This window comes from Talpa europaea (assembly GCF_964194135.1).
Source record: "Talpa europaea genome assembly, chromosome: 9".
Taxonomy (NCBI): Eukaryota; Metazoa; Chordata; class Mammalia; order Eulipotyphla; family Talpidae; genus Talpa; species Talpa europaea.
The window spans coordinates 30,017,708-30,161,550 of record NC_140076.1 but is presented as its reverse complement, the minus strand read 5'-3'; the positions used below and the strand labels follow the sequence as shown (position 1 = coordinate 30,161,550).

Genomic DNA, 143,843 nt, shown 5'->3' with positions numbered 1-143,843 from the left:
GTGTCTGCTATACCTGGGCACAGGAAGGTGAGGGAGGAATGAGTAACTTGTCTTTACAAACCTATGGTTGAGATGTATGGTAGAGAGAGTGAATCAATTGTGCCTTCTAGAATGTAGTAACATGCCTGTGTGTGATTATTTTCTGGGTGGATAAATGGATGAGTGGATGGAGGCATTTTCTCCATTGAATGAATAATTTCTACCTACAAATTCAGGGGTTAATAGAGTTTGGGGAGCTTGAATGCAGAGGGAATTAATATACAGGGAAGATCAACATGGAGCAGTTTCTGGTAAGTGATAGAACCCTCAGAAGAAATGTATCTAGAGCTGAGTCCACTGAGCTAGACTAAACAGGCCATCAACACTGGAACTGTTGACTGAGTTGCCCCAACCTGGTGCTGCCACTTGGAATCGCTGCCAAAAATGGGAGCTGAAAGAGCAACTCATTTGAAGTTCTGAAGAAAAATAGTTTGAGGGCAGGATCAGAATGAGGAGAACCCAAAGGGCCAGTGGCCTGATGCTTGGACTCAAAGGATCTCAGCTTTATACATTTTGCAAAATTGTGAGCTGACTTGTCCACTCTGATATTGCATGCAAGCTGAATTCTCTTTTACTAATTAGTGCATTTGGCCAGGGACAAGGAAAACAAAGTGTGCAATTTTATGCAGATTTTACTTTTAAGCATCTTTATTTTTCCTTATAGTTGAAATCTTGAAAGTGAGGTCAGTTTCTAGAAAGTATATCTTCTTCATCCTGATTATAAGCATGATACATCTGAAAAATTTCAGAATTTGGAAAATAGGAAAAGGCCTAAAGAAAATAACTCAGTGCTGCTAAGAGATAATTAACTTTTCATGTATTTTTCATACGTTTTTAACAAAATTGAGGTAATTACATATTTATAGTTGTAGATATTTCCTCCCACTGAGCTCTTCAGCTGGAATGTGTTACGTATAATTGCCATGTACAGTTCTCCATCTCATTGAATATTCTTTGAAAACCTTCATTTTTGTTGATTACATAATAGTCTGTCTTTCATATAAAAACCTAATATATTTATTCACTACCCTCCTAGTGGACATTCTGGTCATTTCCCATTTTTTGTTATTATAATTCTGTTCCTGGTGTGAACAGAATTGTGCAAAATATTCCATGTGCATTAGGCCCTTTGCACATCCCTCTAAAATTAGGAGGTCAGCACTGTGTGGATTTTCTTCTTACAGATTAGGAAGATGAGGACCCATGAGGAGTAAAATGATTTGTCGTAGTTCAGGTTACGCAGAAACAGGCCCAGAGATAAGGACTCACGTGCAAGGAATTTACTTCAGAAGCGATGGCAAGAAAAAATTGGGAAAATGAGACTAGAAAGAAAGGACAGCTATAGCTATTGAAATGGTTGAGAATAAGGAATTTTCCATTGTGAATAATGAACTTAATCCTTCGGGAGAAACTGGGAATCCATGTACTTGGATCATTCCATACAGTGAGGAGGAAGCTGGTATTTCTCACAACTCCACACCTTCAATCAGTCTTTGTTGAGGCTGCTCCCAAGGAGCCTTCTAGTTTCCCATCACTCTGGGCTGCTGCGGGGAGGGCAAGGGGAAGGGGAAGAGGGAACAAGGGCTCTGGCAGTCACATAAATGCAGGTGTTGGCAGTCAGAAATTGGGCAACCTCTCCTGCAGGGATGAGGGCACTGAGCAGGTAAGGCCGGTCATATCTGGTAGCTGCCAGATTTGATCACCAATGTGCCTACCCCAAGAATCTATGCCTTTAAGGACCTGACTTTGCAGAGAAATGAAGCCTCTCTGTGAACTTGAGCAAGTCACTTTACCTCTTTAAGCTACAGAATCTGTTGCTGGTAGAGCTATCTGCCAACATGACCTGAGCTGACCCCCCGGATGAGGCCGGCGCTGCTGCAGCACTACTGACCATTCCCATCGGGCAGACGGTGTTTTCCTGACAATAGCTAATTAAAAGAAATTAGTAGGAGAGGGGCTGGTTCCCTGGCTATCAGATGAGTAGTTTTCTAGTTTAATTACATAGCATGCAATGTACACATGGCTCCCTGAATTATAGTGTGCAGGTCTTTGGTGAACTTTGGAGTGTTCCATTTTTCTGGCCAGAGGGAAACAAATACACAATTGCTCATCTCTATGCACTATGGTCTCATCCATGGTCTCATCTCTATGCACCAACAATCTCCAGGCTTGGATTCTCCCAGGAGGGAGCTTAATTGCTCCGTAATCTTCAAACTCAAGGGCTCCTGAATGCTAAGCTCCTGACGAGCTGTATTAAGGTAAAAATGACAAAGATGCCAGTTGACATATTTATTAAATATGCGGCTCCTACAGGAGCCATCATGGGCTGCTTGTGCCAAGGAGGTTCACACTTAAGGAGAAGGTCAAGACAAACTAGAGAATTGAACCCAGGCTGACTTCAGAATCCATGTTTATTCTGTAAGACCACCTACGTGTGCTTTGCTGTGGAAGATGTCTTACAGTGGGACCACCCACAAGAAGGCAAGTATGAATCATTTGCCCAGAGCAATTCCTAAGGACAATACCAAGATTTTCACACCCTGCCCCACCCAATTCAGCCCTGCCTATTCATTTATCTAGACATTTTTGGTAACATGGAGCATGATTTAATATTTCAAAAGTTTGGGTTTGTAAAATTAGCATGCTTGCTTATTTCTAGGCAGAATGGCTACGATGGAAACAGCTCTCACCAGGTGAGTTGTGGTGCTAATGTCTCCACCATCTGTTACTGCTAATTCTAGGGGATTAGAACACCGAGAAGATAGTGCTGTGGCCTGCATGTTAGAGTTGAGGAGTTGGAGACAGGAGCAGTGACAGGCCCAGGGCCACATCACCTTTATTGGCAGAGCAAAGATACAAGCTCACTTTAGTGGATTCAAAGCCAAGCACTTTGACACAGAACATGACCTCCAGCAGCCCAGATGTTCACCAGACTCTAAATGCACCTGTAAACTCCATACATTGGGCCAGCAATTCCAGATCCTTGTCTCTACCCTAACACCATCCCAGAAATCAGGGTTCATATAGTCAGCAGATTATTAGATATTTCAGACTTAAACAAAATTTATGGTTTTCACATATTTTTCATCCCTACCCCAAATTTCCCCCTCATTCAGTCTTTCTAGCCCATATAAAAGGCAATACCATCTGGTTGGTAAAGGCCCCAAATTTTGTTGTTATTCTTGATATTTCCCTTTTGATCCTACATATCTAATCCATCAGTAAATTTACAAAATGGATAGAGTAACAACTGTATGGTGGTAGATTAAAAACCAGACATTTTGTAGTGATCACAAGGTAGTATGGATGTGGAAGTACGAAGCTGTACACCTGAAATTCAGACAATGTCATAAACCAAGTTACTGCAATAGAAAAAGGAAGACACTTGCACATCTTAGCTTGACACTCATGACTGCTAGGTTTGGCCCCTAATCACCTCTTAAACTTCTCATCTCACCACTCCCCTTGTCCTCTGTGCCCAGCCACACTGCCCTTCTTCCTGTTTCGCAACGATGTCCGATTTGGGATTTTTATCCTCGCTATTCCCTCCCCTGGTTGCTACTCCTCAGAAAGCCTTACTCTGAACACCTAGCAGCAACTAACTGTGGTTACTGGCTCAACTCCAGCCCTTCAGACCTACTTACTGTGATGTCACAAATGCAGGAGACCAGTGTGATGTTCCATGGTCTATCCAAACAATCGCGATCCCTCCAGAATAGACTATAATAGAGAGTGGGAGCCTGAAGATTGTAGCTCTGGGGCAAGTCTGAGTAGGTACTGCTGTCCTAAGAATAAATTTGCTTTTGATTTTTTTCTGTGATGGGGATTAAAAAGGATGCATTTACCAGATCAGTAGCTCATACCAGGCAGAAGTTATCTTAATGCGTAAAAGCATCACAGTAAATGTATCCTGTTAACATATCACTATGAGAGCAGGATGCATTCCCAAGTAGGCACTGTCAGCTCGGGGTGGTGCATATCCAGGTAAATAATCCTTTTACCATCAAAGTAGGTCCTTTAAAAAGAATCAACAAAATTTATAAATCTCTGGTTAGACTCATCTAAAAAAATGAAAAGGCTAGAACACACAAATTGATATAGTAAGTGAACAGGGGGATATGTGTACAGATCCTAGAAATAATGTAGGTTAAGAAAGAAATATTAAGAACCACTTGATACCAGTTCTTTTGATAACTTCAATGAAATAAAAAAAAACATTTATGAAACAAACTGCTGAAACTTTCTCGAGAAAAAAAATGGATCACTCAAATAGTTGTGTATGTATTAAAGGAGCTGAATTTATGGTTTAAAATCTTGCTAGGTTAGTCTTGGGATATTAGAAATCTTCTGTCTTTTAAGATGTGTTACATAATATATATGATAATATACACACATTATAAACATGATTTAAAAGGACTTGCCTCTAAAATATTGATTAGAAGATCTATGGATGGGCATTGACAAAGTTCAACAACTGGTGAATTTGCATCTAGGATGATTCGTTTTGTTCACTACTGAATTCCTAGTCCCTTGAACGGTTTTACTTGAAGTAGATGTTGGCAAACATTTGTTAAATGAATGATTGAGTGAATGTTTTCAGATAAGTTTTGTTGTCTTGATAAGAACCATCTGTGCCTCATTTTCCAGAACATTTTATGTAAAAGGCTAGGGGAGCTCTTAGGTTCCCCAGAAAACTTGTGGGGTCTTTAGATTTGCAGACATAGCTGAAAGTTCAGTCTGCTGGTCACTAGGTATCTGCAGTAGCCAGAAGGAACTATTCCCAGATAAGCCATGCTGTCCCTCATACCCATGTCCTGAATATTAAATAACCCTTTTTCTTTGCCTCTGGTTACTTGTGCAAACTTGATCATTGGATTACAAAATAAATCTTTACAGCAGGGATTATCAGACCCATTTAACAGATGAGGGTCACAGTAAACATGTTTTTTCCTTTCCATCGATTTCACTTCTCTTTATTTACGTAGCAACCAGGATGAAGGATGAGATTTATTCTCACTTTCGACTCCAGAGGTCGGTCTTGATAAGTCTAGATAAGGTGCTGATAGGGGGTTGTCAAACTTTCTAGAGAGACCCAGTTACTAAATATTTTAGGTTTTATCAACCATAAGATCTCTGTCCCAACTACTCAGCTCTGTCAATGTAGCATGAAAATAGACAATCATATACAAATGAATGTGACTGGGCTCCAAAACAGCTTTGTTTACTTTTTGTAAATAAAAATAAATGGTGGGGGATGGAGGGGGGAGTTGTTTCACAGTTTGCTGACATTTAGCCTAGAGCAGTGTTTCTCAGCCAGGCTCCTTATCAGAACCATAGAACAACACAGAAAATAATTTAAATGATTATATTAAATTTTCCACAGGCATGACAAGGACCTAGCACAGTGGTTCTTAAGGTGTGGGCCTCAGCCCTGGAAACTTGATGGAAATGTGAAGTCTTAGGATTCATTCCTAAATCACAAACTGTGGGAGTGGGGCTCAGTAGTTTGCATTTTAACAATCCTCCAGGTGATTCTGACATACCCTCAAGTTTGAGGACTATTGCCCTGGATTGAGTCTAGAATAATGAAGAAAAATTCTTCCCATTTACCACAGTGTAAATTCAAGGGTATAGCTAATCAGTAAATGGAATTTCCCTAATCACAGGGATGGATTTAGGAATGATCCAATTTAGGGAAATCTTTCAAAATATGTAACAGCTAGAGTACCAGCCAGTGAGAACTGGTGCCAGCCATACCAGAGCAGGGTTCTGAAGGCCCCCCTCTTCCCAGGCATTAATCCTTTCCTGATGAGTCACAATGTTCTCTGCAGGGTCCTGGGGAGCAGCCAGAGGGACTATTGGGGGAAAATTATGTCCTGAAAAAAATCTACCCACTGATGTTTTAGGAGCTCCACTCCACCTCCATGCCAGAGATCTCAGGTGCCAAGGATTACAACTCCCATCATGCCACGAATCTGCCTTGACACTTGACTTCTTGAAGGGAGGATTGCTGGGAGATAAGGGTGGAGTTAAGCATTCATGCTTGGTATAAAAAAGAACATGTGGGCTTGCAGGGTCTCTTGATTTTCCCTGCCTTCAGCATATACCTGGGGTCCCAGCTCAGACAGCATTACTGGTAGGATGTATTAACCGATTAATCTTTCTCTCTCTGTGCTTCCCCCTCTTTTCATTTCCCTTGTAAATAAACCTTTTATTAACCTTTCTCTATGTGTCTGCCCTTTGGGTCTTCGAAGTTTTTTTAAAGCACACAGGTGAGGACTCAGATCCAGGCCACCATCGCATTCCCTTTGGAGTTTCCCTGTAACAGCTTGAGTTTGAGTGGGGACCACCTGCATGGAAGAGTTTCACTATTTTAATAACCTGAAACATTATATGGCACAAAGGGAACGTGGACACCAGGGCTAACAAGAAGCAGGTTTAATGCACTGGTGCTGACTCAGCAGATTCGTATCCCAAGGCTGAGTCCCCTTTATAGAAAGTCAGAGGCTTATATACACTTTCAGTTTCTACAAGGTTCCAGGTGGGTTTGCATTGGCCGCTGTACATGGTCAGATAGAACGTGGCTACTTACTGAGAGGTAAGTCGTATAGCTGCATATCAAGGGGGAGTAAAGGGTCAGTAAAGAGTCACAGTCATGGGACCCCCCAGGTCATCTTGCTCATGGATGGCGGTATATGATCTAAGATTCATATCAGGGACTAAGTTGCATACTAGGAACTGAGGAAACAGTGGATACTAAGATGCCCTGGCTGCTTATCTCAGGTCACCATGCTCCAGTACAACTGCTCAGTGCCCATCAGCTGCAAAGCTGCCAAGTTCAACTGGCACAAATCTCAAAATTTGCCTTCACTGGTTGTAGAAACAACATCCCCTTGTACAAGAATATTGACCTAAACATGAAGCCAACATGGGTGGAACTCTCAGGAAGAATCAGAGAAAAGGAGCGGCGTCCGAAGGAGCCGCTCTACAACTCTTCCTACTTCTAGATGCGCCATTTACCTGACCCAGTTGGAGTTGAATTTTCTAACTTTTGCATCTAAAAGCATTATCTGAAACAATGAAAAAAGAGGCGAGAGTTATTACAGGGAAAACATATTTCTGAGCTCCTGAGGGAACTGTTGTTCTCCCTGCTTCTGGAAGATCTGGGTAGTGCAGAGCCTCCCTTCCTCCTCAGCCTGGTGGAGAACCGCTCAGGTACCCTTCACCCCAGCTGCGTGTTGGGCCGGCTGCAAGGCTTGTTTATTAGTGAAATGCATCTGATCAGAGCGCCCGCCTGACAAGTTCATTACATATCAATTTAATTAGCTGATTTACATTTAATTTACATTTCAATTAATGTCTTTAGCAACCAAATGCCGCCTTAATAGGGTAATTGCCTGTTAGGCAATATGTAAAAGAATAAATAGTCGCATTCTGAGGAAGAATTCCTATTTTCAATTTTTTATTACCATAAATAACTGAAATAATTATTGCTCTTAAGGGCCACGTCCTCGTTTCCTTCTGGGCCTAATTATAAAGACTTAGTACCTCATTAAGCAAAATGGTTTTGGAGTCACAGAAAAACATTACTTGAATCGTGACTCATTAGTTTCGACAAAATAGGAGAAAACTGTGGTAGCAGGCACATTTGGGGTGCTGGGGGACTTGATACAGGCGAGCCTTATCCTCCCTGAGCCAAAACATCATGAAGGCGGATGTCTCTGCTCCCATGTCCTGCAAAGCCTGTTGGGATATTGGGCTGGGGCTGCTCCAATAGCCTCTTTTAAGTGATACTGAGGATGAGGAATTCTTTACCTCTTGAGGCAGACATTAGAGAGCTCTGGATTTTCAAAATTATTTCCTATATGAAGTTAAAATCTGCTCCTCTCTTTGAAGCCATTGTAGTGGGCACTTTGACAGGGGGTAATTTTAATATCTCCATAATAGTGTAATAAAGACTGGGGTAGCACTGAACAGGCAGGAATAGAAATGAGTTGGGAACTGTGGAAAGGAGGCAAATGGTCTGGAAAATGGGGCGATGGAGACTGTATTTTGACACATGGGTGAGAGTTAGGGGAGGGGAAGGGTCAGAGGCTTGGGTCTTGAGACCGGCTCCTTCCTTGAAAGGTAACTGAGTGGTTAAGTTGAAAGAGCAGATACTAAGAATGGAAATCTTTCAGAACAAAAGTAGGGGGTTCCTTTTGGCTAGGGTTGTCTTTCCTCAAAGAACTTCGGGCATCATTACTCTCATCCTTTTCACTCTGTGGGACTGTCTCCAACAGTGCCACCTCGTGGGAGTGAGGCACAATAGCAGGAGCGGAACACAGGCCCTGGTTGATCCGTTCTCTGCCAAAGTCTGACAGACCCTTTTGGATTTCACTTTTAGATAATCAGAGGGATGAAAGGAAGCTTTGGGAAAGAAACACTGAACTTCCAGAAAATAACTCATTTAGGGACGAAGGAACAGAAAAACTTGATTAGTTAGGAAAACTGGTAACCACGTTTGCACTACTTTTGGAGATGTTCGTTCTGCTTATAGGACTCTTCTCTTTCTCCCACTCAGAACCCATGTCAGCCCTCCAGAAATTAAATAATAGGAATTAGGTCCCTTATTCCACCTTTGCTCACTCCTGAATTACCGTTCACAGATAAATAACTCCAACCCTCTCAACCACTTTTTTTTCCACGGACACCTTAGCCACTCAGATTTATTGATAACCTTTTTAAAGCCAACACCAAAACCTGAAGGCTGACTCCAGAATCAGTCAATACAAGGCAGGTGAAGGAGACAATCAGAATGGAAGAAGCCCACCCTCATCAGCCCGGGGTTTCTAGAACTACTCTCATTCTTCCTCGTATTTATTGGAAAAAGTCTGAGCAATGAGTCTTAGCCCAAACAGATCCAATGCTCCATTTTCATAGCAAATATTTTGTGACACTTTCTTTCCTATATGAAATACACAGAAAATATAACTTGCCTGCATGTACAACTTTTACAATATGTATTATTCTGTGATATAAAGGAAAAATAAAAGAGAAGAAACATACAATGGAATATTTATTTTTACATGTAAATGCTCTGGCCTAACTACATAAAAAGGTGTAATGAAGTAGCATCGGCTTTTGTCTCTTTATAAAATTACCTGAGTGTGAGAACTGCAAATGCAGACAGATTCAGTCAAGTATGTTGAATTGGTGGTCCGAATACTGCCACTAGCTGAGAGGGCTTTTCAAAACTCTTGCATGACTCTTCGTAGAGTTCTGGACAAAACATCACCTTCTCTTTATTTAAAAGGTGCTTGCATTATTCTTGGGAAAAACTGCTCTGTCTTGAAATGACGCAAAAAGACCTTGACTCTGTATGTGAAATGAAGTTAGGCTGTAAATTCAGCAATTTACAAGTGAGTTTTTCCCTATGAGAATATGTGAAGGAAGAGGATTTGGGGACGCTGGAAGTCTTCGATGTGTATGTGTAGGACTGCCTGGCGTTTCTGAATATTTGCCACCACATGTCAGAGCACCCCGTTATTGATGTGACATCCATTTTGAAAGAGCCGCCTACTCCTGACAGCTGAGAGTGATAGCATCCTCCAGGAGAACCACACTTACCTGCAGTCTTGCAGGTTCATGCTTCAGTTGCCCTTCCTTCTGACCCCAGTTCTCTTTTCAACACAGATTTTTGCCCCAAGCCCTAATCCCTGCCCTACTCCTATCAGTGGCCAGTGTTCTAGGACTATAAGACTGGTCCAGCTCCTACATTCTCAGCTGTTCTTCACTGGCCAGAGTATTCAGGGCTCCAGAGACAATCATCAGACCCTGAAGATCCTGCAGATGACTTTCCCTTGGTTGTTGCCTTCTCTATGGGCCATGAAAGAGTCCTGTAGTCAACCCTGGGAACTGTCACCTCCCATGTCAGTCACCCACCTTATAAGCTCCTATTCAATATGTCTCTGCTCACTGGCTGGACTTTGAATGGCCAGCACCTGTAAGGCTGCCTTCTCCAGCTGCTGGAGCCCACTCCACCCACACAGTGGGGTGGAGGGCTGGATTACTGCTCAACCAAGGGCCGATGGGAATAGATGGATAAAGAACTCAGATTAGCTACCACTTGAATGGGGTAACTCGGGGGTATGTACATCACACTGGCTCATACTGGGGCTAAGCACCAGATGCCCACAGTGGAAACGTGCTTGAAAAGACACCCTTTATTGTCCTCTTTCCTTCTCTGATGAGTGTTTCTGGGATCACTGCCTCAGTAAACTACCTGTACTCAAATAATTGAGAGTTCTGGGGGAACCCAAACTAAGACAGCCCTCCTAGGGAGAGGTAGCAAAGGGGACTTGAACCTGATGGCTGAGTCCAGATTCTTGGTCCTTGAATCCTCAGGTAAATTGGATCTCACAGGATACCCTCAGTCAGGACCTGTAGGTTTTCAAGGAACTAAAGGGGGAGGCTTATGACATCTACCTTAGAGTTCTTGTAGCATTGTTTGCTGCCATCCAATCATCTTGCAGTTTGGTTGTGGATAACAAGTCCCATGCCTGTCAACGATGAACATAAGAAAGGACTTCTACCTTCAGTAAACTGTAGACATAGTTTTTTTCCCAGCAGGTTGCAGGTCCCCTGAAGTCTAACTGAGGGGATTGTTTTCTTAAGTGGAAAAGGGTCCCTTCAACAACCCTTGATCTAGGGAGAACAGAGAATGGGCAAGTGAAGAAATAGTTAAAGAGTAACACCAATGACAGCAGAAGGCCAGGTCTCTACTTTCACCCTGGTAGTAGCACCAGCTGACAAAGCCAACCACAAAGAGTGACTGTTGCACCGATGGCTGGATGGCTTCAGGGGTTCCTGAGGACACCCTATCTGCCCAACCCTAGGGAGAAGGGAGATCTGGTTCGACTATAAAGTCCCAGTGGATTTTCTGCCTCCAAGGACTGTGGTAATAATTGCTCTTTCACCCACAGGGCTGGGGCGCTCTCTGATGGAACTAGCCCCACATTTTATCTTAGTCAGGGGATTCCAAAGCTACCCTGTAGCTTCCAGCTAAACAAGGAATTTTTTTCCTCTTTACAGCTTATTGGTAAACAATTAGTTTTATGGGGCAAATACTGCCAGCTGCCCAGCAGTGGTCAGTGTCCAGTTCCATTTGAGGCTCACATGATGGTAACCTCAGGCTTAAAGCAGGTCTTCATGCCCTTTAAATGTTGCCACTCAAAGAGGCACCCAGGGAGACTTGGTCACTGGCACACTCCCTGCCACTGAAGTGAGGACACAGCCCTTTGTGTGGCTAGAACAGCCAGGGGTGGGAGGAGGGGAACATGGGCAGCTCATCCAGGAGGTCAGAAGCCCCAGGGAATAAGCAAAACTAGTTTGCCCCTGGCTGAGGTCAGCCTGGGGTCATGATATCGCTCCAACCATCAATGTGATCGGGTGTCTCCTCCTTTGGCATTGCTGTTGTTCCCGCTCACTCAGCTTCTTCCTTTCTCTCCCTTTCACCTTTGTTCATCCACTGCGTACCCACCATGTGATGGGCCAACAGATCTAGTGTACAGGTCCAAAAACTGCAGGCTCCTGACTTGCAATAGCCCTTCCCCAGAAATGTGTTTACCTGACCATGCTTTTATGAATGGAATAGGAAGGAGCATTTAATGATAGTCTTCTAAGACCTTTCTTTGCTTCTTTCCACTTTCATTTCCCTTCCATCTCACCTGTCTTCACAGATGGTAGCAATGAAGTAGCGATGGGCATCTTGTGGATCCAGCTAACGTGAAGTTGAATTGAAATTTGGGCTTAGTAGGCTATGTTTAGGTGATTCTCTGTCACTTCCCATGTCAAATTCATTGATTTCAGGCCATCCCCAGTGTAAGAACAGTCTCCAGGAACACTGATTGCCCATGGCACTGACTTGCCCGGTGTTCTCACCCAAATGTGCTGGACCTTTACAATGAGACACTGGCTAGTTGTTGTCAACTCAGAATGCAAGACAGCACTGCACAAGACAAAGCAAAATGCCTGAATTCCTATAGCAACTAAGACAAGACATTTGATAGGGGTTTCCAAAACAAGTCTGCAAAATTTATAAAACATGACCTGTAAAATAAAGAAAAGAAACTTTTGAATTTTGGAAACTCAAAACCCAAATGTGGTCAATCATGCAAGAAGAAAGACTGTTATCTTTCTGCACTCCGAAAAATAAAATTAACTCACAAAAATTGATGTCATGAAAAGGCAATTGAAGAGAAAATATAGGAAATACAATAAAAAATATTAGAGTTGTAAATCAGACAATAAAGATGTACTGTGATTCTTCTGGACTTGGCTGTCTCCACTGTGACTACCATCTAAAGCCCTCCTTTGCTTCTCTGCTTATCTCTACTGCTTTATTTGCATCCGTCTACTAACTGAAACACGTACAGTGAGGGTCGCCAAGGGCCAATTTCTGCATCTATTAAGCGCTTTCAGTATTTATCTTACCAAACACATAAAAGCATGGGGGCACAGATGGTCATCACCCCGTCTTTAAATTTTTTTCCTCTGTTGGCTTCCATGACACTCAGATCTGCCCATGTTGGTCCTCTATATTCTGCAGCAAGGTGATGTCTGTGAAAGGAAGCTTTTTAAATTCCATGTCCTCAAAGCCCTAAAGTCACCCCACCCCACTGTCCTAATACTATGTTCAGGTTATAATGTTGCAGCACAAAAAGTTGGGGTGGAACAAGATATATACTAATTTAGGTATTTTTAACTGTTATTTCTCTAAGTAAGAGCTAGTTAAATCAATGAAAGAAAAGCTTCTTACTTTATTTTTTAAAACTCCCCAGAACTTTGAGAAAGTGTTGGGAATTCACCCTTGTTCTGAAGACTAGAAGCTGAATATGGTCTTCAGTGCAGGGGTCAGATTACGTGTCTTATTCAGAAAATGGGAAGAGTGCCAGCTCCTCTCCTCTCTTTTTTCCTTCAAAGGGATTTGAAAGCACCCAAAGGCCTTAGTAGGCACATGCACTTGAGGAAAGATACCCAGGGAAGAATACCCAGGATCGCAGGGGTGGGAGAGCAATCATTTGATAGCAATCTGGTCTTATGTTTTTTTGTCCACTGTCTCAGTTAATAGGGCTGATTTATTTTTAAGGACTGTATTAGAATTTAATTTTGTCAAAACTTGCAAGTGGCTTCTGCAGGACTGGAAGGGGCTGTTCACCACTGATGTGCTGAGAAACATCCCCACAGACACGGCAGAGGAGGGATTTCCTGACAACACAAGTCCTCTGTGGCCACTGTTTGCGTGTTTTTAAACATGTAATTTCTCCGGCAAAATGAATTTTGGCCTGGTTTAAGAAATGCAAAGTCAGAAGCTTGTTTAACTTACAACCCACCTGTAGATTTTGGCTAAATCAAGTCTGTATACATTTCTTATTGCCACTGTCACAGTTATCACACATTCAGTGGCTTAAAACAGCACACGTTTATTATTGTGTGGTTCTGGAGGTCAGAAGTCTGAAATGAGTCCTACAGGGCCAAAATCAAAGTGATGGCAGCACTGCTTCCTTCTGGAGTCACTAGGGAAGATTGTTACTTCCTGTTCCTGTTTCTGAAGGCTGCCCTCTCATCACCTTTACCTGCTCTGCTCCTGTGATCACATCCTCCTCTTTCTGATTCTGCCTCCTCCTGGTTTGCTGGTGACTGCAGCCCTCAAACAGAGTAAACTACCCTGTCTCTTCTTGATCCCATTAAAAAGTCCTTCTAGGCACAGCAAGTAACACTCAGAGATTCTGCAGATGAGAGTGTAGACATCTTTAGGAGACCAGTATGCAGTTTGCCACAAATTCTCAGTGTTCTAGGTGCTCACAGTATGGTGGTTTTGGACAAAAGTAAATGCTATCTGTATCAGAAGCACCTGCCTCTCCTAATAACTACTGTTAAAACTCCATACACAAGAGGACCCTTCCTCATTCAGAGCTTTTCTAGGGTGGATGTGGCTACCAGTGGATGCGATGTCACTCAGGTCCCTTTTACTGCCCAAGTCTTTACATTTCTTGAAATGGAGACAGCAGGGCTCTCAGGAGGCCATCCTCCAGTTTATTGGAAATAATTGGAAATAATGGCAATTCCAGAAGACACAGCTGGTAACTAGGACTCGGAATTTTAGTGTGTCCTCTCATTCCCACCTGGGACTTTTCAAAAACAAACTGGTCTATTACGTAGCTACATTCCCTCGGCTATTATAGAGGAAACTGGAAATAATCCCTCATGGGCTTAAGACTTTCTAAAACCCCTGTCAGAGGAATGACTATTATTGACCGAAAGAAACTAGCTCATCTTGCACAAGGAGACAAGATTAATAAAACAAAGCATTCTTTGGGGTGTGCAATATTATAGTTGCATAATATATTTTAAACTACAACACATTTTTCCAAGGGGCATAAGAAAAGTGTCATAGAGAGTGATTCCTGTTTTATCTTTTTATTCCCAACTTCAGAAAGAATTTTAAGTCTTGTTTCTCTTAAACTTTCCACACTACTATCAGTGGTTAATAAGCTCACAGTCTACTGTTAATGTTTAGAAGTTGCCCTATTTAAAAATATACAGAATCAGCCTGAGAGTCTATTTAAATGACAGAAATGAGCTTTCAGAAACACAAATTTCTATTCAAATGTAGGGTAATAATTACATATAAACAGCTATTCTATTATAATGATGTAAGTACTGTAGTCATCATGATTATTTGGTTGTGGTGCATCTTTAATCAGTATGCTTGCTATTGATAGAGGTGGCATTTTATAGCAGAGAGAGAGCATCCTTAGAATAGGGCAGACTTAGCTTTATATTCCTGCAGCTACGATCTGTGTATTTGAGCAAGTTAATTTACTCTGAGCTTATTTCTTCATTTGTCATCTAAGGATACAAATCCTTACCTTGTAGAGATGTGTGAGGTACATAATTATGTATATGAAATGCTTCATACAATGCCTAGTATATAAGGACCACGACTGAATGGCTACTATGACTGTTATTACTGTTAATAGTCTTATAACTAATGAAGCTACTGACTTTGTTGGAAATCAATTCTTTTATGGAGACTGAACATGAATGAAAGATAATTGAGGTCTTTAAAAATGCCTCTGACCTGACCATTTGGCCAAGGAATCTGAGCTACCATCCTCACTTTCTAAATGCAAAGTAGACGATATAAAAGGGAAAAGAAGTTCTAATTTATTCCTTCAAAGTAGTCATGAAATGAGGTAGGATTTCTGGGAAAGATTAAGAGCTTACATTTTTATTGGACATATTTCCCATAAAATTTCATAGAGGATAAAGGAGAGGAAGTGCAGAAGCAGTACTATTTCTGTTTTATATGCTACCTGCGATGATCAATCTTCCTGAGTTATCGTTAATTATAGTGGTGCCATTCACAATGCTGCTTTCCAGGCCTGGCAGAATTTTCACCAAAAATCCTCTACCTGGTGCTTAGAAATGGGCAGCTGAATTTTTGTTGTATGATTCTGAAACTTGAAGACAGAGGGAACACCTTCAAACTAGTAGCTCTACGTGAATGTTTATGTCCATTCCAAATTCATATGTTGAAATCTTAGTCCCCAGTGTGGGTAAGGACTTTGAGAGGTAATTGTGTCTCACATATAATGTTTTCTATATTGAGGTTGGAACCTCATAAATGGAATTAGTTCTCTTACATAAGAGATCCCAAAGATCTCACTCACTCTCTGCCAGGTGAGATACAAGAACATAGCTGTTTGCCCACTGTAAGAAGTTTCTCACAATAGCCCTATCAGGCTGGCACTCAGATTCTCAACTTCTGGTCTCCAGAATGGTGAAAATCAATTTCTCTACAAACTACCAGTCTCTGGTGTTCAGTTGTAGCAGCCCAGACTGACTTAGATAGGAGCTGTGCAGAGAGAACCCAGGAACTTATAAGGGGTTTCCCCCTAAGTGTAAAGCTGAGGGAAGAGGGGTTAAGTCTCAGCACTATGAAGCTATCAGCAGCCACTGCAGCACAAGTTCAATCCCCAGCCAGGGAGCTACCCACATGGTGCAGCAGACCTCTCCTGTCTTGCCCGCTGCTCCCCTCAGCAGTGTATTTCAGTGAATCTGAATGTTCTGCTCCCCACTCTTTTTCTGGTGAATCTTCTCAACCTTCCCCCGCCCCACCACACCTCTGGCCTACACCCCAACTCTTATATGCATAAATAAATAAAATCTTAAGAAAAATAAGACTTTACAGCCATTATCACAACTGTGTTCAAAGAAGGCGTCAAGGGAAATATGGCCCTGATGACAGAACAAATAGGGGATCTCAGCAGACAGACAGAAAGTAAAAGAACTGAATAATACATTAACTGAAATGAACAAGTCACTGGACGGGCTTAAAAGCAGATTGAGGAAGACAAAGTTTGAAGTTAGATCAATAGAAATTACGCAATCTGAAAACTGAGGAAAAAAAAGATTGGAAAAAAAAAGAACATTAGGATCTGTGGTCAAGACCAATGTTCTAACATATACTCTTATAAGGCTGCATACGCTAGATTCCTAAACTGGAAAACAAAACATAACAAAACAAAACAAAAAGAAAATTATTGGTCTGGTTCTCTTACCAATACAGATGCCAAAACTTGAAATATTAGTGAACATAATACAATAGCATATTCACAAAATAACATGGATGCTGTTTAACACCTATTTAGTTTTGTATGAATTGACATGGAACTAAGCATATAAAGCAGAAAAATTATTATCATGGGCACAAGCCTATCTATCAACCTTTAACAATTACATGACGAATTTGTTTTTTTCCATACCCTCACCCAATTTCCATTACAGAAACTCCTACCTCCACTGGAGTTTTTGAAGTAAATTCCAGATATCTATTTCATGTGTGCATGAATTTTTAAAAGATCAGCGATTAAAAAAAAAAAAGAATGGACCTTGGTACCAATATCATACCTGAAAAAATTAACAAAAATTCTTTAATATATGTCTAATCAGCATTCCAATTTCCCGTATTGTGTCATAAGCCCTTTATGTTAACTTATGTCTCTGTTAATATATAGGGTGTCCCTTTTTTTCTTTTTCTATTTATTTATTTGTATCTTTTTCTTTGTAATTTATTTTGTAATTTATTGTCTTCATTTTGATGTTTGCATTCCTATGGTTTTGTTTAACAAGTAGTTACTTTCACTATTGTATTTCCTTTACATTGATGATATATTTGGATGTTGGTCATGTTCAAGTTTGACCTCTTGCCATGAAAAGTGTATTGTATACTTGTGATTGCATCATCTTAGAAAGGACACAATTTTCTCTCTCTGTGATGTTGTTTGATTGATCAATGTGCTTCAATGTTGCAGACTGACTTGCTCCTTTTAAAAGTCCTGAGCAGCTTTTCATTAATGGCTTTAGCAGTCATGAATATTTTAATTCTTTATTCCTTTTCATTTGTAGTTGGGGATTTTCTATAAAGAAATCTCATCTACTCTTTGGTTACCTTGAGGTATAGTTCAAACAAGAAATTCAGGATGAATGCTTGATTCTATTTATCATTTTTCAGAAGGAGTTCATTTTGAAATCATCCAAAGCTGACCAAAGTTCTTCCCCCAACTCATTGATTTTTAACCTAATGAGTATTACTGTATTACTGTAGTATAATTATTATCCTTTTTGGTGCTTGTGGTAGACAGAGTGATGATCTCCCAGAGAGGTCCATATCCTCTTTACCTCTAGAATCTGAAAATATATTATCTTATGTGTCAAAAGGAGAATTAAGACAGAAGAAATTATGGATGCGTGTAGGGAAATTTTTATGGATAGGTTGATCTGACAAATGCTTTGATCTCTTATGGACTGGAATAGTTTCTCTATTTGCTCCGTTGTTATTATTGACATTTTTTTCTCACAGAGATATTAAGCACTGTATGGATTTCTATGGTTCCTATAATAGTCTATCACAAACTTGGAAGCACAAAACAATAGAAATTTATTATTTTACATTTCTGCAAGTTAAAAGTTTGTCATAGGTCTCATTGGATTAAAGCCAAGAGATCAACTGTTTCCTTTCCAGGGGAGATTCTGATCTCTTGATTTTGATCTTAAAAAAAAAAAAAATTCCTGCATGTGACTCATGTAATGATAAATGTCCTTGAAGAAGTAACAGAAAGTAAGAAAGACTTGACTTGCCAACACTGGCTTTGAGGACTAGGGAAGGGGACCAGGAGCTGAGGAATGCTGGTGGTCTCTGAAAGCTAGAAAGGGCAAGTCTCCCCTGAAAAGGAATCTAGCTGATCCCTTGGTTTTAATCCAGTGAGACCTGTAACAGACTTCTGACTTGTAGAAATGTAAGATAATAAATTTCTATTGTTTTATGTGTCCAAGCTTATGGTAGATTATTATGGGAACAATAGAAATCCACAGTGCTTATTCATGTCTGTGAGAAAAAAATACCAATAATAACAATGGGGCAAACAGAGAAACTATTCCAACCCATAAGAGTTCAACAGATTTGTTAGCTCAATCTGTCCATAAAAAATTTCTCTGTATTTGCAGAAACAAATTAGTAAATGTAACAAAAAGTATAAAATCATTCTCCATAGTATAGAGGAAAAAAAAACATAAGTGAGTATCTGGAAATTAAGTAGGACCTTTATGCAGAAAATGTGAAAACTCTAGCAAAGGAAATAGAAGAAAGATGATCTGATAATGGAGAAACATTTTATGTTCTTGGATTGGAGGATGTAATATTCCAAAGATGTCAATCCCCCCAAATTAATCTATAAATTTAATGTATCACCATAAAAATCCCTGTTGGACTATTTGATAAACTTGATAAACTAACTTTAAAATAAAAAGAGGCAATAAAAATCACAAATAGCTAAATCAATCTTATAAAAAAAGAAAGATTTGCCAAGCAGGATATTAAGAAGTCATAGTAATAAAACAGTGTGATACTGTTTCAAGACTAGACAAACAGAACATTGGCACAGAATAGAAAGCTTAAAGACAGAAAGTTAGGTAGTAAATATGTGATATCATAGGGGCACAAATTGATGAGGGAAAGTATAGAATGTTCAGGAGATAATGGGAAATCTAGCTCACTCTCTAGAGGGAAAAAAAAATGAAACAACTGAATATTTATCTAACATCGAATTCGATGTTACAAAATTTGATGTACAAAATTCGAATCTTTATGGATGAAGCATCAAAATGTGAAGATAAATCCATAACATTGATAGAAGAAAATATAGGAAACAGTTCTGTCACCTAGGAATGTGGAAATTTTTTTAAATGTCAGAAACACAAACACAAAATACAAAGCAAAACTGATTAACTGACATCAACGTTAGTTATTTCTATGAACTGAAGGACACCATAGACAACGTTTGTAAACAGATGAAAAAGTGAGAAGATATTTGCAATGTCCAACACTGACAGGAAGTTACTATCCAGACTACACAAGGATTCCCATAAGAAAACAAAAAACCCCAAAGGAAAAATGGGCAAAGAATATAAGCATACAATTTATAGTTAATGAATTAGAAAATCTTAAGATAGGCTCAGTTTTATCATTAACTTGAGAAATTTAATAGTGAGATGGTGCTTTATTTGTTATAATAGGAAAAATAAGGAAGCTTGATAGTGCCAAGGTAGGAAAATCAGGGGGCATAGAAATCCCCAATCACTGGTGGTAGAAGGGCAGCTTAGTGTGGCATCCCAGACTGCAATTTGAAATAATTTGATCCAAGTAAGAAGACTTATATTCCATGATGTAACATTTCTTCTGCCATCATACACTGTAAGGAAAATTAGAAGATGGAAGAACAAACTGGGGAAGTGCATATAATTGACAAAGAATTATATGACAAACTCTATAGAGCAAATCTAATAGAAAATGGACAAGAGAACTAGTTCACAAAGAGAAAATGGAAAAATGAATATAACCACAAAATATGCTCAATCTCAATAACAATATGAGATGCAAAATTAATCCACATTGAGACATAGATTATACACACACAAACACACAAACACTAAAAGTACAAACAATGTCAAATGTTGGTGATGATGTGGAAAAAAAATAAGGCTCCACACATTCCTGGTGGGAACATGAATTGGTACGACTATTTTGGAAAATGGTGTGTTATTAGCAACTAAAATCCCACACGTACAAACCTAATACCCAGTCAGTCTGCTCCTGTTCTAACTAGGAGTCATGTGCTGGAATGTTCATAACATTAACAGCTAAGGTACAAACAGCACATGTGACCATCAACAACAGAAATAAGTAAATCTATATGCATATATCGGGAAATTATCCAACAGCAGGAAATCTTTCAGCTATACAGCATCAACACTGGGTGAATTCCACAATCGCGAGAGAAGTCACAGAGGAATACAAATAATAGTAATTTCATGTACATAATACCAACAACAGGGAAAAAATGAAAAATTTCTTGTTTAGAAATGCACACGTGAATGGCAAAGATATTTAGAAAAACAAGGAAATTATTGTAAGAAAAGTCAGGAGAGTGATTGCTTCCAGGAAAGGCTAACAGTGCTCTGTATCTTAACAGGGGTGTTAGCTACACACACATTCACTTTGTTGTTGTTGTTGTTGTTTAAAATGAACATGTTTTACCTAAATAAGAGACCAGGAAAAAGACTAATCAATACAAAGTAAAAATCAAAATCAACAAGCAACTATAAACCAGAGACAAACGGGGAGGGAAGGACTGGTGTCAAAATAAGGGTGGGGGGTGCAATTGTATGGGGAATATAACCAAAATGAAAATGCATACATTGTGCAAAGATGAAAAAAGATGTAAGAATTATGTAAAATATTTAAATAAAAAATAAAATAAAATGAACATGTTTTATACGCTCTGTACGTGTAATGTTTTTCACACTAAAAATGATTTTTAAAACGGAAATGGGCAATCTTAGATTCTTTTCATCGTCGGTGGTCTATGGCTCAGACCCTTCTCATTTGGATTTATTGTTGTCTTTCATTGACAGTTCGATTTAAGCAAAATACATTTCCTGAAGAGGTGAATTAGGCAGGAACGTTTGAAGGGAGACAGGAGCGCACCTAACAAGAGAGGAACACAGGAGACCAAGAAAAGGGACATGACGATCAGATTCGCACCTCTCTTCTCAGGAAGAAAACTGGAGTTTTCCAGAGCCCCTGGGTTCCAGTCCTGGCCTTCTCTTAGACTCGGGCAAATCTCGTCTTCAGTTCTCAATTTCCTCATCTTGCTTTTGTAAATTGATCAGTGAGATTAAAATGAGAACTATTGTTTTGCTGTACAGAAGCTCTTTAATTTGATGTAGTCCCAGCTGTTTATCTTTGCCTTCACTATCACTGCTTTGGGTGATGTGTCTGTAAAGATGTCTTTGAGGTGCATGTCATGTAGAGTTTCGCCTGTATTTCCTTCTATATATTTCATGGCGTCGGGTCTTATGTCTAGTTCTTTAATCCATTTTGAGTTGGAATTGCATAGGGACTGTAACCAAGATGAAAATGCATACATTGTGCAAAAATTAAAAATGATATAAAAATACATAAAATAAAAAATATTAATATAAAAAACCTGATTTTGTCTTCATAAACTAATAAAATGGACTTAACGAAAAAAAAAGAACTATTAATAACTACTCTAACAATTGGGGATACTGAGGCCTCAGAGGGACACCACTAGCCCAACATACACATCGCCACTGAGGAACTCCGGGATCCTGAGCCCGAGCTGCTGACCGCGCACTGTCGGGTTTTGCAAACAGCTATTCTCTCCTTTGTCTAGCTTTGGAACCCCTACTCTGAGGTCACAGAGCAGCTGCCACGCCCCCACCCTGCCCTTCAGAAGCCCCGCCCCCGACAGCCCCGCCCCGCCCCGCGCTCGCCCAGCCCCACCCACGCCTGAGGCCCCGCCCCTCCTGGCTCTCGCCCAGCCCCACCCGAGGCTTAGGCCCCGCCCCGGCTGAGGCCCCGCCCCTCCTGGCTCTCGCCCAGCCACACCCCCGGCTGAGACCCCGCCCAGCCTTGCTCTCGCCCAGCCACACCCCCGACTGAGGCCCCGCCCCGCCTGGCTCTCGCCCAGCCCCACCCCCGGATGAGGCCCCGCCCCGTCTGCACTCGCCCAGCCCCACCCCCAGCTGAGGCCCCTAGCGCCGCGGCCCCGGCGCGTCCGCCGCCCGGCCCCTCTTCCGGCCACGCCCCTCCTGGCTGCCATGACAACGAGTCCACGCCCCGCGCACAGCTGCTGCTCGGGCGGGACCCTGGCTGGACCGCGGGCCCCGGCCTGGGGGCCACAGCTGCCACCGCTGCCACCACCTCATCTCCTCCCCGTCCCCGCCCCACCCCGCGTCTCCTCGCCTCGCTCGGGCCCGCGGCCGGGGTCCCACCCCGCCGCCCCACCCCGCTCGGATGCCGAAGGTGAAGGCGCTGCAATGCGCCCTGGCGCTGGAGATCCGCTCTGTGAGTACCGGCCGCGCCCACCTCCCGTCGCCTGGGTGTCAGCGAGCCCCTGGAATTTACCAGCGGCCGCTTCCTTTGTCCTTCTCGGAGAATCCTGAGACCCCTCAAAACTTTCTTCACCCGCCGAATCCTCTCTGGGGAGCCCTGACCTTGTCTTCCCCCACCTCAAAATATGAAGGGGGTCCTGCTCCAGCCGCGCGGACAGCTGACCCCGCCTCAGCCCGCGCATCCTCCAGACTTCCAGTTTGGATTCCTTGAAATCATTAACAAATCACTTGAGAGATCCTCTCCCGGCTCCTAACTTTCCAGTGAGAGGGGGGTGGGGAGAGTGGGCTTTTCTGGAAGTTCCTCTCTCTGCTCTTAGAGTTATTACTGGCCCATCTTCTTTCTAGTTTGGGGGGATTGTGGGAGGCCATTTCCGACCAAATAAATCACTGCTGATGACGCCTTCAGACAAATGCCCAAACTTTTGATTAGTTGAAGGCGTCTTTACTCTGTCTTCAGTGTAGACTTCCACGCCCCATAACCGAAATGGGCCATCACCCCACACCACACCCTGCCATCCCCCGCAGGGCCAACTCCTCAGAAGTCTCTTCGGACCCCTACAATCCCCCCAAACCCTCCCGACTTTAAGGGGGCTCCCGTGTTCTTCCTGTGACTCCGGGAAGGACACCAGCTTTTGGGGGGAAACTACTCATTCTCTAAACTTGCTGGAGAGGATTTGTAATTCTACCCAGTCACTTCCAGACTTGCTTCAGAGGATCCTCCTGTCCCCCAACCTGCTTTGGCAGAGAGCCCCACAAGTTCTTCCTCAGGTGAAGGGGGTTGGATCCCTCCCTGTTAGGAGATAACTCTTCCCCTCAGTAATCTCAGATGGGGACGCTGGGGGTTTGAACTTCCCTTTCATTCTTTAGAGAACGCCCTCACCTCTTCATATGAAAGCTCCTGCTGTTTCTTCTATAGGAAATCTCCAGAGTTTTATCATACATCCTGTTTAAAAGTTTCTCTGTCAGTCCTTGCCCCCCCCCAAATCCTTTGATTTCTCAATTCAGTTTTGATCTCCCAGCAAAACAAATTCATAGACTCTCTCTCTCCCTCTCCCTCCCTCCCTCCTTACTCTCTCCCTCCTAAAACAGGCAACCCATTCCCTTAGATGCTGCACCAAGAACCCTTTCCACCCCCTTCCTTCCTGCACCTTGTGCTGGCAAGCCTTTTCTCTCCACCTAACCCACCCTGCAGTGTCCCTCCACTTTCCAGGTTGCCCCTCACTTCAGAATGAGGCTGCTGCAGCTTAGAACTTAAACCTCCAGGGAAGTCACAGGACTGTTTTTAGGTCTTTTGTTAGTGTCAAAGAAGGGAAGACTGGCTAAGGCAGAGTGTGAGGCAGTGATGGAGAAGTTTCTGGCACTCTTGGTTTTCCTTTAAACTTGGAGAGATTTTACTGACTGTTGTGTCAGAAACTCTGTAACCCTAGCTTCAGATAGTTTGGCACTTCTTTGTAAAATAAAACTCGTTTACAAAAGAATATGTGAAACTTCCTAAACCTCTGGGTCAGCGGGCTTAGTAAGGTTCCTCCCAAGTTCAGCCTCGATCAACTTTGTTACTGGCTGCTTCTTCCACTTCTGGTAACCAATGGGGGTTCCAGCAGGCTGAGAGCGGCTTACTGACAGGCTGGTTCCCCTTCCCTTCCTTAGCCAACACAGACCTAAGAGGAAGTGCTTCATTTTGTAACTGATTACTGCCTGAAAAGTCAGAGAAAAAAAATGTTTCATTACTATTTCTCCTCTGAGTGTTAACTGCACTGCAGAAAGTGAGTGATTGTATAGTGGAACTTTGTTGGCTAGCAAGGCTTAAGAAATTGTGCAGGTGCAAGTATTATTTAATTTTTTTTTCAATCAACATTTAAGTCACAGACTTTTCCATTTCTAAGAAATCTTAGACATCATTTAATTCCTTTTTACAGGTGCAGCATGGCTAATTATTTGTCTAGGATTGAGCAGCTATTTAGGGGTAGATCTACAACAAGATGCTGAATTTTCTGACCAGCCTTGTTAAATAGCTCCACAAAAGACCATTTGTACCATACAAGTAAAATGAATTTGATTTATTTAAAGTTGGTTGAACAGAAGGATTATGTGATGGTAGATGTTTTCAGCATGTTAATTTCAATTTTTCTTCCAATGTAATTTTTTACATTTACATGGTATAAACGTCAAAGCTACATGTAATGATAAATGCCCTGTCTCTTTACATCAAATTTCCCAAGTACTCAACTACTTTAGGTAACCACCTTTTTTGGTTTCTAATTTATGCTCTATCATTTCCTTTTGTAATACAAACAAACACGCATGCACTATACTACTGCCCCTTATATATGTTACATATATACACATATTTTATTTTCCTTTCTTACACTATAGGTAGCATACTATGTAAACTACTCTGCACTTTACTTTTTTTTTCTTCTTAATATATGCTGGAGATCACTATTTTTTAAATTACAAGTTGACATTTTCCTTTTCTCTTTGACAGTTTCCAAACATACAGAGTATTTGGAAGAATAGCACAATAAATAACTATAGCCCATGTCCTATGTACATTAATTTGATTTATCAGTATATATGCATATGTTTATGCATAAATGTCTGTTGCTGAATGTTTGGAAGTAAATTATTGACTACTGACATGATATTCCATACTAACTACTTCAGCATGCATCTAAAATAAGGACATTATTCTATAACACCACAATACCATTACCACACAAAAAATAGTGATAATTTCTTAATATCTATCATGTTCAAGTTTTCCTAGTTGTACCAAAAAAATTGCTTTTATAGTTATCTTTATTCAAACCAGGAGCCATTCAAGCTTTATTTTATACTTGATTACTAGGCCATTTTAATTTGTTTTAATATAGAACAGGTCTTTTTCTTTCCCACAGCATTTCCTTTTTTAGAAGGATTTAGATAAATTCATATCCTATATAAATATTACTTAGATCAAGTTTTAGAACACTTCCATTACCATAGGAAATTATCTTGTGCCCATTTCAAGGCCATGAAGAAAGAACTACAGTTCTGATTTCTATCACTAAAGATACTTTGCCAGTTCTTGAACTTCATGTTAAATGGAATCCATAGAATGGTTTTTTGTGTGTCTGGCTCTTTTTCTCAGCATCCTTTTCAGGTTCATCCATATTGCTGTGTATATCAGTAATTTGTTCCTTTATACTATGGATTACTTTATCCATTTTTAATTGATGATTATTCATTACTAGTTTTGGTTGTCATGGTTAAAGCTACTATGGACATTCATTCTAGTTAAAATCTTTTTGTGTACATTACCTTTTGAAGAAATTAGGTTTGTTTGTTGCCTAATTATTTTCCATTCATGGTGTCATTTAACTTATTCCCAATTCCTATAAACCTGAAATTAGTTGTTTTATTAGCTCTTGAAACAACTGTGGCACTTCATTCTACTCTTTTTGCCCCCTCCATGTTTATTTTTTGCTGTAGACTTGTATTAGATGTAATCGCATACATTTACAATGGTGATAAAATGAGAGTAAAATCATAGTAAACATGAAGGTTTTGGTGTATAACATTTTGTATTGCTCAACAGAGCCATATGACTTCAGAGAAAATGTAAAGCTGGCAAGAAAGTGTGACTTGCCTCAATGAATCACTGGAGAATGATATGATATAGCAAGTAACTTGTTTTTAAAGGGCAGCAAAAGAATTGTATTTCCCATCACTTGTGCTTTCAACACTTGGAACATAATCTGTGATATGAAAAAGTATTTTTGTTGCCTTTTCTCTCTACCTATTTATTATGTAATAGTTCAATTTTCATCCAAATATTTGGGAAAACAGATGGAAGAAATCAGGGATATGAGAGTAAGGCCCAATGAAACTAACCAATTTGCTTTATCTTTACCTAAAGAGTCGATTTTAATCACCAGTTTTTCTTATCTATACTCACCTCATTATCACACTCAAATTGTTAAATTATTGATTGCATTGGGGCAAACAGGCCTGGGTCCTTTTCAATCACTGCATATCTGAACATTTATGACTCTTTTTTTTTTTTTTTTTCATTTATGACTCTTAACCCCTGTTTCTGTGGAAGGCTGTCCTACTCACAGTTACATTATAATTGATGCTAAATTTCCCTGGAATTATAAACTTTGTAAGATACTTTGAACTTAAGGAAAATAAAATCTGGATAGTGTGGGCCTGTCCTACCACCACCAGTTTAACAAATTCTATACTTTATATGTGTGCTAAATTTTTTAAAATTATTTTTATTTATTTATGCATACAAGAACTGAGGTGTAGTCTAGAGGTGCAGGGCAGGGGTGTGTGAGAGGATATACCAGAGACAGAGTGGGGAGCAGAACAGGCAGATCTATTGAAATACACTGCTGAGGGGAACAGCGGGCAATTCAAGAGAGGTCTTTTCACTTAGGTGTGTAGGTAAATTGCAAATTATTTGTGGTAAAGAAAGGTTTTGGATCTTATTGAATAGGGACCTAGTGTTCTAAAGAAATGGAACTATGGAGTCTTAGGGAACTGTATTTGTTTCCTAGTGCTGCCTTAGCAAGTTATCACATCCTTGGTGTCTTAAAACATTAGAATTTATTGTCACATTTCTGCAGACCAGATCATCAAAATAAAGGTATTGTCGGGGCAACACTCCCTAAGAAGGTTCTAGGGGAGAATGCTTCATTGTTCTTCCAGTTCCTGGAGCCTCCAGTTTCCTTGGATTGTGGCAGTGTAACTCGTCCTCTTAATCCTCAAGTTTTCCTTCCTTTCAACTCCTTTTCCCTCTAGGAATGTTGAGTTGTTTTCTTTTTCTTCTTGTTAAATATATTTTGGATATTCTACTGGTCATGTGCAATGAAAATTTCTAAGCTCTCATAAGTAAAAATTTAGATTTATTCTCTTTGGTCATGATTTATATCACCATGCAGATCAGTAATTAGAACATTATCAGTACCCCACATTGCTCCCTTGGGCTCCATTCTACCAAGCCACTCCACCTACCCCCCTTCTACTCTCTTGAATTCTTTCAAAACACATCGTGAACTTTTGTTCTGTCTGTCTATCTATCTATCTATCTATCTATCTATCTATCTATCTATCTATCTATTTATCTATCTATCTATCTGTCTTCTATGGATCTCATTTCTCTATTGCTCTGGCTACATAGTAGGAACTTTTTTATGTCTAACTTGTGAGACTCACTTTATGTCATTTTGTGAGACAATAGTTCTTTATCCATTCTATTGTTTCCCAGTTTTATTGAGATGTAATTGATATATAACATTGTATAAGTTTAGGGTAGACAGTGTGATGATGTTATACATTTATAAATTGCAAAATAATTACCACTATAGTACTAACTATAGCCTTTATTCTGTCGCATTTCTTTTTTTTGTGGTAAAAACATTTAAGATCTACTCTCTTAGCAACATTTCAGGTATATAATATAGTTGAACTTTAAAACACAGGGGTTAGGGATACCAACCAACCCTGGCACTGTGAAAAATCCAAGTGTTTGACCCCCCCCCCATTTAATTACTAATAGTCTGCTGTCCATTAACACATATTTTATGTGGTATATGTATTTTATGCTGTATTCTTACAAAAAAGTAAGCTAGAGAAATGAAAATGTTATTAAGAAAATTATAAGAGAACATATGTGCTTATTAATACCATCCGTTTCTGTCATCTGTTTACAAGAACATCTGTGGATCTACAGAGTTCAAAACCCATGTTGTTCAGGTTCAACTGTTCACCATGCTGTACAGAAGCTCCCACATTTGTTAATCTTGTAACTTAAAGGTTCTACCTTTTGGCCCACTTCCCCCTCCCCCAACTCCTCATAATCTACGCTGTTTCCGAGAGTTTGGTTTTTTTTTTAGATTCCATATATAAGTGATGTCATGTAACATTTGACTTTCTCTCACTTAATATTATTTAGCACAATGTCTTCAAGGTACATCCAAATTGTCACAAATTGCAGAATTTTTTCTTTCTCATGACTGAATTTTATTACATTATATCTACCTACCTATTCACCATACGAATGTATGTATACATACACGTAAACTCGACCTCTTTCCCTTTTCTTCCACTGACAGGACACATATATTTGTCCATATCTTGGCTGTTGTACTACAGTGAACACAGGAGCATGAATATATCCCTATGAGATCTTTTATTTTAATTATTTGGGATATAGCCAGAAGTGGAATTCCTGGTTCATATGGTAGTTACTTTTTTTAATATTCTGAGAAATCTCAGTTTTTCACAGTGGCTGTACACAGTTTGTACAGGAATGGGCTGTACCTATTCCTCACATCACAGTGCAAAGTTCCCTTTTCTTTTTTATTTTTTAAAGATTTATTTATTTATGTATACAAGAACTGGGGCACAGGCGAGAGGTGTGGGGGTGAGAGGACTCATCAGAGACAGAGTGGGGAACAGAATAGGCAGATCAACTGAAATACACTGTTGAGGGGAGCAGTGGGCAAAATAGAAGAGATCTACTGCACCATGTGGGTAGTTCCCTGGACAGTGGGGGGGAATCGAACTCGTGCTGCAGTGGCTGCGGATAGCTTCATAGGTTGCATTTTAACCCCTTGCACCACCAGGGAGGCCCATTTTCTCCACATCCACATCCTCATGACCCTTGTCACCTCTTTGATGACAGCATTCTGAGATGCTGTCTTTGTGAAATGATGCTCTTTGTGGTTTCGGTTTGCATTTCCCTGATAATTGGCGGTATAGAGCACTTCTTTATGTACCTGTTGATCATTTGTGTGTTTATTTTTTAAAACTACTTAGTTCCTCTGTATTCATTCTATTGTTGATGGACATTTTCATTTTTTCCAATTTAGATATATTACAAATTGCACTCATAAACATTCTTATATAAGATTTTATTGCACATTTTGTATGAAACAACATTATTGAAATCTCTTATTAGATTTAATAGTTATTTGGATTTTCTGTGTTTGCAAATATAGACAGTTTTGCTTTCTGTACAATATTTTTTTCCCTTTCTTTCCTTTTCCTTACTTATGTCCTTGACTAGTATCCCCACCATAATGTTAAATAGTAGGAATACTAGTAAATATACTTGTTTTAATTTCAAAATTACGCTCCTGAAATTTTACCAGTAAGTATTAGATCTTAAGAAATTTATGAAGATGGACTATTTTTGACTTAAAAAAAAAAAAAGCATGGCAGTATCATATGTCCAACCTAACATATTATTGACTATAGGATCTTCATATATTATATTAAGAAGGTTCCTTCTATTCCTAACTTAAAAAATACCCCAAGCATTAAAATATATTAGATGCTTTTTTAAATTTGATGAGATTGTATAATAATGTCCCCATATTCTATGAAATGATCATAGTTGTCTTATCTTGTTCCATTCTTTCCATTTCTATGATAAATCCTTTTTAAAAAGGATATATTTCAGGATTTGATTGGCTAATTTTTATTTAGTATCTTTTACTTGTGTTCGTAGATGAGATTTTAGCTTTGAATCAGATAGTTATTTCATTTAGTTTTAGGGTTTTTATACTTAAAATGTTTATTTTGAAGTATTTCAGAAATACACAAAATTATAAAGAGCAGAATAATGAACATCCATGTACATACCCACCAACTTAAGATAACATCAAGGTGAAGTCTCTTATGTCTTAATAAAATCTCTTCTTTACTTTTATTAATCACTATTGTGAATTTTGTGTTATCATTCCTTTAGATTTCTGAATTTTTTTTTCTCATTTTATTGTATGATCTTTAAGGCCCTTGATTTACTTCCAAGTGCTGCTTAGCTGCCATACCAAAAGGGCTGATAATTTTGGTTTTAAATTATTTGGTTCTATGTATATTATAATTTTATTGGTTTCTGCATTAGCTTATGAATTATTTAGAAGTTTGCTTTAATTTTAAGATATATAAGATTTATGTTTGTATATACTCTCCTCTAATACATATGTACCTACACAAATAATCCATACCATCTTTTATTGTGGTATTTTAATTTAATTGCATGGGGATATTGAAAGAAATCTGTGCAATATTATTTTTGTTAACATTTCCTTTGTATACTAATACTTATCTAATACTGAATGTTTTCTATTTACATGAAAATAATATATAACTTCAGTACGTGTTTTTTACTTCATTTAATTTGGTGTTCTGGCATTATCATAGCACTTGAATTTTATTCTTTTTAATTCATCAATTTTTTGAGATAGACACGCCAACTTTGTTCTGATTAGTGAATGCATGGTATATCTTTTTCTGTCATTTTACTTTTATCTTGAATCTTTAATTTTTAAAAAGTTGATAAGTAATTTACATCTAAATCTAGCCTTTTAAAGAGTACAATTCAGTAACTTTCAGTGTATTCATAAAGTTGTGCAACATTAACCACTAATTGAAGAAAAATTTTATCACCCCATAAATCCTATACTTATTAGCAGTTACTCCTCCAGCCCCTCATTACCAAAAATCTAATTTCTGGATCTGTTGGTTTGCCTATTCTGAACATTTCTATAAATGGAATCATACAATATGTCGCTTTTTGGTTTTTGCTTCTTTCACATAGCATAATGTTTTCAAGGTTCATCTAAGCTGTAGCATGTACTGTTTCTTTATTCTTTTTATGGTCAAATACTATTTCCTTGTTTGGATATACATTTTGCGTATTCATTTATCAGTTTATGAACATTTCAGTAGTATCTACTTTTTGGCTGTTATGAATAATCCTGCTAGACTCTTGTGCACATTTTTGTGTGGATTTGTACTTTCAGTGCTCTTATGTATATATTTAGGAATGCTGGATCTTATGATAACTCTGTTTAATTTTTCTTAGGAACTGTCAAAATTTTTCTCAGTGACTGAACCATTTTGCATATCCATCAGTAATGTATGAGTATTGGAATTTTTGGCATTTTCTCCAGTGGTGGTTTTTGTCTTTCTTTTTTGATTATAGCCATAGTAGTGGTTGTAAAGAGACATTTTTTATATGTGTTTGATTTATATTCCTTAATAACTAATGATGTTAAACATGTTTCAATGTATTTATTATCTGTTTATCTTCTTTGGAGAGATTTCTGTTTTTTCTTCATGTATTTTGGAACTCTGTTAAATGCATGTATGTTTATAGTTAGTCTTCTTGAAATAATGTTATGTGTATATATAATATATAGCATTAAATCTATATATATAGCAAAAAATTGTAATTTCTTTTTGAAATCCACTTTATATCATAATTGAGATAGACATTATGTAGTGTGTATATTTATAGAGAGAGAACCAATTTTTTATTTAATGTTTATTTGTCTCATGATAGTGTAACCATTATAGCTTCTTTGTTTACTACTTTCCCCATTCTTTTATTATCAGTCCATTTGTGTCTTTGAATCTAAAGTGTGGGTTATATTTTAAAATTCATTCTGCTAAGTGCTGCCTTTTAGTTGTAATGTTTAATCAGTTTGCCTTTAATATAATTACAAATAAGGTAGAATTTATCTTTGCTATTTTGCAATTTATTTTTTCTCTCTCTCGTATCTTTTTTGGTTTTTCTATTCCTGCATTAGCTTCTTTTCTGTTCGCTATTTTCTGGTATACCATTGAATTACCCTTTTCCTCTTACTATATTTGAGTTATTTTCTTAGTGGTTGTCCTTGGGTTCACAATTAACATCTTAATTTAAAATGATCTAGTGTAGATTAACATCAATTTGATTTAAATAGTACTCATTACCTTTGGTTCAATTTCATTCCTTTCACTCTATGTACTCTTCCTTATGATATTATTTTCGTACAAATTTCATCTTTATACATATGAGCCCATAACACAATTTATATTTTTGCTTTGTTCAAATTTATTTTTTTAAGCCAATCTTTGCTTTCAGTTCAGTGTAGGGTTTTCCATGTCATTTCTGAACATGTGCACTGTCCTGTACCTCTGTATAGCCTAAATTGCCAAGAATATATCATAGCTTCTCAAAGACACCCCTTCTCACATTATTTCCCCACCCACATGATTCTCCAACATTGCTTTTAAGAGTTTTGATCATCTATTGTTTGCCCCAGTTGTGATCATCACCTCAGGCATTTATGATGTTAAACAATTGTTGATTGTTTTTGACAAATACCTTGGAAGATAGGTTATTTGGCTTGAGTAAGCTTTGATTTTCCTCCAACAATGATAAGTCCTGTGAATGGGGATTTCTAGGTCCTATTGTGTCAATAATGATAATTCTTTGAGGACTGGACTTCTGAGTAACTCTAAATCTGTTCTCTTACAGTCACTGTCAGACTGGTGGTTTTCATGGATACAATAATCGTGATGATTGTAGTGGTTTTGGTTTTCAAGGTTATGCAGATCCTACATAATGGAGACTGGGCATAGAGTATATTAAAATGCCATATCTCTGATTTTGCCAAAATCAACTATTTATCTTGAATAAGTGCTCCTCAGATTGTTGTAAGCCTCTAGTTAATTTTCAGTGTTCTAACATGTTGATATGACAGTTTTTTGTAGTGTTGTCTTGCTTTTATATCAGGGACTGATTTTTTTTGGAGAAGTACATACTCCATCATTCTGAAAGTGTTTTTGTTATAGAGCAACCCCGATATTAAACGGGTTCCTGGCTGTGGGTCCTCACCCGCGCCCTTTAAAGGGACTTATGAATACTCTACTACAGACACACACAAAAGGGTTAATAAAAGGTTTATTTACAAGAGAAAAAGAAATAAGGAAAAGGTACAACTCAGGGAGAAAATAGGGAAATAAAGTCTTTAATGCGTCCTACCCTATCCGACGACCTGGAAACCCAAAGTCACTCTCAGAGCTGGCCGGACACTGCGAGCTGGCCGAGAGCCCAAAAATGGAGAGCCCCCAAAGCCCACGTGTCTGCCTTTTGTATCCACCTGGCTGCTTAACCCCACCCTCAGGTCCCAGCCACCTTCCCTTTGGTGGTGATGGGATTTGGAGTTCCCAGTGTCTTTGGCTTTGACCTGGGGTGGGGGTGGAGTCCACAAAGCCTATATGGAATTTGCTTTGGGACATCCTTTTCTCCCTAACATTTTCTCTATGTGTATCTTTATTTTGAAAGTCAGGGTTTTTTTTTTTGTAGTCAGTATGTTATGTCTTGCTTTGTTTTAATTCAGCCTATTTCTACCTTTTAGTTAGCATGCTTAGAATAGTTACATTCATGTAATTAACCATACGATTGGTTTAAATCAAACCACTTGCTATTTATTTATTTTCTATTTGTCTCATTTGATTTAAGCCCCCCTCCCTTGCTTTCTTTTTGGAAATCTGCTGGGAAATTTCCTTTAATAAATGACAGCATTTGTAGAATTGTGAATGAGAAAAAAATGTCATGCTCTCTTGCATGTATTGGAAAGGGAGTCAGTAGTTTCCAGTGAGCACAATTAGAGTAGTATTATCCAATGGAAATATAATGTAAACCACAAATTTGAGTCAAGAATGTAATTTAAAATTTTCTACTAGTTACATTTAAAAAGTTAAGGCAGATTAAATTAATTTTAGCAGTAAATTTATTTAAGGCAATAATTTCAAAATATTCTTTCAAACATGTCATTCATGTAAAAAATGTTAATGAGATTTTTATATTTTTTGTCACAGGTCTTCAAAATCTTTTTGAGCAAGTCTTCATATTCTTTGGAACCTTGTATTTTACATTTACTACCCATATTATTTTGGGCTAGCCACATCTTTAGGCAAAGGTGCTTAGCAGCTACCAGATTAGATAACATGGATTTAGAGGAATTTGAAGATAGATTTGATTTTAATGAAGCAGAGTAGTAAATGAAGCTGATGGCCATAGTGAAGTTTGCTGAGGACTTTGATTTTAATAATCAATAGGGAATATATGAGGACAGCAGAACATAGAATAAGAGGTAGGTAGAGTCAGAATAACTGGCATAGTTATGTATAAGTGGACATGCAGTTTTAGTCATTTATTCAATGCAATAGTCTGTGTTTAGCTGGCAGATGATAACAGTTTTCAACCTAACAACATTGTGTTAGTTGAATGAATACTCTGTCAGGCATTGTTCTAAATACTTTGTATTTTATTGACCCATTTACTGTGTGAGTTTAGATAAAGCACCTGTTTTTTTGCTGGCTCTGGTATTTTCATATGTAAAAATTCAAAACTGCATTAGATAGTCTCTGGGTCCCTTCTTAATTCTGAATGTCTACGGTTTGGGGACATAGTGCTGAGAATAAATTTCTGTCCTTGGGGAATTTATAATCAAACAAAAGTGATGGGATGTATCCACTTAACTAAATTGCATGGAGCTAAAAATTAGGGCCTTAAAAGAACTGCAAAATGATATGAAACTCTAAAATATGTTTACTTGCATCTAGTATTGGGCACATTCATAATAAATATTTGAATCAGATTGAATTGAATAATAATAGTTGGTAAACAAAAAGAAGTTTTGTGTAGGAGATGGCTACTGATAAAAACATGGGCAGATTCTAGGAGTAAATGAGGAGAGATGGAATAGAATAGTAAGACATAGTAATCCAGATGATGGAAGAAGGTGAGGCAAGAGAGTAATATGTGTTTGCAGAGAACTATAAAATTATACACTGATAATACAATCAGTTGTATGATTAGGGGGTGTTGAGTAGTATTACCATGTGGGTAGTTGGATTCAAATCTTGGACAGCCTTTAATATCCTGTTATGGATATGACTGGTCATTGACAATGAATATGGCAGGAACTGGACAGACTGTTATGTACTTTTATCAACCCCACATTTTATGCCTATTCTTTCTGCCAATCATGAGAATAGCTAATTGCAATTTCATATTTAAAAAACTTCTCATTGATTTAGAAATTTACAATTCATTTGCTCTGGAACTTGGTCACACTGTGTTTGATGAGGGTATCTATGGGCTGCTGTCTAGGGTGATAAAGGTCAGATTTGTACTTTTATCAGGTTTTTTTTTTTTTTGTCCTCTCATATAGTGTTTTATTTCTGCTGAGTCTTAATACTTTGTGATTAAATGATGCTGAATAAGTTTATGTCAGCATTCTGCATGAAGTGGGAGCCTAAGGCTGACTTTAAAAACTATTAGTGTCTGTCCCAGGAGCCAGAGCATAGCGCTTCAAATGTGGCACAAATAACCAAATGGAAAATCATTGATTTCTCAGAGGGATGGAAGATCTAAGGCATTTTATTTAAATCTGTAAACATTAGACTATCTCTCTTCTTTGTTTTTCTGTGCTCGTTTTTATTAGCTTAATGGACCAATGTTTTTATGTAATGTTTGATAAATTATTTTAGTGGTTCAGGGCATTCATATAGTAGTTGCATCTTTTGATCTGATTTCTTTTAGGTAACTTGTCCAGGAGTGGTGCTGAAAGACAAGGAGGACATCTATCTTAGCATCTGTGTGTTTGGCCAATACAAAAAGACACAATGTGTCCCAGCCACCTTTCCACTGGTCTTCAACGCCAGAATGGTGTTTGAAAAGGTGAGTTCAAATATCGGGTCAAATATCAAAAACCAGAAAGTAAAGTGGTTCCAAATTAAAATAATACAGAGCACAATTTATTATTGCTGACTTTGTACTTTGATTTAATTCAAAAGATTTGTAACTTAAATTTGAAAACTTAAAAAAAAAATAAATATGCACTGCATTATGCATTGAATCATTTGCCTCTTTTATTTGTTAGGGATTAGTGCATTCCTAAACTGTTGTAGTAGGTTTTATGTAAGATACAGCACCTCAAATTCTCAATAATCATTTTCATAAAAAGAGAAGAGATATGAATAGATAAAAGTAGGTCATATTTTAGTTCTGACTGTCTTGCCGTTCTTCTTCCTTTCTTTTCCCCTTCCTAAAATTGATTCTTTTGGGTAAATATTGTCAATTATATTTCTCCCTTTTTTATTTCCTTCTCTGCCTCCCACCCACCCTCTCTTCCTACTTCCCTTCCCTCCTGTTCTCCACAAATAATTATCCATTACCTGATCTGTTCCCTTTACTGTTCTAGGCACTGGATAAACAAGGTAATCATCCCTTGGTACTTCCATTGTAATAGAAGTAGATAATAAGTAAATAAATGAATACTATCATTTTAGACAGCTGTAAGTGTTTGAAGAGACTAAAGGGAGGCTCAGCGGACAAGGAAGGACTGAGAGTTTACAAGTCTATTTTATTTTATTTTTTGTTTCCTATGTCTGATTATAGTATAGCTCATTTTTTTTTTTAAATATGGACTTTTTTCTTAACAACAATGTTTTTGGACAGTATATGATTTCTTCCCTTAGGTGTGGTCATGATAATTCTCCCACCACCAAAGCACCCATAGTCCATCACCTGTTTCCTTGTGCTCTTCCCCTCTCCCTTGTGATTTAAAGGGTGTTCAGAGACGGCAGTAACTTTTACACTGAGCCTGAGTTATGAGACTGTGTAAGTTGTAGAGGGAAAAGGCATTATAAGCAGAGGAATAGCCAAGGTAAAGGTGTTTTGTTGGGAATAAGCTCCGTGAGTCGGGGGGACACCCGGAGAAGCCAGTGGGAGCACAGGAACAGTGACTGCGGAGAGTGCATGTGTGTAAAATCTCTGTTGACCTTTAAAGGAGTCAGAAAGGAGGGGACAGTCTTCAGTATTGTCAGAGGTTTCTTTGCTTGGGAAAAGGAATATTTTGGGGATGAGAGGGCGAAAAACAGTGACCACTTTGCTCATCTTTTCCCTTTGGTTATTCTCCACCCTGCTTCTCTCTGCCTCCTCTAGGTGTTCCCTGAAGCAGTAGACCCTGGAGATGTAGTTGCACAGCTTGAATGTAAGTATTTAACTTTCAATTTATGATTCTAAGAAACTTTAGAATTTTATTTTTAAATCTTGAGTAAGATAAAAAGGTTCTAATAGTTTTTTTTTTAATTTTTGTAAAAGTGTCTAATTTTTTGGTAGCTCTAGTTATCACAGCATCATTTGCTGAAAATACTGTCTTTTCCTTCATTGAATTGCCTTCACACCTTTGTTGAAGACTGATAGAAGAATTAGTGTTTATCTCTGGACTATCTTTTGTCCATCTGCATGCCTATCCTTGTGTGAATATAACTGTCTAAATTCCTGTAGCTTTATAGTGAATTTTGAAATCAGGTTGTTTAAGTCTTTAAACTTTCTTTTTTATATTTCCAGGTTCTTTTCATTCCATATAAATCTTAGAAAGCTTGTCAACTTCTAAGAGCTAGCTGGGAATTTGATAAGAAGTGTTGAATAGGAATAGTGTTGCTAGAAATCTGTTAAATAGATAAATTTTGGAGAATTGCATTCATAAGTCATCAAGTTTCTCTTTTTATGTCATTGATTTTCATTTTGATGTTTATTATGCCATTCTTCTTCCTAGTTGGTGCAACAGCCCTTCACCACGGTACATTGGATCCCCTCCATCCTTTGTTTGTACCCCCAAATTCCCTCTGGAAATCTCAGTCCTACAGTGAGAATCCAAGGGTATTCTTGGTTATATTTTGTTTGTTCCTTTCTTTCTTTCCTTCCTTCCTTCCTTCCTTCCTTCCTTCCTTCCTTCCTTCCTTCCTCCCTCCCTCCCTCCCTCCCTCCCTCCCTCCCTCCCTCCTTCCCTCCTTTCTTTCTTTCTTTCTTTCTTTCTTTCTTTCTTTCTTTCTTTCTTTCTTTCTTTCTTTCTTTCCTTCCTTCCTTCCTTCCTTCCTTCCTTCCTTCCTTCCTTCCTTCCTTCCTTCCTTCCTTCCTTCCTTCCTTCCTTCCTTCCTTCCTTCTTTCTTTCTTTCTTTCTTTCTTTCTTTTTGTATCCCACATGTGACATCATACAGTATTTGTCTTTCTCCTTCTGACTTATTTTTACTAAGTATAATCCCCTCCAGCTCCATTCATGTTATTGCAAATGGCAAGATTTCATTTTCTATCTGCTTTTAAGAATCTCCCTTTAACTTCTGCCATTTTAATTTTAAGGTGTCTGTTTGGGTTTGTTTTTTGGAATCCTCTGAGTTTCCTGTATCTTGATATCTGTTTCCTTCTCCAGGTTGGGAAAGATCTTGGCTATCGTTTCTTCAAATAAGATTTCTCTTCCCTTTTCTCCCTCTCTTCTTCTAAAACTCCTGTCAATGATGATATTGTTCCTCTTGATGTTGTCCCGTAAGTTTCTTCAGTTATCTTCAGTTTTAAAATTCTTTTTATTTTTGCTGATTTTTTGGATGTTTTCCACTACCCTACTTTTCGATTCTCTGCTTCATCTGATCCACTGTTGAACCCCTTTATTGTATTTTTATTTTGACTATTGTGTTTTTTAGCTCTATGATTTCAATTTGGAACATTTGTATATTTTCTCTTTGTTGTAGTACTCATTTTATTCATCCATTGTTGTCCTAATTTCAGTGAGCCTCTATTAAGACTGTTGTTTTGAAGTCTTAGGATTGTTTTCCCCGTTATGTCTTGATCCATTAACCAGGGCACATTTCTCTGTCTCCTCCCTTTGTTTGGTACTTCTACATTTATTTCTATATACTATGCTAAACAGTTTTCCTTCCCAGTCCTCACATAGCTGCCTTGTGCTAGAATTAAAGGCATATGCCTGGGGTGGTGGCTTTGTGAGATGCTGGGCTTTGTGTACACACATAAATACACATACAGCATTGGATGAAATTACTTCACCAAGCACACCTTGGTGCTTAGGTGCCAGTATGGGGTGGTGGCCCTAGAACCTGACCTATAGGGTGTGGCCAAGATAGGGAAGAGGAGGTTGGTGCTATAGTGTTAGTGTCCAGGGCACAAACCTCCGTGGGGGCTCTGGCTGTTGGAGGTAAAGGAGGGATCTGAGACTACTGTCAGCTGAGGGGTGATTCCACTGGCAGAGTGTTCCCAGGAACTTCTGGCTTCCACTAACCCCTAAAATACTGTCTATCTCTGATTTCAGCAGGTTCTGCGGGCAGAGCTTTTTTCCCCAGGTGCTTACGTGCCATCACAGCTGGCCTGTGAAGACAAGTTGCAGGCCCATGTTGTATTCTTAGTAGCTGATAGACTACCTAGAAGCACATGTCTTCTTGACTCTTAGCCTAATTCATGGTAGTAAAATTGTAGCAGTTACAGTCTTCACATCTTTCAACCATATTCTTAAGAGTTCTATATTCCAAATTTTCATCAAGTCTTTATATTTATTCTAATCACTGTAGGATGGGGCATGTAATATGATGCTGATTCAGCTCAGATTTGTTTTACTTTTGGTTCAGGCAGTCCATGTACCGGATATCTAAGAACCACATGGATTTTAAATGGAGGGGCAAAGGAGGGCACCAGGTGCTGTGGAGACAGGTGCCGAATGTCCCTTTCGTGAGCTTCCACAGTGCTGAGCCTTTCAAGTTAAACATAGAGTGATAGTAGAAATGTGGTAGAAACAAGTCCCTTTAAATAAAAGATAAAACTGAGTCCAAATAAGTAACAGACTTTATGCCAGTGAAAGTGGAAAATAGTATTTTATAAATTGTACCAAAAAAATTTCTATTTACTCATTCTAGTATATGACTGGAACTGTGAGTCACGTTTATCATTTCCCATTGTGTAATATACAAAACTAATGTATGCCTGTCTGTCTACAACTCAAATTTTATGCATTGAAATATGTTATCTAAAAACAATTTGAGCATGATTCAAATGCTAAAGGACCTTTCCTTTAACTGGATAGTTTGATAAATGGTCAGATTGTTGAGATAATGTACTTAGAACAGTCCTTGGTACAGAGTAAACACTTAAAATGTCCCTTGATTATTATTATTGATGGTGGCATTATTATTACTATTGTTATTATTAGGGAAACTACCAGTTCCATTTCATGCTATATCTGTAATTTTAAGGAAACTCCAGAAGCCCAGAATCACCTAAGACTCTGGGGAAATATATATTTATGATATATAAAGTGATATTAAGTGTCAATGCTATTAGAAGTCCTAATAGGGCAATTTTGCATTCCTAGAGAATGTAGGAAATGGTTTTAATCCTAGAATCTACCAGAATGTAATTAGTTCTGGCTAAAGCTATCCCTTAAGAACCATTTGTAGGCAAGAAAGAGAATGAAAAGTTTTCTAATACATAGACTTCACTATTGGAACTGGATTTTCATTTTTTCTCACTAAAGATTTTACAGATTCCTTTCTACAATCTCTCTTTTCTCTTTCACAGTATATGGCCACAATTATACTGCTTGAAAAACTCTTCTACAGATATATAAAATACGTGTTCCCTCATTTCTTTCTAGTCACTTCTAAAATTTATAAGATGTCTGTTCTTACCAATGTATCTGAAATAGCACCCCTTTTGGTCAATAGCTAAATTGCTATCTACCCAACTATGTTGTGTTACATCTTCTCTACCAGGATATTTTGAAAGTAAAAGGAGTATGCTTTTAATATTTTCACCAAAGACAATGGTTATAAAAGTGTAAAGCCCAGGAAAATGTGGATAGATGAGCTCCTTGGTTTTCTTCTTAACACTGATGTATTACTAATTGTTTCTCTCATTAGAATGACTGTTTCATAACAGCAGAGACTTTTTCTGCTTTGTTCATTGTTCTACCTCTTGTATGTAAGGCAATCTAGGGGCCTCCCTTGTGGCACAGGTGGTTGAGCGCCGCACTGTGAGGCTGTGCGCAGCCTCTGCAGCGTGGTTTCGATCCCCACTGGCCGGCGAGAAACCCACATGGCGAAGCAGACCTCTCCTGTCTCTCCCGCTGCTCCCCTCAGCAGTGTGTTTCGTCAGTGTGCCTGTTCTGTTCCCCACTCTGTCTCTGGTGAATCCTCTCACCCTCCCGCACATCTGGCCTGTACCCTGGTTCTTGTATAAATAAATAAATCTTAAAAAAAAAAAAAGGTAATACCAGGCACATACTATTTATTTTATATCCAGGGACTTAAAGGAAATATCATAAATGTATCACATAAAATAGTAATATTTTATGACTGTTGGAACTAGTCTATGGAGACATACCTGTTGGTAGTGTTATAATCCTCTGATTAGGAAATGTATTTTGGATTTGAAAAATTACAATATAATAACCGTTCTGGTCTCATTCCCTGCAATATTGGATAAAGAGAAAATGTGATCTTTATTTATATTGCAATAGATTACTAGGTGTCCCTTTTGCTTTCTCTTGCCTATAGGGAAAAATACCATTTTCATTAGAGCTCCTGCTTCTCAGCTTCTGGGAATTAGTGCTGACATGGCGTTTGGGGTATTGAAAAATGCTTTCAAGTGAATATTTGAAGGCTGAGAATAAATCCTTCAAAAATCTAGGAATGAGAGTATCCTTGGCCTCAATCCTCAGGAGAACTTGTATGACTCGGATTTATATTTCAAATCCACATGCCAAATAGATTCCAACCAATTCACCTTTGTAGTTAGGGCAAGTAAATAGGCATTTAGAGGAAATTATTGTAGCAATTGTTCTTGCTAGTACTGAGGGTTACTAGCATTCTGGCACTCTCCCTTCAAGTATTTACTGTAGCTTTTGATTTGCTGTATATGTGACTAGGATTTCTGGAGTATTGTAGTACATTTACTTTGTAGCTCACACTGAGAGTACGTGTGAAAATGAGAACTTTTACAGACGAAATAGCAAAATTGTCATTATTTCTGATAAGGCTTAAAGTAATGTAAAATGAGGTTGATTATGCTGTATGTTCCAGTGGATGTTTATATACATTAACTTACTGTTCAGTGTCCAGCTCCATTAGTTCTTTATAAAAATTTTGCCTTTAATAATTAAGGTCTTGTTTACTTAATTTTTTGCCAAAATATACATTTTAAATATGAAGGAATAGAAAGTTGTTTATAGAAAGAAATCGTTTTTCATAGGAATTAACCTATGTTTTTATGATAAAATAGATATTAAACAAACCCAAGTCTTGACTTCTCAGCTATTTCTTTACAACTGGAGAGTTTCAGTAGCAATGTTGACCTGTATTGTTTGTTACTTCATTTTGCATGGCTGTTCTTGATTGAGTTGATGGTTGATTCAGAAGGTATACAGTATGTTGACATAAATTTAACATTTGTTTTTGCTTTAAGTCCTTTGTTTTTGAATTTTGTATTTCCTCTGATCTTTGGTATTTTGGAGACCACTGATACTTTTAGCAAACTTAGTGGAATTAAAAACAAATTGTATTTGAACATGTTTTGTTAACAGATTCATTTATTTGTCTTTAATGCAAATTATTGACAATAATAGTACCTGGAAATACTGTACACCAATGTAATATATTGATGGATATTTTATTGGCTATATTCTGCTTATGTTTGGTCCCTTCCAGAATGACTTTGGTTGGGGCAGGGCCCTTTCCTTTTTACTTAGATTCCTTATAAAAGGGCTGCTTCCTTTCTTGACTTTATTTTTAGCTTTTCACTTTTCTTCATGAAATGATTATTTTGCATTTCATAATACTTTTATTATTCTGAAAGACTTGCTCTCAGGCTATACACATATATACATATATACACGCATATATGCATACATGTGTATAGCTACATATAGACATGCATTCATATTTGCAAATATTGGAGTTTTGTCTTTTTAATTTGTTTCTAACTTATATTGAAACTTTTAATCAGTTTAGAATTGTTTTTATATCAGAGTTAAATATAGTCTACAAAGCTTATTACAAAAACAATAATCCTGTAATTTCCTCTTCCCCGCATTTCCCATTCCCATTGGGACTACTTTTCATTTAAAAAAAAAAAAGTTTTTCTTTGTACTCACCTCCAAATCTCTAACATTCTTATTTTGTACTTAAAACATATTCAGTTTCCAATTTTAGACATTTTCTTTCCTTCCCGGTGGGAAATGAAGATTTTAAATATTTTTTGTATAGTTCCTGCTTGCCTCAACACAAATACATTTTTTCTTTCTCCTCTTAATACAACTCTGTAAAAATTTATAGCTGAATCATGTGAGATACACACACACGTGCACACTATAGTTACCTGTCCTGCAACACTTTTATTTTTGCTTGAATTTATAATTATTTTCTCTCTTTTGCTTAGTTGTATAATGTATTTTAAGTTGTTTTTTGTTTGTTTGTTTTTGCTTAATACTAATTTTCCTTGAGGTATGTAAATCATTTTTTCAATTTTTGGTGTACTTTCACTTATAAATTATTGGTTTTTGTCTAAAGTGTTTTTTATTTCTCTTAAAGCCTAGTAATTTCACTATACTCTATCCTGAAGTTGTATTTTATGACTTGGTATTTGTAAATGCAACTTGTTCCTTTTACTTGTAGTTTCTAATTTTTATTCATTTTGGCAAAACCTTCTGGGTTTATTCTTTATGGAGATTGTCTTAGATATTCTTCATACAATAAACTTTCTGAAGTGCATTAATTTTAATCCCAAGTGTATATTTTCAATGATTATTCACACTTGTATATATCCTTTATATCCTTAACAATCACTCATTAAGATATAGATCATTTCCGGTATTTGAAAGGTTTCTTGTGCCACTACTAGTCAGTATTCCCCTCAAGATAATTACTATTTTGATTTTTATCAGTAGTTTATCTATTCTTGGCTTCAAAGATATTAAACCATACATTATGCATTACTCTGAATATAGCTCCCCCCTCACTCTCCCTTATTTCCAGTTCATCCTTATTTCTATCTTCTTGTCTGTTAGGGACACAATCCAAAGTGTGGAGAACTTAAAGCCCTCCCCTTCTTGACAGACTTTATGGTCATCATGTTTTGCTTTATGTCTGTGTGACTCAAAATCTTAGTTTATCAGCGGTTTTCAGTCTCATCTGCCTTTTCTAGAATTAGCAGTTAGCTTTAGGGAGAAAAAAAAGTCTGGCTCATCTTCCTGGCTTTTCTTCTCTCATATCGTAGCCCAGTAATTCTTTACTGCCTATTAACCTCTCTGTCACATCAAACAGATGGGAAAAAATTAATTTGATTAGATATTCTTAGTCTTCTTAATAGGATGTTTGATCTGTTTTTTTATATGTTGCTATTATCAAAAGCAGAAATCTCCCCATTAATATCACCCTGTCTCACTGAACTCCAGCCCTCTTGCACCCCATGTTCTCTGTTTCATTATTCTAAATTTTCTATTATTCGGTTGATATCACATAATGATTACATTTTTCTATAATTCAGTTTATTTATTTGATAGACACAATCATATTCTTACATGTTCTTTTTTTCATTTCAATTATATATTAATATTACTTTGCCTTTATTTTTAGAACAATAATGGTTCTCAGCAAATGAGTGAAAAGTTGGGAATGTTCTCATATATCCCATGCTCCCACATACACACACATCAGTATCTTTCATTCAACATTCTACATCTGAGTAGTGTATTTGTTACAATCGATGAATCCACATTAACACATTATCAACTAAATTCTAGTTTACTTTAGAGTTCTCTCTTGGTGCTGTATATTCTGTGAGTTCTGACAGCTGTAGAATGTCTTTCACCCACTATTGTAATCTCACACAGAATAATTTCACTGCCATAAAAATCCTCTTTCCACCTTTTATTTCCACATCCTTCATAGTCCTGTAATGTCATCTGAAAAGAGTCATAACCTTTTTCAGGATATCATACAGTAGGAATCATGCAGCATAAAGTCTTCTCAGATTGACTTCTTTTACTTAGTCATTTACATTTGAGGTATCTCAAGGTCTTTGCATGGCTTGATAACTCATTTCTTTATAGCTCTGAATAACATTCCCCTGTATTGATGTATCGTAGTTTATATATCCACTCGCCTATCAAAAGATAGCTTGGTTGTTTCCTAGTTTTAACAATTATTGATAGAACTAATGCACATATGCAGTTTTTTTGTGACATGATTTTTTAGCTTCTTTGAATAAATACTATGAAGAGAGATCACTGATATGACAAGAGTTTATTTAGTTTCATAGGTAACTGCCAAATTGGCTAAATCATTTCATTACATGTTCCTTTTTTCTAGATGAACTTAGAATCATTTCTTAAGGTCTAAGATAAGTTTCTTTGGGTTTTAATTTAATTATATTTTGGGATAATTGGCACTTTTACATTATTCATTCTTCCTATATAGATATGTGACATATATTGATTTATTTTATCTTATGCTTTCTTTCAATCTAAGGTTTTGGGGTGTATGTGTGTATATACTTTTCATCTATTCCTTATATTTATTTATAACTATTATATGTCTTACAGCTTTTGGGAATAAGGACCTTTTCCTTTTCTTTTGTTATGGTTGATATACAAGATAGTGATGGAAAATGCATTTATCTTGAATCCAGTCATTATACTGAATTTTCATATTGAATACAGTAACTTTTTGGTCTATTCCAAATATTTATTTGTAACTTTTTTATTTAGAAAAATGTTATTTATCTGTATGGCACTAGGGCATGATGTCCATAATACTACTGCTTCTTGGAATTTATTGGTGTTTTCACTAAGCATCTAGGATAGGGATCAAATATAAATATGACTTGGCTATTTAAAAAAGTGGATTGTCCCATCTCTTTTCAAGTCCATGATATCCAATATTTGTTTACTTGTTTCATAACTTATGAACAGTTATGCTCAGCTTCTCAACCTCTTAGCAACCTCTATCAGAATTGTCAGATACCCTAAAGGAAAAGTAGTCTCAAAATGCTAGGCTCATTTCTCTGTGTTTCCTTCATACTAATATTCAGACTTGTAATTTTTTTTTTAACCACCTTGTCAGGTCTTGCATGCATTTAAGCAAGTTTTTTACAAGTTGATTTTACCAGGAAGTTTTTTTTTTGGAACTCATTTTATGTTCTATTAGAGTCTGCTATGTTCTATTAGAGTCTTTGTATATCCTGTTACTTTTGGTTGGAAAACTACTTTGCCAGGCCCCAACTCCCAGTTTACACCTATTTATGCTATTGACCATGTCCTAAATAGTGCTTCCTTAGCGGTCTCTGATTCCCTGACTCGATTAGGTCCTGTTATTATACTCTTATAGTACTGTTACAGGGCAGGGAGAGGTGTACCCCAGATCCCCCCCAAACCTGCCTGCTCTAAATGGGTTCTGCCATCCGCCGTATCAACACAAAACATATGAGACTTTAATGGGAAGGAACTTTAATACAATTAGGAAACAATACAGGAAAGGCAAAGAATATAGTTTCTAAATCAAGCACCCAAGATTACCCATCCCCTCGTGGGTAAAACTCCATCCAAATGGGATTGGCCCAGAGCAAGTCCCCAAAGCCTGCCACAAGTCCAAAGCATCTTCCAGTGGGGACCCACAGAAAAGGGTCAGAAACAACCAGACAAGCCCAGAAGGAAAAGAGCAAAATCAAAATCAAGATAAAAGCTGCCATTGTCACCTCCCCACGTGTCTCACCCACATCTGTGTCACCAGTCCACGACCAAAAGACAAGCGCAGTTTCTTCACGTGTCTCTAGGCTCCATGTGCCTCCTACACATCTCCTTCTGGCTCCATCCTGCTTCCTTCCTCAGTCTCCTCTGCAGCTTCTTCCCTCTCTGCTCAGCTCCACCCTCCATTTGGGTGGGGCAGGGAACCTGGAACCTCCCCCTTTCCTGGGGACTACCCTGTTACAGTACTAACTATAATACCTTCATGGCCTCTTTAGTTTGTAATTATATTTTGTTGCTGTGTTTACTTCATATTATGTTTTTCTTCTCAATGCAGTAGAAGGATCTTAAACAAAATGGCCTCAACTGTTTTTTTTTTCTTATTAAACCCTGGTTATGATTTCTTCAGATATTAAATATATTATAGGTATTGGTATTTACCCAAATGAGCTGAAAACTTATGTCCACACAAAACAAAACCCTGTTTATGGATGTTGATGGCAGTTTAATTCAGAATTACCAAAACTTGGAAGCAACCAAGTTATCTTTTAGTAGGTACATAAAATGTGGCATATCCAGCCAATGGAGTACTATTTAAAAAAAAAAAAAAAAAAAAAACAAACCTAGCCCATGAAAACACTTGGAAGGACCTGAAATGCATATTAGTAAGTAAAATAAACTAATCTGAAAAGGCTACAAATATAAGATTCCAACTATGTGTCACTCTGGAAAAGTCAGAACTATGGATACATAAAAGATCAGTGATTGCCAGGTAATTGGAGAATGAAGGGGGGAAAGAGGTGAATAGGCAGAGCACAGAGAATTTTTAGGCAGTGAAATATAATGTATAATATTATAATGATGGATAATATTTTTATACATTTGGCCAAGTCCACAGAATAATTATCATCAAGACTTAACCATGAAGTAAACTATGGACTTTAAATGATTGTGTATCAGTATAGGTTCATCTTTGGTAAAAATGCACCATTCCTGTAAATGATGTGACAATGGGAGAGGCTATGCATGTGGGGTGGGGAGATGGGAGGGTAGGGAATAATGGGAAATTTCTGTATCTCCCTCTCAATTTTGTTGAAAATCTAAAACTTTTCTAAAAAAAGTAAATCTTTAAAAATCAAGAGAAAACCGGAGAGATTAAAGGGTTAATATCTGCTATAGATTAGTAAAGCCATAAGAGATGTACTAACCAAAATATACACATAAACAGTGTATGAAAATATAAACTGATAGTAGTTTACCCAGCAATTACTTTTAGGCATTTAGATACTTATATGGTAAAGTAATTTATATTTGCTTACAATGAACTAATTTAAGGATTTTTTTAAACTTTCAGATGATACAGCATTGTTTGAGTTGATTCAGCTAGTTCCACCAGGTACTGTATAATCTTTTAATAAGGTAATTGACATATGAACCCCCTTCAATGAGGCCCTTTTAAAAAAGTCTTGTCTTTTTCCCTTCTCCCCAAATTAAGAACAATGGTGAGTTTCTAGTATTGGTTCACTATGTATAAAAAATTGTTAGGGGGAAAAGGATGTCCTAAAGCTAATTCCATACAGGCTTTGTGGACTCCACCCCCACTCCAGGCCAAAGCCTAAGACACTGGGAACTCCAAATCCCATCACCACCAAAGGGAAGGTGGCTGGGACCTGAGGGTGGGGTTAAGCAGCCAGGTTGGTATAAAGCCAGACATGTGGGCTTTGGAGGGGTCCCCCATTTTGGCTCTCTGCCAGCTCGCAGCATCCAGCCAGCTCAGAGAGTGCTTTTTGGGTTTCCAGGTTGTCGGATCGGGTAGGATGCATTAAAGACTTTATTTCCCTGTTTTCTCCCTGAGTTGTACATTTTCCTTATTTCCCTTTCCCTTGTAAATAAACCTTTTATTAACCTTTTGTGTGTGCCTGTAGTGGAGTATTAATAAGTCCCTCGTAAGCGCGCGGGTGAGGACCCACAGCCAGGCAACCCGTTCAATATCGGAGCTGCCCTATAACAAAAATATCAATAAAACAAAATAATATATACAGAAAGATGGACATAAATGATATTTGAGCACGTTGTTTTACAATTGAATAAATAATTGAAATCAAAACCAAGTGGAAAATAAGGTGATATCTTGCTAGCATATTTTGTGACATTGATAAAGATTGTCTTTTTTACGTCCTTGTGATTTTTCTAAAACTATGTGCTTTTGTTGGTAGTTGTCTTTGTTTTGTATGCTGCCTCTATTGGGTATGGGGGTGGGGCGAATAAAGCCTTACCCATCAGCAACATCATAAATCCCCAGGATAGGGAGAGTTAAGATATGGAGGATAGTTTAATTTCTGTTATTGATTTCTACGGTGATAGAAGACATCTATTTTAATCAGGCCCTTACTTTATGTGAAAAACAGAGCTATATTTTATGGAAAACTAGTCATCTGAAAGCATTTTAATATTATACCTATATATTAATTCAAGTAACCACAAATTCTAGAAATGTCTATATATTTTTTGCAACATGTAGCCTAATATCTTATAATGGCAGGTGAAAAAGAATAGAAGATAGAAAAAAATTGTAAGATGATAATTAAGGTTTAGATGTGTAATGTCACACCTTGATATGTTATTAAAAGGACAGGTTTTTTTTCTAGAGACTCACAGATAGTCACTAAATTGACATAAATATCCCTTTTATATATTTTTTTATTTTTTTATACCTTTTATAAAAGGAGATGGAATTTGTAATATATATTACATTTTTGGATAAGGAAACATGCTAATCCATTTAATATAATTTTCCTTTTATAGAAATAAAAAAAACAAAACATGGCCCCGAAGCAGGTATTTCAGTAAGGCATCAAGCATAACTGTAGTCTACTTGATGATTTTGTTTCCAAATAGAATATTTTGTTTTAATTTGAATCAGGCTATCTTTCTTGTAGTGGGTGAAACACTGTCTACATATGATGAAAATACACGAGATTTCATGTTCCCGGGTCCAAACCAAATTTCTGGACACCATGATTCAAACCGCCAGGTTACCATGAGGAGGATTTCTGGCCTTCGAGTAAGTGCTTTCTGTTTTCTGAACCAATCTGTCATGCAGGATAATTGCCAGAAACCACCACATAGCTCTCAGTACCTGAAATAAGAACAACTAATTCAATGTTTAATTTGGTTTAAAACTGAAGTGTGGTAGGACAGGGAGAGGGTCAGCCCAAACCCCGCAAACCTGCCTATTCTAAATGGGTTCTGCCATCCACCGCATCAACACAAAACATATGAGACTTTAATAGGAAGGATCTTTAATAAAACTAGGAAACAATACAGGTAAGGCAAAGAGTCTAGTTTCTAAATGAAGTTACCTGTCCCCTCGTGGGTAAAAGTCCATCCAAATGGGATTGGCCCAGAGCAAAGCCCCAAAGCCTGCCACAAGTCTAAAGCATCTTCCAGTGGGGACCCACAGCAAAGGGTCAGAAATAACCAGACAAGCCCGGAAGGAAAAGAGCAAAATCAACATCAAGATAAAAACTGCCATTGTCACCTCCCCATGGGTCTCACCCACATCTGTGTCACCCAGTCCACGACCAAAAAACAAGCGCAGTTTCTTCACGTGTCTCTAGGCTCCATGCGCCTCCTCCAGGTCTCCTGGCTCCATCCTGCTTCCTTCCTTAGTCTCTTCTTCAGCTTCTCCTCTCCCTGCTCAGCTCCACCCTTCCTTGGGTGGGGCAGGGAACCTGGAACCTCCCCCTTTCCTGGGGACCACCCTGTTACATTGTATGAAGTTCTGATGTTAAACTTATTGAAATCTAAAGGAAATAATTAAACAAAACCCCTGTATCTGCCATCTCAAATCAGCAAGTGTCATTTTTGTCTTACATTCTTCATATTTCTCTCCCTCCTCCCCCAGTCTGTTTCTCTCAAAAGAATGGCCCAGATGCCAACCTCCTGTATTTCAAGCTGAAGTTGTAAAAGGATGATACTTTTATTTTGTAGAGGCTGAGTTTTGTTTGCATGTGAAAGGAACAGAAGTAGTTTGTTGTCAGAGGGTAGACTCTGCTGCTTTTAAAACATGTCCCCAAATTTTTTAATGCTCCTTTGCCTAAAATGTATCCTAACTCCTCCATCTTTCAGTGTGGCCTGTACTTAGTGACTAATAAATAGAATGTGGTGGTAGTGACAGTATTAGATTTCCAAGACTGCTTCATCAAAGGGATGTGGCTTCCCCCCTGCTTGTCTCGCTCTTGGATCACTCTCTTTGGGAGAAATGGCTGCTATGTCATGAAGATACTCATGCAGCTCTATGGAGAGGCCATGGATGAGAGCTGAGTCTTCTGGCTAAAAGCTAGAAAATAACAGACGGCTCTAAGACCACAACTGTATGCATAAGCCTTTTCAGTAAGATCATTGATAGGCCTGGTTGAGCCTTCAGATGTCTGCAGCCCAAACGACATCTTGACTGCAATCTCATGCAAGGTTTCAATCTAGAACTCCTAGTTCATCCTCTGCCAGATTCCTGACCTACGGAAACTAGGTGAAATAATAAATGTTTACTGAGCTTTGAACAATAGATTACTAAGTATACTGAACAGCATTAATAAAAGATATGTTTGCAGAAAAAAATAATCATTCAGTTAATTCTTAGACAAATAAGATTTACTTTTTCTGTTTTGTGTGACGTCTGAAACTTGAAAGGTCAAAGGTTGTTCATAGGGGACAAATGTCACACTTCCACTGTATTAGACTGAACCTGCACTACATACAAACAATACATACAAACAATACAAACATCTTCTAATGTTTTGGTGGATTAATAATTTATCTGCTTCCAAATATTTTCTGAAGTCTTTGTTTCTGTTCCTTTGTATTTGACCATTTGCCTTCATTTAATTCAAAACTGTGTTCAAGCTGATCATTGAAATATGTTGCAAGAAATAGAAGCCAGATCCATTCATAGATCTGAATATAAGCTAGATCATGGGGAATGTGTTAAGAATTGTTACAGACTTATTTCCTGTTTTCATGAACTGCATACCTGGGAGCTGTGATTTTTTTTTTTTATTTTGTTTTTTTGTTTGTTTGTTTGTTTAGCATGAGGAGACTATCCAAAGGATTTATTGTAGTTACAATATAATATTGTGACTGATAAGAAATATACTTTTGGTCATTCAGATGACAAAACTATTTTTTTCTACTAGGTATTCAGTCATGATTCCTGGATCATAGTTCCCAAAGCCCTTGGAACTTCTTGAGCAATAGCTCAAAGCAGTGGGAGCCTTTTTTGTTACAGTATTTAATCTCCTGTCCTTAGTTCCTGAAATCACTTGGGAGACATAAAGCCCCTTTCTACCACAATTTGGTTTATGTTAATGAGGTGATTTTTGGACTGCACCTAGGAATGGGGGCTGGTTGTCAGGGGAACCAAACAAGAATAGAAGGTTGGAACTTTCAGCCCTATTCCCTGATTTCTGCAGTTGAATCAGTCACCAGCAACCGATGATTTAATCATTCACATCTATATCCTGAAGCCTCCATAAAAACCCAAAGGACTGGGTTTGGAGAGCTTCCTGGCTGGTGAACCCATGGAAATTTGGGGAGAGAGGCACAAATTTGGAGAGGGCAGGGATCTCTGTGCTCTTCCCCCATGCCTTGCCCTATGCATCTTTTCTTTCTGACTATTCTTGATTTATATTTTTATAATTATCTGATGATTAATAAGTAAAATGCTTCCCTGAGTTCTGCAAGCTAACCTTAGCAAATTAATCCAACCTAAGGAGAAGATTGTCTCTACAAACAAACAACCTGTTGCCAAACAACCAACCTGTTGCCACTTGGGACTTCTGACTGCATCTGAAGTTGGGGGAGGGTAGCTTTATAGGAATGGTTCCTGAAGGGCAGGATCTGATACTATCTCCAGGCAGGCAGACTGAGTTGAAATCTACAACTCAGTATCCCAGGTGCTAGCCAGAGCTTTGCTTTGTGGTGTGGGGAAAGCTCCCTCCCATGTTAAAATTAAGGTCAGAGACATTTTGATGGTTAAATGTGCCTGAATTCTAAAAGTATAAATAACTGAAATCCATTAAGAACTTTTATGTATTTATGACTTGAATATTATATCTTAGTTTAAAAATACTGTAGTAATTTGACTTGAAAATGAAAAAATATTAATTATTCCATAAAATAATATAGTCACTAGCATATGAATCATCTGAAGTTGTTCTTAACTTTTTGCATTACTATGCTGTCTTATCTTTACTAGGAAATTCAAACTAACAAATGAATCAGTTGAGGCTTGACTACTGTCTGTTACCTTGGGTCATATTTTCACTATTAATAATTATATATTTTTTTTAATTGAAGCATCTGATAATTTTCTTTTTCCCCCTCAGGGAATTGCTCCAAAGCTGGAATTTTCTACAACCTCAGTGATTACTGAATGTCTGATAAGTTCAAGGAAATGCCGCACTCAGGTCAAAATCTTTTATTTAAAGTATTTGATGGTTTAATTTATTTCTTCATAGTTATGAATATCAGGCAATCATTATTCTTTTATTTTGGCTGCACCTCTTTTCCCTTTCAATCTTTAGTTTAACTAAAACATCATCATAGACGTGAGAATCTTGGTCCACCTGATAGATGGTGCTGTGATTTTTTTTTTAACTTCATTTTTTTTTTTTATCTCTTTCTTCTTTTAATGCAAAACTGCCAGAAAGATGTTGGGATTAAGAAATCCTACAGAAAATTAGACTGGAGATTTCTATAAATCTTTATAGAAGTTATAGGTTGCTACTAAAGTTTCAAAAGATACTCTTTCTGCAAATGTGACCAAAGGTTCTCAATCTAGGATACTGGTGTGTAGTAGGTGTGGTTTCTTTGTGTCTCTTAATTCCTTAAATTACTTTTGCTCAGCTTGTTGGCCATACTGTTACTATCAGAACAAAAGAAGCTTAGGCACTCCAGTCTAAGTACAATTTGTATTTGTAAAAACTGCCTGTGGTAAACTGAACTCATTGAATCACCAGGTGTCCCTGCTGCCTTCTCTGCAGGTTAGCTAGTAACCTGTAGGCATCACTTGCATTATGACCAGGTAACAATGACCAGCCTGTGATGAAGAGCCAGTAAATATCCCAGAGGGCCAAAGCAGAGCAGGCCTGGACCTATCATGGAAAGAGTGAGGTGCTAATTTACTGCATTAATTCGGTTTAGAGCACATTTGCTGAGGATGGTAACTATGACCCAAGGTAATAAAGATAAACAAAATTATCAAGGGGATCACTTTTATTTTATTTTTATTTTCTATGCCAGAGTTTGGCTGTAATTATTTATTTTCTAAATGCAAGCTGCAGCACAACTGTTAGAATATTAACAATATATGTTTGCCAAAAGCACAGCCTTGTTACAGGCTGGTTTTTGAGATAAGCACTGTGCATATTTGTAAATTGTTAAAAATGCTCTATTGGAACACAAAGTTTTTTTCTCCACAGTGGAGTTTTTTTTTTTTTTTTTTTTTTTTGCCTGAAGTATAGAGATACACAAAAAAGTGTGCATATTCTCAGTGTACAGCTTGGTGGGAGAGCCCTTCCCAGATGTGAAACTGTCACCCCATTCATTTCGCTGGACTTAGGGACTAACACTTCCTGTGTACAGTTTTGGCAAAACTCTTCAATTTCTGTTTTTGACTTTCTATTTCATTGTTTTTCATTTGTTTTTATTGAACAGAGATGTGGAACAGGCTTTGGTAGTCAAACAGTGTTTAAGAATATGATTTAGAGTCAAACAGACCTGGGTTCAAGTTCTACATTGAGAACATATGCCACACGCCTGACACATGACATATAATTAGGAAATCCAGTTGGCTGTTACTAGGTCATTATTATTTTTTAATTAAAATAGCTAGGAGAGATATAGAAACCAATAGTTGCAATGTGTAGCATTATTGGGTAGTCACATAGAGATACTGAATCTGAATGCTAACAGCCAGAATTTTAATCTTATTTGATTTTATTTGAGATGTGATAAATCAATTCACTTTGTTTCCAAGTGATTAGCTATAATTAAAAATTTAATGGCTATAAGGTAGCATTTTCAGTTTCAAATGTAAGAATAAGATAATCACTTTTTAAGGGATAAGTAAGTGAGATTAACTGTAAAATTACTGAAGTTTAGAAATGCTTGTGATGATACTTATTCCTTTTGGCACATTACTTTCAAATTGGATGTTTTGTCAACTATTGAACAGACTGAAAAGATAAAGTGAATTTTAAGTGAATGTCTGGGAAAAAGCCATTTTTCTTATTCCTTTTACCTAATGCAATGTAGAAGTTATTAAATAATTAAAAACTGATAGTAGATTTGTTGATATAAATTTATTAATCTGCTATAAGTGGTCACTTTTGAGGTGAAACAAGCTTTAAAAATGGCATTATGGTTTAAAACAGAATGTTTTGCATAGATGTGTAAGTTGGCTGAGTGATTGTTTTGCTCTGGACTGGCTGGGGTAGGACCGAATGACCCCAGATGGCCCCACTCAGTGTCTGGCAGTTGGCCAGAGTTTTGGTAATTGATGATTTCAGGGGGCATAGTGGCCACAAGATTCGTGATCTAGCAGGTTAATTTCCACTCATTCACATGGTAGCAGGGACGTTTTCAAGAATAAGGGAGGTAAGAACTGTTAAGTCTCTCCTCTTGTCATGTGCTCCTGTCTTGTCAGTCAACAGTGGAAGCCATTTGTGAATAGCATAAAAAGAATCATTTAAAATTTTGTTGGGCAAAATATGACATACTGTGGATTGAGTAGAGTTAGATGGCATGTAGCTATGGTAGCTACAGCACAGTCTATAACTTCCTTTGGTAGTGTTCAGTATTCCAAACTAATGAAGTCAGGAGATGAGATTTATTTCTTTAGATTTGGTATCAACAGAAGTGGGTATGAAGAAACTTTACAGCATTGCTGCAAATGGATGTTTATGGGTTCTTCTGGGTCTGGAAGTAAGAGTTGTTAAAAATTTATAAAGATCTGGGGAAAAGAGATCTAAGCACAGCAGAGGTGAGAAAGGCAAGTAACAGATTCAGTCAGAATGAAAGATATAGGTTGAAGAAAAGATGTTTTGGTAAGCAAGAGATTTTCAAATTTTGAGGTGCAGTGAACCTGCATAATGATGAAATCTAAGTTAAAGTAGGAAAAGATAATTAAATTTGAGAAAATAGAAAGTCTGAGCCCAAGGTCAAGGAAAGATTTCCTTGAACATTTTATTAAACCTCAAAGGCTCTTTCATGTGCTAACATTCCTCCTCTGTGAACCAGTGTGATGTCATAAAGATAGATTAAATTGGACAAAGAAAAATTCTAAATATTTGAAGTCATTGTACAAGATGAGAAAAGATCCAGGAGTATATCAAGAGCTGTAAAGGAAAGAAAGATTATGAAATAATTAAATGTTACTACTCTGTCAGACAGAGTCTTAATTTTCTGTTTATCTACTTTAAAGAAATATTTGCCTCTTCTTTCTGTTTCACGTTTGTGTTTTAATCACTTGAAATTAGTACCCTTGGAATGTGGAGACGAGGCTAAGAATGTAGAGAGGGAGATAGGATTGGTGGTTTTGTTAAAAGGTTAAAATTAGAAAAACATTCAAGGATTCTTAATGGTTTATATTTTCTAATATTAGCAATTTTATAATTCTAGATAAGATGTGAAGTGATACTAATATTTACTTGTAATCCAAATTCTAAGGCAATTATAAGGCAGTCTATTTAAGTAAAATGTTAGCAATACCAAAAAAATTAGATATGTCAATTTTTTAAAGATTTTAGACAGCTAAATAGTTTCATTACGAAGAGTACTGAGTCGTTAAGGCTTATAATGTCTTTTATAAATTTTTATTTCATGAAAGTATGGAACAAAAATTAGGATGTTATAACTTTGCATTATTGAGTTGGCAAAGTTATAGTTTGGAGGAGACCTTAAAAATCCTCATCACCTTGTATAGTCCAAACAATGCACTCCTGTGACAATATGTATGAAATTGTTTTTCAGATTATCACCTTTTGCCTATGTGTGTAATCATAGAAGTGTGAATCAAATGTATTTTAATAGTTTTCTTCCTAAATATTGTATCATCAGCTTACTAGACGTAGTATATTTGTAGCATTACCAAACAAAGCCCTCTTAAATTATGTAGCCAATAATTTTGGGGTAATTATAATTGATAAATCAATGTTTGCATTAAGACTTGGTAGACTAAAAACCATTTCTGACTTTGTTTCTTATATTTTTCAAATTATTATCAAATATTGGACTTTAATTTCCATAAAAAAAACTTCGTCAGACTTGAAAAGTTTTGTGCAGTATGCTTTATTAACTACCAAATCAAGAGTTATCTATGAAAATATGGATTTGAAATCACCCTGGGATTTACACAGATAGGAAAGAATATACTTATTGGCTTTGTTGATAGATTTTATGTATCTTAATTTACTTTTTAAAGTTTTTCTGCCCATGTTTTTATTTTTATGTTTAGGATAAATATATTTACCATACTGCTCCAATTGAAAAGCCACACAGCAGACTGCAAAGCAGAACATCAAGAACTCAAAAGAAAAAATCCAAGTCACCTGAAAGAAATAGATATTGCATAAATGCAAAAAACTACGAACAGCCTACAATTTCTTCAAAATCACACTCTCCATCTCCCTACACAAAAAGACGCATGTGTGAACTATCAGAAGACACCAGGCGGCGCCTGGCCCATTTAAACCTGGGACCATATGAATTCAAAAAGGAAACAGATAAGCCTCCATTTGTGATTAGACATGTATGTATTCTCTTAGACAAGTATGTATTCTCTTAAACATTTTTCACCTGAAATTGACCTAATCTGTTCTTTCACTAAAATACTCTGATATTTTTCAACTTTTAGTTTATGTGAGTAATTGTCTTTCTTCAGCTTTCACTTAGCAATCTAAAATGGAAAATTAACTTAGAATAAAAGAGTATTCTTTTTTTTAGTCTTTAAACTTTATACAGATCAAGCTCCATTATGAATGCTGTGTTAAATCCCCTAAGTACCCATTTCCTTCCTCCTCATACAGTGGACAGCATAATAACTACAAATTAAACTTAGATATAATTGACATTAGTACTAAAATGCAGAGTACAGTTTTTAAGAGGACCAGGTTTTCTTTATGAAAAGGAAGATTCCTTTTCCCCCACCCCTTTTAAAAATTATAGTGGAAATTTCAAGGTTTCCTTTGAAATTATGCCCCTTAGGTAAATATTATATGATGGATTGTTGAAGCAAATCATTATTTGATGGGAATGGGAAGACTTTTGAAAGGGAAGAGAGTTAACTTAAGGGTAGCCTAGTTCTACTCTTTCTGTACAGATACCTGCTTTTGATATGGTTTAAGTTTTGTGCTTCTGTCCAATATGATAACCAAACAGATTGACTGATTTTAAGGGCCTACCTATAATCATAATAGTCAGTGTAGAATTTTTTCAAAATTTCGGTGGTTTCTTGAATTTTTGTGAATAAATTTTATATTATAAGCAAAAGTTTGCAAAATAATATTATTAATAGGCACAATAATACTACATTTTAAGATACAAGTCCCTTTAGAGGCAAAACAACTTTGTATATCAACCAATCTATTTCTGATTTTGATGTCTCTCATTTATTATTCCACACTCTAAAATGTAAATATATCTGGGTCTAAAGCACTTTGAACATACACAATCTGAATGTTTAAATTTTCTTTGCTATATTTTAAAAACTATAGATGTGGGGCTTCCCCGGTGGCGCAGTGGTTTTGAGAGCCGGGTTGCGAAGCTGCCTGCAGCCTCTGCGGCGCCAGTTCGATCCCCGGCTGCTCCCCGGCCACCAGAGTAGGGTCCCACATGGCGCGCAGACCTCTCCTGCTGCCCGCTGCTCCCCTCAGCAGTGTGCTTCGGTCCTTCTGCCTGCTCTGCTCCCCGTTCTGGCTCTGGTGAATTCTCTCACCCTCTGCACTTCTGACTGTACCCAGTGCTTGTACAAATAAATAAATAAATAAATAAAAATAAATCTTAAAAAAAAAAAAACTATAGATGTGCCTTACATAACATCCTAGCCCATCATTTGACTATGCAAATCATTTATTCCTTTAACCTAAATTAATAGATTTTTTAAAATTGTAACAGGAAATTTATAATGTAATAGGTAATTTTAAATGGTAATATTTTATTAAGATTATGTTATTTCTACGTAATCTGTTGATTCTGGTCACTTTTTTGTTTCTGATATTATGGCAATTTCAGAATACCTTTAATTTTATGTCTGCCCACAATTACAAACTCACTGAAAAAGAGAGGATGTACTAAATTTTAATCTGAAGGAGTGGTAACATTTTAACTAGTGTCTATTTACAAATGTAGGTGGGAATTTTAAGGGGGATTAGCTACATAAAATTATTTGGGAAATAATTGCTCTTAGATGTTTATTGTATCTTTTTCACATCACTGATCAAAATAGATTAAAAATGGAATAATTTTCAAATCAATGTTCAAAATACACTGCTTGATATAGTTTGGCATTTTTGTTTAAATGATCCTCCTCTCAGTTTTCTAATGAACTAAAAAATGAATACTTCTACATCTAAAATTTTAAAAATTGCTCAAAATCTGGATTTTCCAATTGTGTTTGTAAACATAGACACCTTTCCCCTTTCCTCCATAACCATTTATGATTTTAAAAGGACTTAACATGTTGGTTACTAACAAAATATTGATTTGATACATACATTTGAAAAGTTTCCACTTCTCAGAAAGACATTCTAGTTTATAGTACATTATATGAAAAGTAATCTTAAAGAAGTAGTAGTGTCAGGACATCAACAAGCATGTTTCCAACTAGTCTGCCCAACTGTCCTAAAGGAGTTAAACACCATTTTTTGTTTCATTTGTACAAAACAGGATTTTTTTAAATATTGGCAATGTATACATATAATACAAGATTTATTATCTCAATCATTTTAAAGTATATAATTCAGTGGCATAAAATACATTCATATTGTACAACTGTAGTTCCAGAACTTCTGCTTCACCCCAAATGCATGTGAATAGATACATTTGTACAGAAGTTTTAGTTTGAATACCTGTTTAAATTCGTAATCGTTAGCTATAAAATTGTTGTACCATATGGCAATTCTGGGTTTAACTTGTTGAACTGCCAAACTGTTTTCCATAGTGGTTGTTCATTTCTTGTTCCCACCAGCAATGCATAAAAGGTCCAATCTATTCACATTTCCACTAACAGTTATTTTTCATTTTGTTTTGTTTTCATTTCATTATTCCATGCCCATTCATGCTGATGGGTATGAAATGGCACCTCATTGTGATTTTGATTTGCAACTTTTTTTTTTAAGATTTATTTATTTATTTATATAAGCCCTGGTATAGTCAGAAGCGTGGGAGGGTGAGAGAATTCACCAGAGCTAGAGCAGGGAACAGAACAGGCAGACTGACGAAATACACTGCTGAGGGGAGCAGTGGGCGTGCCAGGAGAGGTCTGTGCACCATGTGGGTCCCTCCCTGGCGGCCAAGGATTGAACTGGAGCTTTGTAGCCCAGCGCTCAACCGCTGCGCCACCAGGGCAGCAACTTTCTAATGACCTTAATAATGCTGAGCACCCTCTCATGGGCTTGTTAGCCATTTGTTTATCTTCTTTGAAGAGTGTCTATTATAACGAACATAGGGAAGTACTTGACTAAGCTCTGACTTTGGAATATGCTTGAACCTTATAGGCACTATTCTGTTAACCTGATGAAAGTGGTTATATATTATAGTTGATTTTCTAGGGCTGTGAGGCTGAAGGAACACTTAAACTATGTTTTACTTTGGAATCCTTCTTATAGGTTGATCCCCCAAGTCCCAGGGCCGATACTGTATATGGATCTTCTAGCAGAGACTGTGAAAGAGATGGATGGACCAGGATGCATAATGGTGAGCTGTACAAGTTATGTTTCTCATTGCTTTAGTTGCTTTGGCTGCAATCAAGCCTTTAACTTGGCATTCATTAACAAAATCAGAATCTCTGCTGTATTTATTAGTGGATAATATTGGTATAGTGCCACTTTGTACAATTTGTGGGACGACCACATAGGTATTCTCTAAAAATAATACAGGTTGCAACATAGCTAAACAGAGAGGCCGATAAGCCTCTTCCCTATGCACAAGCAGAAATTAACTATTACTCAATGAAAATCGCACCAGCCATTACCTGCTTCATGGAACTGACCCACAGATATTTGCTGTGGTGGTAGAATAGGCAGCAGTGAAAGGCATTGTGGCCTATATGGTGGATATTCCAGTCAGACAAGCTGGGAGTTTGGCACAGCAAAGGGGAAATGCAGACCTTCATGTGCACTGGGGCTTAGGGCCCATTTATTCAGTCATGGAAAGTCAAACTCAGTAGTACAGACATCTAAATCACTTACCCCCTCTCTTTGGGAATTGAGAAGTTTTCAATTTGGAGAAAGATCTGTTGCATACCACAGAGAGAGTGACAAAGAGGCAGGGACCTGGAAACAGGGGCTTGTGCAGGGATCGGTGTCTGATCTGGCCCCAAGGGCAGAAAAGGCAGTACAGGACTCTCTGCCTCACTTTGGCAGTCTCTGAGACTGAGATCTTAAGACTCACACTTCTCCTCCCTCCTCTACCTGCCACTGAGGTAAATGATATAAATGAATGAAACTAAAGTTATGGCACCTCAATAGGAAAAACTAAATTAGACAACACACATGCTTAGAAAGTAAAGAACCTGGGAACACAAGATATGTAAGGAGAAAGAGAAGAATAATTTTCAAGAACAATCTGAGATACAGAATTGGAGCCTCTATCAGACAGATTTTAGAATAGCTATTGTGAAGTAACTCAGTAAGTCTGAGAATCTCAAACCCCAAAAAGCAGCTTCAGGATCACAGAAAAGAAAAAAAGATGTTCAGGAGCAGAAGGAGTACTTTATCAAAGAAATCAAAGCTATATAAAAAACCCAAGGATGCTGAATGAAATGGAGACAAACACAGAAAGTACAGTAAGTAGACTTAAGCTTACAGAGGAAAGAACCATTGAAATAGAAGATAAATTTGTACAAATAATTCAAGTAGAAGAAAGAGAAATAAGATGTAGGAAACGTGATCTCCGCAAAAATATCAGACTCCATTGGAAGAGAAAACAAAAGGATAATCGATATCCCAGAAGGTGAAATATATTTTCTCCTGTAAAACAGGCTTTGGGAAACACCATAGCAAAAAGAGTTCAAGGTTATGTGTTTTGGACATACATTTACACAAGTATTGAATACTTGATCTGCCACTTACTTATAAATTGGGTATTCTTTAACAAATCATTTTAACTATATTGATAATCAGTTTATTAAAGAATAAAATGTTATGTAAATGTTACCATGTAAAATGCCCTAGTACAGGACACATTCTATAAATATCTACTGTCATTATAATATTTATATTTTTGAAAAAATAATGTCCTTTCAGTTTATAAGTTTATAAGGCTAAGTTTTCCATCTTTAGTCTAGTCCTCATGGTTAGAAAAGTTAAGTTCAATATGAAGATGATTTTTAATGAAATAAGTTGATTAGTGTGGTAGAATTAAGGATATTTGAATGTTAACTGTCTTAGACATTGGTCAGGCAGTTCAGCAGACATTCACCAGCAGCCTTTTAGTTAATTTACTACACACTGAGAAAGGCAGAAAACAAATGAGAGTAAAAAGCATAGTCATAACAAGTAATGAACTCTTTCTAAACTGTAGTATGTAATCTTTTTTTTTTTTTTTAATGGTGAAATGTAACATTCTTCTCTGAGACCATGCAGAGTTGTGCTCATTTGTTTTGCTCTTTTAGTACTAACAGGGAAATAGATGTGCTAATCAATAAGCCTTTTATACCCACAATAGGAGATTATGAGAAATTAGAAACAGATGGTATATTCTGTTTCCCCTCTTGGAAGAAATTTATGGACATGGAAAAAAAATAACAACTTTAAGATCAAGAAAATAAAAAATAACTTCAATATAGATGTTTCTTTGGAAGATGTTATTGGAATAGACTTACGTGTCTGATTTCTCTTGGCAATTATTATATACTTGCCAACAGAACTGTTGTAGTTTCTAGTAACTTTTAATTGAAGGTGTCAGTGACTTTTATAGAGATACAGAGACGTTAATAATGTCAAATATTTTGACATAATTTCAAGCTACAGAAAAGTTGAAATAATACAAAGGTCCCATACCCTTTCACCCACAATCTACAAATATTAATATTTGCTTTACCCTCTCCCTCTTTCTATCTCTTTCCCCTCCCTGCCTCCATCTGTTTTTAGTTCTGTGTATAAACTTGTAACAAGAACATTGCTATGAATTAAATTGTGTCCTTCCAGAATGCACGTTAGATACCTAACCCCCAGTATAATGGAGATCGGGCCTTTGGGAGGTCATTATATTTAGATAAAGTTGTTAGAGTAGAACCTTCATGATAGGATTAGTTCCCTGATGAGAAGAGACACCTGAGGGCTTACCTTATCTCTCTGCCATGTGAGCATAGTCAGCAACCAGCGGTATTTAGTCTAGAGTGGGATCTCTTACCAGATCTGGCACCCAAATCTTAAACTTCCAGTCTCTAGAACTATGAGAAATAAATGTCTGTTGTTTAAGCCTTTAAGTCAGTGCTATTTTGTTATGATAGAATTTATCATATGTGATTCAGTTGTCAAAGAAGAAAATTAGCAATGATATTAATAAATTCATAAACCTAAAAAAAATATCACACATAGTGCCTCGCCTTCAATTCCTGTATCTTTTGTTTTGTTTAATTTGGATCACTCTCTTGGCCTGTGTTTGTGTTAAATGACGTTGATAATCTTGAGAGTACAGGCCACTTATTTGGTAAAGTCCCTCAATTTGAGTTTGTTTAGTCTTCCCTCTTGATTGGTATAGTTATTAATTTTCCCCCAGAATACAACAGAAGTGATGTGTTATTCTCAGCATCTTCTCAGAAGATAAGTGATGTTGCTTTGTTGCTGGTGATGTGAATTTGTTCATTTGATTATGACTATGTCTGCTAGTTTCCTATACCCTAAAGGTGCAATTTCTTCTCTTTGCAATTATGGAGAGAGATAGTTTGATACTATGGAATAGATCCTGTTACTCCTCAACTTTAAATCCTTTAGTATACATGAATCATTCTTGCCTGAAACAATTTTATTACTGTGATGTTTACCAAATAGTGATTCAAAAAAAAATCCATTATTTGACTTTCTGCTACAAAGAATTGTCCTTCTCATTTTAATGTCCCTATCCTTTTGGCTACATTTATTTTTTCTTGGCTGGCAGCTGAGCAGTTGTGTTTTGAATTCCCATTAGTTAATTTAAATATATGTGGGAATTTCTTACGATAGTCTCTTAAACATGGTGAATTTTCATTTGTGACTATCTTCAATGGAAATTTTTCTTGGATATTTTTACCACTTATCTTGCCTAATAATTCTTAAATTTTTATAGGATACCATTTTCACTCTCATTGACTGATTTGGTCCTTATAATAATCATGTGAAGATGGATTTAAGTACATTTGATCAAGACAAGTGACAGAGGCCTAGAGAAGTGAAGTGACTTGTTGGCGAACTATAAAATAGCCCTGCTCAGTCTAGAAGCCAGGTCTCCTAGCCATAAATTTCCTTTCTTTCCCACTGCTTTCCTACCTTTCATTTAGGTGTAATTTCCTTTCTTTCTTTTTTTTCAAGATTTATTTTTATTTATTTATGCATACAAGAACTGGAGTATAGGCCAGATGTGCTGGGGGTGAAAGAATTCACCAGAGACAGAGTGGGGAACAGAACAGGCGATTGACTTGCAATACACTACCGAGGGGAGCAGTGGGACAGGAGAGGTCTGCTGCACCATGTGGGTTAGCTCCCTTGCTGGGGATTGAACTCTTGCTGCAGGGGGATTGAACTCTTGCTATTGATAGCTTGATAGCACTAAGACATTAACCCCTGTGCCACCAGGGAGGCCCTAGGTGTGATTTTCTTTTAAACTTTTAAAACATATTTTATCCATCTAGAATTTCTATGATCTATTGCTCTAATTGTAATGTGTGCTGTACTTTTGAAAAAGCTCAGTAAATAGCCCTGCAAGAATTTGGAAGCTTTCTCCAATTATTTGCATATTTTGAAGAGGAAATCAAGAGCACCATTTTTACCCAGAAACCTCAACATTGCAGAGGTAGGGTCTTAGAGATGAGGAAGGGTCTGTTTGACATGAAGAGGGCCCTATGTGTAAATCTACATTCCTATGCTGAACTCCTTGGTCAGTCCCCTTTTTGCCTCTGATGAATAATGCTGCTGTGAACTTTGGCATTGTGGTCTCTGTATAGATACCTGTTTTTATTTCTCTTGAATACCTAGGAGTCAGATTGCTGGTTCATATGACAAACTGAACTTTTTAAAGAAATTTCCAGCTGTTTAGTAATGTGACTGCACCACTTTATCTTCCTACTTGCAGATTATAAGGTTTACAGTTTCTTCTTAACATTTGTTATTGCATTTGCATACAAACATTCTCGAGGGTGTATATCCTGTATCATTGGCACTTTAATTTGCACTCCCCTTATGAAGAATAGTGTTAACTTTTTCTTAGAGTGCTGATCAGTTATTTGTGTATCTTTTTTAGTGATCATTACTCTTAAGGTCACTCATAAGCAGGGTACTTGCGTGCTGTTCACTAAACTTCAAACAAGAAGAGTGAGGGGAAAAGTCAAAGGATTTTGTGATTGAAACTTCAGCAGCCTCAGAAATAAGAAAACTAAGAAAATAAGAAAACTTGCCAGTTACAAGGACTGGCAAAACCACTGACCTGATGCTCCATGAAGATTCACAAGAGAGCAGAGGTCAACCGTGGAATGTTACAGGGGCATTGGGAGAACAGTGAGGTGAGTCCTGATAAAGGACTCAGGGGCAAATTGTCTTTCCAGGTTTGTATAGGTATATATGAAGGTTCGTATAGGTCTATATGGTATGTCATATATCTAATGGATGGAGGGAGCAAGGCGAACACTGGAGCACAATCTTATGTCTTTTTCAAGGGCACTAGTTTCATCATGAGGGTCTTACCCTCATGACCTTATCTAATCCTAGTAGCCTCCCAATATTTCCATCTCCAAATTCTGTCACTTTGGGGATTAGGGCTTTGATATTTGCATGTTGGGAGGAAACAGACATTCAATCCACAACACTTATTTCATGAGGTTATTGAATAATCAAATAATAGCTAGTATTTATATATATATATATATATATAGCTAATATACTATACTTTAATGGTTACTTATGAATTTTAGATTCTATTATACACATGAGCTGAACTAGCTCTTTCTTTTTCTTTATACTTTTCTTAAGTGTGACCCCATCATTAAAGTCAAGCTCAGCTTTCTCCTCTTTTAGGAAGTTTTCCCTGATTGCCTTCAGCCTTGATTTCTCTCTGATAAGATTTTTTAATAACATTAATTGCCTGTACCACTCTGTCTTAACCTGTTCTTTTATGCTGCTGTTGTTCAACTTTTATGACTTAACAGGAATAAATTATAAGCACTTCATGACTATAGGCCATGACTCTTATCTCTTTTATCTCCTGCATTTAGAGATAATTTAGAATCAGTGCCTAACTGTTGGTAAGGGTGATTAAATGTGAACATTGGGAAAACTCAGATCAAAGTAACAACTTAATTTGTAAAAATAAAAGAAAATTGCCAACCTGTCGGAATTAGGGTAAGTTTATAGTGGCTTGTAGAAAAGTCAGAAACAAAACAGTGTTTTTATATAGTGACATTTTTAGTATTACACTAGCTGCCAGAAAGCATTACGTTAATTTTCAAAGTGACATGTTTGGAGAATTAGGCTTAGTGTAGGTCATTGTCATCTTTTTATTCTTTCTGTTTCCTGTGGCTATGCTGCACATTAGACTCTACAGAAGAGGAATCAGATTGGGATTTATTTTTAATTTTGAAAAGCACTTGAATTAAGTTAAATCTTACATTAAATGAAGTTGACCTTTTATGATAGAAATGAATGTTTCCGTTATCCTCTATAATGGCTCAGAATACTTGGAAAATTAACATCTTGTGCCATAAAATAAAATGAATGAATTTATTGAATATAGACTATCCTGGGTCTCTATACATGAAGTCAATTTTTTTTTCTGGACAACATGGTTTGGAAAGGTAAAATGTTGGCATGCTGTTGATGAGAATGCATAAAGAAGAAAGTAGAATTGCAAATTGTTTCTGATTTTTTTAATTGTCAATATAGCAGATTATAATACTTAAAAATTGATTCTTGAAAGTCAATTCCTTTAAGTAATGAGTAAAACCCAAAGTCTGCATCTACAATGTAGTGGGCATTATCTTAGGGACAGATTTAGCATGGCTTAAAATCCATTATGTGACAGATGCTGTTGGTGGGGACTTTCACAAATTGTATAAAGTAATCATCATTATGACTCTCTGAGGTGAGGTAAGCATTTTCTTCTTGAAATGAGGAATGAAACACAAAGTCATTATATAACTTTGCCAAATCAATATATCTGATGAATAGTGGAATCAGAAATTCAACCCAGACTTCTTTGACTTAGAATTCGATTGTAATGATGTTGATGATGGTGTTAATATACTAATCAATATTTATTGCCTTTCATAATATCTGATATAATCTTTAAACAGTGTTATAAAAGAGATACATCAGACAGATGAGGAATCTGAGGCTGAGGAAGGTGAAATAATGTGCCCAAGGCCATGCGGAAAGTACAGGAGCCTGGATGATATGCAGATGTGCCTATCAACACAGTCTCTATGGAACAGCATGCTGACACTGGCCAAAGCTGCTCCTGTTGCCATCACACCCACGTGTTTCCAACATGGACGCTGAGAATAGGGGCACATGTAGTTTGACAATATCTACCAAATTTATACATTAACATTTTATTTGATCAAAAACTAATTTATCAATTAAAATTATCTATTTTATATAGGTGCATTGGCTCATCAACTAAAAATTATTGCAATTTATATGCCAATATCTCCTATTGGAGTGAGAATAGTATTTGTGAAATCACTTAATTACTGATAAACTGATTCAGTTTTGAACTTGTTTATTATCATATCTTCTTATAAAACATTGTTGGAGGATTTTAAGATATTTTTGAAAACTGCAGTATAAATGGTATTCATAGAAACAGAATGATAGCAGATATAAAAGATGAAGCTAAATTTGCTTCTTTTTGTTTGAAGTATTTATGCTTTATTTCTTCTGTTCATTCTTTTACAGATCATTCTCATCATGGCTGCTACCGATCCAAGGATTACAAAGTATGTAGTATGAATTACAAAATGATAATTGTCCTGTCTTTCAGATAGGAACATAAGCACAAATCCTGTTAGTGTGGTCAGAGATTCTCTTATTCCTTCAGTCAAGAAAATGCACAGTTGTCTTATAATAGAATCTCATTATTTTAGCTATTTAGTCAAGGTAGAATAGGCTTTTCATTGATCGTCTTCCTTACAAGTATTTTGTGGATTTTGCTTGTTCATTTGGATTAATTACATATTAACATGCGTGTCTGTGTATACATGTTAGAGAGAGAGAGAGTTAAGAGGAAGGACAGAAACTAGTGATTACTTTCAGTATTTCCTACACTGTAGTATTTCTTATCTTTCATTATATTTATTGATACAATGACGTACAATGATACAATGATACAATGACGTACAATGATACAATGATACAATGACATACAATGATACAATGATACAATGACATACAATTATACAATGATACAATGACATACAATGATACAATGACACTATCTATGTCTTAGGGGTATATGTTCATGCTTTTCAATGCTATCATTCCACACCACTCACCAAAGCCTTAACAATCCTCCATCATAGTCCATTGTGCTGGGCTTTCTTTCAACCAATCCAAAGATGGGCGCTTGAGAACTACCAATCTAGACTGTGGATATAGCACTTATATTGATAAAATTCTCCATTGCATAGTGTCTATATAGGGTTATATCTGGTGCCTACCCACCCTGTATGTGATGTACTGCACATTGATGATTTATATACACACGCAAATGTGCACATACATACACATGTATCAAAAAACATAATGTTCAGTGTCTTCATAGAATCCAGGGAAGTTGCCTTAACTGTTCTAACTAAATGATAAGTCTGTGATTGTGCATTTCCTTCAAATCATACTTGAGAATTTATATTTAGCATTAAAATTTTTTAAAGTTGATTTGCCATTGGTTTATGAAACTATAAGTTTTAGGAGTACAGCATCACACCTTGACAAATGTGTGTACTTCATCACAGCCCCCAATAAAGATCTGTGCCATTTACCACTATCATATTGATCCCTTCCACCCATTCCGCCTCTTCTTCTACCACTCCCTCTCTGGTAACCACCATTTTGTTTTTAGGATTTAGGATTTATTTTTGATGAATTTTATTAGCTTGCCTTATTTCTTTATATTTTACATGATTGAAATCATTTGGTAATTGTCTTTCACTTTCTAACTAATTTGGCTTAGCACAAGCCAACTTTATTTATTTTCATCTTTGTTTAAAGTCTGCCTGTCTTATTAATATGCAGGTTCTAGGATGGCTTGCCTTAATTGCCTTCTTAATCTTGCTTATTGATAATTGCCAGTGTCTAGCAAATTGTCTGATATTCGTATGTAAAATGGCTTTCTAATATACATGTTTATCGTGTGAGTGGGTTATGAAGGGAAAACAAGTAAGCCCAATATGTAAAAATATAGAATGAAGAGAAAGGGATAAAGTTTGTAGGACATTAGTCTTTGTCCTAAGGTAACTATAATCCAGCTACACATGACAGGTGCATTTAAGACAGGTGTATGTATTTGAAATCCTCTTTTCTAAATGAATTCTTTGAAAGAACTGCTCTTTCCCCATCTTCAATTCTCTCCTTCACTCACCTTTAAATTCTTTACTTTTAAGAGAGGGGAGAAAAAGGGAGGGGAAAGGTTATAGATTAGGGCCTCATCTATATGATCTCAATTAACCTTAAATTCATTCTACCATATACAGTCAAATTTGGGGTTGAAGCTTCAACTATGAACTTGGTGTGGAGAATACAAATCAGTCCATAGCAGGAGCTTTTGGACTGAAGTTTGCAAATCCCCAATGCTGTGTGTAATCAGTATGTGAACAAGTGGGTGGGGGTATGGCTAATAATAGAGTGGTTTTGGAAAGAATTATGGAGCCCATTCTGCCTGTGCCTTTACAGAACTCATCCTGTCTAGCTTCAATTTGGCCTTCGGTGCTTCTTCATGGTCATTTTGTTCCCTTGTTGATCCTATAAAATAGTCCAAAATTTCTAAGCTCTGCTTTGCCTCATTTTCTTCCTTTTTTTGTTTGTTTGTTTGTTTTTGTGGGACCCTTGCCGTCAGCCTGGGAACGAACCATTGCTGCAGAGGCTGCGGGCAGCCTCACAGCCCAGCACTCAACTGCTGTGCCACCAGGGGAGGCCCTCACCTCATTTTCTATACATGATTTCACATTCTTCCTTATAAAGGAAAATGTTGGTCTTTTCTTTTGATGTAGTTGTTCTACATTGTATTTGTCTCTACTTCAGTCTTTCTGTTAATCTTCACTTTTTCTTTCCATTTTGCCTTCTTAATAATGTTAATGACTTCTTTGGCATTTCTGATTTCTTTATTATTGGTTCTATCTCTTTGGCCACAAACATAATAAGATGAAATCAACTTATATTTGTATAATAGATTCCAATTTTAAAGTTTTTTTATATAGATTATCTCACTGTATTATATATAATCTTACGAATTAAACAGGATTATTTATCCCCATCTTCAATGACAGAAAACAGATTTTTCAAAGCTCTCTGAAAAAGAACATACCTCTCAGTCTGCCTTCCTATATCTTTATCATCTCCTTTTTCTTCTTTTCACTGTTAGACATTTAACTGAACATTACTTTCACGTCTTTATCACTTACTCCTAAAATATTTGGGAAAGATATATTTTGTGAGAATTTTCAAAACTGAGGAATTCTTATATTTTTTTTAAAATGATAGGAAATCATCTTAGTAGAATGAGAAGCAAAACTGATTTTAGGCAAATTTATAAAATATACATGGAACATATGTTGATTTCTCATAGCTTTACATCATTTTTGGCATCCTCACATATTAGTGTTGCCTCAATATACTGCCCAGATTAGGACTTCATAGGTTTTTCCAGACCTATGAAGGTTAGTGTAATGTCTGATTAATTCTACCATCACTGGCTAACAAGTCATGGTATCTTGTGGAAACTTACATGTTGTTTGAAAGCATGAATGACTATCACATCAAGTTGAGTCCTCTGCTTAGATTTCTCTTGTCTATAATTAGTTCCTTCTACTACTCTTAAACTCACTCTGTTCCCATTATGTTATCACTATCATTCAACTCATGTTTATAGTTTTAACTCTCTATTTTAAGTCACCCGCTTTATAAGAGTGAGCTAGATGTTCTTATACACTCTAGAATTTCAATATCTTAACAGAATAGAAGTTTATTTCTAGTCCAATGGATCTGTGAATTCATGTCTGCTTCTTAAAAGCAGAACTAACCTAACTCCCTTATATTCCATTGACAAGAACTAGTCACATGACTGAGAAGAGGATGATTAGCAAATGGAGAATCTGGTTAGGCAGGTATTTTCCATAATTCTAGCCTATCTCGGAGGGTCATACATTTTAGTGGACAATTAACCATATCTGATGCAGTCTTCCGATTTGGCCACCAAATAGCTCCCTCAAAAAGAACATCTCATCTTCTACAATACAAGGAAGACCACTCAAAGTTCCATGCACAAACTGATATTTAGCTTGAAGATCAGGATGTTGGATGATAGACAGACCAGTCCCTCATATTCAGATGAAATTCCTTATGATCTAGTCACCTGTGAACTAAGACAATTATCTCTCCTCCTTCCCATTCCTGCCCTACCTGAACCCTATTTCTGACATACTTTGTTAGTGCAAAGACAGAATAACCAGAAAAAAAAATATTTGGAAAAGAGAGAAGTAGAGAATACAAGTAGTTTTTAGTTTACAGCAGTGATAAATCCTGCTCAGTAAGCTATGTGAAGACCTGCTACTCTGCTAAGTAGAGGAGTTTCCTTGCTTATACCTTACTCTCCATTACCCCTGACTGTATTCCATGGCATATTTTTTCACATCCATTTATTATGCAGGGGGTCTGGGGGTTTGGCTCTCTTGGAACTGCTAAGTTTTCTAGCCCACTTCATTTATAAGCTTGGGCCCCAAGAGCTGTTTTCATAGTCAGGCTCTTAAAGGCAAGTTTCTTTATTTATTAGGCAATACAAGTCCCTCAAAAATAAAGTAGGCCTCTCTCTCATTCACTTCCAGGCAGTTTAATGAGTCAGTAAATACATATTTTTTTTGAAAGACATAATTCCAAAGTTTAACTGATTTCTTTAGTTCTTATGTCATTTAATGTAGCTTTTTTTGAAGCCATTTAAAGTAGGTTTAGAATGGAAAGGCCCTTTCAGCCAGTTCTTTGTTTTAGGATTTAATTTCCTTGTTTAAAAAGGCTTAATGGACTTTTGTCTGTCTTAACCTTATATCTTTTGGGATCCACAATTAGCTCTTGCTTTCCTTGACCCCGAGGACCCCTTCATTACTAGACTCTTTCTGTACTTTTTTGTTTCTGCTCTTTCCTGAGCTCATCACTTTCTTGAAATCCCTTGCTAACTATAAATAAAGGCCAGCACATACTACCACTACTCTTGTTCTTTCCAGCTTTTTTTTTCTAGAGATATAAGCTTGAAAGTTATGTGGTCTGCTAAGCTATTGCAGAGCACGGTTGCATTAAAAGTTTTGTCACTGTATTACATGTGTCTTAAATTTTCCATCCCAGAATATCTAGTCTCTAGCTTCCTGCTCCCGACCCAGAATCCAATGATATATTTAGATTTCTATTAAGGCCAGTACAGTAAGATACCAGTTTATGAATTGGCTAAGGTAATGCTGTTTGCTATACAGGTAAATCTCCAAACTTTAGAAGGTTAATTAACATAATGGAAATTTAGTTTTTATTCACATAGCAGTTTGGTTTAAGGTATTTTTGATCTGCATACTATTTTCTCTATGTATTGACCTATCTTATAACTTTGCGATCTTTAGATGACTGTAAATGAAGAACACAGAAGGCATATCTGTTTCTTTAAAACATTGGCCCAGAACTGACACATAACCTTCTTGCCTATATGCTTTTGCCAAGAAATAATCACATGGCCACCCCTACATGCAAGGGTGGCTTCTCAGCAGCTGTTCTGCTTTGGGGAAAGAAGATGTGAATTACAGTAAAAGCTGGCAAGCTGGCCATTTCTGTCACAGCCAGAATCCTTTGTCCTTCCTCTCTTCCAACCTCATTTTCTCTTTAAGAAAAATGTGACTGAAACTCTATTATGTTGGAGATAAAAATTTAGGAAAACTAGAAATCATCTTTGCCCTCATGGACATTTCATAATAATGAGGGAGATATTAGCAAAGTCACAAAAATCAATACATACCTGGAATTACGATAAATATGGGGACATGTACTAGGACATTAAATATTAAGAGGATTTGATCTAGTGAAAGAGATTGGAAAAACATCTTGAGGATAAGTGATTGCTCTTATGATCTGAAGGTGAAAAGGTATTTACTCTTGAAAAGGAAGAAATGTGCAAGGGGAAAATGGAAATAGTATTTATAAAGTTTCACTGGCTAGGCAGCTAATATAGCAGTGTCACAAAATGTGAAAGACACGAGTAGATGTATGGTATAAGTTGAGAGTGGAGTGATAGGTAGGGATCAAATCTTTTAGGCACATTAGGAATTTTGGTAATTATCCTAAGGATGCTGGTAAGTAAATTGTTTTATACAGCAAGGTGATGGTGTTAGATTTGTACTTTGAAAACATCACTCCTGGTTGTAGAATGGAAAATAGATTGAATTGGGAAAAGGGTGGATACTCATACACAAGTTAATAGGCCATTGAACAGTCAATTGAGAAATGATAACTTGGACTGGCTGAAATTAATGGAGGTCAGTAGCAGTAGAGATTTTAGATATTTAGGGTTAATGCTGATAGAAATGTAGACTTGACAACTGTAAAAGATATACCATGTTTTTTCAAAGTAAAAACTTCAGTGTCATAAGATGTTCTCCTGCTTAGAAGAATAATTTAAAAATTAATCAGATTTCAATGAAAATATTCCCAGTCTTAATTCCAGAAGGAGGCAAAAGAGTCAGAAACATTTTGAAAGAAGAGCGCACTGAAAGGAGCTTAGCCCTGCAGTGTTAAGTGATGTAGATTTCTTTCACAACTCCAGTGTTTGATTACATCATCTACTGAGATAGGAAATGTGTGGAGCTTGGTTTGAAGTTCATAGAGTTCTGAATTTTGCTGCATATTCTACTTTGTCTTATTTACAATTTAGAGAGTCACTAAAAATGGCTTTTGGTTCAAAAACAGAGCAGAGCTTAAAAATCAGCCATATGATACTGATATTAGGAAGCAGATTTAGCTTTAAGAAGTTATTGAGCTTTTGTTTCTCACCAGTCAGGTGGGGAAGGAAAGCTGACAGAAAGGGCCGGTAGGGAACATGAGATAATGGAGGCACATAGGACAGGGGATATGGAATAGTGGTTTCTTTCAAGCTGAGATGTGAGGGTATCTGAAAGAGACATTGTCTTCAATTTCCACATTTTTTATTTGCTTTGGGCAGCAAATCTTTGAAGAAAACATTTTTTTGCTGGAAGAAGGAATTTTTGTCATGACAGTTAAAAAATGCAGTTTATCGGATTGTGGGATTTTGTTCCTTTTCATTCTAATGCATCTTTCAAGTGAGCAGTTCATATAAAAAATTCTAGAATGGTCAAGAAACGTACTATTTAAAATTATAGTGTGACTGCATGTAAAAAGCTTGAAGCTAACTCAGATGGACCTAAGCTGAAACACACACACAAGAGCCTGGCAAAGTCAGTAGGTTTCTTACATGCCTGTATAGTGGCCCCAACCCACTGGTTCGTGTCTCAAATTGGAGATCTGCAATTCTAGGATGTTAAAAGGTCTGGGAACAATTTCTTTCTGCGAAACTTTTTCTCCCCTGAAAAAAATCTCTGAGGAAAGTTTTATTGAGAAGTCATTCAGGACAAAATTTTTCCTCTAAGGATTCTGGTAGATTCTGGGAATCTAGTCAGCAAAGTTTGTCCTATGACAAAGAAGAAATTTTAGTGTGGAGAATGTAATACCAGGCACTAAGTAGACTTTCAGCAAATGTTAGTTTGATAAATGAATTTCTGGTTCTGATTATACTTAGTGCTTAATTGTCTCTTCCTTAACCTTGAATTCCCAAAAAATATAATAATTTTGTGGTCATTAATATGATTTAATCTACCTACTTATTATGAAAGCAACTTTTTAGGAATTTTGTAAGTATGATACAAACAAGCCGTTATATATCACAGATTTGAAAAGTAAGTAATTTACATAATTGCATTACATTTATGTAGTTTTAATGAATTTAGTTGGAATTTTCTATTTGTAACAGTTCCAGATTGGTTAAAATATCATGTTTTTTTTCTCTTGATACATTTCAACATTTGCAATAAGAGTCCTTTAAAAGACTCTTACAATAAACATAACAATAAAAAAAAAACTTCTTTATGTTGAAATAGCTGGAAATAGGAAATAAATATCATTGCCTTTTATAAATCTACACCTATGCTTTGTGTTTTCACTAATTTTGTCTCATTTACTTTTCATTGCAAACTTGTAAGATTATTTCCCCAGTTTATAGTTGTGCCAGGTCACATATTTAACAAGAATTTGAACCTAGATCTTTGAACTCTTAGTCATTATTCTTGAGGAGTAACCTAATGGAACTCTTCGGTGATGAACCAGAGAGATAATATTCCATTTGGTTTTGGGAAGTGAATTAATAACCTGTAGAAAACTTAGAAGAGTTATGGAAACATTTCTTAAGCTGAATCTTTAGGTTGAAAGTTTGAAATGAATTCGTATCAAAGTCTCACTATACTTCCATCCCTCTATTTACATATAAAATTTTCCAAAACAAATACTTAATCTAAATCCGTGGAGAGAATACATCTAAACTCTGTTTGCATGTACACTTGTTGCATATCTATTTAGTTCTAATTTCCTTCCTCACTGTTTTATCATATTTGGTTTTTTTATGTCTCCCATCTGCTCAGAGGTCTCCTATTTATCGATTGTTGTCTCCTACCTTGTCCAGTATTTTATAAATAGAAGATGCCTATTAGGTACAAATTGGTATTGTCACAACACTTGAGATTCTCTTCAACATCCCCCACTTTGCATCTATGGTGTACTGTTACTTTCCTGTACAGTTAGCCACATCATTGTAATCATTGGTTATCTTTCCATGTTCCTGTTTCCCCATTTCAAATAATGTTTCAACCCCTTTTTAATTTATGGTCTCTATTCCAATCCCACTGAGAACACCACTATTCGGACCATTTGACATCTTTGTCTTCTTATAGCTATTGTCGGTAGGATGTATTTGACAGCATATCACATTTCCAGTTATCTTTGTGATTATGCCCTGTTTCATATGGATTTTGAGTTTAAATTCCTATTCATCTCTAGATTGAATATTAGCTAACTTGCAGAGATTCTCAATGAACAGTCTGATAAAGGAAAAAGTTGTAGTATTTAAAGCATTGCTGAAGTTTGGGGAGAAATTTTAGTAGATAATAGATGAAGTGTTGGGCCTCCCCTGGTGGCGCAGCAGTTGAGCGCTGGGCTACAAAGCTGCCTGCAGCCTCTGTAGCACCAGTTCGATCCCTGGCCCCCCGGTGAGGCACAGACCTCTTCTGCCATAGCCGCTGCTCCCCTCAGCAGTGTGTTTCATCAGTCTGCCTGTTCTGTTCCCCGCTCTGGCTCTGGTAAATTCTCTCACTCTCCCTGCGCTTCTGACTGTACCCAGTGCTTGTATAAATAAATAAATAAATCTTTTATAAATAAATAAATAAAGTGTTGAATTTTTAACAGTTCCAGAATTGTGTCATCATGATTCAATTGACAGTGAAATTAACAAAGATGAAATGATCTATTTCTAAGCCAATTGACTCTTATTTGGATTTAATTTTACAAACAGCATTTCATACCGTTTTTCCTTTCCTATCAGTCTCAATATATACAGTTGTATTTGTTGACCCTGGAATTCTTTGAATTGTCTCTGACATTATAGTTTTACTTTGTTAACAGCTAACAATGAAACAACTGTCAATTCTTTCTTTTACTAAATCTAGATCAAATATTTCTTGATCAGCCATTTGGGATTGTAACTGAATCATTCCAATTACATGCTGTTTGGTTGTGGGACGAAAGTTTGATTTGCTCAGCTGACTTCTGACTCAACATATGTTGTTATAATTCTGGAAAGCAGTGAAAATTGTGGCATTGAAGCAAAAAGCTGTGTTGGACTAGTGTTTTAAAAATAAGTGATTTATGTTTGTTATATAATTTGTACACCTAGACATCCTACAAGATACTTCGAATAAACTATGGAAGTTCTATAAGATACCTAATATAAACCCTATTGTACATATGAGGGAAATGAGTAAAATGAGATAGTTTTCCAAAGGTCAGACTGACCTTAAAGGTCAAACATGTAGTAAGTATTATAGTACTGCTACAACACAAGCTCATAAAGGCTGGGGTTTTGTTGTTATAGTCTCAACACTTATTAAAGCAGTGATTGGAAGTTAAATATTTGTTTAATAAATGCAATTACTTTCTATCATTCTTTCTTGAACTCAACTCCAGACCTTCCTGTCACTCTATCAATCTACTCTTGTTGATGTCGCTGACAAACTTCTTGCTGAAACCCAACGAGCCTTTCTCAATCTCTTCTAACGACTTATCAGCAATATCATCCAGTTAGCTTGCTTTCCTTCCTCAAAATACCTTCTTGAATTGACTTTCAGAACAATGTATCCTCCTGTTTTTCACCTTCTTCCCTTGTCACTCCTCAATTGACTCTTATCTTTTCAACTTCTAAGTAATGTCCCTAAGACTTGGGTTATGTGGCCTTCACTGAGGTCTTCAGTGCTTTTCCGTCTTTACTCTAAGAGATTGTCTTCTTTGTGTGTCCATGCTGACTAAATACCCCTTTGAACACCCCCATCAACACTTCTTGTCTCCTTTCTTGTCTTATTTTCTTCCCATGATATTTAACACCCTTTGATATACTATATATTTTACTTATTCATCTTGGGGTGTGGGGGGGTGTTTAACTATCTCTCCTTACTAGAATGTAATTTTACCACAATATAGGTTCCATGAAGGCAGGAGTCTATTTGTTGATATGGATTTATTCATTTGTCTCCAGAACAAATGATGCAATAAATAAGTATGAGGGCTAGAATATTGTTCTGTTTGGCCTCATAACTAAACTAAGTTATCAATACTTTATGTGTTTTTGTCCTTTGTTTTTTTATATATACCCCTACCTTTATTTAACTCCACTCCTACTCAGAACCCTTTAGACTTGATAGTTTTGTAAATTTTAGGTAAGTAAATAAATGATCCAGATATGTTTAATATTTAATTTTACAGTTTTACAGTGATAATGACTGCTATGTTCTCAAATTTGCCTTCAAATATAGCTATGACATTAACTTTTTTTTTTTACTTTCACAAAAGGGGTGTGTGCTTGTGTATGTAATACTACTATTAAATAATGTTGTTTGTTTTTTAAACAGGTTATGCGGTCATCCCATGGGAGAGACTACGATGACTCTTTTGAAAGGTGTGATGAGTATTTGAGCTCAAGGTCATGTGGCAAGCCCCAACATTCAGCGAGGACCTTACTAGTCCATTCAGCACCCTCAAATATGCCAAAGCATTCTCCAAGCCCTGTGTTAAATCGAGCTTCTCTCAGGGAAAGGTAATGTCTAGTCTCTATTTCTGTACTAATTTTTTGAATAATCATTGTTAGAAGAGAGCAGGCAGTAATTATGCATGTGAAGTGATTATTTGTAAAAGTGTAACTCGATTTTTAAAAGCTTAAATTGTTTTTGTTTAGAATATATTGTATATTACCTCGTGTTAGATATTCTTCTCAGCTCAGTTTTTTAATGAGTTTATTAATTATTCGTAAGTTTGTTAGAGTCACTTTAATCCTAAATAAGCTTAACCCTAATTTAGTTCATGAAACTTGAAAAATAGAGGAGGTGACTGTTTGTCTTTACTAGATTCATAGGAATTTAATATAATAGGCATAGCTTATAAAAATAACACAGGTTATATTTTCTTTTGTGATAATGATGATACTATTTATTATTGGTATAATTTCTGCAAATAATATCCCCTGATCTCCCCAAGAGATTCTAAATCGTGTAAAGATTCCACCTTTCCCTCTAAAAATGCAACTGAAGTCAGACATTTGTTATAATTTAAATGTGAAAGAAGTAATTCCTCTTCGTCTGTTTGTTGTTGTTGAATCCAAATTGGAAATTCCTTGCCTCTCTCATACATAGTAACATAGAAAATAAGAGTTGTCATAAATTAAGGGGGAAAAGCAGAACACTCAAACCTGGATAATTTAAACATTTTATAGAAATTTGAAAACCAAAGAGATATACTGTCAACAAACAGCATAAACTATAACTTTCCAAATGGTATCAAAAAGATAAAGTAGCACACTAAATTACTGGAGCATTTTAGTAAAGCCATCAGACTTAATTAACAAAGTTTAAATTAACTGCAGAGAGTCTGAAAAGTTCATTTCGAAACTGATGACTTGAACAAGAGTGTGTCACTTTGGAGTCTGTATTAAAACTTCCCTGTTGTGAGCACATCAATTAATCTATTCCTTCATTAGCCTGGCGAGCTTTCAAAATGAATATAGGGAGGTGTGCTGGAGACCCTAGTCCTCAGATAAGGAATTTTGATCAATGTTGCTTCTAGTCCATCATGCTTCTAATCATCAAGTTCATGGATATAGATACAGCCATATTAGTGTGGGTGTGTATATATATGTATGTATCTATTGATAGTTCTCTCTATGTGTATATATACATACACATATATATTTGTGCTGAGACAAAGAGACAGAGATAACTATAGGCTTTAAAAGTTTAAGAGGAATTCTTGAAGAGAGGTTTTTCTCCTGAATCTGGTAACATGTATCTTAATATCAGGAAATCTTTTTGATTTCTATGCCTGCTCTGATGTTCAGACTGAGTGGTGCTACTCTCTTTTTCTCTATTTAGAATTAAGCACTTGTGGTTTTGTTGATCAGATTCTTTGCCACACCTGTAGATTTTCAAGATTTTTTTAAACCTGTGTCTCCTTGAATATGTTTACATAAAATCTTTTTTCTTTCTTTTTTTTTAAAGATTTATTTATTTATTTTTGCAAGCACTGGGTACAGTCAGAAGCATGGGAGGGTGAGAGAATTAGCCAGAGCGGAGAACAGAACAGGCAGACAGACGGAGAACACTGCTGAGGGGAGTGGCGGGCGTGGCAGGAGAGGTCTGTCGCACCATGTGGGACCCTCGCCGGCGGCCGGGGATCGAACCAGTGCTGCAGAGGATGCAGGCAGCTTCACAGCCCAGCACTCAACCGCTGTGCCACCAGGGAGGCCCTAAAATCTTATTTTTCTACCTTTTCACATATGTTACAGAACTCTCCAGTTGCCTGTCAGTTATAAAGTAATAATTGTAGTCCTATGTTACTTTACTCTTGTGTACAATTTTGTCCAGCTTTTGAAATCTGTTCTTTCCAAGTTGGTAAATTATTTGTGGAGGCTATATTCAAAAATGTTTCTTAGAGGCTAATAGCTAAAGGCAACTGTCCCTTTTTTGTATTTCAGTGCAGGACATATGTTGGGACAGATCAGTGGTGCTTGTACATTTATTTTAGCATTAGATGTGGACAAGTTCTTTGCAGGAAGCAAATGTATGATCTATATAATAAGCATTACTTCTTTTACCTATGACTTGAGAAGGGGTGAGGTACTTATAAAACAAAAGAATATAATGGCAATTTAGTTTTGAATACACCATAATAATTAAAATTTTAATAGAGTGCTTTTTTACTTTCATTATGGGAGAACGCCTCTACTTTGAGTGTAGTTCTAAAGAAGAATTTAGATTTAGTATATAAAGGAAAATATTTTAAAGCATATCCTAGGAATAGAAACATTTTGCCCTTTTTTGCACACTCCACATCTTTAAATATAAGACATTCTCTAATTTGACTTTTGAGGTCACTGAGCAATATACTTACAGGATGTTTATACAATCTGTTGGAATCAATGAACAGTTTAAACTGGTATAAATGTAGAATTTATGTCCCAGGAAAAATTGCAAGTATGACAATATATAGGTACAGGAGTTTTTATGTAAGGGAATATTCATTAAAATTAAACATTTTTCCTTTAAGATTTCTCTAAAATGCTGACTCCTTAAATATATATATGAGTAAATAGACTTTAAAATTTTGTCAGTGATTCTAAGCAAGTAAATTACTTTGATTTATAATGAAGGTGGTTTTTGCTTTAAGCACATTAAAAAAAACAAACTTCCAATAAAGTTAGCATACCATAAAATGGTTTCAATTTTGACTATAATTGTTACATTTTAGAAGCAGTTTTCTTCTCAAAGTATAAATATTAATATTATGACTTTTAATTTGTATAGGCTGTAGAGAGTTATTACCAAAATCAGACTAGCAAATCTAATTAAGAGGGAGCTGATATTCTTTCTAAGCATGCTTAAACTTTTGATTTTTGAAATGGAGCCAAAGATTGTTAAGCAATCATTTCTTATACCACAGCACAGACTAGTGGATCTTCTTATAGTATCAGTGAAAATCTTCTTGGAGCTGCATATTTGGATCTGAAGTTTTTAAGATATATTACACAAGTAGCAAATAGTAGAGACTGCCAATATATTTGCATAGATGCAATAACACTTCCTTTTACAAATACAGGAGATTAACATTTACGCATAATTGATCATCTGTTATTGATAACGTTCTTTAAAACAGATTATGTAAATTATTTATCCTGCTTAATAGTTTATACTTTGTGTAAACAAGTAAAATTGCAACTGTGAGAACTGGTAGATAATATAGGCAAAGATATAAGCAAATCTATTAGCATTTTAATACTCATTTCTTTTTAAAGAATATTAACAATGCTTCATATAGATGCATTATAATTGGATGGGTCTGGAAATATGTATTATTGTATAAAAAATACAGTAGCTTAGTTATAATAATATTAGTTTTGAGTTTTGAAAGGACTTAAGAAAGAATAGTTGCTTTATTTCTTCTTTCATTTCATTCCAAAATTCAGACTTGTCATGTTTTAGTACAAGTCATGTTTTCTTTCCTATTTCAATATTTCTCTTAAAAATAACTTGTAACACAAAATAGAAAAGTGGTATCTATACTAAGATGTGCCCCCCCCTTTTTTTTTGGAAGAAATAGGGCATAATTGGATTCTAAATGTTTTCATTATTACAAATACTTTGTTTCTCTTTATAATTAGTTTTATTTTTCTATATGCAGAAAGGAATTTCTGCCACATAATTTAAGGAAGTATGATTAAATTACTGGAGAAGAAATAATTTCAAAGATGCTATACATAGACATCATTCTAATATGAATATCTATATGTTTAGAGCTAAGACTTTAGATCTAAATCTAAATATATATTTAGGGATAAAGGGATTATATATGGAAATTATTAAAATCATGAGATATATAAGGATGCTCTCCCAAATGCACATCAAATTTTATTAAATATACTGTGAAGACGTAATACCATAGCTGAGAATGAGTTCTTGAATTTCTATCGGTCTTTCATCCTTGGTCCAAGAAAGTGGATGTTATTTTAATCTTTATATGTTATTACACAGGGACAAAGGGAAAAAAAGATTTTCTGTGTCTGACATTTATTTTTTTAAAGATTTATTTATTTGTGCATACAAGAACTGGGGTACAGGCCAGAGATGCGGGGAGGTGAGAGGATTCACCAGAGACAGAGTGGAGAACAGAACAGGCAGACTGAAATACACTGCTGAGGGGAGCAGCAGGCAAGACAGGAGAGGTCTGCTATGCCATGTGGGTCACCTCCCTGGTGCGGGATCCAACTTGTGCTGCAGTAGTTGTGGATTGCTTCATAGTGCTAAAGTTTAACCTCTTGTGTCACCAGGGAGGCCCCTGTGTCTGCCATTTTAAAAGATTTATTTTTCTCTCCCTCTGGCTACAAGTCACCTTTGTTTTTTATGCCTACAGATTCCATTCTGATTGGTGTTCACCTTCAAACTGCGATGAGATCCATGACCGGGTAAAAAATGTCTTGAAATCACATCAGGCTCATCAAAGACATTTATATGTTAGTTTCTAAATTTCTCTCTTGAAGGCTTTTTGTAATTGGGCAAGACAACCAGCCAAGATGCTTAAAACTTGCAATAGTTAATCACCTGCAAGGAAAAAAAACAGATGGAACCTCTATGTGAAGAAAGTCAGTTGTTTTGCTACAGGCAACATATCTAACTTACTGTTTGACCTGAATCATTATGCAAAATGTTTGACACAGAGCATCTGAACTATAAACAATGTTAGTGATAATTATCTCATAAAGAGTTAAGTAGAGACTTTGTCACAGTTATCTCACAGCCTTCAAAATATGGAAACTCTTCTATGGCCCAATATAAAACAATTTTATTTCTTGCAAATAGATTTTATTCTAAATGGTAGACTGAAGGAGAGGATGAGACATTAGTGTTTTGAAGAAGCTTCCAGCAGATTTTGTGTTATTAAATATTTAAAAGAGGAGTTAAAGAGCAGGTTTATCACATTTAATGTTAGCATTAATGTGAGAATATTTTCTGAGCTAAGGCAAATAAACATAAACATGAGAGACAATGGGGGAATAATTGCAGCCCATTGTTATTTTTGTGTTTGGTTCCTTGTTTCATTCATTAATTAAAAAAACAGTCATTTATCATGAGTGTCATGTAGAGCACCAGGCTTGTCTGGAGGATTTGTAAGGATTATGTGACTTGGACATCAGTTTGTTCAGCCTTAGGTTTCTATGTGCATACTGTTTTTAAATTAAAACTGTCTTCAAATTACAATATACATATAGAAAATGAACAAATCATAAAAAGTAGCTTCATGACTTATAATAAAATCAACAGACTACCTGCCAGATCAAGAAACAAAATAGTATCAGCTCTTTTAGGAGCCCCTTTTGCTTCCTCCCAGCTACTGCCACTCCAAGGTAAACATCCTAACTGCTAATAGAAGATTAGTATTTTGTATTTTGATATTTATATCAATGATGTGTTACAGTACCTTTTCCTTTTTTCTGACATGTTCCACTTTACTTTTACAATTCAGACATTTTTGCTTGTTACATTTGGCAGTAGGTTTTCACTTTTGCTTCAATACTGTATTTCAGTGTATGAAAATACTGCCATTGATGTTTTCATTCCTTTGTTGATGGACATTTGGATTATTTATGGTTTGGGTTATTATAGAGGTGCTAGGAGTAGTTTATTAATATCCTTGGTATCCTTGATACCATTGTGATCACAGAAGACACTTACTATAATTTCAAACATCAAGAATTTTTTGACACTTGTTTTGTGACCTAACATGTGGTCTGTCCATGAGAATGTTTCATGTGAACTTGAGAAGAATGTGTACTCAGCTTTTGGGGGTGGGGGTTGGTGGTCCATGCCTATAAATGTCAATTAAGCCCATCTAGTCTAATTCTCCATTAAAGGTGAGAGTTTCCATGGTGATTTTCTGTGCAGTTGCTCTGCCCATTGATGAAAATGAGGTATTGAAGTCCTCTACTACAATTGTGTTGCTGCCAATATATGTTTTCGATTTTTTTGTGAAAGCAGATATCTTAGAAGTATATATTACCATAAGAGACTACTATAAACAGTTATATGCCCATAAATTGGACAGCCTAGAAGAAATGAACAAATTTTTAGAGCCATACAACCTCCTAAGATTGGAGAAATAGACACCCTTAACAGACCAATTACAATCAAGGAAATTGAAACAGTGATTAAAAGTCTCCCCTTCTCCCACAAAAAAAAATGCCTGGGTGCAGACAGTTTCACTGGTGAATTCTATCAAACCTTCAAAGACAAAGTAATACCTATCCTTCTGAAGCGCTTCAAAACAATTGAGGAAGAGGGAATGCTTCCACACACACATTTTATGTGGCCAACATGAATATCAAAAGCAGAAAAAAACATGCATAATTCTTATCTTCTCAGCTAGTACTACAGAAGATTCCTTATGCTTTTTCAGAGTCTTTTTGCTTAGCTTTTTTCCCTTTACCCTGCAGTGTCCCTTCATTCTGCTAGTGTCTTGAGGGAACAATAGCTCAGTTTTGCACCCTTTGTGTCTCCTTGGATTTTGCCCTCTCAGATTTTTTATTTTGTCCATCTAGCATAGTTAGGCTGCTAAAACCCTGCTGATTCTTTGTCCTCCAGCAGTGGATCTATGGTTGAACAAAGCATGGATTTGGCACATTTTGTTCTGTGCTCAGAATCTATATAAACCCCCAGGATAAAATAGCAACTCACCTCTTCTCTCAGAAATCTTGGTAACATTACTGCTGTTGTTAAAGCAGCTTTCTAATGACTTTAAAAGAAACTGTGTGTGTGTGTGTGTGTGTGTATGTATACATTACCCTTTATTACTCCTTCCTGCTTAGAAACAAAGATTCCTTGTCTGACTTTCTTGAATGCATGGCAGTAAGGTTGCTCATGTTGACTTATTCTAGGCATTGATCTCAATATCTTAAATTGTTTTACATTAAGAACAGCCGGAACATAAACTCTTAAAATTAGTCATATTCTTCTGCCTGTGTTCACTCACAAAGTATTTATTAAACTCAGTATATGCTGTATGTCTGGCACTATGCAAAGTGCTGGGGAATATTTTCATAAGCTTAACTTTCTGTCCATAAGGAACTTAAGTAATTGAGTGATAATTTAATAACCCAATAAATTAATATAAAAAATGGTGTGGCACATTATATCATAAGTATAATAATGAAAGAACATAAGTAGTAAATGCCATTGTTCTTCCAAAGGACTGCAAACTGATTGCATGAGAATAATAACTTAATGTCCACCATATGCCAGGCACTGTACATGTATTATTCTATTTACCCTCACAGTAGTCTAACAAAACATTGCAAAAAGAAGTAATATTTTGTAGATGAGGAACTGAGATGCTGTTTTATAGATGAGGTACTACTTAATAGATGAGGAAGCTCAGAAAAATTAAATGGCTTAGAAGGACATATAGCTACTTAAGATGATTGGAACCAAGATTTGAGTATAAGTTAACACACTTTGATCTTTACCATGAAGTAGCAATACACAAAGTGCAAACTGATGCACATAAACCGGTTAATATGCCAAACACAGATGTAAAACCATGAAAACCTAAGATCCACTGATACCATGCATGTTCAGAAAAGACATAAGCACTAAAATAACCAGAAGTAGACATTGTGGGCTGAACAATGGAACACATTTTCAGAACATAGGTCAGAATGAAGTGACATTGGTCCTGCTTGAAGGATACTCAAAAGATACATTGTCTTTATTTTTTTTTTTTTTAGAAAGTATTTTTTTTTAAAGATTTCTTTGTTTGTTTATTTATTTGTTTGTTTGTTTATACGAGCACTGGGTACAGTCAGAAGTGCAGGAGGGTGAGAGAATTCACCAGAGCCAGAGCAGGGAGCAGAGCAGGCAGAAGGACCAAAGCACACTGCTGAGGGGAGCAGCGGGCTGCAGGAGAGGTCTGCGCGCCATGTGGGACCCTCCTCCGGTGGCCGGGGAGCAGCCGGGGATCAAACTGGCACTGCAAAGGCTGCGGGCAGCTTTGCAACCCAGCACTCAACCACTGCGCCACCAGGGAGGCCCGATATATTGTCTTTAAACATGAAATAATGTTTTTCCTTTTATTTCACAGAGAATTTCAAAAGTATATATAGATATATATATAAAGGATGTTTTACTTTACAAATAATTTATTTAAATATCAACCTGTTCTGAAACATTGAAAAAATCCTCATGAATCATGAAGTATTTGACTGATTCATACAGAGGAGAAGAAAACAATGTGTTAGATGTTTGACAATCATTAAAAAATGAAGAGAACCCATTTCAAACAAGCTAACAGAAATCAGTAATTAGAAAAGATTCTGTCAAAATTGAAATCCAGGCAAAAAAGGAGAAAATACCCAAGTTTTCAGTTTCACATTTATTCAAGAAAATGTAAGACCACTTCAGTAAAGACCCCAATTCTTTTGCTATTACATCTGAACCACAGACACTGGTGCCTTTTGCAAGAAATAAGTGAATGTAACTTAATCCCATCAGGTTGTCTAGACAGTTCGGAGATAAAAATCATGTGGACGTTATGAGGAGTAATCCAGTTAAGGAAGACAGTTCTTGTTGGGCCAGATCATGCAAAACCAGGGCAAGAAGTTTAGACTTTACCTTGGAATCAGGAGTCATGGAGTCAGATACATTCAAGCATTAGCGTAGGTTTTGAGTACTGTGGCCAGGGGAGAAAGACAGTGACCTGTCTAGAGGAGAGAGTCATTGCTCAGGTCTGGTTACATGTTGCCATATAGGAATTCAGACACCCTGTTGAGCATTTTGTCCAACTCTTTTTTTAAGAAGTTGATTTATATGTAAACCTATTGCTTTCATTCAAATTTTAAAAAGTAAAACATTTTGTTGGCCAAAGCACACATTCCCACTGTGGAAGATGACAGCCTCTACTTTGGAAAAAACAATAATTACTGAGATGTTTAAGTTGTATCATCAGTGTTTTTCTTTAACAAAGTGAATGTGACATTAGTCAGTTATCTTGGGAGGAAAGTAAGAATTTCAGGTGAGATTTGCCAAAATAATATGTAAAAGACTAAGGTAGGAAGGCTAATTTATGATTTGCAGGTTTATGGATTCCATTTTAGTATTTTGAAGTTGATTTATAAGTTTAAGATTTATTGAATTAACTACACTTTGCCAGCCACTGGCACTAAGTGCTGTTTCATGAAGTGTTCCCTCTGCAATCAAACTGCTGGAAAGTTTCTTCTCTGTCCTAGTTTCCTCTGAGGTCTCCTGTGAATGTTAACAGAGTTAGCATTTGTGACATGCTTTGAGTGACACTGGCATATAGAAAATGTTAACTACATGCTTGCTGTTTTTATTTTTAAATCACTATCTGTGCTTAGTAATAAAATGGAGACTATTATAAGGGACTTAGAAGTCAGTCTCACCAGGGATTTGAGGTTTATTATATTTTTTTTCTCTGAAAAACCAGCTGTTGATTTTATTGGCTCTGTGGTGCATTTTCCTACATTATTGTTGTTTGCTCTGCATCATTTCCTTCCTCCTTTCTTTAGAATCAGTTTGCTGTTGTTTCTCTTACAAACTTTTGGTGGCTATCTGCATCATCAATTTTTAGGCTTTCTCCCAATATACACTGTGTTAAAAGTGATAAATATCCTTCTAAGCAATGGGTTAGGATAGCTGGATTCTTAAGTTTTAGTGTCATGCTTTGACTGCTATTTGATTCAAAACATTTTCTAATTTTCATTGCAATTTTTTCTTTTGTCCTTTGATTATTGAAAGGTGTATTGGAAGATTTTCAAACACTCTTTGGGTGAGGGAGAGTGCTCCTTCCTTCCTTCCTTCCTTCCTTCCTTCCTTCCTTCCTTCCTTCCTTCCTTCCTTCCTTCCTTCCTTCCTTCCTTCCTTCCTTCCTTCCTTCCTTCCTTCCTTCCTTCCTTCCTTCCTCTTGCTTGCTTCCTTCCTTCCTTCCTTCCTTCCTTCCTTCCTTCCTTCCTTCCTTCCTTCCTTCCTTCCTTCCTTCCTTCCTTCCTTCCTTCCTTCCTTCCTTCCTTCCTTCCTCTTGCTTGCTTGCTTGCTTGCTTGCTTCACCCTACTGTGGTTTGATAACACTTAATTTTTCAGTGTTCCAAAATTCATTGTGACTTAATTTATGTGTGATATATGGTCATTTTTTGGTTCTTAAGTGCACTTCAAAAAAATATAATGTCTGTTGATTGTTGTGTTCTTGACAACTTGGTAAGGTCTGTTCATGTGGCTCAATTTTTCTTTATCCTTACAGATTGTTTTCTTGTCTATAAGTTCTGTCAGATACTGAGACAACAATTTTTATTTTTTTATAATTTATTTATATTTTACATTGTTCTTTTTTGTACAATGTTTGCTTTCTCCTCTCAGGTATAGTTTTCATAGGATTCCCACCACCAGTTCACTCATGCACCATCACCATAGTCCCTTGTGCTCTTCCCACCCTTGTTTTGATCCCTCTCGCTCCCGCTACTCTGCAGAATCTCTCTGATTTATCGTTGCCTGTTAATTTTGGGTTTTTTTATTGTTATTATTTTTTTTTCCTCTGACCCCTTGTTTGGTTCCCCTACATTCCTCCTATAAGTGAAACCATCCGATATTTTTCTTTTTCCTTCTGACTTATTTCACTGAACATAATCCCTTCTAGCTCCGTCCATGTTCCTGTGACTGGCATGAGTTTATCTTTTTTGATTGTTGTATATATACCATATCTTTTTGATCCATTCATCTATTTTAGGGCATTTGGGTTGTTTCCATATCTTACCTATTGTAAATAGTGCTGCAATAAACATTGGGGCGGCTTTGTTTTTCTATTCTTGTTATTGTTATATTGAAGACTAAAGTAAATATTCTGATTAAAGTTTAATAAAAATGATGTCAGTTTTATCACTCCCCTCCTGATTTAACATACTGTGATGATCCTGTGATTCTGTTGTTTCTATATGTTAACCATCATATTAAATCATATTTTATGTAGGTGATACTCATTTAAATGTAACCATGTTTTATCATTTTGTGGTTCTTCATTTATACTGCCTCTCCAGGTTTTTTCTGTGGTTATTTATTTCTGTGATCATAATACTCTAGTATTTCTTTCAGTGTGGATCTTACTGGATATGAATTCTCCCAGGTTTGTTTGTCTGTTTGTCTGTCTGTCTGTCTGTCTGTCTGGAAGTTTCCTGATTTTACTGAGATTTTTAGAAGATATTTTTTTCTGGTTGTGAAGTTCTAAGTTGGCAGTTATATTCTTTCAGCACTTTTACATTATCATTCTATTGTTTGGGTAGAGAGGTTGTGATTTCAAATAAAGTAGAACTAAAGAAAAAGTATTACTAATTACTAGAAATACAAATATTAAATATATAATACAATTCACTTCAGTGTTACTGTTGCTACTTTGAGTATGTCATTTTTAATTTTAAAACTTTTAAAACAGGTAAATATAATTCAAATACACAAAAAAATTAAATTTCTGGGTGGTTTGTTTTTTTTTTAGGTGAACATTCCTTTAACCACCACTCAATTAGGATATAGAGCATAGCCAGCAATCCCAGAAGGCCTCTGTGTAGCATTTTCAAATCACAGCACTCTCTTTTGTAAGCACAATACAATTTCCTGGTTTTTACGGAATTATTTCCTTACTTTTCTTTATGATATTATTCCTCAAGTCAGCATTTTGTTTTTAAAAATTTAAATATACCTCTTCATTTTGTATTAGTCCTTAGTCTCCTCCTCCATTTGTCTTTTATTCCACCACTACTTTTTTTTCTCTTGCATTTTATTTATTAAATGAACTGGATCGTTTGTCCTATTGAATTTCTAATAAAACATTATTTAGCTGATATAATTCCTGAGCTGTAAACATTTTCCTTTGTCTACAGTATTTCCTTTAAATAGGTAGTGGGATCTGGAGACTTAATCAGATTGCATTTTTGTTTTCAAGAGTATTCTGAGTCTTCAGGTATATAAGCTTCATATTTTCGACTCCCTCCCTCTCTCTCTCAATTCCAGTGCCAGCATGTATTAAATATGAGCTACAGAAATGGTGCTATTTCAATCATTTGTCATTTATTTGCTGAAGTACTTGGAAAAATAGAAGCTTTGCTTCATTTATTTGGTTACTTGGTGGCTGTGTCCATATTTGAAAAGCAAAATAAATGATTCCCTCCCTTTTACAGTTTTCTTAATAAAGATTTGTTCTTTAAAGCCCTCCAAAGGTGAACAATTAGTTTTCCTTTTTATTTGTGTTTAGGGAATTGTAAACTCATAGATTTGAACATATTTGATGTGTGTTGATACACTTCAGCTGTTATTCCTATTGATGCTCAAATACTCCAAACTTGACTTTGGCTAATGGGAAACTCTTCATGTTGGTCGGCTCCAAAGTCATTTTAATATGAGCCTGATAGGCACTAACAGTTCCAGCCTCATCTTGCACATTTACTTACCCAGACATGAGTACTTTAATATCACCTTTATTGCCTGCAAGGTTTCCACATAAAAGGGGCATACACTTTATAGCTTACTCTTCTCTCTCATTGCCTTTAATATTCTGTCCCTGTCATTGGCTTTCAACAGTTTTATTATAATAAGGGTATAATGTTGGAGTGTGTCGGTCTGGTATTATTTAACTTGCAACTCTTTGGGCCTCTGGGATCAGAATGTCTGGTTTATTTCCCAAATTGATATGGCTCTCAGCAATTATTTCTTTAAATAAATTTTCTATACCTTTCTTTTTCTCTTCTCCTTCTGGGACCCCCATGAGATGCATGTTATTTCTCCTTAGGCTATCCCAAAGGGCTTCTACACTGTTGTCATTTTTTAAAAATTCTTTTTCTCTTAGTATGGTGTCTACCACTATGCTTTCAATTTCATTAATTCTCTCCATTATTTCCATTTGTCTACCTGGTGAGACCCTCCTATTTTATAATTTTGTTATAGTATATTTTAGATCTGTTAGTTCTGTTTGTAACATATTTTCTCAATCTTTATTGTGTTCATGTTTTGTGTCATCCATTTTTCTAATTCAGGAATCATAGCTAAAATCATTACTTTAAACTCCTCATCAGGCATATTCCACATTTTTATTGGATGGAGACTGCTCTCGGGTGCTTTTGCTCCAGCATTTGTGGTATGCTCTTCTGTCTCTTCATTTTTAATTTTTTTTTAAATAATAAATTTTATTTTTATATTCCCCTTACATTTGTAACCCCCCCATTCTGACCCCAATCCCTCCCCTCCCACCCTCCATCCCCCAAAAAGTGTCTCTGGTTCATAGATTTTTGTTGATTTTGATTTTCACTTTCTTGTAGTTATTCATTTTCCTGGTCCCTTATTTAAGTTTTCTAGATTCCTGCTATGAGTGAGACCATCCGGTATTTTTCTTTTTCTTCCTGGCTTATTTCGCTGAGCATGATCCCTTCCAGCGCCATCCATGTTGCTGCAAATTGCATGTGTTTATCTGTTTTGAATGCTGAGTAATATTCCATGGTATATATGTACCATATCTTCTTGATCCAGTCTTCTATTTTTGGGCATTTGGGCTGTTTCCAAAGCTTAGCTATTGTAAATAGTGCTGCTATAAACATAGGGGTGCAGGTGTTCTTTGGAATTGATGTTTCTGTGTCCTTTGGGTAAATACCTAGGAGTGGAATTGCTGGATCATATGGAAGCTCTATGGAGAGCTGTGTGGAGATTTCTGGACCTACTAAACATAGAGCTTCTTCATTTTTAATTTTTATGGGTTGTAGTAGGGAGCTTCATTTTCTTAATAAATTTACTTTATACCTCTCCTGCAAGAAGCTCAGTATAATCCTAGCATTTTTCCCCAGGATCTTTAGGTCTCTATTCTTTTACAGACTACTAAACTGCCATTGCACCTGTTCAAATACATAGGCAGGAAATGTCACAGTAAGGCACCAAACATTTGCAGTGACCATCAAGTGTTCAAACTTTCTTGTGTAGTGGAGATTCACAGTGATCCCCTAGCCTAAGTCAAGTTTTCAGCAACAGTCATCCTTTTATCTTGTGGGGGTTGTTGACTTTGTTTTGTTATGATTTTGGTTATGAATACAAAGAAGAGGTGAATCCAGTGTCTTCTGTCTGCCATCATCCTGATGACTTAACCCCTTATATCTTACATGTATCTTCTTTTTTTAACAATTAAGAGTCTCTATTCTCAAGAGCACCAGAGATGATAAAATTAGAATATAACATAAGTCCTTTTTTGCTTTGTCAAAGAAAATTCTCAGGATAGAAATTGCAAGTTGGTGCCAAAATATCATTGTTGCAAACATTGTATTTTTTCCAAATTTTGTTTTCTTCCCTTCCACTCTTTCACAATTGTAGTCATCTACATCAGAACATATACTATTATATACTATACCTTCTCATTTATAGTCTTTATTTAGAGTTAGTTCTACATGTAAATATTGACTGTTCATTATTTTATGCCAGTGTCTTAACTCATTTCCTTTTTCTTAAGCTCTTTCTCTAGTAGATTCCTAAGGAAAGGTTTATCAGATTAGTGCCTGAATTACAAATAATTATTTGCCTGTTGTCATTATGCCTGAAAGTTAGTTTGGCTATATGTAAAAATCCTTGGCTTACATTTTATTTATTTTAAATATGTTACTTGAGTTTCTCTGACACAAAATGTTGCTGTCAAAATTTCCTTAAAATTAGTTTTTCCTTTGTAAATGAAATTCACATCTCTGTATGTTTCCCCTTTATTTTTAAAGGTCAAAAACAATGTCAGGATACATCATGTTGTTGCTTATTCAAGATGGATTATTTTCACCATTTAAATTGAGACTATTCATTAAATTTTAGTGAACATTATCTTACCTCAATTATTTTTCTTTTTTGTAGGAATTCCTATTATACATATGTTGGATCTTATGTACATATGTGTTTTCTACTCTTCCTAAATTTCTTTTCATATCCTCATTTCTCTTAAAAAATTTTTTTCTCTTTTTTTATCATTTCCTCTTATGGCATTATATACTATGATCATCCATTCTCTTTTATGTTTCTTATTTACTTTTACTTTCAGAAATTATTCTTATTTTTTACATTTAAAAATTTTTTCTGATTTCTTAAAATATATCATTGTTAGGACTCTCTGCTTTTTTGTTTACTATTAGGGTATAATAGCCTCTTAGATGGTTGCCAGTGATACTTGCCTACTAGTATTCTTACCCCTGTGTGCTCTCCTCCCACCGTAGGACTGATCCATATGAACAATAAACTATTATAGAAATTATAGTGTATGACTTCTAAAACTAGATCATAAAGGATATTAAAGTTTCTGTCGTGTTCTCTTATAAGATCACTTATTCTGGGAAGTCAGTTGTGAGGTCATGAGGACATCAATAATACAGTTTCTGACCAAAAAAATACAGTTTCTGCTTTATGATATCTTTTCTGGCATGCTTTAGTTGAGAGCTCCTTATTTGATCTTTCCACTTCCCACTTTTTAAAAACTTTTAATGCTATAACTCATTTATGATGACTATTTTTTTTGTGTGAAATTATCTTTTCCTGACTTTTAGAAGGGACATATGCTTTAGATTAACTTTCCTAAATTTATAGCTTGCAAGCTCTTTTTTTTCTGTTTTCATATTTAATTCCAAAATATACCAGTTTCTGAGATTTCCTGGCTTTCTTTTTCTTCCCAACTTTTATATAGCCCCCTTTTTTCCTTTGCTTTTATTTCTGTGCTCAATTTGGATGTTCCTCCCCAGATGTTTCTACGCAATGTAAAGTTTTATCTTGGAAGATGACTTTGGCCTGCTAGTTTTGGGAGTTAATGGGTGCCAGACATCTCCAACTCCTTCAGAAATTACTGTAAGCCCTTTGTATCCATTACTTTGGAAGTTGGAAAGCATCTTCCAATTTCAGTTATTCTTAAACTGACCAAATGACCTTTTGGGTAAATACTCTGTTATTTGGTTTATCAGATACCTCCATGCTTTCCTGTGACTTCTCCTGCACAAATGCACTTACTAAAGCATCTCTTGTGGTTTGTCCCCATAGCCTCTATTTTGGGGTTTATAGGCAGAACTTGTTGGTTCGTTTTGTTGATTTTTCCATGGATATTTTAGTATTGCTATTCTAGGTACTGTTAAATATTTTATTCGAGTATAACATCCATTAAAGTTTTTTCATCTACTTTTCATTTCATTTAGGATTACAGATAATCCTAAATTGTATGACACAATGAGTTTTCACAAGTGAACCCATGTGTGAACCCAGAGGTAGCTCTATTGCCTTTTTCACTCATTACAGTCCTCACTATTCTAATATTTACCAATATATTTAGTTTAGTTTTGTGGGGGTTTTAGCCTTCAGAAGTGGAATCATACAGTATTTATTCTTTTTTATATATGATTTCTTAGGCTGATCACTATGTTCATGACATTCTTGTGCTTCATTTTTATTGCTGTATAGCAAGAGTCAGCAAACTGTGTCCACAGGAAAATTCCAAGCCTTTATATTTTACATAAAGTTTTATTGAAACGTGGATAGGCTCATTTGTTTATATACTGTTTATGGTTGTTCTCAAGCCATAATAGCAGAGATGAATAACTATGACAGAGACCACATAACCTGCAAAGATGAATATATACTATTTGGCCCTTCACAAGAATATTTTACCAACCCCTGTTTGCCTGAAGAATTCCCCTCTAGTGTTTTTCAGTGCAGGTCTACTGATGGAAAATTTTGTGTTTTCATTTAATTATTGACATAGCTACAAAATCTGTGAAGAATTTTTCCTCATTGGGTCTGGAGGTGTCTGTATTTACACCTCCTGCACTTTGAAAATGTCATTCTGTTATCTTACTACTTCCATCATTCCTTGAGAAGTGTACTGTCCTTTTGACCCTTTGAAGGTATTTAATCTTTGTCTTCTTTTGATATTTTATCTTGGTTTTCAAATATTTGGTTTAATAAATTAACCCTGCCTGGATGCACAGAGCTTCTTGAATCTGCACATTCATGTCTTAAATTAGATTGGGAAATTCTAGCCCATACCTTCCTAAATATGCTTTATGACTTCCATTATTCCTCACTTTTTGGGTGTCCAATGACCTTTTTATTCCTATTGTCTCCCACAAGTTTCCTGCAATCCTTTTTGTATCATTTTATTTTCATTCTTACTGTATTTCCTATGAACCTATGTTTTATTTTACTTATCTAATCTCTACTAATTCCAATATGCTATAAAACTGATGTACTAAGTTCTTTATTTTGACTTTAATTTTCAGGTCTACAGTGACTGATTTTTTTTTTTTCTACCAATTTGAGGTGATGTTTAAGTCTGCAGAGTTAGACACAGGAAGTGTGCTTCCAAACATTTCCATTGCTATTGCTTTATTTTTTTTAATAGTTTTCTATTTATTATCATTGGATAATCAGAGATTACTATGAACATGCATTTTTTTTGTTTTTTGTTTTTTGTTTTTTTTTTATTATCTATTCATTTTATTTTATTTTTTTTATAATAAATTTTATTTTTATATTCCCCATACAATTTCAACCCCCCCCATTTTGACCCCAATCCCTCCCCTCCCTCCACCCACCCCCCCAAAAAGTGTCTCTGGTTCATAGATTTTTGTTGATTTTGATTTTCACTTTCTTATAGTTATTCATTTTCCTGGTCCCTTATTTAAGTTTTCTAGATTCCTGCTATGAGTGAGACCATCCAGTATTTTTCTTTTTCTTTCTGGCTTATTTCGCTGAGCATGATCCCTTCCAGCGCCATCCACGTTGCTGCAAATTGCATGTGTTTATCTGTTTTGAATGCTGAGTAATATTCCATGGTATATATGTACCACATCTTCTTGATCCAGTCATCTATTTTTGGGCATTTGGGCTGTTTCCAAAGCTTAGCTATTGTAAATAGTGCTGCTATAAACATAGGGGTGCAGGTGTTCTTTGGAATTGATGTTTCTGTGTCCTTTGGGTAAATACCTAGGAGTGGAATTGCTGGATCATATGGAAGCTCTATGTTTAGTAGGTCCAGAAATCTCCACACAGCTCTCCATAGTGGTTGGACCAGTTTGCACTCCTACCAACAGTGCAGAAGAGTTCCTTTTTCTCCACACCCTCGCCAACATTTGTTGTTGCTAGTTTTTTTTAATATGTGCCATTCTCACTGGTGTAAGATGGTATCTCATGGTAGTTTTGATTTGCATTTCCCTGATGACAAGTGATGTTGAACATTTTTTCATATGCCTGTTGGCCATTTGCATTTCCTCTTCAGAGAAGTTTCTTTTTAGCTCTTCTGCCCATTTTTTGACTGGATTATTTTCTTTGTTGTTGTTGAGTCTCATCAGCTCTTTGCAGTTTTTTGTGATCAATCCTTTATCATTAGTGTTGTGTGCAAAAATGTTCTCCCAGTTGGTGGGGTTTCTCTTTGTTTTTGTTATTGTCTCTTTTGCTGTGCAGAAGCTCTTTAATTTGATGTAGTCCCAGCTGTTTATCTTTGCCTTCACTATCAGTGCTTTGGGTGATGTGTCTGTAAAGATGTCTTTGATGTGCAAATCATGTAGTGTTTCGCCTATATTTCCTTCTATGTATTTTATGGTTTCAGGTTTTATGTCTAGTTCTTTAATCCATTTTGAGTTGGTTTTTGTGTATGGTGTGAGGTAGTAGTCAAGCTTCATTCTTTTGCATGTAGCGGCCCAGTTATCCCAGCACCATTTATTGAACAGACTTTCTTTGCTCCAATGCATATTCTTTGCTCCTTTGTCAAATATTAGTTGACCATAAATCTGTGGACTGATTTTTTTTAATAGATCCCAACATTTTTAAAATTGGGGAAATGTTGGTTTAAAATACTATATATGATTTATAGGTATAGGTTCATATCTTCTTTACTCTTGATTACGTCATTATCCTCTTTATGTACCAATTGTTTAATAATTATTTTCTTGACCTCTTTAAAAGAACTTTAGATTTTTTCTTGATGATGAGCAAGTTCCCTCGTTTCCCTACTAGGCAAGCTGCATCAGGAACTGATAACCTTTATTCAAAAGAGATTGAACTAAGTTGAGGCTATATTTGACGTTTTGGCAAATCCCAGTGTACCTTAACCAACCTTGCTAAACCATTAACCTTCTTTTTGAACACTAAGTCCCATAGTTTTTAAGTTAGAGCCTATCAGGTTAAAATGAAGTTAGAGCCTTTGTCGTAGTGACAAGAAACTGATGCAATTTCTATCTTCTTTATCAGAGGTTTTAGATACCCCTTCATTTATTTGCACACTAGCAAGCTTCAAATGTTATCCATGTATTTGAGTTCCCTTTTGTTTCTGTTTTTGTGATACCAGCTCTACATATTCACCAAGATATCTGTGGGTTTTTCTCTCCATCAGCACCAGCTCTGTGCTCAGTGCTAGAAGTTCTCAGGAGTCAGATGCCTTCAGGGTAAATGTGGTTACAAATATTCAAGTGTCAGTTCTCTCCTTTTCAGACCTTTCAACTCTTATCTTCTATATCAAAGTTTTTCTTCTGATAGATATTTGTCTTTTAGATGCTATTTGATTGTAAAGTGTGTATCTTTTTTATTTTCAGTCATTTTGCATTATTTTGTTCATCCCCAACCTGGCATAGCTTCAGAATTTAGCAAATAATTTTGTCAAGTAAATTTTAGTTGAGTCTCTTTCAAGTCTTCAGTTTTACCTTTCTAGCCTGGTGTGGGTCACATAAATATTCTGGTGGATGATCCATCCCATGGATAAACTTTGCCTGAACAAAAACCATATTTTTTAGTGTAGTAAATCCCAGATTGTCAAGTGCTAGTAGATCTTTCTTAAGCACCATGCAACTGTAGGAATACAGTTGACTTTTCAGATGTCCTGGGGTTAACTTTATACTCCTCAGTTCTATGTAGCTTCATAAGTCAATAAGTGTTGTGACTGAGACTCTCCCTATATTTTTAGGGACCAACTCCAGTGTCATTACTCTACTCTTTACAACCATCAGAGCTTTGTTGTTTCTTTCCTATCAATGGCCCTTGTTATGATATAAGTCCTGGTCTGAGCCTCTTACCCCCTGCTCAGGGTGTGCCAATACTTTTAGGAAAAATGGAAGTGTGTATCATCAATCCACCTCTGAAGGGTTTTTCCTCTGAATTTTTAGTGTCTTTAGTCATCGTTTTTCTGCACCTCTCTATAGTTAAAAATATAAAATTTTTCTTTTCTAGTTTTTCATAGGCATATTGGTCTACTATGAGTTATTCCATCTAACCTAAAAAAGTTTCTGTGTGTTTTTGTGAGGGGATTTGTATGTTTGTTTTTTATTGCTACCATAACAAAAGTGTTTCAAATTGATTATCTTAAAATTTTCTAGACTGGAGTTTTGACATGGGTCACACTGGGCTAAAATCAAGGTGTCAGAGGGGCTGTTTTCTTTTTAGAGGCTTCAGGAGAGAATCCAATTCCCAGCCTCTGGCAACTACCCACATTCCTTGGGTTGTGACCACTTTCCACTTTCCTCCATTTGCAAAGCCAGCAACATTGCAGCTCCTGATATTTATCTTAGTTTGATTAACTCCCTTGGTCTGACCACAGCCGTGAAAGATTTCTCTGCTTTTAAAAGAAATCATTTGATTGAACCTAGATAAGCCAAAGTAATCTCCCATTCTCAAGATCCTCACCCTTAATCAAATCTGCAAATTTCCCTACAGCCACACAAAGTAACATGTCCATCAATTCTGGATTCTGTGGGTGTCTTAATGACATGCACATCTTTGGGAATTATTATTCCGCCACCACAATCTGTCACTAACATCTTCCTAGAATTCCCCTCTTGTGGTTATTTTAAGGAAATTTTTCTTTGTCTTTTATTTTCAACATGTATATAGGTGTGATTTTCTTATTACTTATCCTGTTTGGCATTTGAGGCACTTCCCACAAAAACACATGAGAGCTATTCATTATGTGCCATGTATCTCTCAAAAGCTTTTGTTTTCATCCCTGGATTTTTTGTAATGGGCATGTTTTATATTATGAATATGTACTAATCTGTGACTTTTGTATGTTGCCTTTCACATACAGTTGTACTATGCATGGGATTTGATTTTTATATATAATGGGAAATTTGGATTAAGGTTTATTTTTCCCCCCATATGATTATAACTAACATCTTTGTTTAAACAGCCATTCTTTTACTCACTGTATTTACATGAAGATAGTCCTGGATTCTGTTCTATTTAATGGTGCTGTGTATAGATAATAAGTCTCTTTCTAGGTTTTCTTCTATTTTGTTGGTTTAATGGTCTTTTTTATTTTTTTGTAATACTACCACACATTGTCAATTGCTATAGGTTTTTAATGACTCTTAAAAATACCTATCGGTATGCCATTCAGTTTTGCTTGGTTGCATATTGCTGTGGCTCTTCTTCATCCTTTGAATTTCCATCTGCCTACCAGGAACAACTTGCCATTTTCAAAAAACCTGCTAGGATTTCAACTGGGATTACTGTGACCCTATTCTTTAATTACGGGAGCTGTGACATCTTTCCAATATTGTGTCTTCTGGTTGATGAAAATTATGACATAATTAATTTAGATCTTTCATTTTTCCTAATTTTTCCCATTTTCATTTTATAAGTCTTGGATTTTTCAGTGGTTTTATTCCTGTGTATTTGGTATCTATGCAATTAGAAATTGTATCTTTTAAAAAATTTGTCTTCTATTTGTTCTTGGTATGTTAAATACATCTTTGCACATTGACCTGGTGCCAGTGACCACCTTACAATTTCATATTAATCACTATCTTACATTTAAATTAGTGATTGTAGTTCCTCCTAAGGTTTTTGGTTGGGCTCAGAAAAATAAGTTAGGAAATAGTCCCAGTCATTCTCTGGAATAGCCTATGTAAGATTATTTCTAAAGTATTTTAAATTAACTTATCTTTGTGGGAGAGATTTCAGTAGCAGATTTAATTTCTTTAATATTAGCTACTGAAATTTCTTTTTTCTTACATCACTTAGATGAGTTTAATTTTATAAGAATTATTTCTTTTTACTTTTTTTTAAAGATTTTTATTTATTTATTTATACAAGCACTGGATACAGTCAGAAGGGCAGGAAGGTGAGAGAATTCACCAGAGCCAGAGCGGGGAGCAGAACAGGCAGACTGACGAAGTACACTGCTGAGGGGAGCAGCGGGCGTGGCAGGAGACGTCTGCGTGCCATGTGGGACCCTCGCCAGGCGGCTGGGGATTGAACCAGCACTGCAGAGGCTGCAGGCAGCTTCGCAGCCCAGCACTCAACCGCTGCGCCACCTGGGAGGCCCAAGAATTATTTCTTTTTAAATCTATATTATCAAATTGAATGCTATAAAGATTTTCATACTATCTTCATTTCCTTTTTAACAGCTATAGAATAAATTACTGTGACTCCCTTTTCAATCCTGATGTTGATAATTTGCGTTTTCTTTTTTCTACAAATATCTTGACTCAAAGTTTGTTCATTTTATCAATCTTCCTAAAGAACAATACATGAACATTTTTTACTTATCTGGGGCAAGTCTTTTTATTACATAAACATACTACTTGTTATTCTATATACTCTTATAGTCTTTTAAAATGGAGGCTTAAGTTGTTAATTTGTCTTTTCTAACGTCTACATTTAAGTATATAAATTTCTGTAGGCACTACATTAGCTACGTCTTATAATTCAAATGTTGTATCTTTATTATTATTCACTTCAAAATGTTTTATAATATTTGTTGTGATTTCTTTATGGATGCCATTGTAAGTTAGCAGTGTGTTTCTTAATTTCTACCCACTTGACTATTCTTTCATTTTGTTGTTGCTGTTGTTGACAGCTAGCTGAATTTCTTTATACTAGAAAATACACTCTATATTCATTGGAATTTGTTAAGATTTTCTTATGACCCAGCATCTAGTTAGTTTTAGTGATTCTGTATGTACTGCTCTGACCTTGTAGGGTGCAGAATTCTGTTTAAGTTGAAAATATCTTTATTAATTGATCAGATCTCTATACTTGCAGTAAATTCTGCAAAATTTTTAATGCATCATTTTACTTTCTTCTTTTCATTTATAAAATGTTCTAGCATTCTGTAAGGAAAAAATGAGCACTTGAAGTAATGAAAACTAAAAAAGGCCCATTATTATTCCATTACAGTTTCTTTCTTAAAAAAAACAAATACAAAAAACTTCACTTTCTGTGGCTTCTTACTGCATTTTGACTTATGGGTAGTAATTCTAAGTCATTTCTTGTGTATATCGTAGGTATATGTTATAGTGCTTGCATCTACATAATTTATCCAAATACTTATTCTTCAAAGTGCAGGTATAATCTTTTAGGAGCTCTGATAATAATATATAAGATAGTACTATACATCTTATTATTTATCTTTACACAGATTCATTATCCTTCATTCATTGTTTGAAGAAGCATCTACTGGTTGTCTAGCCTTTGATAAACAGTATTAGCAAAAATATAATAAAATTATGCTAGTTTTATTGAACTGAATAATAAATTCTCTCTTGTTTCTTTCTTTAGAAATCCAAGCATTTAATTCAATTTCTTAGAGTGGAGTAGGGGGAGAACATTTTCCAAAGAAACATAAATGTTGTTTGAATTACAAAATGAATTAATAAAAATCTTTTCATTTTTAAGGATGAGAGAGACCCAGATAAAGATGATGAACTGGAACTGAAAAGAGGTCTTTTATACAGAGACTCTGCCTATGACAGTGACCCCGAATATAGGTATGAACTTTGGTTTTGTTTTTTTTTAAAGATTTTATTTATTTTGCATAGAAGAACTGGGGTTCAGGCCAGAGGTATGAGGGGTGAGGGGATGAAAGGATTTACCAGAGACAGAATGGAGAACATAACAGGCAGATCTACTGAAATACACTGCTGAGGGGTGCAGGAGGCAAAACAGAAGAGATCTGCTGCACCATGTGGGTTATCTCCCTGACCAGGGATCGAACTCAGGCCGTCATGGTGGGCCTTTAAGGTGGTAGGGCTAGATTTAACCCCTAGGCCACAAGGGAGACCCCAGGAATGAACTCTGTACCTTGTTAATGCTGTGTATAAAAAGCATTATAAAAGATCTTCCTCAGAATTGTTATAAAAATCCTGTTTCTTAATCTGCTGAATTGGTGGAGAGTTTAAACTCAAATTGATAATTGTTATTTATTTGTTAAAAATTATATAATTTTTAACTATGTAAAAGCCTATTGAAATATTTCAGTGTTTGCATTACTGAAACTCTTTAATGAAGTAAATATAGTCATTAAATGGTGAAGATTTACTGTGTATTTGGCTCCCTGCAAATCCACATACCTAGAGCTTATTTCAGGACATACTTATTTTAATCCAAATAACACTTTCTATAGTTTTAGACTACAAGTAAGTCTTTTTTTAATAACAAAGTTAAATTCTAGTCTAAGATTTCCTAAGTATTATTAAAAATAATTTTTTCATGGGATCTTATACTAGCAAATCCCATGAAGACTTGAGAAATTCTGTGTCCATTGCCATAAAATGCAGTGTGAAAAGCTGAATGTAAACTGTGGGTTTGTCTAATTAAATATTCTTGAATCCTTTCACGTTGTACCACTCATTGCTACTTGGCTTCCACCTTCCTGAGTTTCCACAAGAACAATTATAACGGGAAAGCTCCAGATACTGAATCATGTTCATTGCTACCTGGGTCTTTGTACTCAAATCTCTGCTTTTTTGCCCTGGTAAGCTAGGCTAGATGTTCTATGAAGGTGCAGGGACTTCTTCTTCATAGAACCTTTCCCAAAGTTATCGTCTCCCAATCAAGAAGCAACCTGGGCCTCTCATCCAGGTAAACAAAGTATTGCGGAGGAGTGAAAAAGTGTAATCCAAACAAGAAAAGTTCAAGAGAGTGCACACCTTGAGAAAGAAAGATTTTTACCCTTTATTGTGCCTACTGAAAGCTCTGTTACTTGGATTGCTATTTGATGGACTAACATTGCAATGTGTGGTTCTTAATCCATATAATTCTAATCTAGGTGAGAAATGAATAGCCTAATTAAGCATTAGTTCTAATTAAAGACCAAGCATAAGATGGTGTGTTTTTAGATGGGAGTTGGCCCCTTAAAGAGAAGGGAGGATAAAAATAATTTCAACTTAACCACAGGTCAACAACTTAACATCGGACATGTCCAGAGTCCACCTCGTAGTCCTCTTAAAGAAAACTGTCAGGCAATAAGATTGGTTCTGTGACTAACAACACTTACAGCCCAATTTTTAAAATTCACGATAGGAAAGTAAACCATTGCACTATAATTTTCAGTAAGGATTTATGATTTTATGACTAGTAGGCCATTATGGTGTTAACTATTGGGAAGGTGGACTGCTGACTTGATGAGACATGGAAAAGATTCTTAGCAGCTGTTGCAAATTAGCCTAGGGGTTCATAATAAGTAGTGTCTCATGATATATTAGATTCAGATTGTACATAGGTGTTTAGGTTTCAGTGATACCAGGTTTTAGGAATAAAAAAATGTGTTCTTTTTTAATTTAACATGAAAATACTCTAAAATATTCTGGCTGTGTCACACTTTACGTCAGTTTTATGTCTACTTCTTTTTACTGGAAGCAGAGAAAAATCATAAAAGCATAATGAAAAGATATCATTATTTGGCAATAATGATACTGAGTTTAACCTGCATTAATGAAACCAGAGAGATGTCTTAAAGTATCACTTTACAGTACTGATTTTAAAGTTTACATAAAGACTGCTTGTCCTCTTTACCCAGATATACACTAAAAATAACACTTGAGGTTAAGGACGATTTTAGAGTAATCTTCATTCTATCTCCCATTCATGGAGAAACCACTTCTGTGGTCTCCATTGTGGGTTCCTTGTTCCCTCCAGGATAAAATTCTCTGACTCTTCACAGTCTCATTCTCTCTTCTGTAGCTATCCTTTGTATTTCATGACATTCCAGACTGCTTCATGCCCTGGTTCTGTTACAGGATAATGCCTGGAATAATACAGATTTTCCTGTTTATCAAGTGAACATGTGCCTACTATTTCACTATTTAGGACTAAGCTCATGTTACTCTCTCTTCTGAGATACCTTTCATGACCTCAACAGATTGGCATTTTCTCCTTTGTCCTGTCACTTCCTCTCCTATACACAATTTCAATTAGGCATATTTATCTCACAATGATAACTATTTTACTATCTATGTGTGCCTCCTTCTGTTAAGGGTGCTCTCCTTGAAGGCACACATTTTTTCTTATCTTTGCTTTTGACTGCCTATCAAGGGGTCTGATGTGTACTAGGAGCTCTATTTTAAAAATAGTTCAAATATTTCTGTGTCCTTTGGGTAAATACCTAGGAGTGGAATTGCTGGATCATATGGAAGCTCTATGTTTAGTAGGCCCAGAAATCTCCACACAGCTCTCCATAGTGGTTGGACCAGTTTGCACTCCCACCAACAGTGCAGGAGAGTTCCTTTTTCTCCACACCCTCACCAACATTTGTTGTTGCTAGTTTTTTTAATATGTGCCATTCTCACTGGTGTAAGATGGTATCTCATGGTAGTTTTGTTGCATTTCCCTGATGACAAGTGATGTTGAACATTTTTTCATATGCCTGTTGGCCATTTGCATTTCCTCTTCAGAGAAGTTTCTTTTTAGCTCTTCTGCCCATTTTTTGACAGGATTATTTTCTTTGTTGTTGTTGAGTCTCATCAGCTCTTTGCAGATTTTTGTGATCAGTCCTTGTTGGGTGCAAAAATGTTCTCCCAGTTGGTGGGGTTTCTCTTTGTTTTTGTTATTGTCTCTTTTGCTGTGCAGAAGCTCTTTAATTTGATGTAGTCCCACATCAATTCCAAAGAACACCTGCACCCCTATGTTTATAGCAGCACTGTTTACAATAGCTAAGCTTTGGAAACAACCCAAATGGCCAAAAATAGATGACTGGATCAAGAAGATGTGGTACATATACACCATGGAATATTACTCAGCATTCAAAAAAGATAAACACATGCAATTTGCAGCAACATGGATGGCGCTGGAAGGGATCATGCTCAGCGAAATAAGCCAAAAAGAAAAAGAAAAATACCAGATGGTCTCACTCATAGCAGGAATCTAGAAAACTTAAATAAGGGACCAGGAAAATGAATAACTATAAGAAAGTGAAAATTAAAATCAACAAAAAACTATGAACCAGAGACACTTTTTGGGGGGCGGGGGCGGGAGGGGAGGGATTGGGGTCAGACTGGGGGGGCTGCAATTGTATGGGGAATATAAAAATAAAATTTATTATTTAAAAAAATAAATAAATAAAATAAAAAAAATAGTTCAAATATTAAAATTGGATCCTTTATTAATAATTGTCCATTGAATTGCTGAAACTCTAAGACAGTATTTAAATAAACTCATTTTATGATTGCTGTATTTAATAATATCTCTAGATAATGAATCAAGAGTGGAATTAAGAGGCAGCACTTCTTAAAGCAAATAGTGAAAGCTGTTAGATCTTATTTGTCTTACATAGCTCATTTCTACACATTCTAATTCAGGGAAAGAAAGTAAGTAACCTGTAAATAACAAGTTTTCAGTAATTAATTTGGATAGACAAAGTTTACTGTATGTTTCTGCTAATAATAAAACAAGATAAATCAGCATGCAGCTTTTTCCCTATAGAAAACTAAATCTCTAACTCAGTGCTTCCTAAAGTATAGTTCTTGTACTTGCTAGAAATCCGAAATTTTATATCTATCACAGGCATATTCATTCAGTAACTAAGGAAGGTGAAGCTTAATAATCTGAGTTATGACAAGCCCTTCCTATTTCTCTGGTGCACATTAAAATTTGAGAGCTGCTGCTATAAACTCAGTAAATTTTGATGTTCCTGGTAACATTTTGTGTTTTTATGGTATCTTTAAAAGATAACAAAATGCTTTTCAGAGTTTGTTATTAGATCATAACATGACATCTCCCTATCAGCTATTCTGAACTCCCAAAAGTTTGAAAACTTTCATTGCTGCTTGCATACACGCATTGTGTCACCCAGTCCCTGTGACACACCCATCACATCCTCCACTATTTTTGCTTGATAGAAAGCTTTATTGAGTATTATGGAAAGGAATTCACCTCTTGTGATATGAGGTGTCTGATTATACTGACTCTTACGTCACAGATTTAAAGTGGAGGGGCGGGGCGATCTGAAGCACAGAGCATAGTGGAGCAGCAGGCAGAGAGAAGAGACCTTCTGCTGCACCACATGCACTCTAGCTCCATGCCCCCTTAGGGGGGCTAACTCCCACGCTCCTTGTGGGTAGCTCCCTGGCTGGGGCTCGAACTCAGGCCGCAGTGGTGAGAGCACTGAGACTAACCCCTAGGCCATCCTGGAGGCCCCGCCAGGGGCTTAGTTAAATGGAGCCTTTAACCTTTATTAGGAGGCTTCAGGAGAACTACTGACAGCTGCTTCTCCAGCAAGTCAGAAGAGACTACGGCTGCCCCTGCCCTTCCCTCAGTGATCATCACTGTCTCCTCCTCGGGCCCGTGGGCGCTGAGGGAAGATGGCTTTCAGCGGCACCTCCATGTCTTCATCAGTGACAAGAGGGGGCGAAGTATGGGGATTTTTCAATTCTAAAACAAGTATTTTTCATTGATGAATCAGAAGAAAAACCTACACAGTTCAGAAAGTAATCAGGATTGTACTGATCCTGAAAGATTTCTTTGGTGATGATCATGTGTAAAATCAATATTTAGAAGTTTCTAGAGATTTAAGTATGCAGACTTCTGATGTCCTCATAGAATAATGAATGCTCTTAGCGAGCTGAAGAGACTCAAAAAAACAAAGTAAATAATCCAGTCACAAAATGGGCAGAAGAGCCAAAAAGAAACTTCTCCAAAGAGGAAACGCAAATGGCCAACAGGCATATGAAAAAATGTTCAACATCACTTGCAATCAGGGAAATGCAAATCAAAACGACCAGGAGATACCATCTCACACCAGTGAGAATGGCACGTATTTAAAAAACTAGCAACAACAAATGTTGGCGAGGGTGTGGAGAGAAAAGAACTCTCCTGCACAGCTGGTGGGAGTGCAAACTGGTCCAACCACTATGGAGAGCTGTGTGGAGATTACTGGACCTACTAAACATAGAGCTTCCATAGGATCCAGCAATTCCACTCCTAGGTGTTTACCCAAAGGACACAGAAACATCAATTCCAAAGAACACCTGCACCCCTATGTTTATAGCAGCACTGTTTACAATAGCTAAGCTTTGGAAACAACCCAAATGCCCAAAGATAGATGACTGGATCAAGAAGATGTGGTGCATATACACCATGGAATATCACTCAGCTTTCAAAAAAGATAAACACATGTCATTTGCAGCAACATGGATGGCGCTGGAAGGGATCATGCTCAGGGAAATAAGCCAGAAAGAAGATGAAAAACACTGGATGGTCTCACTCATAGCAGGAATTTAGAAACCAGCAAAGCACCTGTAGTTCATGACCTTAGTCTATCCTTTGCACTTGTTTTCTTCACGTTGTATAGAAGAAATGGATTAAGTAGAAGAAGCCATACATTTCTGGGCATTAAAGAATAGTTTGAGTGGTTGTTCAGAATCATCTTGGAAGGTGCAGTGATTTATCTCTCCATATCCTCCAGATATTTCTTAGCTCGTAAGTGTCTTCTAGTACCACCATCTCTTCTCCCATCAGTATATATTCTGTTTGCCTTCCTTGCTCCTAGAAGCTGCCCAAGGACATATGACATTCGTTATTAAAAATGCCACCTGCCAACATTCTAAGATCTTTCCAGGCCCTCCATGGATGGCAGTGGTTTCATATCACGCTTAAAAAATCTCCTGAGTTTGTGACCTCGGGGCGCCCCGGCGCTCCCAAATGGCTGGTTTTTTCCTTCTCATGACCTTTCCAATTATTTCTTAGAATTAATGTTCCTTTTAAAAAAAAAATTTATTTATTTATACAAGCACTGGGTACAGTCAGAAGTGCGGGAGGGTGAGAGAATTCAACAGAGCCAGAGCGGGGAACAGAACAGGCAGATTGACAGTACACTGCTGAGGGGAGCAGTGGGCAGCAGGAGAGGTCTGCACGCCATGTGGGACCCTGACCGGCAGCTGGGGATCGAACCGGTGCTGCAGAGGCTGTGGGCAGCTTCGCAGTCCAGCGCTCAACCGCTGCGCCACCAGGGGAGGCCCAGAATTAATATCCTTTAAGTAGCACATCTATCTTACCTTCTGACCTTCTTTTCCATGTATATCACCTCATAGATCTTTTATCTGAATACTGCTTACAGAAATCTAGGTCATAGACTACACGTAGTATATGTTTAGTCTGCATTGGATACAGAAATAGAAAATAAGGTATGAAGTGAGTTCTCACCCTTCTTTAAGCTAAGAAACTAGTTATGTCCTTTGTCTCCTAGTCATGCTAAGTTGCCTACGACCATTCTCTTCTCTGCTTATAGGCTAGCTTTAAAAATAAATTTACAGGGCCTCCCAGGTGGCACAGCGGGTTGAGCGCCGCCCTGTGAAGCTGTCCACAGCCTCTGCAGCTGTGGGTTCGATTCCCGGCTAGCCAGGGGGAAACCCACATGATGGGGCAGACCTCTTCTGCCTCGCCTGCAGCTCCCCTCAGCAGTGTCTTCCGTAGGTCCGTCCTTCTGACTCTTCTGCTCCCTGCTCTGTGTCTGGTAAATTCTCTTACCCTCCCGCACCTCTAACTGTACCCCAGTACTTGTATACATAAAAATAAACCTTAAAAAAAAGAAGTCTAAATAAATAAATAAATAAATTTACAATTGACACCATGTAATTAAGATTTGAAACTGCTCAGTGTTAAGATATTATACTGGTCTCTGCTCTTTTTCTGTTTGTTTTTTTTTTTAATAATAAATTTTATTTTTATATTCCCCCATACAACTGCACATGCCCCATTCTGACCCCAATCCCTCCCCTCCCGGCCCCCACCCCCCAAAAAGTGTCTCTGGTTCATAGTTTTTTGTTGATTTTGATTTTCACTTTCTTATAGTTATTCATTTTCCTGATCCCTTATTTAAGTTTTCTAGATTCCTGCTATGAGTGAGACCATCCGGTATTTTTCTTTTTCTTTTTGGCTTATTTCGCTGAGCATGATCCCTTCCAGCGCCATCCATGTTGCTGCAAATTGCATGTGTTTATCTTTTTTGAATGCTGAGTAATATTCCATGGTGTATATGTACCAAATCTTCTTGATCCAGTCATCTATTTTTGGGCATTTGGGCTGTTTCCAAAGCTTAGCTATTGTAAATAGTGCTGCTATAAACATAGGGGTGCAGGTGCTCTTTGGAATTGATGTTTCTGTGTCCTTTGGGTAAATACCTAGGAGTGGAATTGCTGGATCATATGGAAGCTCTATGTTTAGTAGGTCCAGAAATCTCCACACAGCTCTCCATAGTGGTTGGACCAGTTTGCACTCCCACCAACAGTGCAGGAGAGTTCCTTTTTCTCCACACCCTCGCCAACATTTGTTGTTGCTAGTTTTTTTTAATATGTGCCATTCTCACTGGTGTAAGATGGTATCTCATGGTAGTTTTGATTTGCATTTCCCTGATTACAAGTGATGTTGAACATTTTTTCATATGCCTGTTGGCCATTTGCATTTCCTCTTCAGAGAAGTTTCTTTTTAGCTCTTCTGCCCATTTTTTGACTGGGTTATTTTCTTTGTTGTTGTTGAGTCTCATCAGCTCTTTGCAGATTTTTGTGATCAGTCCTTTATCATTAGTGTTGGGTGCAAAAATGTTCTCCCAGTTGGTGGGGTTTCTCTTTGTTTTTGTTATTGTCTCTTTTGCTGTGCAGAAGCTCTTTAATTTGATGTAGTCCCAGCTGTTTATCTTTGCCTTCACTATCACTGCTTTGGGTGATGTGTCTGTAAAGATTTCTTTGATATGCAAATCATGTAGTGTTTCACCTATATTTCCTTCTATGTATTTTATGGTTTCAGGTCTTATGTCTAGTTCTTTAATCCATTTTGAGTTGATTTTTGTGTATGGTGTGAGGTAGTGGTCAAGCTTCATTCTTTTGCATGTAGCAACCCAGTTTTCCCAGCACCATTTATTGAACAAACTTTCTTTGCTCCAATGCATAGTCTTTGCTCCTTTGTCAAAGATTAGTTGACCATAAATCTGTGGGTTTATTTCTGGATTTTCTATTCGATTCCATTGGTCTGTATGTCTGTTCTTGTTCCAATACCATGCAGTTTTGATGATTATGGCTTTGTAGTATAGTTTGAAGTCTGGGAGTGTGATGCCTCCATTTCCTTCTTTTTTTTTCAGTAGAGCTTTGGCTATTCGGGGTTTTTGGTGATTCCATATGAATTTCATCAATAATTGTTCTATTTCTTTGAAGAATGACATTGAAATTTTGATTGGAATAGCATTGAATCGGTATATTGCTTTTGGTAGGATGGCCATTTTAATAATGTTTATTCTTCCAATCTATGAGCAGGGGACGTCTTTCCATTTCTTTGTGTCTTCTTCTATTTCTTTTAACAGTGTTTTATAATTTTCTTTGTATAGGTTCTTTACCTCTTTTGTTAGATTTATTCCCAAATATTTGATTTTTTTTTGTTTCGATAATAAAAGGGATTTTTTTTTTATTTCTTCTTCAGATTTATTGTTTGTGTATAGGAAGGCTACTGACTTTTGCGTGTTGATTTTGTATCCTGCCACTTTACTGAACTGATTGATAAGTTGAATTAGTTTTTCTGTGGAGTTTTTGGGGTTCTCTATGTATATTATCATATCATCTGCAAATAGTGATAGTTTGACTTCTTCTTTTCCTATTTGGATTCCTTGGATGTCTTTCTCTTGTCTTATTGCTCTGGCTAGGACTTCCAGTATTATATTGAAAAGCAGTGGTGAGAGTGGACATCCTTGTCTTGTTCCAGATCTTAATGGAATTGCTTTCAGCTTTTCACCATTAAGGATGATACTGGCTGTTGGCTTGTCATAGATGGCCTTTATGATGTTGAGGTATGTTCCTTGTATCCCAAGAATTTCAAGGGCTTTTATCATGAATGGGTGTTGCACTTTGTCGAAAGCTTTCTCAGCATCTATTGATGTTATCATATGGTTTTTATATTTCTTTTTGTTGATGTGTTGGATAATGTTGATTGATTTTCTGATGTTAAACCATCTTTTTGTCCCTGGAATGAATCCTACTTGGTCGTGGTGAATTATCTTATGGATACATTGTTGGATTCTGATAGCTAAAATTTTATTGAGGATTTTTGCATCAGTGTTCATTAGGGAGATTGGCCTGTAGTTTTCCTTTTTTGTGTTGTCCTTATTTGGTTTTGGTATTAGTGTAATGTTGGCTTCATAGAACGTGTTTGGTATTGTCCCTTCCTTCTCAATTTTTTGGAAGAGTTTGTGAAGGATAGGCACTAATTCGTCTCTGAATCTTTGGTAGAATTCATTTGTAAATCCATCAGGTCCTGGGCTTTTGTTTTTGGGAAGGTTTTTGATTACCATTTCAATTTCGCTGCTTGTAATTGGTCTGTTTAGGTGTTCTATTTCTTCTTTATCTAGCTTTGGGTGATTGTAGAGTTGTAGGAATTTGTCCATCTCCTCTAGATTGTTGAACTTGTTTCCATATAACTGTTCATAGTAGTTACTGATTATTCTTTTGATTTCTGCTGTGTCCGTTGTGATTTCTCCTCTTTCATTTATGATCCTGTGTATTTGTGCTTTCTCCCTTTTTTCCTTTGTGAGCCTGGCTAGGGGTTTGTCTATTTTATTGATTTTTTCAAAGAACCAGCTCTTGGTTTCATTGATCTTTTGGATTGTTTTTTTAGTTTCAATTTCATTTATTTCTGCTTTGGTTTTTATTATTTCTTTTCTTCTACTGGTTTTGGGGTTTTTTTGTTGTTCTTTTTCTAGATCTCTGAGCTTTGAGATTAGGTTGTTTCTTTGACTTCTTTCTTGTTTTTTGATGTGAGCTTCTATTGCTATATATTTTCCTCTTATTACTGCTTTTGCTGCATCCCATACATTTAGGATATTAGTGTCCTCCTTGTCATTCAATTCAAAGAAATTTTTAATTTCTTCTTTGATCTCCTCGTTAGTCCAGTGGTCTTCCAGTAGTGTGGTTTTTAATCTCCATGAGGTAGGAAAGTTCCTTGCCTTCTTTTTATGGTTTATTTCTAGTTTGATGCCTTCGTGGTCAGAAAAGATGGTTGGTATGATTTCAATCTTGGTGTATCTGTTGATGTTTGTCTTGTGCCCCAGTATGTGATTGATCCTGGAGAATGATCCGTGTGCGCTTGAGAAAAATGTGTACTCCATTTTTTTTGGGTTTAGTGTTCTATAGATGTCTGTTAAGCCCAAATGCTCTAGGTCCTTATTTAGAGCTTTAGTTTCTTTACTTATTTTTTGTCTTGTTGATCTATCCATTGTTGATAGTGGTGTGTTGAAGTCTCCCACTACGTATGTGTTTTCTCTGATGTCTGTTTTCAGAGAGGACAACAGTTGTCTGATATATTTTGGTGCTCCTTCGTTTGGTGAGTATATGTTAATGAGTGTTATTTCTTCTTGAAGTATTGTCCCCTTGATCATAAAGTAGTGACCATTGGGGTCTCTTTTTATTTTTTTGAGTTTGAAGTCTGTTTTATCTGATATAAGTATAGCTGTTCCTGCTTTCTTTTTTGGTCCATTTGCTTGTAGGATTGTTTTCCATCCTTTAACTTTGAGCCTATTTTTATCTTTTGTAGCTAAATGTGTTTCCTGGAGACAGCAAAAGGTTGGGTTTTGTTTCTTAATCCAGGCTGCAACTCTGTGTCTTTTTATTGAAGAGTTTAGTCCATTTACATTTAGAGTTAATATTGATATGTTAGCATCTGTATTTTTCATTGTGTTTGTCTTTCCTTTGATTTTATTTATTTATTCTTTTAATAACTTTTTTTTTTTTGGTCTTCTTTCGTTGTTATTTGTCCCTCTGAGGTTCTGGCTTTAGGATTCCTTGTAGTATTTTTTGGAGTGGGGGTTTAGTCGTAATGAAATTCCAGAGTTTCTCTTTGTCTGGGAAGGTCCATATTCTTTCTTCATAGAGGAAGGAGAGCTTTGCGGGATAGAGTATTCTTGGTTGGCATCTGTTTTCTTGGAGTCTGTTGACTATGTCCCTCCACTCTCTCCTTGCCCGTAGTGTTTCTTCAGAGAAGTCTGATGTCAGCCTGATTGGTTTTCCTTTGAATGTTATCTGTTTCTTCCCTCTTGTCAGCTTCATTATTTTTTCCTTGTCCTGGATTCTTGGGAGCTTTACTATTATGTGTCTTGCTGTGTTTTTCCTTTCGTCGTGGAAGTTTGGTGTTCTTCTTGCTTCTTGTATATCAATTTTCAGCTCCTTCTTCGCATTTGGGAAGTTCTCTTCAATTATCTCCTGGAATATTTTCTCTGTTCCTACATCTCTCTCCTCTCCTTCTGGAATTCCTATAACACTTATATTTCCTTTCCTCATGGAGTCAGATAGTTCCCGAAGTCTTTCTTCATTCTTTTTCCTTCGTACTTCTCTTTCCTTTTCTGTTTTGGTTCTTTTTATTTCTGTGTCTTCAAGAGTACTTATTCGTTCTTCCATTTCATCTATTCTGCTTTCATTGCTTTTCCCAGAGTTCTTTAGTTCCTCCACTAATTCTTTGATCTCTTGCATTTCTTTTACTTCCCTCTTTAGGGACTCTATTTCATTCTTCTGACCATTGTTTTCCCTCTTTAGGGACTCAATTTCATTCTTCTGACCATTGTTTTCCCTCTTTAGGGACTCAATTTCCTTCTTCTGGTCGTTGTTTTCCTTTATGACTTCTGCCACTTTTTTAATCAGGGCAATTTTAAATTCTCTTTCTGGAAGGCTCAGAAGTTCTTCCAAGTTACTGTCGTTGCAATCTGGAGGGTGGTTTTCTTTTTGTGGTGTGCTTCTTTCCTGAGGCGTTGTTAGGTTGCGTGTGGTTCTTCTACTCCCTACTGTCTGTTTTCTAATTTGTCGTATGCATTGGGACACTGTGTTGCTCGGACTGGCCGTCATCTTGGGTGAACTTCTCCGCTCCCCTCTGGCTCCTCCAGGAACCATCTCTGGCTTCGGGGGGAGCTTTCTGCTGGTTTCAGGCAGTCTTTACTGAAGAAATGTCCCTGTTCTAAAATGGCGAAGTGGGACGCAGTCCCTGCGCGTCCGGTCTCAGGCACACTCTTCTGCGTGCCCAGTCTGCCCCGGACGTGGGTGCCTGCTCCCTCTGTGGGCTCAGACTGCTGGTTGGAAGGGGCCTGGCGTGGGCTAAGTTCCCAGCTGGCCACTGGGTCCTCCAGAAGCCTTCTGCCCTTTTCAAGAAGTCTTAAGAAATTTCCCTGTTCTATGGGGTGTTAGTGACTTTTTTTCTGGTCGCTAGGTGGCGCCAGAGATCTCTCCTATTGTCCTTGGGGGGCTGTTTTTCAACCCCCCCACCCCTGTGGGACAGGGAACAAAGAGCGAGAATGGTAGGGTAAACCTCAACAGCTTTGGGGTGCTGTGTCTGCCTTGTGCCCCACCGTCGTGGAGAACCCACGCCCAGAATTTCCTGCCCCAGGTCTCAGTTCAAAGCCCTCAGGTCCAGGACGCGGGCTGTAGCCCAGTTCAGTGGCGCGGGAATGGCGCCTTTTGCACCCTGCTCCCGTGCCTGGGCGCCTGGTTCCTGCTCACTCAGTGAGGGACTTTCACCCCCGTGAGGGCCTCCGCGCGTCTCCCCGCAAGCCTAGGTCGCAGGCGCGGGTACCTGGGCAGCCGCGATCCCAGTCCGCGTTTGCTTTTCAAGCGCGCCAAGTGCGCCGCTTTTCCGCGCAAGCTTACCGGCAGCCCGGGCTGTGTGCGCGTCTCCCAGGGTCTTTGTTCTTCTCTAATGGCGCCCGGAGCCGTTCGCTCACCTCCGCGGCAGATCCTGCAGGGTTCTCCACAGCTCCCGTTCACAGGGTGTGGTGGCTGCAATAGTTCCTTTCCACTCACAGTCCCGCTTGCTGGGTCGTTTGTTCTTGTTGGCCGTTTTGGTTTGTTGTTTCCCTCCTCTCTGCCGGTCGGAGAGTGCCGCCTCTGTGGGCGGGGGAGGGGAGCAGGGTTCTGCGCTTCCCTCCCTTCTAGTCCTCTTTTATGGCCACTTTCTTCTTCGGGTAGTTTGCTGGAGTCACCCGTTTATCTTCCGTGTCCCAGTTCTCACTGGGACCTGCCGCTTTTCCTCCCTATTAACTTTTTTTAATGGGAGATCTTACTCGCAGCGTCTCCTCGCCGCCATGTTGCTCCGCCCCCTCTGTTTTTTTTTTCTTTTCTTATTAGCATTGTCATGATTAAATAAAGGGTACCCTTCAACAAAAGTAAGTTTTTAAAAAATACATTGCATTTAATAAAATAACAGTAGTATACCTAATTTGAACTGATGTAGTACAATGCTGATGCAGTATTTTATAGAATGTAGTAAGAGTTAATAAATGCTTGGAATGAATATGCTAGAGATGTTTATGGTAAAATAAAAGTATAGTTTTTAAAAGCCTATTACAATAATAAAACTTGTTATTATCACTTACACATTTCTTTAAACTTATTGATATACCCAGTAGTGAAAAATCAGATTTGATTCAGGTATGTTCAGAGTTCCTTAATTAGAGAGCCAGTGCTTCCATGTCTAGAAGTAGGATTCTGATACTTTTAGTTTATACTTGACATGGACCATATTGGGCCCTTTCACTGTTCACATCACTTTTTTGTGATCCAGGCTTTCAGACCGAACTGATCCCCAAATTCTCTCCAGAGAACCACAGTACTATTTACTAAATTAGAACATTTTGCATTTTCAATAAAAATTAACTCCCTGCCAAAAAGAACTAAAAACACTACATTGTCCATTTTGACAACTTCAGCTCTTCTTTATAGAACCTGACTGGGTTCATAGTCACCTCTAAAAATTTTTCTGAATTTTCTATATGGTGTAAGCCATGGGGGTAGTATTATTGTAAAGCAACTTTGAAGCATGAAAGTGTTATCTAATGGAACCAAAGCTGTAGCAAGTCATACCTGGTAACATTGAATATAAAACTTTATGATGGGGTAGTATTATTGTAAAGCAACTTTGAAGCATGAAAGTGTTATCTAATGGAACCAAAGCTGTAGCAAGTCATACCTGGTAACATTGAATATAAAACTTTATGATGGGGATTAAGAACTTGGTTTACAATCTTGGAAAAACTTAGATAATTATTTTTAAACTTAGCAGTTCTGTGGCAGTTTACCTTTCTGAGAGTTGGATAGTGGTGTATGTTGTAAATTTAAACATCCATTAAGTAAGTTTTTGTAGTAGAACTATCCTGGAAATTAAAATGGAGAATTCAGAAAAAGACATTATTACTGACCAGTACTATATTAAAAGGTTGATGATTATGGAAAACAGAGAAATGACCAGATCTGTGTTTTATGCAATATTAATTAGTGCTGACTTGCTATAAAATAAAGCAAAGCAACAGTTAACAACGAATACATTACAACAAGAGGGAATCCTAAAGTGGTGAAGAAACAGAGACAAATGTGGGGGCTTAGGCTGTTAGATAAAGTACATGTTTTCTATTAATATATTTGTTTGTGTGATTTTTCCTATCACTTTACTCAAATTATCAAAACATTGTTTTAAGTGACAGCAGGAGTTAGGCTTGATGAGAAATTGTATGAAAGAAATTGTATTCCATTTTCTGGACTATTTCTTGAGTGAAGCTAATGAAAGAAATATGGCAACTCAATCAAAGCAATAGCACTAAGACTTGCCTAAGGCACTGTGAAACATTGTAAAGATTGCACTGGCTTTATTAGAACTTGTTTTAGAAATTGAATGGACAAGATAGATTCAATGATAAACATGTTTTAAAATTTGTTATCCCAGAGATTATATCATTAAAAAAATTTTTACCGTATGAAAAAGGTGGTACCAAGTGTAAAAGAAATTTGACAGTCTCTAGCAAAGATTCGTAGAAAATACAAGATAGACTATTATTTTAGAAAGTATAGAGATTGGAGGCCTCCCTGATGGTGCAGCGGTTGAGCGCTGGGTTGCAAAGCTGCCCACAGCCTCTGCAGCGCCGGTTCCATCCCCAGCCGCCGGGTGAGGGTCCCACATGGTGTGCAGACCTCTCCTGCCGCCCACTGCTCCCCTCAGCAGTGTACTTCATCAGTCGGCCTGCTCTGCTCTCCGCTCTGACTGGTGAATTCTCTCACCCTCCCGCGCTTCTGACTATACCCAGTGCTTGTATAAATAAATAAATCTTTTTTAAAAAAAGAGAAAGTACAGAGATCGGTTGTCCTGGAAGTGATTTTTTTTTAATTACCACTAAATATATCAATTGTTACAGAAGCATATAGTCAATGTTTGCGCATCCTAAATAATAACAATAGTGTTAATAAAAATAATGAATACCAAATTACTCACCATCCAGTTTAGGAAGTAATCATAACCCATATTTCTAAAGCCATCGTATGCCCCTAATTGTTTTCTCTTTCCATAGACATAATTGCGCCTGTGATTTTTTTTTCTGTTAATCCTCCTCTTACTTTTCTTCATAATTATACCATATATGCATCTGTTCTTAAGAAATAAAATAATTTTTCTTATTTTAAACTTTATATAAATGTACTTATAACTGTATTTCGTTTGAAGCTTGCTTTTCTTCCCATTCAGTTGTTTTATAGCTTCATCCATGATGATGCAGCAGTAGGTCACTAATGTTCCCCATTGTCTACTGTGCCATTGTATGCATACACCATAATTTATCTGTACGAATGTAGATGGGCATCTAGGTTGTTCTTAACTGTTACAAATAATGTCCTGGTACACATGTGCATCAATTTTGCTGCACCTAAGAGTAGTTGCTCATTCAACCTTGGTTGCTCATTCAACCTTATTTGGTCATGCCAAAATTTTTCGAAGAGTGAGTATACAAATATTCTCAATGCTCTACCCCTTCGCTGACACTAAAGTCAACTCTTTTTTTTTTTAAGATTTAATTATTTATTTATACAAGCACTGGGTACAGTCAAAAGCATGGGAGGGTGAGAGAATTCACCAGAGCCAGAGCAGGGAACAGAACAGGCAGACTGACGAAATATAATGCTGAGGGGAGCAGCAGGTGTGGCAGGAAAGTTTTGTGCACCATGTGGGACCCTCGCTGGTGGCCAGGTATCGTGGAACTGGCTCTGCAGAGGCTGCAGGCAGCTTCGCAGCCCAGCGCTCAACCGCTGCACCACCAGAGAGGCCCTAAAGTCAACTCTTTTAATAAGCAAGGCCACTCTGTGCCTTTTTTTCTTTTGGTCACTTTGATTGTATTCACATAGTAAATTAACTTAAGACCAAACAGCAAATTCTTCTTACAGCTGTGCAGCTCCAAGAATTCTAACATCATAATTGATGGTAGAAGTAACCTCATGGGACTGATAATTCAGGGGAAGAGATTGTGTCAAGTGAGGTTCTAAATATATGAAGAAAATATTTGTAGCATTTAATAGTAGCCAATATATTCAGTTTTATGTTACACAAACTTCATAGTCTCTAACATGCCTGAAATGTCTGATCCATAACAAATATTTCATTTATTGAAGCAACTGCTTATTAAAAAATAAAAAGTCAACTGCTTATTAAAAAATAAAATGAACTCAGTTTTTGAAAAAGTTAATACTTTATTTGTAGCAAATGATACATTAAATTCAGAAATTAATGTCTATGATAATAAAATTATATCCTTGTTACCTTCAAAAACATGCTGTCAAGTCTTCAGGAAGAGTTGCTTTCTCTGTTCCCATTAGAACTAGCCTTGTTATTTGATAACTTCCTATTCTTTTATTCCCCTTCAAAATCCTCAAAACCCTATTACTTCAAATTTTGTTTTCCATTTCCCAAAGTGGCCCATATTCACTCTAGGTTTCCTTTATGGAGACCAGCAGCATGGCATACTAGGAAGGTCCATAGAGCCACAGACTTAGTGTCTTTTTCCATTCTGCCATTTACTGGCTGAGTGGTAGTCTAAGATAAGTCACTTGACTTACCCGAGTCTCTTTTTCCAACCTCAGAGGGGTTGTAAGATTTATTGACAAATATGTATATAAAACACCAAATTTAGTGCCTCATATTTAGTAATTTGTGTGAGCAAGTTAAGCACTATACTATATACTTTACATAGATTCTCTTTGATTTTTAAAACAATAATGCAACAGTTTAGTTAAGGAAGCTGAGACCCCATAGTTCAACCAGTTGTCAAAGATCCGATGGCTTGTGAAAGGGTGAGCTGGAATTCTCTTTCAGTTCCAGAGGCCATTCTTGTTCTGGCCATCCCACACCAAGCGTGCTTTCTTTTTCCGTGCTGCGCCTATCTCTCTCCTCTGAATTCCATTTTAACACTTATCTCTCACACACAATTTTCCTTTTATTTTTTCATGCAAATACTATCACTCTTTGAAAACACAGACCTTCTCATATTTTATTTTTCATAGCCCAAACAGGGTATCACATACCCCCAAAGAACACAGCATAGGATTTATGTGGTTATACCACTAATTTAACTATTGTTCATTTATTTATTATATCCTTTTTTTTATAGCTCATTTCAGCGGCCGCATGGCTCTTTCCACTTGGATGATGGCGAATATTGGTCCAACAGGGCAGCCTCTTATAAAGGAAAATCCCATCGACCCATCTTTGAGAACAGCATGGACAAGCTATACAGGAACTTGTACAAAAAGGCCTGTAGTTCTGTTTCTCATACACAGGAAAGCTTCTGAGACCATCCGCAATAAACCATATGAATGTCTGTGTCAACTTCTCAATGAAAACATTTGATGTGGTCAAAATCTGTATTCCCTTTTTTTTAAAAAAAAAAGAGAAATAACAGGTGGTTCTAATTGATATAGTAGTTAGAATTAAGTTCATAACTTTAAGTGGTAAATTGTAATAGAAAAGATTTTTTAAATCACAAGAGTGTTGTGTTCCAAAGTCAAAGCTCAGCAACACATCACAAATTCCACTCGATTTTGAGAAGACTTTTCTGTCACATGCATCTTACATAGCCATCTACAAATCCAATAATCAGTTCTCTCTAGAAATGTTCTTCTGTCTTATTCATTTGTAAATTTTATTTTCATCTACTGGACTGATTATCTCATCTGGGTAAGATTTAATTAACTTTTTTCTTGGTAATAAGCAAAACTACATACTGAACAGAAATGAATTTCCCAAAACTTTCAGCCAGTTTTAACTTGTAATTATCTCCCTCAGAAAAGGCTGTTTATATTTCTGAGCTTTATAAGAAATAACTTTCTTTAAAGTTTGTATAATCATTCACTTTTTTCTTCTCTAAAAGTGCTACCTAGGTAACCTAAAATGTATAACAATTAGCTAGAAATACCAGTAACTATGTGTGACCCAAAATGTGAATAACTGATTTTTTTTTAAGGATAGAATTTTTTTGCTTGAATTTCTTCTAGGTCCATATCTTTTGGTGCAACCAGAATCGGAAAACAGGATGAGGGTATTGTAATTGTAATTCAACCTCTTTAGAGTTTTCATGGACATTGTATGTCCCAGGAAACAACTACCCTCATTTTCAAGTACTCTTAAAATCAGAGCAGGGAATAAAATATTATAGGATTCTTAGTGGTAGGCAGTGAAAAGTGTGTTGGTTAGTAAATTTATTCCTCCCTTACCTTACCAAACACATACCTGTGAGGTCAGTGATGCTATGAAGATATGAAAAATTCATTTACCTCATATTTATCAGAGATTAAGTGGAAGGCAAGCAGACAGTAGGAAATAAATGGACTAATTTACAAGCTTGAAGAGTTAACAACTTTCCTCATTGAATCAATTTTCAGTTTATTCTACTGAAATTAGGATTTAAAAGGAAAAATTAACTTGAATTCCATTTCAATGAAAAGTAGAATATATGATTGGGTGATTTATTTTTGTCTGAGGAGAAAATATATAATACTTGTTACCCAATCAGAGGACATTTTCTTCATGTTGAAAGTATTTAGTATGACAATCTGTGATTTATCAACGGCACCTCAGAGAGACAGGGAGTCAGGGGCTTTAATCCTATTTCAACCTTTTCTTAGTTGAATCTTTGGTCCTTAGTTTCCTCAGCTATCAAGTGCAGAGAATGGAGTAGATGAGCATTTCCCAAACTAATCTAGGAGATGATTGTAGGACTGTAGATACAAGTAGTTCATTGATCATTTAAGTTTTGGAAAAATCTGTGCATTACATTTATTGTTCCCCCTCTTAGAGAGTCACAGGTATGATGGTAGGAATGAAAGGGGGGTGCTACTGATGCTGAAACAACAAGTAATAACTGGAACTATCTAGACAAAGAGACATTTGCTCTTGACAGTCACAGCAACACTGGCATAGTGTCTTAGAGACACTAAGAAATCCTGGCTAAGACGTGGGTTGTTCCAGCATCTAGCAGAGAGTCTGGCACATAGCAGGTACACACTGGCACCATATTTCTATCTATTGAGCAAATCCAGAATTTCCTAATGAAACTGACTGTATGACAGTGTTTGTGGTTACGGCCATCTTTCCGCTTTTGCCCACTATTTCAACTCACCGTACTCCCTGTCACCACCAGGCTTAGCTACATGTGGACAACGTTGGGGAAAAGCTGGGCCACACAATTACTGCATTATCTCTGACCGTAAGTTGTATGATATTTTGTAATATAAGCTTTTGAAGATCAACATTGAATAATGTTTCTTAAAAAAAAAATTCATAGTCCCAGTGAAATTGTGTGTGTGTGTGTGTGTATAAGCAAATGAAAAATTTTAAAGTTGGCTGCGTGATGAAAAGACAATATGAACTTCAAAGAACATATTTTGTTATCATAGGTAATCAATTTCCTGAGTGTTTAAGTACTACAAGATTACTTATTGCACCTACATCTGCTAACAGCTATGACAAAGGCAACAAAAATTGGGTCTCAAAGGGGGAACCTCAGAAATTGATATTCTGAAAGACATCTTCCTATTGAATTTGGCAGCTCTGTGAAGGCTAGAGTAGAAATTTCCTGATATTTAGTATCTTTGTGAAGTGTCAATACTTCCATTTTAAAGGGAAAAGACTAGTCTTTGTTGCATTCTGTATTCCTATGAATTCATACCTTGCATTATCTTTAAAGAGTGGAAACTGTAAGTATGAATAATTGTCTTGTTCTCGTTGATAGAAGCAAAAGGATGCAGTTTTAATTTTCCTTAACCTCTTTTCTATATTTCCTGTAATCTTGTCCTACTTTTAGCTTTCATATGAAAGATAAATAGACCTTACTTTGCTTTAAGGTATATTTTCCTTTAAATTAAAAAAAAGGAAATTTTAAAGATAATTTAAGTTCAACAAAGAAAAAAGATGAATAATTGGACTGAAAATGAGTCCTCCTTGGTTCCAATACTTGTAATATAACCTTGTTTAAGTTATTTATCCTTATTGGAGCTTGGTTTTCTTACCTGTAAGGTGATGAGAGGGTTCATTTAGAATGATCTTCTCACGCCATAACATTTCTGTAATTGTATAATTGATTATACGTTGTTTCTAATTTGGAATACCAGGAAGTACTGAGCAACAGAAATTTTCCCAGACTTTGTTGTGACTTTAAATTAAGCTTTCATTAAAAACCCATAGCAAATAGAGAATTCCCATCATTGTGTTCATTTTATAATAAGTAGCTTTATTGAGATGTACATTTTATATACCATAAAATTCAGCCTTTGAAAATATATAAAATTGAGTATTTTAGTTTATTCACAGAGTTGTGCAGCTATAACAAATAGTTAATTACAGAACATTTCATCACCTCTCATAAACCCTGTACCCACTAACAGTTGCTCCCCAACCTCCTCAACTCCTGGCATCTGCTTACTGTCTCTGCCCATTCTGTACATTTCAGGTAGATGGAATCACACAGCATGTGACCACACAGCATGTATCTGACTTCTTTCCCTTAGTATAACATTTTCAGGCTTAGTCCATGTTGTAAACATGTATCAGCACTTCATTCCTTTATTTTACTCAGTAAGAATCCATTGTATAGATATACACATTTTGTTTATCCATTCGGTTGATGACATTTTCATTGTTTCCACTTTGGGGATGTTATGATAAACTTGGTGAGAATACTTATCTACGCATTTTTGTGAGGACATTTTTATGGTACTCTTGAGTATATACCGAGAGTGGAGTGGTTGCATCATATGGAAATTCTTATGTTTTACATTTTGAGGAACTACCAAACTTTTTTCCAAAATGACTCTATCATTTTATAATTATTTTTTATTTTTATCTTACTGTAGGATCTTAGGCTAGTTACACATTCAGCCTTCATAGTCACCCATTCTTCATATATTTATTGAGCAGTGTTAGGTATAGGGGGATAAAATTTCAAAATATACCTTCCCACAAATGTGAGTTCTATTTTTCAAAGGAGTACTCTTAATTGAGGAAGAGGAAAGTCATAATATGATGGCCTGCCCTTTTGTTTGTTTACAACTTGGCTCACCAAGACAATCTAGCACATTCGAAGACCAGGACCAGCTCAACTGCCACTGCAAGGGGTGATAAGTAAAGGGTTTGGCAACAAACCAGGGAAGCAATTGCCTTTAATTGTTTGGAGCACCTTATATTCCAGTACAGTTTTAAATCTCTTCTATGAAATGCAAATATCTTGGTCTTCAAGATAAGTCTTAAATATTTTCCTTCCCAATATCTTTTGTTATTCACAAAGCAGTGCATTTTTGACTGAGTGCTGAATAATTATCTTCTAGTCTACAGATGTAACATCCTATTCAGCCTAGAAAGATGGCTCTCTTGATTAAGAATTAGTATGTTTAAGGTATTTATGTGAATATTTAAGCAAAACTTGTCTTGCTTGCCTTAATGAAATGCAGTCTTTTTTTGTTTTACTTGAAATCTTTGTATGTTGCATTCAAAATGTGCTGATTCATAGAAATGAACCTGATGGGAAAGACGGTATCTGCTCTAATTTGTATAGTATATGGATGTTTACAGGGTGTTTTGCAGGGGGAGCTGTGGAGGTTGTTTTTATACTTCCCATAGTCCCACTTAGTCTAGTCTTTAAATTTCTTAAAGCAAGGAAATTAGACTAAAATTTATTAAGCGTGGTCATCTGTACTTGGTGATTTACATACATTATCTTATTTGATCTTCACAACCACACTGAGTGCTAGGCCGATATAAGTAATCTCTGATCTGCAGACTGACTAAGCATCAAACTATTATGATTAGCCAGTGATAAACAGTAAATGATAAATTGGATTTGTTTCTAAACCACTCAACTAGAAAAGTTCTTAAATGGTGGAGTTAGTATTTCTTCAGCAGAACCTCAATGGATTACATTGCAAATTGAACTCATATTGATACAATATAGCCTAAGGCAAATTCCCAACATCCAAACACTAAAAATGAATAGAGAGATTATCTCATTGAACTCTAAGGTAGAAGCTGATGGACGTGTGTGAAAGAAGTTTTAACTACTTGAGATTTCATGGTAACCAGAGTTGTTTGGATAGTTCCATGTGAAGGCCCTAAGGTGTATTTCTGTGAGCCCTAGTTATTCTCTTTGATTAACTACATATATAAGCATCACTACATTTTTAACAGCTTTATTGAAATATGATTGATACTCAAAGTACTGTACATATTTAACATATAAAATTTAATGAGTTTGAACATATGCAAATACCAGTATACCATCTTCACACTCAAGGTTAATAAATATATCCAACAACTTCCAGAGTTTCCTTGTGTCCCTTTTTTTTTTTTAATGGCTTTGTTTGTGGTTTGTGTATGGGCTGTAAGAGCACCTCACATAAGATCTACCCTCTTGGCAAATATTTAGGTATAAATACAGTACTGTTAACCAGACACACTATATTGTATTAGTTCTTTGGGATGTATTAATATAACAAGCGTTATTAATAACACATAAAAGATCAATGCTTTATCTGATATATGGTTTGCAAGTTTTTTCTCCTATCCCATATCTTTTTTTTTAAGATTTATTTATTTTTATACAAGAGCTGGGGTACAGGCCAGAGTTGCGGGAGGGTGAGAGGATTCACCAGAGACAGAACAGGGAACAGAACAGGCAGACAACAGAAATACACTGCTGAGGGGAGCAGCTGGCACAATAGGAGAGGTCTGCAGCACCATGTGGGATTTTCGCCAGCCAGCTGGGATTGAACCCACACTGCCGAGTCCGCGGACAGCTTCACAGTGCAGCATTCAACCCACTGCCCCACTGGGGAGGCCCCCATATCTTCTTTCAAGGAGATATATCTCTGTTTAACCAGATAAGTAATTATAAATTTTAAATTAAAAAAAATAATTACAAATATGTCCTTTAGAGATTTCCACCTGAGATATAAATAAAGCAAATACAAATACAGAGATTTAAAATATGTGGATCTGGGAATTGCTGGCTAATGAGTTTTCTATTTTAGCTATTGCATCTTACTGCACATGAACTAACCACTGTCCAGAAAAATAGCCTGTTAGTTGCAGCTTCCAGGGTCACACTGCTAGTTTCAAATCCCAGGTCAACCACTCTTAATAAAAGTGTGACCACAGACAAATTACCTGGATTTCTTTGTGTCTCAGTTTTCTCATCTGTAAAATGAAGACAACCTTACCAATCCCATGGGGCCATTGTGAAGATTAAATTAGTGAACAAGTGTAAAGTGCCTGGCACAATGCATGGCATCTGGTAAGAGCTCCAGACGATTTATTTACTAATGCTAGCACTAGCATGGCAGCCAAGACCATGATGGTGTAATGGTGGATTGTCTATTATGCTCATCTGAATACATGTATGCTTTCTAAAATTAACTACAGCTCCTTTTCCCCATTTTAAACAATATTCTGGTACATATAAAAAGCTTTACTGGAAAGGAATCTACCACTCAACAAAGAGATGTTAAAAAAATTTTGCACTTGCCTAAAGGATAGAGAAATTACGCTATTCCTGAGTCTCCTTTGTGGCCCAGTAGTTGTTCACAATGATATATTCCTACAGCTGCTGCATAAGAAATGTGTTTTGGCATAGAAGCTACACAATTTGGAGAGGTTTTTGTTGATAATCTTAAACAAAAACAGTCAAACTCACTTCTGTTCCACTGGAAATCCAGGAGGAGAATTGTTTTTGCCAAATGAGAAAAAAGATGCCAGCTTTTGGATTAGGAAGTTTTTTCAAGTGTTTACATTGGGAAAACAGAAGAAAAAGAAAGTTTAACTTCAGTGAATTTTCATCTACCAAACATATAAAGCTGCGGAAACACTACACCCACTATACTTTTATGATAAATAATAGCCTGTAGTTTATATAGCCTGTTAGCAGTTTAAAACATTTTTATATGTGTTGTATCTTCTCCATAACTTATTTGAGAATTAGGTAGTGCAGGGATTATAAACCACATTTTTACAAGTGAGAAAAACTCAAGCTTGAGTTAAGTGTAATTTATAGATCACACAGTAGGAGTGTAAGTGACTGAACTAGGACTTAAATCTATAGGGCTTTTCTCTGCAATTTGATTTGAGCTTTCAGAGATAATGCTTGATCCTCAGTGGTTGATTTACTTCTACATTTGGAGGAGGTCTGTTTTACATTACTTAGGTTTTTTTAAATGTAAATAATTCCAAACATTTGCTTTTCCTGATTCCTACTCTGTTCTGACCTGGCCAATTCATGTATTTATTAACCCACCTCCGCTCCAATGAATGGTGAGGGACCTAATTAGCAGCTCTATTATAAAGGTAGTAAACAGTTCCTTGGGCTTTCAATAATCCAGTGATCTAGTTTCTACAAATAACTAGAAATTGTCATGGTATGGAAAGAACTTTCCCTTATATATACGATTCAGTAACTACCTGAGAGTTCCCGACATTCAGTTCATCTGTAGCTTATGCATGACTGTAGAACATCCAGATGGAAAGCTGGTTATGTTCAAGTTTGATGCTTCCAAATCCTAACTGATGAATCACTCAGGAAGATGTTAAAAATAGTTTCCTTATTTTACTCTAGACATCCTAATGAATTAAATCTAACTGTATTTTTAAGTCTCTCTAGATAATTATGATGTTTGCCCAGCGTTGAGACCCAGGCCTCCAGCACCTACACATCATTTTCCCTGTCATAAGGAACATACAGGATGAGTGTAGCAGATTTAAATTGCTCTTTCTTTAAAAAAAAAAAAAAAAGTTTTCATTTTATTGAACTTTTTATAATATAAAAGTTGTTTTTTTTATTTTAAGTACAAAATGCTTTGAGCTCTAAGAATAATGATTGACTCTTGGTTTTTATATGCATTTTGGTTTATCCTTGGCTAACCTTTAAATGCCAGGGGTTTTTTTTTTTCTTTCCTCCTTTATGCAGTTAGCAAGGTCATTCACTTATTTGTACATTCATTAAGGAAACATTGAGTCCCTGCTATGAGCTACATATTATGAGTGGCAAATATTAAAATGGAGAAAGAGAAAACATAAAATATACCCTGACCTTGCTCCTATATGACAATATTGGGTGGTGTTAAATGCTGTGTCTTGTGGATATTGCAAAAGAAGTAAGTGTATGAAGGAGATATTTGAAAGAAGACATTACAAAGGAGTCAGCCATTATCTCCATTCTAAAGGATGCTTTTTTATCAAACGTGTCAGGGCTTGCATGGACATTAAAGAAACAGAATATGCTGGGCACTGTAAGAAGTTTAAGCATAGCTAGAGTGTAGTAAAGGTATGTGGTGAAATGGGGGCCAAAGATGAAATGTAGATTGAAATACATCAAAACCCTTTTACACAAAGCTTAGTAAAGAATTGGAACTTCGCCCTCCTACCAAAAAGGTCTTTAGGTGTTGAAATAACGCTGTTACATTTCCTGCTATCACTCGCCAAACACACCTGCCTCCCCAGTGGCCGTGATAAAGCTAGGGGTGAATGTCTGTGTTTCTCCAGCCATTTTTTTTATCTTTCAGCATATTTATTGAGCACTTGAGAGTCAGACACTTTGGACGATATAAAAATGTTTCTTAAATGTTTTCACAGAACTTTCAGTCTATTTTAGCAGATGACAAACCCTTGAAAAAAGACCCCAGAGAGACACATCACAAAGGAATCCATTATTGGTGGTCATTGAGCAGTAAGTGTTCAAAAGATGGAGAGAAATAAAGTTATCAGAACAGGTTTCGTGAATACAGGGGAGGGAGGTGAGTTGAATCGGAATTGGTTGAAAAGGAGAAAAGTACTTTAAATAAGAAAAAATTGGGCAGTGGCATGAACATGTGGAAATCAAAGTTAATGAAGTGTGTTTGGGAGCAGCCAGCTGATCACTTGCCTGTGATAGAGTCTCCTTTGCTCTCTAGGGAAAGAATTTACCAGCGAGCCCTGGGTGTCCTTGAACCAAGCAAGAGTTTATTAGAGATTTGTGCATTAGGGAGTGTAGGGTAAGGTAAAAGGTATCAGGCTTTTCTGCCCTCCCGCTATTAGGATAGATAACAGATCCTTGTGGTCCCAAATGCATGCCTGATGGCGGGCACCTGGAGTAGGGTGTGGGCATAGGTAGATGGGATTCACCTGGGCTAAGACTGGGCTTTTAAGGGCGGCGTCATGGGGACACCAGCAGAAGCCGGGAGCAGAGAAGCCGAGACCGAACAGAAGCGGAGAATCAGAACACTGGAGAGCCCAGAAAGAGTGAAGACTTGCTGGGGCCTGAGAGGCCTGCCAGCCTCTAGGCCGCCCAGGACCCCTGCCTGCTGTGTACCTGGTAATCCCAATAAAAGCCTGCAATAAGCCACTGAGGGCTCCAGGACACTCTCCTCCCTTACCCCGTCTGCTGGGATCATAGAAAACCTGCTCAGTGCCCTTCCTGCCCCTTACAGGGAGCTAATTCAGAAAGAGAGAATTTAGCCTAGCTCTTAGATGGCAGTTAGGTATTTTAAGGGTTATTACTGGAGGTGGGATAGAGGTGAGCCGCATCAGAGTTTTTTCTGGGTTGGGCTACACCTGGGCATACGCACATGGTTTTCAACTGCTCACACAGCCTCTCTGGCTTCTCCCTGCAAGAAACTGTGAAATAATCATTATTCAGGACCTAACACTGTTAGTCTATCATTGAGCCTCGAGGTCAACATGGTGGACCAAATTGTTTGCACAGGTGTCTCCAGTCCATGATTTAGTTCACCCATTCAAACAGGCCTTGGGGCAACTCATCCTACCTGCTCGTAATTTCTTTTACCTGGGCTTCGGAGCTAGCTCACCTGGAGCCATGAGTTTCATGTAGGGGGGGCCCAAGTGAGATTGGCAATAAATAAATAGGACTTCTAAATAAAATGGAAGCTTTGAAAACAGAAATACTGTTTCTGAATTTACTTTTGATTTATGTGAAAGATCTCACATAAAACTCAAATCTCAGCTGAACTTTAAAAAATAAATATTTCATAATATAAGCATATTTCTTGGCATTAAGATACTTTCAAGCACTAAAGTCATTGCCAGAGATTTTCCAACTTAAATTCATGCTGTTTAAATGCATCGGAAAGAGCTTTGGAAAGCCTTTTATGTGTGGCTTAGACTTTTTTTTTTAAAGAAAAAAATAGAAAATTATAGCCATTGGCTCTGTGTACACAAAAAGTGTAATTGTCACATCTTCATCTGCTAAATGCCTGCTTCATTCTTTGTTTGCCCTAGCCAGTGGACCTCAAGAATAATTCCTTCTTGCCTTGGACCAAGAAGTATACTACACAGATAAGGGTAACCATTAACAGACACCAAAGATTAATATAAAAATATGTATTTCTGATAAACTTACAATCATTGCTATTTTATAGCAATTTTCTAGGTAAAAATTTCAGCTTTGATGGGACTTTCCAAACATTAATTTTTTTATTTTAAAAAGCAATTCTTCATAAAAATCGCAAGATTATAGAGATGTTCACATGAAATTAAAAATGAGTTTGGTAATATTTCTCCATATTTCATTTTGCAATATTCTATGCATTTCTACAAAGTTAGTTTTTCACAACTTTGTAAATTACTACTTTCATGTTAATATGCATATTTCTTCATTTTTCTGAAGTGATTGGTTTACTCTAAAGTGAATTATCTAGCTCTCCAAGGTTGGACAGAAAGTTCTAAGTTTCCTGATCACGTCTATTGTATATTTCAACTGAGGAAAAACCTTTTGCGCCAAAGGTAGGTTACGTGACACACAATGTTTGAGCAGAAACAGGACGACAGCAGCGTTGTTCTCCCTTCCTTGTTTGTTTGTAGCAGAACCCTCTATTGTTTACATACATTTTAGCCTCTTTGCCATTTTCGGAAGCTTTATTTGTCTCACTTACTTGTGGGTTTGGATAAGACTTAAATATAAAATCCATCTGTGAAGCATATTGTATATTCACATTGAAGGCTCGAAACCCATTTTTAATTAAAACTTTATTCACCACTCATGGTTCACTTTGTCCTGTTTTTATTATGAAACACTTCAGTTTTCTTCCTAAAACACATATGTCTTGTACATTTCAAGATGTTCCTTGTTGCTCATGCAGAACTAGTTTCTTTATGCTGTCAGCTCACGGCCATATGTTCCGGCTGTTCATTTTGCTTCCTTTTCTGGCATTTGTGTAGGCGACATCTTGTATGTAATGCAAGTTAGTTTCATTCCCTTCTTTTTTATAAAACTTGTCAGAAGGTAAAATGGCAAACTGGGAACACTGAATAATACTCTGGCATGTTAGGCTATCTGTGATTATAAAGGATGTAGCCTTCCTTAAATTGCCTAATGTTCCTATAAGACATGAAGAGAAAACAATGAGACCTGAGGTTTTGCCCAGATGTGAAGAATTACAATCAAAACGCTAGCGGATGTACTTGGCGTTAGCACACATCACATAAACCGCAATTCTTTAGTATTGATTAGTAAGCCAAATGTGAAGATGGGGCAGGGGGGAAATATAAAAGTCAGATTATTCCATTTATTTTCAGCAACAAACCACCATGAGCTCATTCAAAAGCCTCTCCAGGATTGTCCACACCGTGGAAGTGTGTTTGTTTTTTTTTTAAAGATTTATTTATTTATACATGCACTGGGTACAGTCAGAAGCGCGGGAGGGTGAGAGAATTCACCAGAGCCAGAGCCGGGAGCAGAACAGACAGAAGGACCCAAGTACACTGCTGAGGGGAGCAGCGGGCGGCAGGAGAGGTCTGCGCGCCATGTGGGACCTTCCTGGTGGGGTGGGGGGGGCCATGTGGGACCTTCCTGGGGGGGGGGCGGGGAGCAGCCGGCGATCGGAGATCGAACCGGCGCTGCAGAGGCTGCGGGCAGCTTTGCAACCCAGCGCTCAACCGCTGCGCCACAGGGGAGGCCCCATGGAAGTGGTTTTTGAGGCAACTGGTGCAAGGATTTAAGTTAGGTGTGGTCAGAGATGAGCTCATTTAGAAAGTAGTGATATTTGAGTTGAGTGTGAACTGGGAAAAAGGATGATATCCAATGGAGTTAGGAAGCTTGCTTTGCCTTAAAGAATTTCTAAGTGGTGATAAACTTTACAGTCTCCACAATGTGATGTGCCAAGATAGCAAAACCTCTACTACTTGAACCCAAATTATTGAGCTTTATCTGAATTTTTCAAATAGTTCTTTTATGCTTCTATTATCTGTAATTTTCTAGCTATTGGCCACAATATTTTCTAAATTTATCATATTTCTTAGGCACTCCAGACAGGATACTGAATATATTTTAATGCATTCTTAATAATTCTGGCTTACAGTGTATGAACATGGTATCAACAGTATAAATGTAGGACTCTAGAGGCAGAAGGGAACCAGCCTCCACACTAATACAAATACAACTATTTTGTTTCATTTTTACCATCCCTGCTGCCTTGGTGTTTTCCTTCCCTTGCTGACAACTGGCACATCTCATTATTTCAAAATTTCTTTTTCTTCTTCAGATTCTGTGTATGATGTTGAGTACACTCGTGGACCAGGTTACTGATTTGATAGAATTGTATAAAACAAGAATGAAAATGTCCTGTCCAGGTCCTTTCAAGTATTGATGTCAATTTGTCCATTTTGGTGAGCAAGAGAAGTTTTTGTTTGCTTCTTGTTTCATGCAGATGCATGAACTTGCTGGGTCCAAAGAGTTTAAGTGTTAGTGTACATGTTAACAATCTGTCTCAAATCCGGAGAAACATCTAAGGATAAAATTACTTTGACCTAATGTTCTAATGTAATATACATTTTAATATGAGAAGCATAAGTACATTTAGGCTACATTGAGATTCTTTTATATGATGGTTTACTATAGCACGCCCCTCCCACCCTCCTGATTAAAAGGCATGTCTGTAGTATTGCACAGTCTATGATGTGAGATTGATTATTGTTCCAGTATAGTCATTACAGCACATTTTATTGAAACTTATGACATTTTCTTTCTGAAGCAGAAATCTTTGAGTCATACTACAAATGAAAGAGATTATGTGTAGGTTTTTGTATACTCTATGCAACTCTTTTGAAATGGGTTAATAAACCTTTTATTCCTTCAGAAACACTTGACCTTAATTTTAATAAATATATTCTGAATGATAGCCTATGGATTTATATAATTGATGAGTTTTTCTCTCCATGAACTAAGACACATAGACATACTCATCCAGTAGACAACTTTAACAGGTCACAACGCAGTACTAGGTGTCAAGAAACACGACACAGATATGAATAAAACTTCATCCCTGCTCTTTGGAAACCTGAGTTCTAAGGAGAAAGGCACAAAAAGGTGGGTTACCTTCAATGTGAAAAATACTAAAAAAGCATAAACAAATCCAGTTTCCAATTATAAACACTAGAGACTGAAAGACCAAAAAAATAATAAAGCGGGGGCGGGGGGAAGACAGGGGTTCAGGGTGTAGAGTGTGGGTAAGGGAGCTTGAGAAAATGTTCCTTTCTACAGTTGCTTTCATTAAACTATTTTGAACACTCTTTCTATGCTATCTTGGAAAAACAGAAACCATCCAGGTATAGTGTTCTGTTAGGCAAAAGGGAGGATAAGATTAATTCTGCTAGAAGGAAAGGATCCGCGGGTATTTTTATACGTTTGAGCTGGATTTTAAAGGCTGCAAGAGATTTCAGTAGGCAGAGAGGTACAAGGCAGTGCAGGCAAAGGGAAGAGCTAGGACAAACATGGAGGAAGTGGTGGTAATAGAGAAGACAATATCATGCCACAGTTAATGCTTGTATCATAAGGAGATACAATGTACCCTAAGGAGAGCAGAATACACATTGCAGTCGAGTAAGAGCATGGCTTAACCAAGTCAGCCTGATGTGTTGGTGGCAAGGTGCTGAATCTTTCTAGGCTTCTAGTTCCTTAATTGAATAAGAGAAAATAACACCTAAAAAGGGAGCTACTAAGTTGTATAACTGCAGGAGGCATCACTGGCCATGGAGACCCTACCTATCTCCAATAGGTTGGGAAATTTAAACAAGATAATGCATGTAACGCACTTAACACTGTGGTTGGCACATCATGCTGAAGAAGCACCAGCCACTGTTAACTGGACAGCTACAATAAAGAATGAATCCATTTGAAATCCCTTTTATATGTAAAATTTTATGCATCTCTGTCCTTAGGCAATCTGTGTGTTCCAGAGATTAATTTGAATAGAAAGCAGGGCTTTGTTTAATTTACTGGGCTCCAAAATTTATTGTGAAGGCAATTCACAAAAACAAAACAAATTAAAAGCAAAATAAAACAACAGCAAAAATATTAAATCCCTCTTAAAAGGTTTTGAATGAGCAGCTTTTTGTTCCTAACCTTGGATCTTGTGATTCATGCCAATGGAAAACGAGTCTCATATATATATATATATATATATATATATATATATATATATATGTATATGTGTGTGTGTGTATATATATATATATTGATAAAATTTGTCTTTTCTGACCATTCAGTGTTTCCAATGTGAATTTTTTTCTAGTACAATTTTGTGATTCTGAGTTTGAAGATTATTTTTTCCTTCCCTCTTGATATCCAACGGCAATGCTTTTTGGAACGGATTAGTTGATTAGCACATCTGACTCAGAAAATGGGACACCCACGAATTTGCCTGAAGATTCAGAAGAAACATGGCTCGGAGACGTGATTATTACCAGGCTTCAAATGTCAGCACATGCTTGGGGGTTGCAGGGGAGAAAATAAAATACACAATGTTGAATGGCTTTTGCTTTGCAGGTCTTTGGGGCAGCTAAGATGGAATTATTTGCTGAGCACATCATCGTTTTTTTGTTTCTTGTCCAATTGTATTTATTGAAGCCTGTTACTTCTTTATCTTGCAAAACAGAAAGCAGCCACTAGCTGCCTGTCCGTGCACGCAGAGGGTGCAGGGTTTGTGGTTCGGCTGGGTATGTCATCACAGGCTGGGTCAGTGTACCTCAGGATGATAGTGAGTTCCAGGGTAGGTCACGTTGGAGGAGTTTGGTTAGCTGTTTAGACCCTGTCACAGGTTGGACTCAGACTGAGGCTGGAGTTTAGTGTGGAGGGTATTTTTAAGGAATATTATTGGATCCAGACATGTGAAAGGAAAGGGGAAGTTGAGCCACTTATAGGCCTGATAGAAGCCTTGGTCAGTCCCCCTGGGGGGTCTGGTGCTAAAATGGCCCATCAGAAATGTCTCATGCTGGGTTAAAATGGCTATGCCTTTATTCACTAGTCCCTGGATAGGCACAGTCCTCAGATACGTGGAACCCAGGGGCTCTGCTGCTGAGAAGCCCCTGGTGACACTAACAGCTGATGGCACCCCAGGGGTTGGGATAAAGCCTGCCCTTACTTCTTCCCTCCACCTCCAACTTTTAGTTTAACTCAGATGAACCAAACCAGTCCCTAGAAGCATGCCTAGACAAAGACACCCCACTGTCTCCCCAGTTTCTCCCACAAAATTAACTCTCAAATAACTACTCCAAAAATTATACCAGTGGGCAACACCGCCATTCCCAATATATAAACATAGCTCTGACACTAGGTCTGCGAGTGAGGCTGTATTTTTCATAAGCGGGAATAATAAGGATGTTTTACAGCCTTGATCTCTTCACCAAGCTCCAGATACGAAACATTATTTGGGATATCACACAGGTACCTCCATGTACTCAAATCAGAAGTCATCATTTTACTATATTTATTTTAGCATGTATCTATCCATCCACCAATCCTTATTTTTTTATTGTGCTACCATGTAGCAATATTTTATAATTTTAACCATTTGTGAGTGCACCATTCAGCAGCAAGTACATTCACATTGCTGTATACACACCACCATTTTTTAATCACCCCCAAGACAAAGTGTGCCCTCTTTATCTCCCCCTCTCTCTGCACCCCAATAAGCTCTATTCTACTTTGTGTGTCTGTGATTTTACCTTCTCCAGGTGCCTCATCTAAGCAGGATTATACATTTATCCTGTAAGTGACTTATTCCACTAAGTATATTTTCAAGGTCTTTCCAAGTAGCATACATCAAGATTTTATACCTTCTTAAGTCTGAATAATAGTCCAGTGTGTATATATATATATTTTGTTTATACATTCATTGTTGATGGACTCATTTATTTCCAGAGGTACTGCAATAGCCTCATCAATTTCCATCCCTTAACAGCTTCTGACCCTTGAATTTATTTTCTTTCTGTTGCTATAGTGGTCTTTTTAAAACAAATCATAAGATGTTCCTTGGATGTATTTGTTGCCCTTACTCTGCAGCCTTGGCCCAGCCCAGGCCTGGCTGTACCTTGGCATCCAGTTCCTCATTGCTTGCTGCCACTTAGCATTGCTCTGCCTGCTGCTTCACACAGATCTGCATTCAGTTTATATGCCTGCTGCTCAGTCTCACCAGCAGCTTACTCTGCCCCAAACACGCCATGTCCTTTCCCTGCTTGTCTTTCTTTGTGCTGTTTCTTCTATCTTGGAATAGAATCCATGACATTTTTCCACACAGAAAACTCAACTCACTCTTCAGCATCCACGTTGAATGTCATGTCTGTGAAGCCCTCCCCAATTCCCCCAGATAATTGTTCCTTTTTTCTGTTTTCTCAAAGTATTTCGTTCCTACTTCTGGTTTCAGCCTTTATTGCAATTACTGCAAGAACTTGCTTACTTGTTTGCCTTTATTTATTTACTTCTTGACCTCTCCGTGGACTGTAGATTTTTTGCATATTTACTCCATGCGTGGGAAATGAATAGCATTCCCGAAGAATGCTGTCCACGGGAGTGGTGCAATGGGGAGAGGCCTGAAAGTGGAATCAGAATTCTGGGTTCAAGGACCATCTCAGCTACTGAGTAGCAGGCCCTGGACAAATCACTTCACCTCTCTGAGTTGGCTTCCTCATTTGCAAGGAATTCAACCTCCTGTAGAGGTATTGGGAACTAAATGTGATGATTGATGTGGACGTATTCATAAAATAACTGTGAGGACTCTTTAAGTTATCAGTTTTATTAGTCTTCATGTACTTCTCATGTCAGTTCAATTTGTACTTCTACAGGGAGCACTCAGTTTTCTAAATTATTCCTTTAAGAATAAATCACAAGCGGTGGGGATGTAATTTTGGAGTAAGTGATTGATTTATTTTTATACTGTTTAGTTGGTGTAAGTGGTTGGGTATGCCAGGATGCAGAGTTTAGGCAATAGGAGAATGAACTTTCTAATTGTCTGTGTAGTACAATGAGTGCTCTGTGGCAGGGGTAGGCTGTTCTCTGTTGTCAGAAATGCAAGCAAAGACTGAAGATAGTTAACCTTTCTTGTCAGGGAGGCAGAAATTCTGACCTGGACTGTGGAGCAAAAGAACACTAAGTAGCTGGTTTCTCAGTCTCCTTCCCATTCTCCTGTATATCATTCTAAAATTTACATACAAATCCTAGTGAGAGATGGAGCAAAGCTTTTGTATTCTATTCTGTTCAGGGGGTAAGGTATAATAGCTGTTTTTTCTCTTTCCTCTTTAAGTGAAAGTTGTAGATTTTATGTAAGATCACAGTAAAAAAATCTGACATTTCTACTTTGAGTCCAGGCCAAAGCTAAGATTTGACTTTGAAATATGAAGGTAAACTGTAACTACCTTAATTTAAGTCTCTAGGATTTATATTTATATGTAACCTTTAAAGTTCTCCTAATTTTTCACCCTGGAGAAAAAAAAAGAAATTGCAGTAATCTCACATAGGGCTGGAAGTCTAAAGAGACACCAGTTCTAGGTTAATGGAAAACGGACACTATTATGCCTGGGCGTCTAGCTCTTTCACTTCCTTCTGAATGATGTAAACTCTCACACCTAGGGACATAGTTACAGGTTTCACATATTAAATTAAAAGCTGTTGTGGCCCAAGCTCAATTGCAAATCAGTCTTTAAGAGCATTTCTTCATGATATTTTCAAGAGCTCTATTTGCTCTTAAACATCATCCTTTCACAGTCCAAAGCTGCTGCTTAATGTTATTATTGCTCATGGCAAACACATTTCCGTTCTCTGAAAACTACTTTTCAATGTTTTTCTATTTGCACTGTTTCCTTGCAAGTGTGCTGGCAAGAAGTGACTTGCTTCCCCATGTGGCCCCACTATCACCCACCCACGCGTGGCCCCAAGGAGACAAATGTGCCGTTGAGTCTGCAGCACACGTTGTCAGCCTTAGAAGACTCCCTAGATTTTATCTAATTCAAACCTTTGCCTCCCCCTCTTATTAAGGATGAAGAAACTGAGGTATCAGGAAGGGATTGTAAACCGGGGTTGAAGTCAAAGACTATTACAGGGGGCGCCCCCTGGAGGGGGCTGCTGGTGAGGCTAGATAGTCCCAGGGGAAATGCAAACAAAGTCGCAGTGGGGGTGACTCTGATAAGAAATATAAGGGACTGCAGAAGCAGCCCTCCCCTCCATGCCCACCATGTTTGGGTTTCAGAGTTTGGATTCAGCATTTGGGGTTTCACACAGGTTTTTTTTTTTTCAATCTTTAGCGATTCTGTGGTCAGCCATTTCTGTCCCCACCACCCTGATCTTCCAGAAGGCTGTTGTGGGCCTCCAAAGGACATGGAGAGGCTTCCAGCAGCCAATCTCAGAGAAGAAAAGTTCAGAGGCTTTGCAAGTAGCCAAGCGACTGAAACACTTCCCAACTTTGCTGCTGTTATAGCCTGGAAGGAAAAGGTGAATCCCCAGAGCTGGGTGCCTACTGAGATGCGTGGATGAGGCAGTTTGTTTGGTCGTTGGGCTGCTGCAGCTGCTGCTTTGAGTGTTGCTTGTCTGGTGCTATGCTGGGGCATCTTGGCAGCTACGTGAGCATCTCCTGTTGTGTCTTCTGCTGTCTTCATGAGGTGGATCCCGGCCTATAGTCTGGCTGCCTCATGCTCCAGGTCAGCAGTAGCAGGAAGACGCCATTTTGCGAGTGTTTGTGTTTAGGACTTTAGTACACTGAACACTTCTTCGGGTGAGGTAAATGGCCGTTTGTGGCCTCAGTGACTCTTTGTTTTTCTCTTGTTTGTTAAATAAATCCCATTATTGTTGTTCTCTGAACCTGAGTAGACTTGTAATTGGGTGTGCTGGTCCGTGGGCAGTTTTAGTGCCCCTTGCTGCCCTGTATCAGGATCACAAAGAAAGTCATAGCAAAATTAAGTTTGGACACAAGGAACTGCAAATCTTAGGGGATTCTATAGGTTTGATGTGCTCAGAAACAGTACCTGAAAGCAGCAGCAAGCAGCTTTTTTGGGAAGCCATCATAGGAAATGCCAGCAAAAGCATGGGGACAGAGGGAGAGTGAAGGCTGTTCTTCAGTGTGTAGATGAGCAGGTTAACTCTAGGGGCAACAGGAGTTCATCCCCCCAAGTTCATCCTCCCAAGATGGTTTAGAACAAGCCTCTGAATGTTCCACAAGAGGGGCAAGGAGCTGGCCATGTTTATGCACCAACTCTTGTTTGTCATTGCGTGAGGGCTGCAGCCAAGCCTTTAATTCTAGCATGTTCTATGCAGGGCTGAGCATTTTTCTGCAGCCAGAGAAAGCCTTCAGCAGAGAGTTGTGGGAAGGCACCAAGCAAACAGGACTGGTGAGAGCAGAGGTTGCTTCAGCTAAGGTGCTGGAATGCTCATTTTCCAAGAGTGGCCTCACAGCTCTGCTTTGGGGCAAGAGACTGAAACAAAGCTTGATTTACATAGATATTTGCAAATGACTAAATATTATCCCTGTTTTGCAGGAATCCCACATGTAATTTTACACCTCAACACATTTACAAAGGCTGTCCCTCTACCTTGTAGGACTTCTAGAAAATGCCTATTCATCCTCCAAAGTCCAACTCCAAGACAAACTTTTCCATTGTGTTGCTCAGGAGGAATTCATTGTTCCCTGCTTTTGCTCTGACAGCATACTGTGCGAGCTCTGAAATAACATGATTATGTAGTGTCAGGCTCCTTGTGGGCCCCTCACCTGCTACTGATGCTAAGAGTAGTAAGTAGCTAATGTTCATGTTTAATTATGACTTTAATTATGTGCCAAGCACTGTTTTAAATACTTTATGTGAATAAATGCATTTAATCCTCTTAACAATTCTACAAAGTAGCTGCAATTACCACCTTCATTTTGTAGAATGGAAACAGAGAGAGGTGAAGCAACTTTCTCAATATCATGCAGTTAGCAAATGGCAGAGATGTGAAGCTTCCAAGTGCCTGCTCCTAACCATGGCATAGAACAACCTCTTTCTAGTAGGGGGATCCACAAACTGAAGCTTGGTCTCATTTCTAGCAGTTTTTGTAGGGTCTCATTGTCAGGGGAAGGCAGGTTTTTATAGGATGGGAAGAGGGAAACCGGGCTGCAGGTAATGAGGAACAGTTGTTTTCTGATGGTATCAGCAGGTCCTCATTCTCGCCCCTAACTAGGCTTCCTACCAGATGCCTTTTGCCTTAGTAACTCTGGTTCCCGCCAGACCTTTCACTCATGCCCTACAAAATATGAAAAATCTATGAAATGTTATCTAAAAGAATCTTAAACAAGGGCCTCCCCGGTGGCCCAGCGGTTGAGCGCTGGGCTGCAAAGCTGCTTGCAGCCTCTGCAGCGCCGGTTCAATCCCCGGCCGCTGGGTGAGGGTCCCACATGGCGCACAGACCTCTCCTGTTGCGCCCACTGCTCCTCTCAGCAGTGTATTTTGTCAGTCTGCCTGTTCTGCTCCCTGCTCTGGCTCTGGTGAATTCTCTCACCCTCTCGTGCTTCTGAATGTACCCAGTGCTTGTATAAATAAATAAATAAATACTTAAAAAAAAACAAGAATCTTAAACAAGTGGATGACACAAGATTTAGATTTTACAAAGATCACCCTAGATACAGGGCACAAGGTAAACTGGAAAAGGGAAGATGAGTCAGGAGACTTGCAATAATCCAGGGAAGAAATGCTCAAGTCCCATAGTTAGCAGGGAACTTCCTCTCTGACCCAACAACACCTGCTTTCCTCCCCCACCTCTGTCAGCTACTCCCCAGCAGGGCAGCGCTTCCACTCATGACATACACGTGGTGCCCTACACAGATGCACCTGGCCAAGAGAGTAAAGGGAGAGCAGTGGAGCCTGGTTCCCCGCTGCCACCTATGAGAATTGGCAAGGAGTCACACATGCCGAGAAGGAAGGCTGCCTTTGCTCATGTGCACAAAGAAGCCACATGGACTAGCAGTGGCATTTTAAACTGCTTTTTGTTTCCTGGTTGCATCATGATTTCCCCCACTTCTGTGTTTTGAGTACTGGTTTTCTCTACTAAGCATAATCATTCATTCATCCATTCCTTTATTTAGCCATAAACACATTATTTTTAGCAAAGTACCAGGTGAATTTCTTGAAAATGGGAACTCAGTGGGAGAGTTACAACCCTGGGGTTGAAATGAGTATTAATGAAATAATTGTGAAGATATGCCACTCTGACTCTTTCCTGAAAGGCAGAGTGGGGACTTACTGCTTTGGGATGGGAGTAAAGCCCTGGCTGGAACAATAAGGCTTGCTTGGAACAGACATAGCTTTTATTTCAACATGGGGGGACAGTGTGAAGAGACAGAGGATAGGGACGGCAAGTGGTCCCTGTAATGGCAGGAGGGACACAGGGCAGGTTTTCTAATCCAGCAGACCTGGTAAAGGAGGAGAGAGTCCTGGAGTCCTTGGTGGCTTCAGGCTTTTATTGGGATTTACCAGGTACACGGCAGGCAGAGGTGCCAGGGGGCCGGGAGGCTGGGGGAGCCTCCTAGCCCCCAGCAAGTCTTGACTCTTTCTGGGCTCTCTGGCTTTCTCTCACGTTCTCTCTGCCTGGTTCTCTGCTCTCATTCTGTTTCTGGCCTTCCCCCTGACACCTCCCTTATAAGCTCAGTCTCTCGGCCCAGGTGTACCCACTTACGCATGCCCACACGCTACTCCAGGTGCCCGCCATCAGGCATACACTCAGGACTGCAAGGATCCATCATGAATCCTAATGGTGGGAGGGCAGAAAAGCCTGATATCATTTACTTACCCTACAGTCCCCCTTGCCGCAGTCCCACTATGTTTAACAGAATGCACTTGAGTGTTTGGGTTGGAGAAGATAGGCCTGGAGCCCGGAGTGACTCAGCATAAATAAGGTAGAAGTTGAAGATGAGCGCCCCAGTGGAGGGAGTGGGGAGAAGATCTGCAGGGGAAGGGGGCTGAGAGGGAAGGCGGCAGCAGGAGCTTGGCGAAGACCCTGGGAAATTCTCACAGTAGCTGCTGGGGAACTTTCGAAAATAGGGATGCTCAATATTTAATTTTAAATTGTGCTTCTGTGGCTTAAAAATATTCCCCATCCCAAACCTTTCATACAGCTGGCTGCACAAAAAACGCCTTAGGCAGGGCCTCCCTGGTGGTGCAGCAGTTGAGCACTGGGTTGCGAAGCTGCCAGCAGCCTCTGCAGCGCCGGTTTGATCCCCGGCCACCGGGCGAGAGTTCCACATGGCGCAGCAGACCTCTCCTGCTGCCCGCTGCTCCCCTCAGCAGTGTACTTCATCAGTCTGCCTGTTTTGCTCTCCACCCTGTCTCTGGTGAATTCTCTCACCCTCCTGCGCTTCTGACTATACCCAGTGCTTGTAAAAATAAATATAAATAAATCTTAAAAAAAAAAAGCCTTAGGCAAATGATTCTGCAAAAAATCTGGGGGAAAAAAATGAGTCCTTAGTAAGGGTCCCTGGGGGACAATGGGAAGAACCAAGTGTAGCTGTGGGAGGTAGCACAGAATGAGGCCGAAAATGAGTGGATGCAGAACTGTGGGGCACCAGCAACAGGAGACATTCACAGAATCAGTTATATTTAAACCTCACAAAGCTAGGATTTCACTTGTAGTCGGTTGCAGGTGGTGATTGGTATAAGATGATGATGAAGGTAACGGTAGAGCAGGGGAGAGTAAGGGAGGCCAGGACAGGGAGATAAAGAAAGGGACGTGCTTATACCTTGTGTCTTTGGCATTGGGACGGGGCAGTAGTTTCCTTCTAGACATCTGTAAACAGTATTAAAACTCCTAGGTAGGGAGATTCCTTCCCACTCACTGGCTCCCCAAGTCACACTACCCAACCACCACCGTGCAAAACCTACCGGGGACTTTGGAGAATGGATCGATCCAACATTTCTTGAACACCTGTTACTTGTAGGTACAAAATCACTTGCAACATGACTCCCGGTCTGTGCCCCTTGGAGTCCTCGTGCTAGTAGGGAGACCAGCATCACCATACCACGATCTGGTATGGAGGCCTGGAGGTGGGGGAGTCGGAGCA

At 37.2% G+C, this 143,843-nt stretch overlaps 1 protein-coding gene across 4 annotated transcripts; it reads left to right on the top strand.

The window, feature by feature from the left end:
- Positions 1 to 22,450: 22,450 nt before the first annotated feature.
- Positions 22,451 to 120,846, top strand: SPATA6 (spermatogenesis associated 6; the record flags this gene model as incomplete). 4 transcript variants are annotated; one of them, XM_084244275.1, is made up of 13 exons in its annotated part: positions 22,451 to 22,516; positions 35,939 to 36,076; positions 37,343 to 37,391; positions 48,274 to 48,315; positions 49,859 to 49,983; positions 53,306 to 53,386; positions 57,436 to 57,729; positions 60,806 to 60,893; positions 68,285 to 68,325; positions 78,814 to 78,998; positions 83,360 to 83,459; positions 102,655 to 102,746; positions 120,632 to 120,846. In XM_084244275.1, 13 exons carry the CDS (start codon positions 22,466 to 22,468, stop codon positions 120,810 to 120,812), a joined length of 1,467 nt encoding a protein of 488 aa, XP_084100401.1. In that variant the 3' UTR covers positions 120,813 to 120,846. The 4 variants fall into 4 exon arrangements, with proteins under 4 accessions (XP_084100401.1, XP_084100404.1, XP_084100402.1 ...); XM_084244278.1 differs by having other exon boundaries at positions 22,466 to 22,516; positions 83,360 to 83,411; XM_084244276.1 differs by having other exon boundaries at positions 22,466 to 22,516; positions 48,274 to 48,320; positions 49,843 to 49,983.
- Positions 120,847 to 143,843: the final 22,997 nt, after the last annotated feature.